This window comes from Prinia subflava, chromosome 19 (assembly GCF_021018805.1).
Source record: "Prinia subflava isolate CZ2003 ecotype Zambia chromosome 19, Cam_Psub_1.2, whole genome shotgun sequence".
Classification (NCBI taxonomy): Eukaryota; Metazoa; Chordata; class Aves; order Passeriformes; family Cisticolidae; genus Prinia; species Prinia subflava.
This window is the reverse complement of record NC_086265.1, coordinates 13,033,288-13,174,015: the sequence shown is the minus strand read 5'-3', so window position 1 is coordinate 13,174,015 and position 140,728 is coordinate 13,033,288. Positions and strand designations below refer to the sequence as shown.

General features: G+C 54.6%; 1 protein-coding gene across 1 annotated transcript; it reads left to right on the top strand.

Annotated features, from left to right (window-relative positions):
- The first annotated feature begins 48,182 nt into the window (after positions 1-48,182).
- On the top strand, positions 48,183-135,402 carry RTN4R (reticulon 4 receptor). The gene is made up of 2 exons (XM_063415775.1): positions 48,183-49,141; positions 133,355-135,402. Exons 1-2 carry the CDS (start codon positions 49,120-49,122, stop codon positions 134,773-134,775), a joined length of 1,443 nt encoding a protein of 480 aa, XP_063271845.1. The 5' UTR covers positions 48,183-49,119; the 3' UTR covers positions 134,776-135,402.
- The last annotated feature ends 5,326 nt before the right edge of the window (positions 135,403-140,728 follow it).

Genomic DNA, 140,728 nt, shown 5'->3' with positions numbered 1-140,728 from the left:
GTTCCATCACAAGTCTCCTTTAGACCCACAAGGCTTTGGTGTATCAGGATGGAGCTTTTCCCCAGATTTTGGATAGCAGTGCTAGATGCACTGAGCGGGTGCTCAGTGCTGTCAACCCAAGGGGTGTCCAACAAGGGGCTGCACTGAGGGGCTCCTCCACTCTGCCGGTGACAGTCACTTGAGCAGTTTGTTCCCATACATTTATGGGAAGCTGACTGCCACTGACTGGACATTGAACAAACTCATTCCTGGCCCTCTTTTGGTGTCCAGCTGTGCATGGCCCCTGGGTCCTGGGCCCACAGCAGCCCTGCAGCAGCACAGCTCCTTCCCTTCCCTTCCCTTCCCTTCCCTTCCCTTCCCTTCCCTTCCCTTCCCTTCCCTTCCCTTCCCTTCCCTTCCCTTCCCTTCCCTTCCCTTCCCTTCCCTTCCCTTCCCTTCCCTTCCCTTCCCTTCCCTTCCCTTCCCTTCCCTTCCCTTCCCTTCCCTTCCCTTCCCTTCCCTTCCCTTCCCTTCCCTTCCCTTCCCTTCCCTTCCCTTCCCTTCCCTTCCCTTCCCTTCCCTTCCCTTCCCTTCCCTTCCCTTCCCTTCCCTTCCCTTCCCTTCCCTTCCCTTCCCTTCCCTTCCCTTCCCTTCCCTTCCCTTCCCTTCCCTTCCCTTCCCTTCCCTTCCCTTCCCACCCATCCCCTCCCCTCCCCACCCCTCCCCTCTCCCTGGCCTTGCTCATGGCCATGCTCCCCTTGCTTCCCATGGAGTTTTCTATTTCCCAGCCCAAATCCTGAGCACACAGTGTTCACATTGCAGTTGTTACAGGAGAGGTGCTTGCAGAGCATTCAGTAGAATCACTGAGATTAGAAAACTCCTCCAAGGTCACTGAGTCCAACCTGTGACCCCTCCCCACCTTGTCACCAGCCCAGAGACCTGATTGCCACGTCCAGACCTTCCTTGAACACCTCCAGTGATGGGGACTCCAGACATCTCTGGGCAGCCCCTTCCAAGGCATGACCACCCTTTCCATGGAGAAATTCCTCCTAAAGTCCAACCTGACCCTCTCCTGGCACAGCTTGAGGCCCTTTCCTCTCATCCTGTGGATTTGCAGGGTTCCATTCCACTTGGCCTTCTCCTGGGATCAGCTGCTGCTTTCCTGATTCCCTGGAGCCCTCTGGACTTTCCCTGTAGAATGGATTTTGCCTGATGCCTTTTTCTCACTGTCTGAGCTGATAAAAGGCAGAACTCGATTCTTTTGTGTGCAGGGCTGAAATCTGATTGATCCTTCTGTGCCTGGCTCTCTGGGTGAGGTGTGTGATAGTCTGGCTTTTCATTCTGTTATCGCTCCAGATTTTATTCCCCATTCCAGCAAGAATCTTTAAATTGCACTCTTCGGACAATAATTGCCAGCAGAATCACGTCTTCTTTTCACTAATTTTAATGCTGCTCCTAAGCCTGGATGCAGCTCCTTTTGGACCCCTTTTTCAGGGGACTTTGGCCCTGTTGTTCTGAATTCCTTCTTTTCCCTGTGATTTTTGGGATGATCTCTCCAAATCAAACATGCAGCATTATTGCAAAAGCTTAAATCCTTGGCAGAGACATTTCCACCATTAGATTTGCTCTCATAACTCCACAGTTGTGGCCCCAATATTGGCCACACCTTTGCCATCCCCAGCTTTGAGGATCCACCAGGAAAATCCCCCCATGGAATTGCAGTCAGTACAGCACTCCTCAGGCAATGGGCTGGATGGGAAGTGAGGTTGGGATAGGGTTTTTCTCCTTTATTCAACCACAGTTCATAAATACAGGTGTGTGTGCAGGTGAGATCCCTTTGGAACCCGTCAGCACCAGTTCTGAGCTGCATCCTGAGGTTGGCAGCATTTTGCTCCAGGAGTTTTGCATTTTAAACACTCCCTGCATCCAGGCCTCTCTGGACAAATGCTTACTTTTGGCGTTTTTGTGGCTCCCACACAAGATCCAGCAAACCCAGGCCCTTCTCCAGTGCCAGCACCTCCCTGTGCTCCTACTTCAGTTCCCACTCTCTCCAAAACTGGGGCTGTGCAGGGATGCTCGAATCTCCTGGGTTTGCTCTCACAGCCCTGAGGGGCAGAGGATGGATCAGCTTGTGTTGTGTCCTTGGCATCCTTGCAAAGGAGTTGCTCAGCTGGCTATCCCAGGAATACAGACCTAGATAAGATCCCACTGGACACCTTTTGTCAAGGCTCCCAAAAGCAGGTTTTTTGCCCTCATTATTGCTCCAGAGCTTTAATCTGTGGCTGTTCCATGTGCCCTGATCCCACCCCAAATGCTGCCATGTCCAGGCAGTGCCACAGGGCACTTGGGCCCCATGGATGAAGCTCTCAAGTGGCCCCTGCTGAGCCTGGAGGGGTCCAAGCCTCTGGAAAGCTTTAGTAGGGATGTCCCCCAGCATCACAGGGCAATGCCAATACCTGCCACAACTCGTGTGTGAGGAGTAGAGAAGGAGCTGCCAGGCTGTGCCCTTCCTCAGGGAAAAGCTAAAATCCCACTGGGATGTGGCTGCAATCTCAGCTCAGCTCCTTCTCTTCCCCTCTGGAAGAAAACCTTTGATTTATGAGCTCCACGTGGGCTTTAATGCCAGGCTGTGGGCTGGGCCCTGGAGGTGCTGCCACCCTGCCCAGCAGAACTGCTCTGTCCCAGGGGAGCACAAGCCACGGAGCCCTTCACCTGCTCCCTCCATCCAGGCAGAGAATGACACAAAACATTCTGGTAGATTCTGGTCATTTGTGGAGAATTCTGATTTTTTTCAGCACAATTCCCACATCCCCTGCCCCAACACTCACATTTCCTGGGATGGACTGAGGCTCCATGGCCCCTTCTGGTTGTAAAACACATTACTCCCCAAGGATTTCCCTTGTTGGAAATAGTGTCCATGAGGAATTGTCCCCATTCTTCCCAGGGTGACAGTGATGAGGGGCTGGGCAAGAAAAGCATGGCTCAGCCAACCCCACACTGAGCAGCTGGGCTGGGGAAGGCTGGAGACAGACGCTCCAAACTTTGGCTACTCTTCTTGATTTTTTTGAGAGAGGAGATTCACAAGTTCCAGGGAAGTCCTAAAGCCATGAATGTCATTTTCTCTGGAAGTATTGCTAGCCCCTGTGCAGAAGGGAAGGGAAGTGTCGCACTGGCAGTGTCCAAGGCCAGCTTGGACGGGGCTTGGAGCACCCTGGGACAGTGGGAGGTGTCTCTGCCCATGGCAGGGGTGGGAAGGGATGAGCTTTAACATCCTTCCAACCCAAACCATTGTGTGGTTCTGTGATTCTGTGATTCTTTGATTCTGTGAGTCAGTGACTTTCCTGAACCCAGCATGGTTTAATCAAGCACTTGCAGAACTGGTGACCAGGTTTGCAGGTGCCCCAGGGCCATGAGCCACTCCTGCTGGACTGCCAGGGCAGCTCTGCTTTGTGCCACTCAGCCCCCAGCCCCACCATGGTGACAATCAGAGTCCCAGGCACAAGGCTCAGGTTCAGCTGCCACGATTCACTGGTGGTGTGCAGCAGTTCATTTCCTGCTCTGTGGATTTTACCAGAAATTACCTTTTTTATTGTCAAGTTTCTGTTTCAGATCAATACGAGATAACAAGCAGCACTGGGCTGGGAAAAGATCCCTGGGAGAAATTTCCCCTTGGAAAGAAGAGAACAAAATAAATATTATAAAGGTTAAATCCACAGAGTGGGTTTAATCCCTGAATTTAGCAGTGTGATGTTCCAAGCTTTCACGGAATAATTTGAGTTGGAAAGGATCTTTAAAAGCCATCTGGTCCAACCCCTGCAGTGAGCAGGGACATCTTCAGCTGGATCATGAACCAGATCTTCCAGACCTTTCCCAACATTCCCAACATCCCAGAGCAGGACCCAGGTGCTGCTGCAAGGCTGCATTTGCAGATGTTTTTCTGTGATTGCCCCACTCAGCATCCCCAGCCTGAGCTGCCAGCCTGGATCCTGTGACAGAGCGCAGGATCCTGTGGCCCTGTGGCTGTGACCACCTGAGGGCCAGCAGGAATAATGAAGGAGGAGAGGCTGCGCCAGGAGGATGTGGGGTGCAGGCTGCTCTTCCTAAAGGAAATGCAGAACTCCCGTGGGACATCAGGCACTCAGGGATGCTCCTTCTGGCCCAACACTTGTGAGGAAGAACAAAGCAGGAGGAAGCCCCCCGTGGGAAGAGCAAGAGAAATCCAGCTGAAAATTGATGCCCAAATGCAGGACAGACTTTGGCTGCACTTCTCATTTCCTGCTGCTGGAGGAGGGAGTTGTGTTCCCACCCTTGTGGGACAGACACGTCTTCCAACGTGCAGAAAACAAGGACAGAGGCTCTGGTGGAAATTCCACCTTAGGTCAGGGTTCAGCTTTGGAGCCAAGGGAACAGAACTCTGTGCCTGCCGTGGCAACCCTGCTGTGAAACTGAGCTTCAAGGTTTGGGAATGCAGCCCTGGGATGCACTCCTGGATTCCCCACCTCTGGAAATGGGTGAAGATGTTCCATTTTTAGCAAACCAGCACTTGGCACTCTGCGTGAGGCCAGCGCTCCTCCCAGGGCTGCAGCTCTTCATGAGCAGAGCAAAATCCCTGGCCCAGGTGCTTGAGGAGGCTCAGGTGCCTCTTTCTCTGTGTGAGGAGCCTTGAAGCCATTGGAGTGTTTGCTTCCATATTTCTCTGTGGATGTTCAGGCCTGAATTTGCATTTTCGAGTCCCACAGCTCTGCCTCTTCAGTGGGAAGTGTTCACCCGAGGAGGGGAGCATGCGGGATAACGAGTGCATGTGGATCATGCTGGGAGCAAAGCAGCTCGTTCATCACCTGAAGTGCTGCTCAGTGTTTGTGATGAGCTCTGCCAAGCCAAGAATCCAGGGAGGGGTGGATAAACCCCCATGGGCTGGGCATCATGTCTGGATCACAGCTCATGTTATGCAAGGAGCAAGTTAGGGGCAGGGCCTCTTGGTGTTCCCAGGTTTATTCCCACAAAATTACTTCTGTCCTTTCTTTGAGTGAGGAAGGACAGAAAAGCAAAGGAGAGTCCTGTCTCAGCTGTAATTTCTATCAGCAGCAGAGCCACCGGGGTGAATCTTGTTCTTCCCAAGTCACCCTCCTGATCCTGACCAGTGCATTTTCCATGCAGTGGTATGGCATTTTCCCATCTGGGATGAGCATTTGGGTGACGTGAGAGAAAGGGAAAAATGTGCCAGGGACAAGATGAGGATAAGAAAGAATCTGTTACAACTCAGAGAGCCACTGACTAAACCAAACCAGGGGTAAAGACTCAGCTGTGGGGACAGAAGGGGAAGGAAAAGAGTGGTTTACAAACTTTTTTATTTCTATTCCATCTGGCCTGGTCACTGAGTTCCTCCTTGTCCAGAAATGTGGTTATTCAAGTTTACATTCCAGTAAAGCTGGATTTCGAGTTTAAAAGCCCCTTTGGTCTTTGGAGAGTTCACACAAGGAAAGGTGTGGGCAGGCACTCTCTGCTCCCTGTTTTGGGAGCCCAGGACCCTGCAGGGCCCTGCCAGGGGCTGTGCCAGGTGGGGCTGGAGCAGAACCCAGGGGCAGGGTCCAGGGGCAGGGGCAGGGTCAGGGTCCAAGGGCAGGGTCAAGGGGCAGGAGGACCCAAGGCAGGGTCCAGGGCCAGGGTTCAGGAGGATTCGTGGCATGAACCAGGGAGGAGAGGGAGGCAAGGACACTGCCGGATGAGGGTTATGAGGGATCTGGGAGCCCGCTCTGGCTCAGATTAGCTCCTTGATTATTGCGTTGTGTTCTCATCAGAGGAGAAGAGGGTTTGATCAAAGGCAGATTACCTCAAACGGGAAGAGGAGGTTTCATCAGAGAGGCTCAGATGATGTGAAGTAACTGAACTAATCCTCTGAGCAGGGCAGCTTAACCCTTGGGGAAGGGCTGCTCTCCCAACCCCCTGTTCCAGCAGCAGCTCCCAGCACAGACAGACCCTGGAGGAGATCAGAGATGTTCCAGGACTGGCACTCGAGCCCAGATGTGTGTCCTCACCACAGATTCTGTCTCTTTTTGCCGCAATCAACCTGAGGAGGAAGGCTCTTCCAAACCCACCTCCAGTGGGAAAAGTAGAGCGGGAAACCTCCAGCAATCCTGTGCACAATCAGCCCAAAACCTGATGAAAGAGTGTTCAGCACCCAAAGCCTGATTTCAGAGTGTGTGTTCAGCTTTCTGCTGAGGCTGCTGCAGCTCTGCTGCTGCTGGAGAAGGACAAGTCTCCTCCTGCTCCATGTCCCTTGATGTGTAACCCTGCACAAGCTGTGTGCTTTGAAACCAGCATCTTCCAGGAGATCCAACAACTCCTTTTGCTCAGGTCTCCCCAGATTTGCCTCCAGAGCCTGGCATGTTTAATAGTGGAAACAATTGCTTGGGTTTTATCTGTCCAAACAGAGCTGTGTGTGAGTAGATGCAGCCCATCTTCTGCTCCCCAGAGCTCAATGTCTTGGCTGTCTTTGCAGCTGACAGAGAAAAATTGGCACTTCCAGGGCTTAGGGAAGCCTCTGCTATCAGAGATGTCTGAAGAGATGCAGCTGAGCTGCTCCCAGGAGCATCCCTGCTCCCCACTGACACTGGGAGAGGTTCAGAGAGGTTCAGAGAGGTTCGGAGAGGAGAGGTTCGGAGAGGTTCGGAGAGGAGAGGTTCGGAGAGGTTCGGAGAGGAGAGGTTCGGAGAGGAGAGGAGAGGTTCGGAGAGGAGAGGTTCGGAGAGGTTCGGAGAGGTTCGGAGAGGTTTGGAGAGGTTCGGAGAGGTTCGGAGAGGTTCGGAGAGGAGAGGAGAGGAGAGGAGAGGAGAGGAGAGGAGAGGAGAGGAGAGGAGAGGAGAGGAGAGGAGAGGAGAGGAGGGGCTGTGGTTTCTCTGGGCAGCAGGGCAGGTGTGGAAAAGCAGAATGTAGAATGGAGTTAGTGAACCACAGGAAAGTGTAAAACAATCCTGAGGCAAGGCTGACAGCAGAACTCCCTTTCCTGTGGGATTCCTCACCCAGGGATGGCTACCAGGGAGAGCTGGGTGGTCACTCCTCAGAGCTGGACTCCCAGAGCTCCCAGCCCTTCCCTCTCCCCCACTGCCTCCTCCTCCCTGTTTTCTTTTATTCATTGAAATGCAATTTGTGTTCAAGCTGTTGCAGACTCAGAAATGTGCCCAGAGCCTGTCCTGGGAGAGCCATCCCTGGGCATCCCTGGGCTCTCCCAGCCAACTTCCTACACTGCCAACAATACCAGTGTCCACTGGGTGCTGGTCCTGCCAAAACCAGGCTCTAATTAGGCTGTAGAGAGTGTTCTTCATGGAATGGTCAGTGCTGGGACACTCCTGGTAGGAGGAAGCTTTGTCCAGGCTGTGCATGAGCTGGACCTTACACCCTCTGCCTTGGAAGAAAGCTCCAAGTGCTCGTGCAAACAATTACAGGTGAGGGGAGGAATGGGCACAGGATATTTTAATCCTGATATTCCTTCATATCCAAGGGCTTTGCACTGCAGTGAATGTCACCCTCAGCCAGGCATCCAGTGTGGAGCATCCCTTGGCTCCAAGTTCAACTCTTCTCTGCGGGTTTACAGCAACCCCTCAGGGCAAGGCCAGGATTTTCCTGGGAAAGGGAGGCTGTGTGAAGACCTGAGCTGTCCAAAGTCTAGCAGAGCTCTCCTCCGAGTGCACAGAGAGCAAACCAAGAAAGCCAGACAGAAAAAAATTGGGCACTGGGCCTGGGCAGGGCTGAATTGCTGGAGAAAATCTGTTGGCTGATTTCAGGGTCCTTGGGTGGGACATCAGGGAAAGGTTCTTCCCCCAGAGGTGCTGGCACTGCCCAGGCTCCCCAGGGAATGGGCACGGCCACGAGGCTGCCAGAGCTCCAAGGGCCTTTGGACAGCGCTGCCAGGGATGCCCAGGGTGGGGTTGTTGAGGGCTCTGGGCAGGGCCAGGAGCTGGGCTGGATGATCCCTGTGGGTCCCCCCAGCTCAGGATATTTTGTTATTCTAAAAAGAGATGTAACAAAATGATCCCTCAAGACAATCATGGACTGTGAGACTTTATCTCTGCTCTTTGACCTTGCACTGCTGGCATGAGGAATCCACCCTTTCATCACTCAGATCCTGAGGAACCTTGGCAAAAGTGAGGAGTTCAGTGCTCACCCTGCAGAGCTGAACCAAGGCTTGAGGATGATGGAAACAGAGCCTTGTACAGCTCCTCTCGCTTCTTTGGCTTTTCTTTCCCTGCCTTGGCCCTTTCCCCTTTCCTTATTTCCCTCCTCGCATGGGATCCTGGCTTTGCTGGGTGTAACTGCATTAACTGCATGCTTTGGGTCATGGATGAGGCCCTGGAAGGGTTAAGCAGGTTCCTGGGAGATGTCCCTTTGCCAGGTCCCCAAGAACAGCTCACTGGATGTACTGAGGCTGTTCCTCCAACACTGACTTGCCATTTGATCTCTCACCAGAGACAGATTTTCTGCTTTGCTGCTCTTTTGGGCCATGTTAACGTGATTTGAGCCTTGTTTTGCCTCATAGAAAGCAGAATCAAATTCCAGCAGTGGCAGCACCTCAGTCTGGTATCATTGATTTATTCCTCCTGCCCCAAAAGCACAGTTATTGTTTTCTGTAATAACGTCACAGAGTCTTCAGACAAGGGGCACTGATCCATTAAGGGTTTCTGTAGCTAAAGAAAAGTGAGTAAGAGATGCTGTTACAAGGGAAGGCTTAATAGACTCCAAACTCCCTTCCCCCTCCCCAAATTCCTCATTAAAGCTGACACTGGCTCTTCCTGGTTCTCACTGCTGAGAGAACTCCACAAGTGCCACTCTGGGATGTGACAGTGACTTCTCTGTACCCAGTGATGCTCAGATCCCAGTTAATCCATCAGGAGAAGTGTGTGAGAAGCAAAGGTATGGAGAGGGCCTGAAGGATTTCAGCAGCCAAGCGAGTTGGGGAAGTGTGGCAGAGAGGGAAGACAGAGAAGAGGAGATGGGACAGAATGGGACAGGAAAGAGGAGGGAGACAGAACTGGAAAAAACAGAAGGCCTAGGAAATGCTGGGAGATGCACTGCCACCAGATCAAGTTATCTGGGACTGGGAACTCCTGGGAATTCCCACCTCTGAGCTCCCAGAGAGCTGCATTCCACAATCTTTGAACCAAGTCCTTCCACTTTCCCCCAGAGCAGCCCCAGACAGTCAAAAACCTCATGCCTGTGTCCCCCAAGTTCTTGTTCCTGCCATGTCTGCCCTGGGCTGGCAGCCAGGACAGGTGGCTGGTTCTCCCTGGAAATCAGGCTGTGTGAGCATCCCTGCCCGTGGTCCCTTGGAATGCCAGAGGCTGGGTTGGCATCTTTGGTGTGCAAATCTCCTTGGAGGATGGAAAACCAGAGGGGAAAGGAAAGCAGTGGATCTCCTGACCCAAGATTTGGGACCCCTGAGGCCAAGAGGCAGCCTGAGACCTCAACCCTACTCTAGGTAATGATTACAAAACATTTTTTCCTGTAGCCTCTCTAGTGCTTACTTACAGGGAGAAGTCCAAGGAGAAGGCACAGCCTTCAGGAAGAGACCTTGGATTGTCTCCCATCGATTCATAACTCCCATGTCAATGGTTCATGCCCTGACCTGGGACAAACATGGTGATCCCAGCCCCAGAAAAGCAGATTATCATTGCAATATACCCAAGCACCTGGAGGTCAAGTCCATCCCAGGCTCCACGGCATTGCTTTCCTTCCTGAAGAATGTGAAGAAAGAAAAACAATGAAGACAACCCCCTTGTAAGGACCAGGCCTTTGTCTCCTCTACGGACAACACACAGGTCCCTGCAGGTACAGAGGAGATCAGCAGTGCCTTTCTTCTCCAAGGATTTAGCAATTTTTTCCCAGAGACTGACCATGCTCATTGCCCTGGGAATAAATATGCCAAGACTTTTTGAGCTGGGAGCTCCACAGGTCCTGCTCTGGGATGTGACATGGTCTTCTTTGTACCCTCAGATCCCAGTTAATCCATCAGGAGAAGTCTGTGGGAAGCAGAAACCCTGGAGAGGGCATGGGAAGGATTAAAGCAGTCGTGAGCATTCTGATTTACCAAGCTGGAGTGCTGTCTGCTCTTCATAGAATCAGGGAATTATGGAATGGTTTGGGTGGAAAGGGAACTGAAAGCTCATCCAGCCCCACCCCTGCCATGGGTAGGGACACCTTCCACTATCCCAGGCTGCTCCAAGCCCCGTCCAGCCTGGTCCTGGACACTGCCAGTGATTTGGGGGCAGCCACAGCTTCCCTTGGAAACCTTTTCCAGTTCCTCTTGGAGGTCTCTGGATCTTCTCTCTCTACCAGCCGCTCTATTACTCCTTTCCTCATCAATGAAAACCCCAGCATTCCCCACACTGGGTGTCATTTCTCTCCTGGCCATCAGTGTCAGGAAAATACAGATCAGAGACTTGGAAAATCCAGGCAAAGCTCTGGGAGCAACCAGCCAGGTCCGGGATCCCATCTTGGCATGCCTGGCATATCAAAGGTGCACGAGACCCCTCTGAAGTCCCCGATGCCTGGGAAAGACATCTGCCTTGTCCCCTTCCTCCTCCTGTTGGGAATGGGCTGGGATTTCCTCCAGGCAGCTGCAGCAGAAGGAGCAGTTGCAGCCCCCACGTGAAGCACAGAGAGAGAAATCCCAGCCCTGCCGAGGCAGGAGTCAAACCTCGTTAGCGTTATTGCACATTAGAGATGGTCATTATCCAACAGCAAAGGTACTGCACCCAACATGGGGTAATTTATTTTGGACCTCGTTATGATGGATAAGGATTAATTAATCACTGTGCTGGAAGTTAGTGGTTGCCTAGGGAGCCATGATCATGACCTGATTATCTTTAATATAGGCAAAGAGAGAGCAGTCCCCACTAATTCACGTCTATAACACACTCACACCGTGCTTTAAACAGACTCATTTCCCAAAGCTGGGCAAAATTAGCACTGGAATTAATTTGGAGGGAAACTGGAATTAAAAAAAAAGTGAATGAAGACATGAAGTCCTTTCATGAGGGATGATTAGGTCAGAATTTCACCCAAAGAAAGATGATTTTGCCTGAAAGTCTGCGCTGGTTTAGTAGTAAAGGGAAGGAACTGTTAAAATAAAAATGTCACATGGACAGAATGGAGACAGGGAAAAATTCAGGGTTACTGGCATGACGTGCAGCAAGGAAATGTAGAAATTGATAAGGAAAACTGAAGATAATAATAACAATAAAATAATCCTTAGCTGGCAGGTTGGTGAGCAATGTGGGGTTTCTGAAGGGATGTGTTGGATTTGCATGGCCAGGCTTTGGGACCAGGGGTGTCACAGAGGTGGCTGCTGTGAGGAGCTGCCAGCAGCTTCCCCTGTGTCCTGCAGAGCCAGTCCCAGAGGCTCCAGGACAGAGCTCCCTGGCCAGCCCCAAGGCCCAGCCCAGCAGGGATGGTGCCACCTGCCTCGAGAGGCCTCCCCACCTGCGTGTTCCAGGCTGGTGGCACCCGTTCACTGGTGACACCAGGACTTGAGGCATGCTGGAACAACGAACTCAGACCAGTTTTACACCAGTTCAGTTCCCCAGCCCAGAAAACTTCTATTTATTCTTTCTCTCTTGACAAAGCTGCACAGGCAGAAGGCCACACTGGGCAATGGGATTCCCCTGTTGATGGTGCCTTGGAAAGCCAAGCCATGCTCCAGGATGGATGAGCTGCTGGCAGTCAAGCATTCAGGGCACCTGGGAAGGCTGTGGGGGTGATGTGCTGGTGATGAGCCAGAGGAGCCCACGTGCTCATGGCCAGGTGATGGAGGGTGTTCGGGACAGCAGGGATGAGGTTCCCTCTCAGTCTGTGCCACCGGGGACTGGCACTGACATGTCCCTCCTTTTGTGCCCTGCTCTGACACCCAGGTGCCCTTGGTGGGGAACAGGATGCACAAACCTGTCTGGAGCCCTCCAGGAGCTGGGGTTTCATGAACACTGCTCAGTCCTGCTCTCTGCATTTGGGTGGCTGGAGTGACAACTCCCAGCCTTCCCCTTCCCACGTGTGCCAAACCAGCAGCACCCTCTGCACTGGGGCAGGCTCCAGTCTTTTCAAACAGGGAGCCTCACCCAGCACTTTGCCAATTCCTTCTCCTGCCCATGGTCCTGTTCAACTAGCCAACACAGCACAAAGTCCCTCATCGGGATTATTAATAAATCCTCTGTGCTGAAGGGAAATTTTCCTGCTCCCATTCTGCCAGTCCCCGAGTTCCTGACTCAGGACCTGTGGGAGAACATGTGCTGTCCCATGTCCCCTCCTCAAATGGCTGAGCTCCCTCCCGCTGAGAATCCACCGTGAGCCACAGGACACGAGAGGATCCTCGCTCCTGCACTGTTGGTGTTGTTAAATAATCCCCAACCCTCAGGTCCTGGGGATTTCCACATGGATCATCATCCTCCTGCCTGGGACACGAGGAGCAGGTAATTCCTGATGGGTCCGAGCACTGCATTTCCCTTGGAGAGCTCATGGAATGGTGCCGGTGGATGTTGGAGCCAGGTCCGAGTCCTGGTGAGGAGAGAGCTGGATCCGGGCAGGTGGGTGCTGGCAGGACAAACAGACACGGCAGAATGCTGGAGGATGGTGAGACAAGGCCCAAATCTGCAGCAGGGGAGGGGTTCCAGTTACCTGGGGGGGTGTGATGCAAGCAGAGCTCTGAGCTGCCAAGATCTGGGGGCAGGGGGGAAGGTGTTTGGTGCCTGGGGAAGGGATGGACATGAAATAACAGCTCTAGAATGATGCCTTGTGCTCATGGGTTTGTCCTTGTGGATCTCTGTGGTGGGAGGAAGTGAAGGTCAGACCCCTAGCAGGGCTTAACTCCCTGGGCAAGGCTTTGCCAGGCTGTCCCACCAAACCCAGCCTGGCTCCAGGGCAGGAGAACAGTCTCTGGGGGGAATTTCCTGGGAGTTGCAGCAGACAGACTCCTCCTCTGCCAAAACCGGGGGTCTGGGTGATCGGGACATCTCCCACTAGAGCCCAAATCCTGGCCCCACTGCAGGGATGCTCTGCCTCCCTCCCCTCCCAGTGCTGAGCAGGAGAAGCTATGCTGGGAGCACTGGGAAGGGCAAGGAGGCTGAAAATATTGGCACGAACCAGTGGGAACAAGATGGGAAGCATGAGAAAATCTTCCCAGCCTGTTTTGTAGTTCACACACTGAACCACTGCCCTGTCCCTGTCTCAGTCACCCCAGCGGTGAGAATGCTTCCCAAAGGACCATGCTGGGAAGTGGAATGGGGCACAGTGATACTCCAAGAGGTGTTCTGATCCTGCCCAGGGTTTCGGTGGAGCTGGGGTTCCTGCTGGGAAATGTTTCCAAGCACTTTCAGCAGGAACCCCTGGGAGTTCCCAGAACCCCAGCCCTGAGCCTGCCCTGCACACACCGCCCTTTCCGGGCTCAACAATCAGCAGCCTCGGGATGTTTCAAGGAAAACAGAGCTTCATTCATGACCTTACAGTCCTGAGCCAGCAGCTTCCCTTCCCTTCCCTGCCAGCTGCAGCCCCGGCTCTGCTGCCAGCCCAGCCACGGGACACAGAGCACTCCCTCCGAGCCAATTTATGCCAGAAAGGGCAGGCAGGCACAGGCAGCAGCCGGGCTGGAGCACCGAGAGCTGCAGAAGGCTTGGGCTGAGGCTGTTCCCAGCCCCCACTGGGGTTCCAGTAGGGAAGGGGCAGGGGCTGTGCCCAGGGAGTTTTCCCAACTGGAAAACTGTGCTGAGCAGATCTGGTGGAAGCTGCTGCCAAGTCCAGGGAGAGATATGGGAGGTCCTGGGAGGGAGGGGAGTCCTGGGGCAGCCTGAGCCAACCAGCCACACTCCTGGTGGGTGATGCACCGCAGCACAGGTCTGGATGCTCTGGACTCATGGCAAAGGGCTTCCAGTCTCATCCAGAGCAGTTCACTTCCAGGTGTGGGAGTCTGAAATGACGCAGTGAAGTTAAATCCCAGCACTGGTTGAGACCAATCCCAAAGACTCTGAAACCACCGCGAGCTGCCAAGCTCTGGCAGCAGATGTGGATCAGAGCCACTGTCCCAGCAGAGCCTGCTCAGGCTGGGCTTGTTCTGGCAGCTCTGCCTCATCAACCACTGACAGGATGCTGGAATTGCCAATACAGCAGGAATGGGGATGGCAAACATCACAGGGATGGAGTGCTCCAAGGGGGAAGCTGGAGAGGCAGCACCCAGGACAGCTCGGGAGGTGGCAGGGCTGGGTCCTGGCAGGGGGAGAACAGACCCAAGGGAATAACCCCCCCATTTCCCAGGGCTCAGGGTATGCCTGCCTCCTCCAGGCTACTCTTGCCTAAAGTTCATCATGGGAGAAAGGAAAAACACCACATGAAGCAAAGTCCACTTAATATTTGGCAGTCTAAAGGTTGAGGTCACGTAAGTGATAGAGAACCCCCTATTAGGGGTGCAATCAAAACTGTCACACAAAAGCTTCCCATGTGTGTGCTCTCCTCTGGTGCTGTGCTCACCCCCACAATGTCCCTGTGGGGCTCTGGGGACCTCAGACCTGGCCTGGAGTGCCCAGGTCCCCCAGGCAGAGTCACAGAGGGGTGGGGGAGTCACAGAGAGAGAGGGGGGAGTCACAGAGAGAGAGGGGAGAGTCAGAGAAGAGGGGGAGTCACAGGGAGGTGAGGGAGTCAGAGGGTCACCAGCGTCCTCAGCCCCTTGCTGGGAGGAGTGTGATCGCCAGGGTGGGATTTCTTCTGTCTCCCTTTGGGACACCCCAGGGTTATTATTTTATGCTCCCTCTTCCTAAACTCCTGGATAAAGTTTGGAAACTTCACAGGAACTTCCCACAGCCCAAAGGGCTCTTTTCATCCTATACAGCAGCCTGGTTTAGCCACACCATCACCATCACAGCATTTGTCCCAACAGCAGCAGCTCCTTGTTTGCTCTGGGCTGGTGTGGGCACCTGCTGAAAGCAGCTCAGGCCAAGGCCAGCCCAGCCCCTACACTCCAGGTCAGTAAAGGCCTTTGACTTCCAGCTGGGAATGCCAGAGGTTGTGTTTGCTGGGCAGCACTGCCATGGCCCTCAGGGACACACACACAGCCCTTATCCCAGCCCGGCTGCCAGCCCGTGCCTCAGCTGATGCTCTCACTCAGGATTATGCACAGGGCCTGTTTCTCTGGCACTGCAGGTGCTGTGGGACCCTTGGATTTCCCTGCAGGCACAGGATGATCAGCACCAGAGAGGGACAGGGAGCTATCAGCCCATTTTCCTGAGCAGTGCAGCTGTGGCAGGCAGGGATCTGCCTTCTCTTGGCTGTACCAGAGCTGAGCTCACAGGGGCAGCTGTGAAGTGGGAACCTTCCCATCTTTCCCACACTTCTCATTCAGAAATTACCCATAAATCTTGGAATTATAGGATGGTTTGGGCTGGAAAGGCCCTTAAAGCCCATCTTGTTGCCCTCCCCTGCCCTGGGGCAAGGACAACTCCCACGAGACCAGGTTGCTCCAAGCCCCATCCAGCCTAAATCAATATTGGCTTGCTGCTCAAATTATGCTCACTTTAAAACCATGCTCCTCATCCTCCTGCTCATTTTCACCCCTCCCTGAAGACCTTTCCCCTCCCTCTGGCACATTTAAAAGCCTGCCTGATAAAAGCAAGTGCCTTGTGTCCCGAATAATCCCCTCCAACAAATCCCCACCTGTGAGCAACTCCTGCTGGAAAGAGCCCTCATCTTCCTCTTCAAACCAGGGCAGGAGCTTCACCCAGGACATGGAGGTACAGAATAAATTCATTTCCTGGCAGTGTGTGAATCCTTGAGCCTTCCCAGCCATTGGGATGTCCTCCCATGGGGACACTGGAGGTCCAGGGGTCTGAAGGGTGCTCTGGGTGCAGTGAGTGCAGGGAGGCTCCTGCTCTTCTCCTGCATTTCCAGAGGTGCAGTTTTGTCTGCACAGCTGCTCCTTGGGCTGCCTGGGGCCTTTTCCACAATGCTGGTGACAAACAGAGCTGGCAGCAGCCCCAGGAGGGACAGGAGGGGGATCCCACCTGTGTCCTTGTGTCCCGCCATGCTCTGCCCTGCCAAGTGAGGCTGCCCAGCTTTGCCAGCCCATCCTGACCCACGAGGTGCAGCCCGAGGGGCAGATGGGGCCCAGCATAGCCCAGCTAAGGGCCAACAATTCCATTTTCCCATTTTTCACTTCACCCAGGGCTGGGAACCCCTGGAGCTGTCGAGCTCTTGGCAAATGGGGGGACATCCCAGTGACTGGGGTGGCTCAGGGAATGCCATTCTGACCTGCAGTTAACTTTTCAGCTCGGGGATGCTGAGGTGAGGCTGTGGGTGTGCCGCACTTCTTGATCCACCTCCTTCTATCTCCCCTTCATGGGGACCAAGCCAGCCATCCCCTGAACAGGGAACATTCCCAGCTCCACTGCAGGAGCACCGTCAGGGAATGGAGACAGCACCGGTGGCTTCGAGAGGAGCCCGTGTGCCGCTCGTTCCCTGCTTGCAGTGAGGGCAGAACTTCCTCATCAACTCCAAACATTTGACTCAGGTCTCTGACAACATTATGCTGTCCAAAATTAATGAGATTTTAAAAATTAATAAACTCAGGTGCTGTTTATTTGCCTTCTATTTTTTGGGGGGGAGGGAGTGTCAGGAATTGTGTTTTCAGCTTTTCTCTGCAGTCACAAGCTTGGTGCTGATATGATTTTCATTCAGGACCGAGTCTCCCATGTAATCCCCTGACTCTTGCAGCTGGGGCTGTGAGAGAAAAGCTCTCTGAGGGCTGAATCATCAGAGCTGCCAGCCCTGGGCAGCCTTCTCCAGCTGGGAAGAGAGGGCTGGGGCTGGGGATGAGGATGAGGATAATCCTGAGAACACTGAGGACTTGTAAATTAATGAATCCCTTCACCTGGAAGTGCTTCACCTCTGGGTTTGGTGATCCTGCCTGTGGCACAGGAGGATTCTGCTCCTCAGCAAATCTCAGGACAGAACTCCCCACCATGGGATGGATCAGAGCATTCCTGCTGAGCAGGGTGAGCAGGGTTTGAGGCTCTCATGGGGAGGTCAGGAGGAGCTGCTTGGTCCCACCTGGCTGCTGCTGCCACAGGTGTCCTTGTAGAGAGGGAGGTGACTGCCTGTGATGGCAAAGCCAACATCTGCTGGGTTTGGCTGTGATGTAGGGCTGGTAATGCTCGGGAACACCCAAACAATCCCATACCAGGGAATGGTTTGGGTTGGAAGGAACCTTAAAGATCATCCAGTCCCACCCCTGCCATGGGCAGGGACACCTTCCACTATCCCAGGCTGCTCCATTCAGCCTGGCCTTGGGCACTTCCAGGGATGGGGCAATACCCAAAGCTTGATGAATTTCAGCAGATTCAAACATTTGCCCAGCAAATAACACCAAATTCCAGCTTGTCCTTTGCCCTTTTTCCACTGAGAGTTCACTGCCTCACCCTGCAGTACTTGCTGGGAACCCTCTATTTCCCCTTAGGAGCAGGGCAGGACTGGCTCCACAGCTGTCCTCCTCTTTGTCCTTATGTCACTGCTGTGTCCAGGCCTGATCTCTTTCCAAGTGCACCACCCCAAAGGATGGGAGTCAGTCCTGTGCTTCTCCTTCAGCTCCCGTCAGACAGATTTGCTAAGAAGCTTTGGAGGAGAAATGATTTTTTCTTTTTTCTGAAAGCTGAGGAAAATGAGATGAACAGGGTGCCCACAGCAGCTGTGGCTGCCCCTGGATCCCTGGCAGTGTCCAAGGCCAGTTTGGACATTAGGACTTGGAGCAGTCTGGGACAGTGGAAAGTGTCCCTGCCATGGCAGGGGGTGGCAATGGGTGGGCTTTAAGGTCCCTTTCCACCCAAATCATCCTGGGGTTCTCTGAATCCCAACATCCTTCAGCAATAAATGTGCTGACTCCTCCCAGTGTCCAGTTCTCTTTGTTTGTACCCCACAAACAAACTGGCCTGGGAGAGGAGAGAGGCAGTGCCTGTCCCTGGACATTCCTGCTTTCCCCAGGATTAGCGCGGTGTCCAGCCAGGTTTCAGGGCTGCTGTCCAGCCCAGGACTCTGCAGCCATGTGGGAGCATCTCTGACTCATCCCGGCCTGGATCAGCTCCAGGACCTCTCCGCAGTCCCCAGAGCAGAGACCTTAAAGAAAAGGATCTTTGGTAAATGTCAACATTTGTGCACATATTTGTTTCCTGTTTTGTATCCCTGACAAACTGCACAGCCAGGGTTTGATGGTGCTTTGATGGATTAAAGTCACTTTTAGTCCTGTTTTGCTTTGCCATGCTGTCAGAATGGATAATGCAGATTCCCACATGGCAGCAGGTCCCCCTGGGAGAAGAAAGACCTGACATCAGCCTGGCTGGATTCCAAGGCTCCTGCCAGCCCTCTGCCAGGCAGGCAGCTCTCCAGAGCCCAGCGCTTGGGCTTGGGACTCCTGGCTGGAAAAGCAGGAGTAATAAACTCCCTAAACCTTGCTCCTTTTGGTGAGTCCTGGGCAGCCCCTCCCCACGGACAGAACCCAGCAGGGTGACACCTAAACCAGGAGTGAGTGCAGGGTGAAGCCCTGGGGCCAGCAGGGCAGGGAGCAGGCAGAGTTCCTCACTGTGAGATGAAGGGACGGGTAAAGGTTTTTCACATTAATGCTGAGCATAAGAACTTGGCAATTTATAGCACAGCTCAGTTCACAGTCCAAGAGGCCCCAGGGGGACCTGTGTCTGTAATACAGAAATACATCCATTCACAACATAAATCTGATTATGTATGAACACAGAGTCATAGAATAATTAAGGCTGGAAAAGCCCTCTAAGGTCTTGAGCCCAACCGTTAACCCAGCACTGCCAGGTGCCAAACCCACCAAACCGCCAGTGCCACATCCACAATTCCAGGGATGGGAACTCCAGCCCTGCCCTGGACAGCTGTGCCAGGGCCTGAACACCCTTTCCAGAAAGAAATTTTCCATCATATCCAACCAGAGCCCCCCCAGGCCCAGCCTGAGGCCGTTCCCTCTCCTCCTGTCCCTGTTCCCTGGGAGCACAGCCCAACCCCCCTGGCTGTCCCCTCCTGTCAGGAGCTGTGCGGAGCCACAAGGTTCCCCCTGAGCCTCCTTTTCTCCAGGCTGACCCCCTTTTCCAGCTCCCTCAGCCTCTCCTCATCACCCTCCACCCTCATTTGTTATCCCAGCATTTATTATACAGAAAATAATTATCTTCAAGGAATAAATGAATCAATTTGAGGGAGAAAAACCTTTCTCTCCACATTCTGATTTCGCAGCTGATCAAGCAAACGAGGAGGGACCTTGTCCAGCACAGCCACTCTGATCCCTGGTGAGCCCAGTCCATGGGGCAAGAGCTGCCTGTCCCACACACAATTTGCTGGGTAGGTCACAGCTGGGATAAAAAATCAGGATTCAGTGCACCAGATTTTGACCTGATAGGGCTGATTTGCATCTCCATGCTGGCATTTTGCCCTGCACATCACAGAGCCGTGTGGCCCCTCCCTATTCCTGTTCATAAATTCAGAATTCCTTGCAATGCTGGCTGATCTTTAGGTGTGAAAACCGAGGGGACACCAGAGGGGTGCACTGGCACAGGGCAAGGGCAAACAATTTTATTATTTAGCTAGGGCTTATTATTTAGCTAGGGCATATTTTTGGGACTGTTTTGGTGCCAGCAGCTTTTTTAAAATTGTTGTTGGTTGCTGTTGTTATTGGTTATTGTTGTTGTTGTTCCTGTCTGCAAGTTTTTGGCCAGTCATTTTTCATCATCTTTTATTTAGTTAAGTGGGTTTTGGTGCTTCTCCCTCCTCTCCCATGCAGCCCATGCAGTCGTTCAATAGGAGATATATAGATTATAGATATAGATATATAGGATTAGATAGATATATAGAATATAGAATTATCTGTCTCCCCCTCCATCTACTACTCCTTTAATCTGTTTATCCATCTGCTGTCTCAGTTTTGTTTCTTTTATTAAATCTGATTTGTCACTTCTCTTTCTTCCTGGTACCACCAGAGGTTTCTCCAGCTCAGTGCCCCTGTTGGCTGTTCCCTCATTAGTGGGGGCTCTGTCATTAAAAAGGTTTGCACCAGCGGGCTGTGGCTGCCACAGCCCCTCCTGGGCTGGGGGTGTTGGTGGCTCCAGGGGGAGGCAAACGCCAGCTGAGAGCCTGGCTTGGCACAGGATGGAGCTGGGGGCACACAGGGGCACTTGCGGGAAGGAGGAACACAAGGGTGACACAGCCTTTGGGGAGAGTTAAAGAGAAAAAAGAGCCTCAGCCTGCAAGGAAAAGGAGGTGGGACAGCAGGAGAGGGGGCTAGAAGGACTTGTGGATGAAGATTGGCTGAGCCTGGACAACTGTGGCACCTGGTGGCTTCAGACAGCTGGGGAGAAATGGCCTTGCTCTGCTGGGCTGGGTTAGCAAAGTGCTGCAGAACCTCTGTGCCCAAAAAATGGGCCAGAGCCCGGGGTGGGGGCTGGGGGGGGAGGGGGGGGGGCGGGGAGGGATCAGCCAGCCTGAACAAACCTCTGTGCCCAAAACAGGACCAGAGCCCGTGAGGGGAGGTTTCAGCCAGCCCTGACCAAAGCCTGAGGAGCAGGAGGGGGCAGCTGGTGCTGCTCCGTTCAGGTTCTCTCCTGTGCAAGATGAACACAGCTCTGCTCCCCTGAGCGGTGGCACAGGAGGTCTGGAGCTTCCCAGGGATGTTGGATATCCTGGAGGTGTCCCTGAGGCAGTGACCACAGGACAGGGAAGGCCTGGGAAGCACCTCTCATTTTTGGGGGAAATGGTAGGTGGGAGCCCATGGGTGGGAGCTCTGAAGGGTGAAGGAACTCAGGAAACCTGGCAGGGGTTCCAGGAGAGCTGCCCCAGCAGAATGATCCTTTCCAGCTTTCAGGAAGGTCGGAAGCTCAGTTTGCTAAAGAGGGAGCTCCTGCCTGAGCTCCAGCACAGGAGGACACTCAGAGGAGGGGAAGGGCTGGGAAAGGTCACAGAAGCATTGTCCCAGGGTGCAGGTGAGGTGTGGGGAAAGCCAAAGCTCACCTTGAACTAAAGGCTCCAAGGGATGCCAGGGATGACCATGGAAAGAGCAGGGATAACCCCGGGGGCTGGGAATGGGATGGACCACGGAGTGAAAGGGAGGCAGAGGAGGCTCAGTCAATGCCTCCTTTCCATGTGTTCCCATTGACAAGGACTCCCAGGACTCTGGACTTGGAGAGGGGTTTCCAGGAGAACAGCTCTCAGTACCAGAGTGGGGATCAAGTCAGGAATCCCTCGAGGAATCCAAACCCACCTCAAGTGTGTGGGACAAAGCAGGACATATTTAGGGTGCTCAGCAGGCAGCTGCCAGCACTGTCAGACCACTCTGTCACTTCTCTGGAAGGTGAAGGAGCTCGGGGGAGACCCCAAGAGCTGCAGGGAGCTGGAGAGGGGCTGAGGGAAGAGTGGAAACCACAGCCTGCTCAGACTCCCTCTGGAGCAGGGCGGGAGGGGGCCTGGAGAGCTGCAGCAGCTGCTGCCAGCTCTGAACCCAGCTCACCTTGCAGAGCCCCTGGGGGCAGTGGGCAGGGCTTGGGGGAGATGCTGGGGGCAGCAGGAGGGGGCAAAGTCACTGCTTCAGCCTGGCACACGGACAGAACCAGAGCAAAGCCTGCAGTTTATGGCACATGTGAGACCTCTGGGTGATGGAAAAGAACCAGCTGGAATTTGTCAGAAACAAATCATTGCAAATCAGAGCCATTTTTTTGGACTGTAACTGGCCCAGTGGATAAGGAGAAGCAATAGATGTGAAAGCTCTTGCCTTTAAGGTTGTTAACAGAGCACAGGAAGATGTTCCCTGAGCAAAGCAGGGAAACAGATCCAGATTTCTTGAGAGGATGGGGATGCAAGCAAGTTCTCATGTTCCCAGAGAGCTCCTCCAAAAGTCTGTCCAAGCAGGAGGGCTGCTCAGACAGGGCTGGCCTGAGACTGATCCTGTTTTCAGTTTTAATTCCTGGTTTACAGGACGGAATTGGGAGGCTGAGCCCTGTGAAGAATGCCCAGCTGGAGTGAGGGGCAGGACTCAAACTGGAGTGGCTTGGATGAAATGAAAATGCTCTAAAAAGAGTCACCTAAAAGGGGCTGTGGAGAGGATGGAGCCAAACTCTTCTCAGGGCTGCATACTGAGGTTTAACAGAGAATGGGCATGAGCTGCAAGTCGGAAAATCTCCAGGGAAATATTCTTCACTTTCAGGACCAGAGAGGTGAGGAAAATCCCAATCCCTGGAAGGTTTCTAAACTAAAACTGAGAAGCCTGGTCCAGGTTTACAGTTAACCCTGCTCAGAGCAGAAGAGGGAAGGAGAGACTTCCAGAGGCCCCTGGCAACCAAAACCTTTTTATTATTCTGTTACAACAACTCAAGTGTTTGCCACCCTCAGCTGTTCTGGGCCAGGTTGGACAGGGCTTGGAGCAGCCTGGGACAGGGGGAGGGGAAGGGAAGGGAAGGGAAGGGAAGGGAAGGGAAGGGAAGGGAAGGGAAGGGAAGGGAAGGGAAGGGAAGGGAAGGGAAGGGAAGGGAAGGGAAGGGAAGGGAAGGGAAGGGAAGGGAAGGGAAGGGAAGGGAAGGGAAGGGAAGGGAAGGGAAGGGAAGGGAAGGGAAGGGAAGGGAAGGGAAGGGAAGGGAGAAAAGAGAGAGAAGAGAGGAGAAAAGAGAAGGTTCTCACTGAGCAGGACCAAAGCTGCAGCTGGGTTTTGGAAAGGCACCCTGGACCTCAGCAGGAGGGTCAGAGAAGCAGGGGCTCAGCCAGCTGCACTTAGCTTTGGGCTGGAGAGCAGGGAAGGAGCACTGGAGCCGGGATAAGGGGCTGAGAGGGAGTGGGGTGTGGTGGCTCAGTGCTGTGCTCAGGTGTGGCAGGTCTGGAGGAGCAGCCAGACCTCTACTCCCAGGGCTCCACCTCCCACCACCCTATTTCTGTTCATATTTGCCTGGAGCAGAGAGCAGATAAATTCCTGGTGAGCTCTTAAGGAAGTTATCCACGTTAGGACTCAGGGTCACCTGTGTTGACGGACATCCCATTTTTAGTGGCAAGGTTGGACATCAATGCCTGTGTCTGTGACAGCCCTGAGCTGCCAGGGATCTCACCGACCCCCATGTTGAGGGCTGAGACAAAATGCTCTGACTCATCTTCACAAGAGGCAAAGAGCCTGTCCCCTCCAGGAATCCGTCCCTGCCCCTTATCCTGCTCACACACCTCCAGGTTGGCTGTTGGAGAATCTCAGCCCCAATTAAGAAATCCCTGTCAAAGATCTTGACTCCTTTTCATCTTCTCATTTGGCTAAAAGGACAGTAGCAAACTCTCCAAGGTCTTGTGTAAAACCCTGGCTGATGATCTGCATTTCCTTGCTCCACTAAACAGTGGTGAGATAAATCCTGGATTTACACAGCCTCTCCCATATTCTCTGAATAATGGAGTGGGTTGGGTTAGAAGGGACTTTAAAGCCCACCCACTGCCATCCCTGCCAGGGACACCTCCCACTGTCCCAGGCTGCTCCAAGCCCTGTCAAGCCTGGCCTTGGGCACTGCCAGGGATCCAGGGACAGCCACAGCTGCTCTGGGCACCCTGTGCCAGGGCCTGCCCACCCTCCCAGGGAACAATTCCTTTCCCAGTATCCCATCCATCCCTGCCCTCTGGCAGTGGAAGCCATTCCCTGTGTCCTGTCCCTCCACTCCTTGTCCCCTGTCCCTCTCCAGCTCTCCTGGAGCCCCTCTAGGTGCTGGTGTTCTCCCGAAGGAGCAGAGTTGCAGCAAGGAGAGGAGTGTGCCATATCCCCTCCAGGGCTCCTAGGCGCTGCTCCGCTGACTGGGGCACAGCGAATTTTCTTCCCAGCTGAGGATTACAAAGGAGGTTTAGAAACATTTGGCTTTGGGAGTCTTTTTTAAAGCTTTTGTATTCTACTCTGATGGTGCTTCTCTCTGAGCAGAATGAGCTCCCTCCCACCCCCCCCAAAAAAAGGAAGAAAAGGTCAGGCCAAGCTTGTGCTTGGATGAAATCCCTGGAAGAGCTGGGCTCATTGTGCAGTTCAAATGCTGCATTTGCCTGACAAATACACAGCCTCTCCTGCTGGGCTTTTGCATGGATTCAGGAGCTTAAACTGGATTTCCACAGGTGTTCTGAGAGGGTCCCCCGTCCTGGAAGGGAGCATTTCACTGGGGCTGCAGACCAGGAGTCACCTCCTTTGCCTTAATTGCGTAATTCCTGCTCAGTGCAGGCAGCCAGCAGCAGGTGTGGGCTGGGAGCTGCTCCATTAACATTCCCTGGGCTTTCTGCAGTGGGCACAGAAAGAGCAGGGCAGCGATGGCGTAATTAAAGGGCCATTCATTCAAATGTTACATTTCCATCTCCTCGAGTGCTATCAGGAACTCTGGCCGGGCACAGGACGCCAGTGCTTGATTAAATGTTCAGCCGTGACTGTCTGGCAGCGCCGAGCCTGCGAATGATCCCGGCCCAGCAGCTGGGTCCCAGCGTGTCCCAGTCAGTGCTGGATGGGAACAGTGGGGGACCAACCACCTCAAACCAGGCACAGATGGGCAACTGGGGAGCTTGGAAAGGGAATGTGTGTCCAGAGGGGGAGGTCTGAGATGATTTTCACAGACTCACAGAATGTTCTGAGTTGGAAGGGGCCTAAAGCACCATCAAGTCTAACTGTGAATGGCCCGTATGGGGATGGAACCCACTGTGGGTTATCAGCACCATGCTCTGACCAGCTGAGCCAATCCCAGTTCATCCATGGACAAAAGCTGCAGCTGGGTTCCATCCCTGGTGGAATCAGTGCTGTGAGAGGATGGCAGGAGGCTCAGGATGGCAGCCTGAGCGGAGCTGGGACGGGCAGAGGGAGCTCCCCAGCTCTGCCCTGGCTCCCTGCCCATCCCAGGCCTTTGTGGGGATGGAGCCAGCACATTCCATGTGCACAGGGTGTCCCAGTAGGGCCTGAGCGGGCTGATGAGATCAGGTGGCAGAGCTATCAGCCCTCCACGGGGGCTCAGGGAGATCCCAAGCAGCTCTGTGGTGCTGCTGGTGTCCAATCCTGCCACTCCCCAGCGGGATGTCCTTCCATGTGGGGTGACCCTGAGACCTAACGGGGACAACTTCCCTAAGAGCTCACCAGGGTTTGTCTGCTCATGCCAGTCCTTGGCGCAGATGGAGACAGGGCATTCCACCTGCAGGGTGTCCCAGTGAGCCCCAGGGGCCTGAAAGGACCAAGGGGCATTGGGAACAGGGGTTTTTCTCCCTTGATGACTCGGAATTATCTGCACCCCAAAGCCCGGCATAGAGAGGGGGAACATACCCCAGGGTCCCCAGGGTACAGAGGGCTCTGGCCTCTGTCTTGGGTTATGTAACCAAAAAAAAAAAGTGTATTCTATTTCATCTGTAGAAAGCAGTTGGGAGATGGTTTCTCTTTTTCTTTATCTCTTGTAACTCCAGGGGAGGAGGGCAGATGCCTTCTGATAACAGCCCAGCTGTTAAACCAGGTGGGGCAGTGTTTGTGATCTCTGTCACCACTGTCCACCCTTGGGGATATCTTCTGTTAATGGGCCATTGAGGCTCACCAGTGACTGACACATTCCATCATCCATTGGGAGATGCTGCAGCCAGTGGGGAGGAGCCAACTATTCCCTACCCAGATAAAAACAGGGACACAGGGACCCCAGACATTCCTGTTTTCTACGGGATTCCCAGGGGAAGACCAGACTCATCTCACCACCATTGAACCTGTCTGCAGGATCATCTCTACTCCACAGAACCACATCTGTCACTCCAGAAGGATTTATTTGGGCTGCTCCCAACACCCTGAACAGGGTGTCAGGTCGTGTTCCTGACTCTGTCAGGGTTGTCTAGGACTGTTGTTTGTTTGCTTGCTTGTTTTTCTTGTATTACTGCATTTGTATTTTTAATATTCCTAGTAAAGAACTGTTGTTCCTATTCCCATATTTTTGCCTGAAAGCTCCTAATTACAATTGCAAAATTGTAATAATTTGGAGGGAGGGGTTTTTACATTCTCCATTCCAAGGGAAACTCTAGATACCTGTCTTTCTAAACCAAGACAGCCACCTTGACAGGTCCCTGCAGCCCCTCCAGGCCAGCTGCTGGCCCAGTTTCACCTCTTCCAGAAGTGCCTGCTGAAATAACCGTGGCCATTAGCGTCCTGGTGGCATCAGGCTCTGGGGGCTGAAAACCAGTCTGGATTCCTCTGGAGATGCTCAGGCCATGCTCATGCTGATGGTTGCCAGGTGATTTCTCAGCTGTGGTGGCTTCTGCTCAGGGTCACATTAGTGGGGACACAGGGGCCACTGACAGAGAATGTCCCCAGCTATGGAATCAGACAGAGGCCTCAAAGCAAGTGAGCACTGACAGTGTCAGGAGGCAGCAGAGCTGCAGTTGTTGGTGTTCTCTGCTGGAAAAAAGACACTGTGGGAGTTCTTCTGCCCACAGAACATTTTCCCACTTCCAGGCTCCATCCCAGGGATGCAGACAATGACACAGGGCTGCCTCGAGTCTCTGCCGCTTCAAAAGAAGGAACTGGATTAACAGGAAACACCCCCTTGGCTTCTCCCCTGCTGTCATCCCCAAGAGACGCAATTCCTCCTTGGAAGGGCAGGGGGGCAATGCTTGGCAGCTGCCTTTGCCTGGGGTGAATTAAGGAAAAAAGGTGTGACATTTAAACCTTCTCATGGTACTATCATGTTCTAGAGCTGCATTCTTTCAGCAAGTACTGATAAAAATAATGAGCAGGTGATTCTCCTTGCAACTTCTTGACATTTATTTTCAATGTCCTTAACTGCTTCATTCCCCAGAGTGCTGACAGCAGCACTCACCCACTCCAGGCAGGTGTATTTACAAAGATTTTCTTTCGAGGACAAGATATCCCATGGAAAACCCCCAGGAACTGATCTGAATGGGCCAAACATTCCTGGTTTGTGTCTCTGCAAACCTGCAGATCCACTGGGAGATAACTCATGTAGTGAAGCCAGAGCTCAGCTGAGGAACATTCAGCCCTCATTTTGGGTTGTGCCTGGATTTCCTAAAACTTCACATTACAAAATAGGGGCTAGAGCCCCAGGAGAGGCTGAGGGAGCTGGAAAGGGGCTCAGCCTGGAGAAAAGGAGGCTCAGGGGTGTTGGGGGTTAGATTTGGTTTTTTTTTCTTCTCACAGAATTTTTCCCATAAGTTTCCAAGAAGCCTTAATGACTACTTAGTCAGAACAAAAAGAGTGCTTGAGAGATATGGCAGCACGAAGCTACACCTATTGTTTTTGAGTCCCTGAGAGTGTCCTTCAGAGGGGAGAGATGATAAGCCTTGGGGAAGGCAAAAAAGACAGATCTGGGGGAGGGGGAGGCACTCTTGCTCTCAGCGCCGAGGAGGACGGTCAGGCTGCCCTCTGCCTCTGCCTCGTCCTGGGAAATCTATCGTTATCTGTTCGTGTACCCGGGACTCCTGAACTCGCTTTCTCCAGCCTCTCCCCCCACCGCCGCTGCTTCTTCGGACCTTTGAGACCCTCCTGCTACTCTGTAGCCCTGCACTGCCCAGCCCTGCCGGGACACCCCTGCTGTTCCAGCTGCCAGCGCAGAGCTCCTCATCTGATCCACCAGCCCGGGACTTTTCCTTCCTTCCAGTTCGGCCTCTCGGAGTCCTGCAGGGGCATCCAAATCAAACTGCTCTGGGCTTTTGTAAAAGAAAGCCCTCAAAGTTCTTGGTTCTGTTTATTATTGATGCTGTAGTTGTTGTTTGTTTGTCGTTTTGTCATATATATATATTAGTAAAGAACTGTTATTCCTACCCCCATAACTCTGCCTGAAAGCTCCTTTAATTTTCCTTTTAATTGGAATAATTTGGAGGGAGGGGATTTGAATTCTCCATCTCTAGGGAGGTCCTGCCCCTTCCTAGCAGATATCTGTCTTTAAACCAAGACAAGGGGGAACCTTGTGGCTCTGCACAGCTCCTGACAGGAGGGGACAGCCGGGGGGTCGGGCTGTGCTCCCAGGGAACAGGGACAGGAGGAGAGGAATGGCCTCAGGCTGGGCCAGGGGAGGCTCAGGGTGGACACCAGCAGGAATTTCCCCATGGAAAGGGTGCTCAGGCCTTGGCAGGGGCTGCCCAGGGAGGTTTGGGGTCCCCATCCCTGGAGGTGTCCAAGGAAGGCCTGGAGGTGGCACTCAGAGCTCTGGGCTGGGGACAAGGTGGGGATCAGGCACAGCTTGGACTCAATGGGCTGAGAGGGCTTTTCCAGCCTCAGGGATTCTGGGATTCTAGGAAAATGTCTGCCAGCACTCAACACACTAAGCCCATCCAGGAGGAAAAGGCCAGTGCCAGAGACATCTGAGGGATTTATTTGGAAAAAAAAATTCCTTGGCTTTAAAGCCTGGGTTTTCAGCAGCAATTCGATGTGGATTCATAGAATATCACCTTATAGGTGACCAAGCCAGAGAACCTCCAGCTCTATCCTTTTCTAGGTCCATGACCAACACCCAACTGATCCTGACAACTGCGTGGCCTCCAGACCCCATCTCTGCCCTTGTGCCATGGCAGTGTCTGACACGAGCCCTCAGCCACTGCCAGGGTCCCACAGTTCTGCCTCCGGTGTCCCTGGGACCTTCCTCTTGTCCTCAGAGGGATCAGGTATCACCCAGTTCATTGCACTGACCTCAGCCTGGGTCACCCTCTCCAGACACCCCACAGCCCTTCTCAGCAGGGTTCATTCCCCCGCCGCCCCTCAGCCTGGATTGCACATCAGGCCATGTCCCCGTATCCCTGACAGCTGTCCCCAGGCAGGGGCAGCTCCAATCTCTGCTCTGGGACAGGGACAGCACCCAGGGAAGGGCTGGAGCTGGGCCAGGGCAGGCTCAGGCTGCAGAGCAGGAAAGGTTCTTCCCCCAGAGGTGCTGGCACTGCCCAGGCTCCCCAGGGAATGGGCACGGCCCCGAGGCTGCCACAGCTCCAGGAGCCTTTGGACAGCACTGCCAGGTTTTTCTGTTTCTCCTGTGAAAGCCCAGGCAACCTGAGAGTTCAAAAATTATTTTTAAAAAAAGTCCTCATTTTTGATTAAAATTTTTGATTAAAAATAATCAGATTTTTTTCTGAGATTTTGCCAAATGTCCTTGAATTTTACAGTTTTTTTGGCTTCTGACCTCTTTCCTTCCTTCCTCCCCTGCTCCTGAGCCGTGCTAAAGATAAAGCCACTTCCCAGTAGCCACAAATTCCCACAAATTTAATTCCAAGCTGTTTGAACTATTTGTAGGACTCCTGTTGACTCTGCTGATGGCAGCAGCCAGGGGCCCTGAGCAGGAAATGAGCAGCCTGTGAGCACCACGCACCAGTTGGGGAGCAGCTTCTGTGGGAGCCTGGGGAGGTCCTGAGTCCATCTGGGATGCCAAGGCCAGACCATAAAAGCTTCCTGCTTGGAGCCCATCCTGGCTGCTGCTCAGCTCCCCCCTTGCCAGGGAACTCCTTGCTTCTTCTTGCATCCCAGCAGCCCCCCAGGGCCTGAGATGGGGACTGGGCCTGTGCTTGCAAATTTGGTTCAATTAACATTGGGTTAATTAGCTTGAAACACAAAAACTTGGGGTTTTTTTCTGGGATTTCGTGGATCTTTCAGTGAGTTCCCAGTGGCACAGTTTGCCCACAGCGCTTTGAACTCCTGGGAGGCACGTGGGGTGGTGCAATCAGTGCTCCCCTGGATTGCCCAGTGACCCCCCCAGGAGAGCCCCAGCTCAAACCAGTGCCAGGGAAACCCTCCCAGTGCTTGCAGCACCAGGGCTGGGGTCTGGGGTCCCCCAGAGGAGCAGCACAGCCCAGCAGAGGACACGCCCAACAGCTCCTCATGTCCACTCCAGACTGACCACTGCTCCCAGCCCTGCCAGGTGCTCCCCAGGCTGCCTAGGCCATCCTCTCCATGTCTGACAAACAACGCTGGTGGCCACTCCAGTGGCTCTGACTCTTCCTGCGGCTCCCTGCTGCTGCCCAAGGGGCCCAAAGCCAGGGCTCTGTGTCCCTTGTCCCCTGCCTTTAGGGGCCATCTGATGGTCAGGTCTCCGGGGTTTCAATCCTTGATCTTCACACCAACCGGCCCCAAAAGTTTTAGGTGAGCTGCAGGTGACATCCCTTGACCCCAGTGCCTGGAACTGCCCCAAACCCACCTCTGTTCCTGCTGTGTGCACTGGGTCACCTCCCATGGGCTCTTTATTCCCAGAGCCAGCTGATCCCTCCTCTCCTCCTGCTCAGGATGCCCCAGCTGCTCAGATTCAGGGTGCAGGATGGATTGGCAGGGCAGGGGGCAAAGAGACCCTCCCCTGCTGGGAGCTGTGGGAATGGGAATCCTCTGATGGGAGAAGGGTTATGAGGCCCTGGCACAGAGCAGCTGTGGCTGTCCCTGGATCCCTGGCAGTGCCCAAGGCCAGGCTGGACAGGGCTTGGAGCAGCCTGGGGTAGTGGAAGGTGTCCCTGCCCATGGCAGGTGGTGGCAGGGAATGAGCTTTAAGGTCCCTTCTCATCCAAACTTTTCTGTGATGCTGTAGAAACCCCACACATCTGGAGAGCCCAGAGCAGTTTCTCACCTCCTTGCACTCCACTGGAACAAGGGAACTGCTCTGCCATGGAAAGATCATCGGTTGTTGCAGATAAATTAAGTCCCGTAATCCCTTAAATGTCTCCAGGCTTTATCTCAAGATGGCATCTTGTAAATTTGTGCTGTTTGAATCCTCACTAAGCTGCTCTTGGGCAGTGCAAGGGGTGAGTGATGCTGCAGGTGAGAGGCAGATGCCCAGTGTGACAATGGCCAGTTCCTGTGACCCAGGAGGATGTGGCTGTGGCACTGAACAGCCCCCAAACCAGCCTGTGAACAGCACAGAGCCCTGGAACACAATTTGTTTGCCTGCTGTGATGTGTGACTGTGGGAAGTGCAGAGAGTCTGCAGCCCCAGATTAGATTAAGATTATTTGTAAAGGCTTTTTCTTTACATATGTTTGCCCTTGTGCTGCACAGCTGTGGGCAAAGCCTCTCTGAGCTGCTAATCCCCTGCACAGCTGTGCAGGCTGATGTGCTGCTCCTGCCAGGCTGGGCAGCCCTGGCGGTTCAGAGCATCCTGCTTCCTGCATTTAAACTCCAGCAGAGCCTTCTGCTGAGCCTCCAGCCTTTCCATTGGTCCCCTCCCATGGGCTCGGACTCCAGGTGTGCCCCAGGTGCCTTGGGGTTCTTCCCCCAGAGGCACTGCCCAGGCTCCCCAGGGAATGGGCACGGCCCCGAGGCTGCCACAGCTCCAGGAGCCTTTGGACAGCGCTGCCAGGGATGCCCAGGGTGGGGTTGGTGGGGAATCTGGACAGGGACAGGGGTTGGACTGGATGATCTCTGTGGGTCCTTCCAGGGAAGACATTCTGTGATTGTGTGATTCTGTAACCTGACTCCAAAAGGAATTCACAGAATCACAGAATATCCTGAGCTGGAGGGACCCAGCAGAATCAGCCCAGCCCCTGTCCCTGCCTAGACTCCCAAACAACCCCACTCTGGGTATCCCTGGCAGCGCTGTCCAAAGGCTCCTGGAGCTCTGGCAGCCTCGGGGCCATGCCCATTCCCTGGTCCCTGTGACAGGAGTTCTCCTGTGCTGGTTTGCAGATGCTCACATGGAGCTCTGTGACCTCCTGCCTCTGCCCTGGTCTCTGGCATCTCTTCCCCTGAGTTTGCCAGAATTCCTCAGCGATGCTTTATCAGTTCATCAATGGCTGCTTCAAAGGAAACATCTGCTGAGTCCTTGGGATTGGACTCAGCTTTGGGGTGGTGCTGAATTATGCTCTGGTTTAAACTTCAGGTGAAAGAAGAGTGAGTATGACACAGAAAACATCAGTGAGGCTCCTTCCCTACATCCATGGAATCATTAACTTGGAAAAGGCCTCCAAGATCAAGTTGAGCCATTCCCTTTGATCAAATGCCACCATGGTCACTAAACCATGTCCCCAGTTGCCACTTCTCATTCTCTCCCCATTTCCAGGGATGGGGACTCTACCACTGACCTGGATTTCCTTGGCCAAGTTCCTACACTCATTTCTCCCTGCAGACCTAGCTGAGAACTCTCCAGATGAATCACAAGCTCTTGTTAAAACACTTTGGCAATTGCTGGCCCAGCTGAGGTGCGCCCTGAGCGTGGAGTCCCTCCCAGGCAGCACAGCCTTGCAGGAAAGGTTTTTTACATTCCAAGGATTCTGAGAATGGTCTGTCTGTGGGGATTGGAAGAGCAGGACATGGGTGATGTGCCTTGCTGGGAATGGGGTGTCCTCTGGAGCCTTGGGGAGCCTCCAGCTCCCGTGTCCTGCCCAGGGCCACTTTGCCAGGTGGGATTTGGGCAGAACAGTGCAGGGATGAGACACGTGCAGTGGCAAATCTTCCCTGGCCCCCTCTGTCCCATCCTGCCTGCCCTCTGCACAGGAAAAGCACCTTTAAATAGCTGAGAAGCCCCCTTGACTCTGTGCCCAAAACCGCGGTGAAAGAGGCTCCATCTTTCCATCTCTGACAAATCAATACTGTCTGGGCACTGGAGATCCCAGCTAAATGAGGTGCTAATTACTAATTTAATAGGCAGAATAAAACTCTCTCAGGTTGTAAAGAGAAAGGCCACTCCCTCTAAAAGGTGAATACAGCAGTGAGCAAAAAAGTGGGCTAAAATACAATCCAAGAGTTAGAGCATCTTAGAGTCTTCTCAAAAGGCTGAAGGGACTCTCAGTCTTTTCTGTGCTTTGGTTCCTCTGTTTGTGATTTCTTAGATCCAGCAGCTTCCTGTCGAAGGCAAAATTTATTGCAAGGGGAACATTGATAACAAAAGTTCAAGTGCTGCAGTCAAAATCTGTCTCCTCTTCTTGGAAAGACCTTGCAAAAAATCCCACCAACGACAAAATGCTTAGAAATAAAGCAAAGAAATGCAGCATTTGGAGCCAGAAAACGAAAGCTAAAAGCTGTGGTTGCTCTGCATCTTAATCTGACTGCCCTGGCTAAGGTTTCCTTTTCCATTAGTGCATTATTTAACAGCTAAAATGTAAGAGAGGATGGGAGCTGACAGGGAGAGCCTGTTCTGGAGTGGTTATAGGGCTGTGCTTCCTCCTGCACCCGCAGAGCTCACTCCAGGTTTGATGGATCACCAGGAGTGAGGGATCACCTGGGGGTGGATGCAGCAGTTGAACATGGAATGGGGTGGGAAGGGACAGCCCGGACCCACGGGGGTGTTTGGGCTGTGGAAGGTTTTACCTGTGGGAAGTACAACCCCTCCAGGGGGGTCCCAGTGGGGCTTGTCTGTTCTTCCTGGGGTGGAACTCCTCCCGTAGAAGAATCACAGGATCACGGAATATCCTTAACTGGGGGCACCCACCGGGATCATTGATCCAGCTCCCGTCCCTGCACAGACCCCCCAACAACCCCACCCTGTTCATCCCTGGCAGCGCTGTCCAAAGGCTCCTGGAGCTGTGGCAGCCTCGGGGCCGTGCCCATTCCCTGGGGAGCCTGGGCAGTGCCAGCACCTCTGGGGGAAGAACCTTTCCTGCTCTGCAGCCTGAGCCTGCCCTGGCCCAGCTCCAGCCCTTTCCTGGGTGCTGTCCCTGCTCATCTCAGAGCAGAGCTCAGTGCCTGCCCTGCCTCTTCCCCAAGAAATTCCTCCTGTGGACACCTGAGCTCCTTCCTTCCGTGCTGTGCTGCCCCTGGGAGCTGAGCAGTTCTGGAGAACGATCCCAGGACAAGGTTCTTGTCAAACTGGAGGGCAGGGGATGCTGCTCTGACAGCCCCACAGCAGCCTCCAGCTCTCACCATGACCCTGCAGCCATGGCTGGGGAGGAGGACTGCAGCTCCTGCCCTTATGTTTTGGTGCCTGGCACATTCCCAGCCATTCCCAGAGCACTGGCATCCCTGCATTGGCTCGATGTGCTGGGAAATGGAGTCCCCAGCCAGCACAGGTCTGCACACCGGCTGGCTTCACTGGGCTCAGCAGTAGGGCAGGTGGCAGCTCCAGGAGCTCCTCCAGTCCCTGTTTCTGCCCTGAAAGCTGTTCTTCCCTGTTTCCTGGGCTGCCTGGGCTCTGCCAGCCCTGCCAGGCAGGAGGCACGGCCGTGGTGCAGTGGTGGCTATCGACATGTCCCGATATTCATGGCCCCATAAAGCTGTTTTATGGTGATATAATAACCCTAAATATGGTGCTATTGGCAATCGAGAGTTCGCAGTTCTGAGTGCTCCATCCTCGGTGAAATAAATGCCTCCCAGTCATCAATAGAGGAGCTGGATGGAGTCAAGTAAACAGCAGCTCTTCAATCCCTCTCCCCGCTGTAGCTCCACAAGGTATCAATATATCTATTGGAGTCCTTTGTGAGCAAGACATAAATCTGGGCGTTTGTTTGCCGGGAACAAATGTTTTATTATTAGCAAATTGTAAAGCAGGGGCGAAGCACTCTGCTAACAAGTGCCCGATCTGCAATGCTAATGGCAGCTGGCTGCAGCTCACACTCACGCCCCTCCTGTAAACACCTCCGTGGGAGTGAGCAGCATCTCCCGGTGACTGATAGCCCAGCCTGCCCCTCCCGCTCCTGCTGCCGCTTCAGCTGCCGAAAATAAGCGCTGCAATCGCTTCAGGCCTGGCAGACGGGCACGGGGAAGAGCTGGGCAACGCTCTCCACTGAGTGGCAGCGGAGCAGTTTGACATCTTGCCAGAATTCCTGAAAAAGGAAGGGGGAAAATCCATTTTCTTTCCATTTTTTTTTTTCAGGCTGTTGTTATCAGGAATGAGTGGGGAGCTGCGTTTGCCAGGAGCTGTGAGGCTGGCAGGCTGCTCATCACCCATGTGGGGCGGGGAACACGCTGGGAGATGTTCTGGACACGCTGCAGGGCTCTCCAAAATCCTGAGGGATCAGAGCCCGCTTCAGGACCTGCTGCAGTTGGGACAGCTGGACAGGACTGCCAGGGAAACCACAGGGGACACCATGAGCTCTCAGCAGTTTTGGGAACTTCCCCAATCCCACTCCTCCTTCAGAGGTGCTCAGCTCAGCCCTGGTTCAACAGGAAAACTCCCTCGGTCTTTCCCACCCCCCTAGGAAGGGGAACAGCCCCAGGGCACTGCCACAAGGTCCTGAAAGCAGAGGTTAAGTGAGGTTCCCTCCTGGTTTTCTATTTTCCAGTGCATCACCGTCCTGGTCTAGGGGCCAACCCAGCCATGAGCATCAGATATTCTAAGCAGTTTAGGGGGGAAAGAGTGCTTCCATCATCAGCTGAAGGGCTGGTGGGATGCTCAGCCTGGCTTAAAGACTTCCCTGTGCTCCTGGAGCCCACCTTCCCTTTCCAGCGACACACACACACTGCTGCCATCCAGGGACACTGCGCCAGTGTGGTTTGCAGAGCTCAGATATTCCCAGCAGCTCCTTGGCAGCACTGCAGAAGGCACCCACCACCCACTCCTGCCAGGGAACAGCAAACACAGCCAGATATTTGCAAGCTCCATTCGGAATGCTTTGAAACAGCTTCTCAAGTCAGTTTCGGTAAAGCTCTCCGTGATCTTCCTCACTCTGAGAATGTTTTATATATTTCAGAGCACTTTGTCACACACAGAGGAAGGTGCCCTTCAGAGGTGGCTTCTCTGTTGCTTAAGGGTGACATCGAGTTGTCCATGTGACTCACAGACCCTCTGCAGCTGCAGGAAGAGCAGCTCGAGACACCAGAAGTCCTTCCATGCTCAGGCAGTGGTGCAGGAGCTTCTCAGGCTGCAGTTTCCAGGGCACAGCCCCTCTCCACAGCAGAGGTTGGAGCAGAGCTGAGCATGGTCCCTGCAACAGCTCTGGGAGATGGAGGAGCTCCCAGGGGCCTCCTCCTGCTGCTCTGCTGGGAACTCAGGTCTCAGGTGGGCCAACCAGACACGCACACCTGGGCACCTGCTCAGTCCTATTTTCTGCCCTCTGCCTGTTCTGAGGTGAGTAATTGCACGTAAGGAGCTGAGGCTGGGTGGGATTGAGCCTCAGCCAGGCTTCTTCATGAGGCAGTGGTGCTCCTTGGCTCCCTGTCCTCACAACTGCAGCCCAGGGGAAAAGGGAAGTGGCAGGAAAGGAAGAGCAGGACTGTGAAACATGAGAAAGGCATGGAGGGGTGGCATTAGCCAAAGGGCCAGCTGGGCTCTGGGCTTGGAAAACCCTCAGGAGCAGGGATAAGGAATCCCTGCTGTCCTTGCCATGCCAGCATCTGTCTGCAGAGGCTGCCAGCCCTTGTCTCCTCCATACCTGCCCTGTTCCTGCACTGCTCCCTGAGCAGCACTCCTGATGCAGAGATGGAGCTGGGACATGGTCTCAGCACCACAGCTCCACTCCACAAGGAAAAGTCCCCTTTCAACCTGGTCCATCCTCCCTGGGATGCCCAGGGCAACAGCACATCTTCCACACTGCCTCTGCCTCCAGCCCACCTGCAAACCCCAAAGCTGCAGTGCTCAGCAAAAATGTCACACTGGCCATCAGGAAGAATTTCCTTATGGAAGGCGGGGGGGGGCGGGGGCGGTCAGGCCTTGGCAGGGGCTGCCAGGGAGGTTTGGAGTCCCCATCCCTGGAGGTGGCCAAGAAAGGCCTGGATGTGCCACTAAGGGCTCTGGGGTGGGGACAAGGTGGGGATTTGGAACAGGTTGGAATCAATGACCTTGGAGGGCTTTTCCAGCCTCAGTAATTCTGGGATTCTGTGAATAAAGCCAAGGTTCTCACTTCCAGCAGACTCTGGGCAAAGCCTCCAGCCCTGCAGGAAGCTCTCATGGAGAAAAGAAGCCAAAATTGCAGTTCCTGCAGCATGGAAATGCTCAGGGCTGTCTTGCCTGGCACCTGCAGCAGTCTCAGCCTTGTGCTGGCTTTTCCTGATGTTCCCAGAATCTCACGGACCAACACAGAGCCCATGGCAGCAGCCCTGTGCCAGACCCTGAGCCCTGGCAGTGCTGCCCTTGGAGGGGGCAGAGGTGACAGCGGAGCACAAAGTGATGCCCTCTCCTCAGCCTGTCATTCTCAAACTCACAGCGGGTCCAATGCAATTCCTGCCTCCCCTGATCCCGAATTCCTGGCGGTCCAGTGCAGTTCCTCCTCCAGACCCCTCATTCCCGAATTCCCAGGTCCAGTGCAGTTCCTGCCGTGGCCGCACAGATGGCGTCGGGCCCGGCCGTGCGAGCGCGGCTCTGCGGGGCCAGCTCGGTGCGCACGGACGGAGATGAACACCCCAAAACGCCGCCTTTGGACAGTGCTCAGCTCCAAACCGGAGTGATTTCTCTCCGTTTCATGCTCGGCGCTGTCACTCTTAAAATCCACTTCAGCGCTGCCACCCAGCATCATTCCCTGCTATAAAATCCCTGTTTCCCTTGAAATCCCCGTCAGGGGGTTGTGACTGCTGCCTCCTGGCCTGCCTGAGATGGGTGCAGCTCTGCTGGGTGCTGTCCCTGCCCCGCTGCCCTCCCATGTCCCCCGGGCAGCAGGGCCGGCCCCCAGCACCCTGCCAGGCTCCCCTGTCCCTGCCAGCCCCCCGAGAGCTGCCCCGCTGCTGCCTCGAAACTTGTCCTGTACTTTACTTTGAATGCAGCAGGGAGTCAGAATTCCGCCCACTGTTCCCTTCTATTCTTGGCCCTCCGCTTCCCTCACCTCCCAACCAAAATCTGTTCTCCTTCTGAAAATGGCTTTGATTTTCTGACGGCGAGAAAGCAGCTCTCCCACGGGGGTTGTGGGGCCGTGGGCTGGCACCCCCAGCTCCGAGCAGCCCGGGCCAGGGGCTGCCCGTGCCCTCCCCGACCCCTCCCTCCAGCCCCGCTCGGGTGCCCGGGGGCTGCTCTGCCTGGTGGCAGCAGTTCCGCAGCTCCTCCAGTCCCCGCGTGCTGCCTTTGCCGCCTGCCGTGTGCCAGCTCTGCTAAATTTACGGGGTTGTTGCTGGAATTAGCCGTGTGTCCATGTTTCCCTCCCCCCGTGCCTGCGATGGCGGGGCCGGGCGGAACGCACTGTTTGTGCCCGTTCCAAGTCTCTCTGTCGAATCAACAAGGACAGATTATTCATCTGCTGGGGGAGGCTAACTGCAAACAGCCGGGAGACGGGAGATTGTCTGGTTGTGAAGGGATGGGCAGTGCTGGCTCTGCACCCTTTGGCAGCATGGGTCGATTCCCAGCTCACACCTGGGTGCAGCCCTGTGCCAGCACCCTCTGATGGCTTTGGGGTCCCACTGGCAGGGACGCTGCTCAGCGAGGAGCAGCACAGCCCCGTCAGCCCCAGCAGCACCCGCAGTGCCAGAACCCCTCCAGCTCACAGCCAGGCACATCTGTAACACCTGCACCAGTGCCCTGAGCTCCTGAGCCTGCACTGGGGGGGATCCTCAGGTGCTCTTCAGGGCTTTGAGAACACAAAACCTCTCAAAGCAGCATCCTTATGCTGCCCATTTTACATCCTTAGCCAAGCGGTGGCACAAAGAGCAGCCCCAGGGCAAGCAGGAGCCCCATGGAGTTTCCTCCAGTCTGGGAATGTGGAAGGGTTTGCTGGAGATGTGGTTTGTGTGTCATTCTCATAGCATCCTCCAGCACTCCTGGTGGCACCTCAGCTCCACACCTTTGTGACATTCACTCTGCAGGAGCAGCATGGCCTGAGTGTCCTGAGTGCCATCCCCTCCTCAAGGACTGGCCAGCACAGCCTCGGGAGAGCTGGTCCTGCAGGACATGGGAACAAGGGCCTTGGACTCCCAGCTCTTGGTGCTGCTGCCAGGGCTCTGAACCAGCAGCTGCTCTGCAGAGAGTCAAGTTTTCAATGAGAGGAGCTGATTTCCCTGCAGCCTTCCCACAGAGCTGCATTCTGTTTCCCTGCAGCCTTCTGTCCTTTCCTGAAAACCACTTGCTTTGGAAAGCTACGTGGGCACTTCTCTTTTCCTGGGGACACTCTGCAGGAGCAGTTCTCAGCTGTCACTTCGGTGTCTGCCCTGCTCTGTGAAAGGGTGGACAGTGGAGGGGCCACCAGGAGGTGACCTAATCCCAGGACCTCTTCTAGGCTCACCCAAACCACATCTCCTTCTCACTGTACTCAGTGGTGGGTTTTTTGCCAAAATACTCAATTCCATGACTTTCATTTGGCACTTCCCCTGTGGAATTGGGTGCCCAAATGTTCCCCTGCCCTTTGCCTGCGGAGCAAAGCCATGGTCTTGACTGGGATGTTTCTAAAGCCTTCATTTAAGAGCAGGTTGAACAGAGCTGACAGCATTTTCTTGAGGTTATTTCTTAAAGCTGAAATAGTTCTTATAAAGCTTTGAAAGTTCCAGCACATCCCCTGGAAAACCTCTGTGGTCCAGAGCAGCAGTAATGCCCCAGTAATTCAGTGGCTGGTGAACAGGGTTAGCTGGGCTCTAACACCACCAGCTCCAGAAGGCCAAACCCTGGCATTTGCTGGGGTCATGGGAGTCTGGGACAATAATTGCCAAACTGGATCAAAGACAAATCCACCAGATTTCAGCTGTTTGAGTAGTCCTGCACTCCCCTGAACATAGAGCAAGTTTCAGGGCAGGAAAAAAGGTTTGAAAAAGTCCAGCTTGCCACAGGTTCTCTCCAGGTGATGTCTGGGGTCAGGTTTAGTCTAAAACCTCCTTGGAGTGTGAGCAATACTTTGGTTCTCCAATATTCTGCCCAGTTTGGCATGGTCAGTACTGGAGGATTCTATTGTGAACTTTGCCCTACTCTGCAGTCCCACACATCACCTTTTCAGGGAAACACACACTAAAATTGTATTTACTTGTTTAATGCTAACAATTAATTAATCTTTAATTCTAAAGAAGACAGTATTGCCTCACATGTCTCCGTGAAATGCCTCAATGTGCTCCAGTCCACTCTCCTGCTTTCCATGGTGAGATTGAAGACTTGAGACCGACTAAAAGGGCTAAAAACTAAAGAGCCACCTGGAGACCCGTGGGGCACAATGGCAAAGCTGCTTAAGCCTGGCCTGTTCCAGATGAAGATCCTGCCTAGGAGGACCCAGGAGCAGCTCAAGCCAATCTTTGCAGATAACTGAACAAGTAATCACTGCTCTACCCCAGCTTCCCATCTTGCACCTTCCTCCAGCTCCATATGTTTCTCTTTTCCATGTGTAGTATTTTGCTCTTTAGCCAGTTTCTCCAGCACCAAGCCATGCCAAGCACTCTGCCAGTCCCAGATTCATCAGAGAACTGTGCAGGGAGTGTGACACTGAGTCCCTCACATCCCTCAGGCACAGCATGCTCATAGCTCCCCTTGCCTGGGGCCAGGGGGTTCCTCCTGTTGTGCTCCCAGGGACCCTCAGGCTGTTCTTGAAGATCTCCTTCTTCCTCAGGGCAAATTTCTCCTCCTCAGGCTGTTTGGAAGGTTTCAAAGGGTGGCTGGGCACAGTTCCTGGTGCATCACACGGTGCCCAGCCCCTCCAGGGCCCTTACCCAGGACTGCCATGCCATGGTGGGCACATCTGTGTGTCCCACATGGCCTGGTCCTGGTTGAAGTTGTGGTTTTCCTCCATCCTGCTCTGCTCCCCTGTCCCTGTGTCCTCTCCTTCCCCCATTCCCCATCCCACCTCTGCTTTGCTTCCTGCTCCAGGGTGGCTGCTTTTCCTCTTTGTTGATGGCAGCAGCAAAAGGGGAAGAGTCCAATTTTTGGCCTGGAAAAGATTTACCTTCAGTGCCCTTGGGCAACCCACGGAGCTGGTCCATGTTTGGTGGCAAATCCCCGTCAGTGGGGGGAGAAGAGCTGGCCCGGTGTTGATAGGACACCCTGAGCTGTCTCACATCCCTGTGCCTGCCCCGACACAGCTCTGCTCAAGGCACAGGAGCATCCCCGGAAGTCTCTGCACGCCCTGGGGATTTTCAAGTTAAGACATGAGTTAGAGGAGTAATCCGAAATGAATAATTTATTTTGGTGAATTTTCCTTCCCTCTGTTTACAGATTGTCTCAGAGCAGATTGCAGCTTTCGCACCTCAATTCATTATTGGAAACTATTTGCAGATAGTTCCCAGTCTGCAACTCATTTGCTAACTCTGCTGGGAGCACTGCAGCTCTGAAATCAGAGCTGTTGTGACTGGTCAGGTGGTGCTGCCATGCTCTCATTCCTCTGTGAGATCTCGGTGACGCTCGGGATGGAGCTGCGGGCACGGCTGTTCCCGGGCACAAATTCCGTGTTCATTTTCTGCCAGTGCTCTCCAGCAGCCTTCCTGCAAGTCCCTGCAGCTGCCAGGACAGCCAGGGGCCTCGGGAGAGGAGGAGTCAGCCTTGAACATACACAAGAAAATGGAAAACAAACAAACAAAGTGAGGAGGAGAAGCCAGTCCCAGTAACTCAAGGCAGAGGAATTCTGGGCAGCAATGTCCGTCCCAGGGGAGACATTGGATGGGAGGAACACACAAAGCTGAGCCCCCGGCTAACACACGGCTAACACACAGATAACACATGGATAACACACGGATAACACATGGGTTACAGCCCACCCACCATGTGCTGCCCCCGGAGTGCAGAGCTCAGAGCAGTGACAGGGCCTGGAGGGTGACCCCAGCTGGATCCTGCTGGTGTGACTGTGCTGCCTGCAATCAGAAGAGGAAACTCTTGTAACAGTGCTAAAATAGTAAAATAAAAAGCACACCTTCATTTGGAAGCTTCCAGGTGTTCCAGTGGTCATGGGCACACCCATTATTGGATTTTTACAATTGTTATAGGTTTAACAAATTAGCATATCTAACAAATATTGTCCAATTAGAAGAGCAGTTGGTTAGGCAATTTTGCCCCCATGTACTGCCCCACTGGAGTTGGTCCGGGGTTTCTTTGCCCCACTTCTCGCTATGTCTTCTCAAATTCTGATTGAAAATGGAATGTTCCTCTTGTAGGTCCTCTACTTGAAAATAAGACTAAAGAGTATTTCAGGAACATGTTAGAAGGTTAGCTTCTTACTCTGAAATCTAAGAGAAAGGATAGGAAAAATAACAGGAGCTGTGTAACCACTTATTAACTGTCTACAAAGTCACAAATATAGGAAAAATACATAAAAAGCAAAAATCTTCAGGCATCAGCTGGGCTGGAGCAGCCGTTGTGCAGCTGCTGCTCCCAGGACTCTTCCCACTCCTTGGCTCTGTGTCCAACACACTGCTGGTGGTGCAGGAACACCCCAGACTGTGCAGGATGTGCCCACCCGCACTGAAGGGTGCCAGGAGGGCTTCCCACCCCAGGGACCTGCTCGGTCTGTGTCTGTGTGTGCTGCAGGCCTGGTGTTCGGGAGGGGCTGAGAGTGGCCGGTGCACAGATGGAGAGGCTGTGCTGGGTTCCCAGGTCCCTGGGATGGGCTGGGACACTCAGCATTCCCATGGAATGCACAGGGCTCCCCTGGCCCAGCTCTGTGGAGGAGCAGCTTTTTCTTCATTCAGATTTTGCTGCACTTCTCCCACTCCACTTGGCTCCCTCTGCCTGTGCAGAATCTCTGGAATGGGTTGGCCCCAGATGGATGCTGGGGGCCCACCAAAGCTGCTTTATCAGTGCCCTCTGCAACCGGAAAGGGGAGAGGAAAGAAAGGGAGAGGTAAACACTGGGAGAGACCCCTCCCTCGTCACCATCACAGGCACAACAGCCTCAGCCTGGGGATATTGACTGAATTTATTACCAAAAAATCAGAACAGGACAATGAGAATAAAATAAATCTTAAAAACAGCTTTCCCTCACCTCTCCCTCCTTCCTGTTCTCTCTGCTCTGGAGCCAGGCTGGCAGAGCTGGGGGTGTTCACCTGGAGAGGAGAAGGCTCCAGGGAGAGCTCAGAGCCCTTCCAGGGCCTAAAGGGACTCCAGGAGAGCTGGAGAGGGGGACAAGGGATGGAGAGACAGGACACAGGGAATGGCTTCCCACTGCCAGAGGGCAGGGATGGATGGGATATTGGGAAGGAATTGTTCCCTGGCAGGGTGGGCAGGCCCTGGCACAGGGTGCCCAGAGCAGCTGTGGCTGCCCCTGGATCCCTGGCAGTGTCCAAGGTCAGGCTGGACAGGGCTGGTGGAAGGTGTCCCCCAAACCCTCTGGGATTCTCTGCCTGTTCCCTGTTCCCAGATGCTTCACAGTCAGTGCAGGGTGAGCTCAGGGCAGCTCCAAGCCCAGGGGCAGCCCTCAGCCAGGTGAGTTCCCCCAAGGCTCTAAAGGGAGCAGCTTTCTGCAAGGGACACCTGAATACATCTGCAGTCCTTCCTGCACAGCCTTCTGAAGGATTCCTGGCACATCCCAATCTCAGCAGCACCATCAGGACCAGGTGGGAACCTTTAACAGAGGGGATTGATGTGTCAGGCTGGAGCAGTGCTGGGATGATTTACAGGAACAACTCGTCCACGCCGACCCCATTGCTCAGGCAGGAGAAGCCTGAAATGTGAGCAAAATCACGGAGCAGGAGCTGCGAGGGCCATAATTCACTCCTGGGAGAAGAAGCAGCCAGGGGGATCGCTGGTGGTGCAGGGGTGGATGCACTGACAGAGGGGGAGCTTTTCTCTCCCTGCCCTGTCCAGCCAGGCTCTGGTGCAGTTCTTCATGGCAGGAGGAGCAAAGCAACCTGTGGAACAACACAGATGCTCCGTGCCTCTCCCTGAGCTGATGAGGTCTGGTAATGAGCTGAGCAGCTGGCAGAGATGGATTGCCCTGCCTGCCCGGGCTGGGGCCAGGCTGAGCTCACACCAGGGCCCAGAGTCAGCCAGCAGCTCCCTGCCATGGCCTGTGTCCCTGCAAGGACCCAGGGGTGGCCAGCCATGCCTCTGTCCTCTGGTCCCTGGGCTGGCCCTGCCAGGTGCTGGCCCTGGGCAGCCTCTGAGTTGCTCTGGTACCCAGGGCACAGCCGACTGCAGGGGAGAAACCAGACCTGGCACCTGTGTGAGCTGGAGGGACCCACAGGGATCATCCAGCCCAGCTCCTGGCCCTGCCCAGACCCCCAACAACCCCACCCTGTTCATCCCTAGCAGCACTGTCCAAAGGCTCCTGGAGCTGTGGCAGCCTCGGGGCCGTGCCCATTCCCTGGGGAGCCTGGGCAGTGCCAGCATCTCTGGGGGAAGAACCTTTCCTGCTCTGCAGCCTGAGCCTGCCCTGGCCCAGCTCCAGCCCTTCCCTGGGTGCTGTCCCTGTTCACATAGAGCAGAGCTCAGTGCCTGTTCCTCCTCTTCCCCAGGAAATTCCTCCTGTGGACAGCTGGGCTTGTTCTTTCTGTGGTGCACTTCCTGTGGGAGCTGAGGTGTTCTGGAGAATAATCCCAGAACAAGGTCCCACCTGCAACAACTTCACATCAACTGCTAATATAGTTAGGTGTAAAATATTTGTTATATATTATAAATATTTGGTGTCAGGGTAGGATGATTCAGTCTTGGTACTCTGTTCTGCTGGAAGAGTCACTTTGCCAGCACAGAACTTCTCTGCCCACTGGAGTGCATCAGTTCAGGTCCTGAAAGTGGAGCAGGAGCTACCCTGGGTGCCTGGATAAATCCTGTCAGCACAGATCCTCCTCGTGTGCCCCCTGGCCGAGGAGCCCTGCTGATGTAGAGCCTCCCAGTGCCTCCCAGTCTGCAGGGCCTGTGTTGCAGCTGCTGGAAATGTCCAGGACTGAGCCATGGTCTCGGTGCCCTCCACAAAAGTCAACAGGTAGAAGGTGTTAAACATAAACTTTGTCAATAGTGCAGTGGTGGTGAGTCTGGGGAGCCCTTTTAGTTCTGTATTTGAGTCTCCCCCATGGCGTGCCCATGCCTGGCCACAGAGCAGGTGGAGGCTACTTTAAAAAGATCCTCTTGTGTCTCTGCAGGGCGACCCTTCCAGAGGCCCAGAGGGATGGCTCTCCACTGCAGCAGGTGCCATTCCCTCAGCTGCTGACTGCCCAGGCTGCACTGTGTGCCCACATCTCCTCCTGCCCCCTGCAAGCACAGGCAGTGCCAGAACTGCTGGCACAACACAGAGGCCCGGGGTGGTCTGGGTTGGAAGGAACCTTAAAAGGGCATCCTGTCCCCCTTCCACTAGAAAGAGCAAAAAAACCTGGTCTTTTGGTGCCCTTCTTCTGCCTCCTTGCTCCTCTCAGAGATGTTCTCAGGGGCTCCCAGCCACATCAGACACAGGACAGGTGTAGCCACAAGGCCGTTCTGGACCAGAACAAGGATACACTTTATTCAGTATTGGGATTCAGGAGTCACTTCCTTTAGGCTCTATTAAAAAAGGAAGAGGTGGGTGTGAGCACAGCAAAGGTCAGTGAATTCCCATTTCATGCACCCTCTCCATTTCCCCATATCCAGCTCTCTCTTCAGTGCCCACAGGCCCAGGAATGTGCCCTGAATCCTTTGGGATTACCGGGTTGAAGAGAGCGGGGAGGGATGGCACTTTGCAAACAAGACTCCCAATGCGAAGGAAGAGACTTGATCCCAGTGTGATTAAGCATTAGGTAGAGGGGAACATATAATTATCCAGTCAAAGCAAGGTGTCTTCATCTCCAGGAGTGTTGGCTCCTCTCCAGAGTTACTCCCACTGCAACTGCGAGCACCCCAGTTTCCCCAGGAGATCTCCTGCTGGAAGACCCCTCTTTCACCTAGTTCTTGCTGGAATGCCACATGGAGACATGGAAGCACGGATGTCCCACACGGGGCACAAGGCAGAGCCAGTCTCCTGTGCCTTGTCACACGGGCCTGGAAGCGGAGCCGGCCCGAGGACTCTGTGGAGCATCAATGCAGGCCAAGGTCACAGCCCCTGCTGCCCCACGGTGACCTCCGTGTAACAACTGCTGGGCCAAACAGCCCAAGGAGGTGCAGGAACTGCAGCAAGAGTCAACCCCAGCCCTGTACAGATGTGCTGTCTCCTTTTCCAGATTAACCTTTCAGAAATGTCAGCCAAACACACACTGCCTCCCTGATACAACCTGGAATTTTCGGGCCTGTGACTAGAGCTCCAATTAACTCCTTCAGTGCTCCTGCTCACCTTCCAGACCTCCCCCAGGAAATTCCAGCTCCAGGGTCCTTTCTTCTGCAGCTATTTTGATGCCCCACACGTCAGTGACCTCTCTCTCCTGCTGCACCATTTGGGATGGAGGAGTCAAAGGGCACCGCTGAAACAGGAGTGCTTGAAGGTGTGTTCAAAAAGGAAGGAGCAGCACATTCCTAACCTGTGCTAGCTGGGCTGCCACTGCAGGAATAGCAGGGCAGGATGGGATCATCCTCACTCCCAGAAGATGTCCATAAACCAACAACAGAGTGTGTTGCAGCAGATTGCACAGGAATGCCCCTTGTCTCTTCCCAGACCTCACCTATCCTGGCATTCCCAGAAAACCCTTCTGTTCCTTCAGAGCAGACCTGCTATGGACTGGCCCAAGCACCCAAGAGTGACCCAAGTGTCCCAGCTGTGTCTCAGCTGTGACCCTGTGGGCACGAGGCTCCTCTGGCAGCACGTTCATTAAGTGCTCTCCTGTTCATTAAGTGTGCAAAGGGCTCCTGGAAAATCCAGGATGGGCAAGATACAGCTGGGAGTCACCCAGAGTAAACAGAGGGAAGGGGGCAGGCAAGGCAGAACAGGTAGAGATGGTCAGGGGATGCCTGAGCTGGGCTGGAGGTGTGGGAAGGAAAAGGATTAGGAAATCCTCTCTGCACCTTTGCATTCTGGAGGAGCAGAAGTAGAATGGCCAGAGGGAGCCCCCTGCCCTCCCCAGGTGCCACCTGCCCTCTCCAGGGGGCTGGAGGAAGGGGCTGCCAGCCCTAGGCTGTACAGAACTTCACATCTGCACAGTTATAGGGTGTCTGGACAGTTCTCCTGGATCATTTTCAGATGGGGTTTCAAGGACCTAGTGAGGGTATCCCTGCCCACGGCAGTGGGATTGGAACCAGATGAGTTTAAGGTCCCTTCCAACCCGACCCATCCTGTGATTCTACAATTCTGAGCCCAGGACCTTGGACCAGATGAGGCTGTTGGCACAAATAAAGCCCACACTGAGTAAATCACCTCCATCTGCCCCAAGTATCCAGTTGGGTGCTGAGTTTCTTTTTTCCACAGGTGACTGTGGGTCTGTGTGAGGCACCCACAGCCTCTGGGTGTGGTGAGAGGATTATTGCACACAGGAGAAACTGAACCCTGGCTCACCTTGCAGTGATGCCTACATGGAAAAGTGGAAACTGGGCAGGCCTTGGAGGGATGTGGCTGTGACACCAACCCTGAGGACAATCTAGAAGAGATGGCCAATATTGGGGTGACAATCCATAAGTGAGGAATGAAGGCTCAGTAGCATTTCTATACCTGGTGTACGCAGGTAAAGATAAATACATACATTGTAGGGTGCCAGAATGGATTGGGCTGGAAGGGACCTCTAAGCTCACCCATTCCCACTCCTGCCATAGCAGGGACACCTCCCACTATCTCAGGCTGCTCTAAACCCCACTATCGAACCTGGCCTTGGACACTGCCAGGGATCCAGGGGCAGCCACAGCTGCTCTGGGCACCCTGTGCCAGGGCCTGCCCACCCTCCCAGGGAACAATTCCTGCCCAGTATCCCATCCATCCCTGCCCTCTGGCAGTGGGAAGCCATTCCCTGTGTCCTGGCACTCCAGTTCTTGATGAAAAGTCCCTCCCTGGCTTCCTTGTAGCCCCTTCAGACCCTGGAAGGTGCTGTGAGGTGTCCTCTCTTCTCCAGGCTGAACAATCCCAACTAGCAGCCTGTCTCCCTAGGGGAGGAGCTGCAGTTCCCTGAGCAACTTCACGGCCTCTTCCAGACCTGCTCCCGGAGTTCCCTATCCTGTATGTTGGGGGCACCAGGTCTGTATGCAGAGTTCCAGGTGGGGTTTCACATGGATACAGACATATCCATACATTGTCCATGGATCTGGTGGCAGCTGAACCTCTGACTAGCAGGGACAGAGCCACCACCTTCCTATATTGTGCACGTTCAGCTTTCCCTGGCACAATCCTTCCCTCCTCCTTTCCCCACTGAGCAAATGAGTTCACTTAATAAAAATCCGTTTTTCTGCTTCCCAGATGGGATGACTGCAGATGGGATCTGCCTGTGCAGGAGCCCTTGTCCCTCCAGGGCAGGGAAGGCTGCTGGAGGGCTCGGCAGGATGGGAATCCAGCTTCGCCCTGCATCAACTACAGTGTAACCCTCGTGCCCTTTGGGTAAACTGAGGCAAGCTACTGTCCTTCCTGCCCGCGGGAGAATGATCCCAAGGAGCAGGGATGGCGAGAGGCTCAGCCACAGGGAAGAGTTCTCCTTCAGGCTGTACCCAAAGGGCTCTCTGACATCCTTCCCTCGGGAAAGTAGCAGCTCCGCACCCGCAGCAGCCGAATCTGGTGAGGAAGAGGAGGCACCGCGGGTTCGGATGTCTCTCGCCGCCTCCCCGGTGCGCAGATCCAGAGCAGGGGAAAACGCCCGCCGAGGTCTCCGGTGCCTCCCGAGGGGCTCCGAGCCGTGGCCCCCGGGGCTGTGCGGGCGCGGCTGCGGCGGGAGGTGGGGAGGAGGGAGCGGGCCCGGTGCCCGCCGCCGCCCGGGCGTCCCTCTCCGCCGCTTCCTTTAGGTGGCACCTCTCCTCCAGGAATGAGGCTCCCGGCCCCGCGCAGCCCTGCCCGGGCCGCGGCCGCGCACCGCGGGGGCTCCGCCGCGGAGCCGCCGCCGTCGGAGCGGCCCCTCCTCCCCCCCGCCAGCCCGTGCCCGGCTCCCCCGTCCTCCCGCTCGCTCCTGCAGCCAGTAAATCCGATCTAGGCTGATTCCTCTCACGTCAAACCACATGATCCCATAAAACATTCATCGCCTCTCCATCCCCGCTCGCTCGCCGCTCGCTCCCGGGATACAGTGCAGCCGGCTCCGCTCCCCGCCGCGGGATCCGCCGCAGCCCCGGCCCCGTGCGTGCGGCGGGCGGGCGGAGGGAGGAGGAGGCAGGCGAGGCGAGGCGAGGAGAGGCGAGGAGAGGCGAGGCGAGGCGAGGCGAGGCAGGGAGGGGGAGCCTCGCCTGGATGCTGACTCCAGCTCGGGGGCTGTTCATTCCCCCGATGAACGAGGGCGCCGGCACCGGGAGCGCCCCCCCCTCCCCGTGCGCCACCGCTCCCCGCTCGGGCTGAAGTTTGGCACCGGGATCTGCCCCGCTTTCCCAAGGATTGTACCGCTGCCGCTCCACTTTGCGCCTCCAGACGTGCCTTCCCCGACCCCTAAGATGAAGAGGGCGATAGCTGAAGGTAGGTGCGCCCCGGTCCCTCTCCGCCGCCGCGGCTCCCCCGGGCAGGGCACGGCTGCCGTGGCCCCAACTTCGCCCCGCGCTGGGAACTTCCCTCGCTGCAACTTTTTTTTTTTTTTCCCGTGGCGTCTTCGGAAGCGGCCAAGGTGCCACGAGGGGAAGAGGGGCCGGGGGCCGGATCGGGAGCGGGGCTGGGGCCGGGAGAGGCGGCGGGGAGGGCGCGGGGGGAGCGGGAGCGCCGCGGCTGCGGGAGCGGAGCGGAGGCGAGGCCGGAGGGGGAGCGAGCACCGGGCACGGCTCGGCTCCAGCCGCGGAGCACGGCAGCGGGGTGGATGGAGGACGGCGGAGTGGAAAGGGAGCAGCGGGGTGGAAAGGGAGCAGCAGGATAGAAGGAGGACAGAGGGGTGGAAGGGGAGCAGCGGGATGGAGGGGGAGCAGCGGGCTGAGCCCTCTCCAGCCGCCGCCCAGCCTCGGCTTGGCTCGGCTCGGCCTTGGGGTGACCGGGCGAAGTTGGTGTTTCCGGGGGAAGCGCGTCCCCAGCCCGCATCCCGCGGCGGAGGGGCCGGGACGGGCGGGAGAGGGGCTGGGGTAGCCCGGCTTCCCCGCTCGCAGCCCGGCCGCCGGAGGAGCTCCGGCCCCGCTCCCCGAGCCCGTCCCGCTGCGGTGCCTCCGGACGGGGAAGTTCGCGGAGGGTCCGAGCGAGCCGCAGGGACAGCGGGTCCCGGGGTGCGCTGGGGGCTCCCCGCAGAGCCCTCCCTTGGGGTCCCCCCGCTTTGTGCCCGGCAGCCAGAGGCTGGGAAGGGATCGGGGTGCAAGGGCTGGATCCCCTTTCCACTCGCTCGCTGAGCCGGGGGAGCGGCACGGAGCTTGCATCGTGGCACAGCCGGAGCTCTGCCCAAACCAGCCCCTTTCCATGGACTAGGGCCATAATCTTTGCTTCCCGGCCCCCGTGTGCGGGCTGGGGCTGGGGCAGGGCTGGCACAGGGGCTAGGGGCTGCGGCGGCTCTCGGAGCCCCAGGTCCCGCCTGCCTTGGCCGCTTGCGGAGGCTCCGGGGGGACCGGGATGCGGCCCCAGCTCGGGAGGGACACTGCTGCCAGGCTGTGGGCTCAGCCCACTCGGGAAGCGTGTGCCACACAGGTGTGTTTGCTGGGAACCCAGCCCACGGATTGCAGGTTGTAACTGGAGGGATCAGCCCATCGTGGGAGCTCCAGGGCTGGCCAGGTGCTGGGCAGGGGAGATTTGGGCATGCGGAGCCTCTGGCTGCTCGGACTCTGCTCCCCGCTGTGCTGTCTCCAGTTCGTTTCTCTTTCCCGTCAGCGACACAGATACAATTCTCTTTTCCTTTCTGTTACGGAGGGCACCCTGATTTATTTGTGACGATCAAAGGACACATCCAAGCTGTGAGCCACACCGCACACCGCCTCCTCGAGGGGCTTTGTGTCGATCTGAAACGTGAAATGGCCAATTTATTCCTTTTCGAGGAACACCTTGGGAGCAGGCTCCGGTGTCAGCTTCTCCCCGGGCCCTGAGGGGATGCTGATATCCGAGCCTCCATTTGCCGGGGCCGTACCCGGGGCAGGGGTTACCATCGGGCTGAGCCCGGCAGCTCCGTGCCCGTGCTCAGCCCGCCGGTGCCAGGCTCTGCCGGGGGCTCTTTGTCACCCGCCGTGCTGGCAGAGCAGCGCCCAGGTGCTGGGTGTGGTGCGGGCACCCCGAGCCCCTCCGCTCCCATCCCCGCCGCTGCTGCAGCGCTGCTCGCCCCACGCACTGACATTCCCGGCTGCCGCCAGCATCGTGTGGAACAACACAGGGGATAATGAAATATAAAAACTGTGTTACAACGGCTTTATTTATAGAACAAGGCTTGGAGGAGTTTGGGGTTGAATTATTTGCTTTTTTTGCTGCAGTTTATGAATTGCTCCTGTGAGAGGCTGGGGAGCTGGGCTTGCTGGCAGGTTTGGCTGGAAAGTCCTTATGAACCTGGGGGATTCTGTTTAGCTGAGTGTCCATCCTGCTGGATCTGGACTACATTTCCCGCTGTGGGCTGCCAGGATGCTTCAAGTGCCTTGTAAGCCAGAAATAGCCACCAGGGGCAGTTGGACAGGCAGAGCTTTCCCTGTTCTCAGCACTTGCTGCCTTATTAACACAATTCATTTTTACTGAAAAAGGGCTTTCTATGCTTCCTTCTTTTTTTTTTTTTTTTAACCCCGAATATAAACCCCTTTAATATGAGAACCTACATCAACATCACCCATGTGAGAGCAGCTCTTTTTTTCCTCTTGAGAGAAGACAGCATTCATTGCATTATTCTGTGTTTCCTGTCTTTATAATGTAAATTTTTTATCAAGGGGCTACTGCATTTTCTGGGCTTTGTCCCCCCTTTCGCAGCAGGCGGCACAGACCTCAGACCTATATTCCACAGGCCGATCAAAGGCTGTGTTTAGAGAGGTTTTCCAAAGAGGAATGTGCTTAGAGAGGAATTTTAGGGCAAAAAGGTGGAGGTGCTGTTGCACCACTCGGTGCCTGGGCATTGAACTGGTGCAGACGTCGTTGTTCCCTGCTGGATCTGGGATGTTTTCCCAGACAAAGCTGGGCCAGAGGAGGAGTCAATGAGAGGCAGTGAGGAAGTGCGGAGGGCTGGGCACGTGCTGAACCAGCCGGGCCCCTCATTAATTCCCTCCATCCCAGGAGCTCCGGGCTTGGCTTGGGAAATCCTCCCGGGAGCCTGTTGTGTCCATAAAGGAGTGGGGACGAGAGGGAGTCACCGGTGGGAAGGAGCGTGGGGACATTTGTTACACAGCATCCCTCTCCGCTCTGCCCTGCTCCCTGCCCTGCTCCAGGGGCCCGGAATGAGAGGGCAGCAGGGTGGTTGTTGCTCCATCTGCTCATCCTGTGGGGCTGGAAGCTGGCAAGGGCCGCGGGGATGCACAGCTGAGATCTCACATTCCCTGGGCCGGTCTGTGTCTGCTGACACAGGCCCTGTGCTGGGTAATCTTCTCCTGACCCCAACAACGACTTTGGCCATTGAGCCTTCCAAGGGAATAACCCAAATCCACAAAATCCAGCAGCACAGATGTGAATTTTCCACATTTTTCCCCTCGGAAGCAGCGATGAGCCTGTGAGCTGGGGGCGGGGAAGGGAAGGATGCCCCGAGGCTGCTGCACCCCTGCACGCACCGTGCTGCTGGCTGAGGCACTGCGGCCTGCCCCGGGCGGGCTGGGCCTCCTGCCTGCCCTGCCCTGCCCTTCCCATCCTCCCAGGGCCTGCGCAAGGAGAGGGGAAATCGCCCGAGGCAGGGCCTCCGCACAGAGCAGGACAAGGCAGGCTGCACAGAGCCGGGCTTTGATCCCTGCCCGAGCCGTGCTGGGAGCCCATCCCGGAGCCGCTGGAGCTGCAGCCCGGGATTCGCCCGCAGGGACAGGAGGGAGCTGCTCCGACCAGCTGGGCGGCCTCTTCCCCTCGCATTTGCAGTGCTCTCTGCCGCTGTCACCTTCATTAAGAGGATCTCCGAGCGCCGGGCGCCTCTTTTGATGTTCCTGAGGAGGTTTTGCCGTCGTGCAGGAGGCCCAGCCCCAGTAGAACAGGAGCATCCTGCGGCACTGCCCAGAGGGGCTGCGAGAGGCAGCGTCCTCAGCCTGGGGCCTGCCGGGGCTGGCAGCTGCTGGAGGGCCTGGCGCTCCTGGCCGTGCGGAAAGCTCTGTGCTGTGTCCCGGAGCCAGCCGGATCCCCTGGGCTTTGTGAGTAGCAGGGTGTCGGGGCTTCTCCAGCACAGGCACACGGCCGTGTGGGAGGGAGGAGTGAGGCTGGTGAGACACAAAGCCCAGCTTCTCCTCCCCTTCCCTGCTGTGGCTGCAACTCCTGGAGGTTTCCAGAGGCTGAGGGAAAATGGGACAATTGTACTGAAAAGTCTTAATCAGCTAAAAGAGGCTGAGGGTGGCTCCTGCCGTGCTTGCGCAGAGACGCCGAAGGAATTCGTGCAGAGTTTGCTCAAATATGCAAACTCACCTCAGCCTGAGCTGTGTCTGACAGACTGCTGGGACCCAGGGGCTGGAGCCTGGAGTGGCTGGTTTCCCTCTGTGCGGTGCTCAGGGGGGCTGTGTGGGCTCGGGGCAGTGGCACCAGGTGCCACGGATGTTGTTTCCCTCGGGCTGTGTGCAGCTCACGGCCAGGCCCTGCCGGTGTGGCAGAGCACATCTTGTGGTGTGGCACAGGCTCTGACCATGCTTGCTTTGCTTTTGGAGCACTCCTAGAAGGCCTCTGGAGTCTTGGCCCTGCTTCTGCCTTCTTTGTATCCTTGGCCAGGTCAATGAGCCCTTCTGTGATGTAGTCTCAGCTTTTCCAGCACTGTCCCTCGGAGAGTGATGCTGAGTTATGTCCCAAGGGACCCAGGATATTCCTAAATTCAGCCCAGAGCTGAAATGTGGAGGTCTGAGCAGTCACTGATCACCTCCTCAGCAGTGCCACAGTGTCAGGTGACAAGACTGATGACCTCCTGAGGGCTGTTGCTGCATCCACAGCAGGTTTGCATCTCTGGGCTGGCCCACCTTCCTCCCAACCTTCACACTGCAGCTGATCAACAGCACCAGCAGATTTTACAGCATTTATTGTCCCTCTCCTGGAACCAGGGGATTAGAAAAGCACTTGAGTTTTATTTGGAATCCTCCCTGGTTGTCAAGGAAAGCAGAAACACTCCACAAGCACATACAAAGCATCAAGGATACTGGAAACAAGAAAACACAAACACTCTGGTGATGGGATTTTTTTAGTTCAGTTTCTGGAAGGCCCAGCATTTTGAGGCATCACCCTGATGACTCTCAAGTAGCAGTGTTGGGTCCTGTCTGCATGGGTCAGGCAAGGCCAGGCTCAGAATATTTGCTTTCATGAAATCATGGAATATTTTGGAGGAATTACCTGGATACACCTGGAGTACCTCTGGAGGTATCTGAAGAACCTCTTGCTCAAAGCACAGCTGATTTCAAAGCCAGGTCTGGTTGCTCAGGGGCGTGTCCTGTCCAGCATGGATGTCTTCCCAAGGATGGATGTCTTTCCCAGGATGGAGATACCCTGTCCTCCTCCACAGCTCCGTGGCCTGTCGGGGTGTGGCAGCCCAAGCCCTTTGTCACCTGGCCTGGAGCAGCACCATGGGTGGCCCCCATGTCCCTCTGGTGAGGTGGGAGTGCCTGGGTCTGTCCCTGGGCGTGGCAGGGCTGCGGCAGGAGCGATGGTGAACATCGTGCTGGCTCCCTGTGAGGTCAGAGCAGGGGCTGGGGAGGGATCAAAGAGGGGGTAAAAGCAGGGGTCACAGCCAGGGGCCATGGCAGGGACACTGAGGATGGCAGCAGGACACTGAGGATGGCAGCAGGGACACTCAGGATAGCAGCAGGGACACTCAGGATGGCACCAGGGTCACTCAGGATGGCAGCAAGGACACTCAGGATGGTACCAGGGACACTCAGGATAGCAGCAGGACACTCAGGATGGCAGCAGGACACTTGGGATAGCAGCAGGGACATTTAGGATGGCACCAGGGACACTCAGAATGGCAGTGGGACACTCAGGATGGCAGCAGACCCTTGCAGATGCTCTCCTGTCCCTGTATTTGCTGTGCTGGCTGCTGCTGGGGACAAAGCCCCTGGCCAGTTTTATGTGGACTGGTTCCAGCCACCCCAGCCTGGTGTCCCACATCGATGGTAATTAAATGGAGCTCCCCTGGAGCTCTCTAGTCCTCAGATGCACCCTGTGCTGGAAGCCTTTCCTGACCCCCTGCAGGGGCAGGGACCTCTCTGAGGACACACAAACCTGGCCAAATCCCAGAATCCTGGAGGTGCTGGTGGGAGAATCCAGAACAGGAGTATTGCACCTCAGGTCTGCTGTGGATTTCTCTATCCAAGCTTTGGAAACCTCCAATGATGGAGCCTTGCAGGCCTTTCCCAGTACTGGAACTGATTGAAAAGCTTTTCCTGATGTCTGAACTGAACCTCCCAAGCTGTAGTTCTTGGCTGTGGCTCTTTGCTGTGTCAACTGGCCATACACAGGTGTGTTTGGCTCTGCCATCCTTTCAAGTTCCTTGAAGGAGCTGGAGGCTGGAATTAAATCTCCCTTCATGTTCTCTTTGTCAGGCCCAACCATCATAATTCCCTCTGCCTAACCTTGTAGCACATACTAGGACATATATTAGGAAGTGTTATAAACGCCAGGACAAATTTATTGCCAAATTCAATAGTTTGGTTTATTAACATCTAAATCACAAAATTTAGAATCAAATTATAACAATTTCAAACAATAAAAACAAAACAATACGAACTCCACGAACAGCAAACTTACTTGACCGAAGTTCTCCCGGGAAAAGTAGAGCCAAGGGTGACCTCAGAGACACAGGACCTGGCAGCCTTGTCTCTAGCTGGGTTCACAAACTTGCCTACCTAAAGACCCAACTTAAATACACTTAGTTTCCTCCTCGGCAACTTTCCTCCCATTGTTTCTCTAATCATCGACCATTAACTTTATTTACATTAATTCCCGAAAGGGTCCCCGGGCACATTCAAATGCTAATGTCCAGAGTTAGTCCTTGCTTTGAGTAACTGTCGTAGAGGTGTGTGATGACCGGTGTAAGTCCTCGCTGGCACGTCTTTGCTGGCACGTAGCGTTTGACCTGTTGCGAGTCTCAATGAGTTGAGCTGCACGTAGGCAGGGGCAAGTCGTTCTCACCTTCCATTTTTGGAACCCGGAAGATCAGGGAGGTGCTTTACAGAAATTCATACAATATATATCACAGTTCCCAATCTATAATTATTTATAAAACATGAATTAAATAACCATATTTCCCACAACTCCCCCATTTCTTTTCTTTTGTCAATAATTTTAATTCATGTTTTGTATTTAACTTAATTGTTTTCTTCTCTCGAGTTTCCCGTTCCTTGGAGAAACACCTGACCAGCGATTCTTGAACCATGTTTGCCTTTTCTGCTTTTCTTCTATCTTTCCAATTCCCATGTCCCTGACTGCCTTTGAGTGCTAGCTAGTTACTTGTGTCTTAACAGGGGTAACTTTTTGGAGGAGCCTTATGTCACACTCCCTAGAGTGATCCGCAGAGGCTTCCCTCTGTCTGGCCCAGCGTCTGTCGGGTTGCAACCGAACAACGGGGAAGTTTCTTCGCGACAGCAGGGGCTCTCTGCTCGGACCCTCGGGGTGGTTCGGACGGCACACCTCCTTTTTTAAAAATTCTCTACCGAGATTACTTTACTTGCTCTGCCACCCACGGCACTACATTAGTTCGACGGCACTCCGTGGCTAACACTTGGGCCTTTAGATCTAATTTTCCCTTTAACCCCTTTTCGTATATTGAATACCACCCGGGATACTTTGGTTCTATCAATCCCAAACGTGTGGCACAGTTTAAGAATCGCATAGTCAGAGTCTGTTTTTCTTCAGAACACCTGGGGCATAACCTTAGCGGCCCCCCCACCCCCACTTGCAGTGCACTACCCAAATTTCAAGACAATAATTGTATTTGAAATGGATATATGGATTGCAGGGGGGCATCCAGGTTCAGAGTAGCGCATGGATATTTCTTCTGCCATTTGTTTCTGATATCCTGGGGTTGGAGTTCTTTCTCTTTAAATTTCTGGAGCTCCGGATTCACCCTTCTTGATGTTCTAACACTTTCCTTCTGGTTACCCTTCCCTCTCTCAGTCTTCTTTGTCGGGTGGTTATTAAGTTTCCTTTGAGGCTCCTCTAGGCTGCAGCTTAATGTTTCCAGGGTGTTGGCATCCTCGGTGCAGCCGGACCTTCAGATCTCCGGGGGAAGAGATGACCTTCCATTCGGGGTTTTCCCTCGGGGCTGTTAGTTTCTTAACCCTGGAGGCGTGTGTCCAGCCTCTTTCAGCTGTTCGGATGGTTGTATCTGTAGTTAAAAGGACAAGAAAGGGTCTCTCCTAATGAGGGGTTAATGACACCGCTTTCTAAGCTCTGATTAGTACTTTACCTCTTGGTTGTATCTCATGAATATACATCGAAATCTTGCAACTTCCTCAGATTGAATTTACCTAATACAAAATTCTAAACCAGCTCAATACTACAAGAATATTGTATAAAGAGAATCCCTGTCATGTCTACCATTCAGAAAATCTGAATATTAGAACAAGTTATTTAATAGTACATTCACACCTTTACCATAAAAACAATTTTGTCCCTGGATCACTATGATTCTCACCTCACTATCCACCCAATGTACCATACCATCTAGAATTTTTCCCCTTTTTTGTACTGTTACAGGAAAAATCAGAAAGAAAATTTTACTTCTTATTAAACATACAAACAATTCTTTTTACATCCTACCAATACTTCTGACAGTGTCCACTGGATATATAGCGAGCAAACAATAAACACTAAGACTACTCTAAATCCCATAGTATTAACACAGGTTTTAGCTTTTTAAAGAAAAATTCAGTTTAAAAAATCATAGATGAGCACAAACAATTTGGGCTTATTTCAAGAATCAAACTCAGCACATTCAGAGTGATTTGGCATACAAACAAACATTCATAAAACCCAGTATCCTACAATGTTCGGTGACAACAGCAGTTTCTAGGACAATCAGCTGTTAAGGTTACACACATCCTCACTCAGTTTCTACAGCCTCAGTGTAATGAGTCTGCACTGCTGCTAATTAACTGAACTACAAATTTATATTCCAGACCCTTACTCAGCACATTCTCAGATACACACAGCCAAAAGAAGGACGCAACTTGAGTGAGACAATGAGACCACTTTGTCCCTATTTTCGATGTGCACCCTGCCATGGCCATTCTCACTCAGCCTCTAAGAAGCATCTGCCTTCACAACTGCTTCTCACCCTTGCTTCAGCCACTCCTAATGATCAGCAAAATTAACACAATTCCAGAAGCACTATCGGACCTTTCAGCTCTGCTGTTAGCTTGATGGCGACACTTCTTATTTTGGTTTGTAATTCCACTGCCTCGTAGCAATTGTGACTACACTCCTCAGATCCTCCCCAGGACCGAAACTGGGCGGGGTTTCAAGCAGCAGCAGTACGGAGTTCTAACTCCGGGGAATTTACCAGAATTGTCTCATATTTCAATAGCCGGGATTCAGTAAGCCATTTAAAACATACCCCACCGGTTTCTTGGCTCCCGCCCACTCCTGTGTAAGAACTCCATACGCCGTGTGATTGCTAACATCCACGAAAAGCTGGAACTCCCGGTTAATATACCGGGGCAGTTCCCATCAACTACTCGTGCAGATCCGTCTACAAACCATTTCTCACAGACAGGATCAGCTGCAGACCCCTATTTCAGCGTGGCAAGATACAATCCTGCAGCAGTAGCTGAAGTGACTTCTTCCCTTCATCAGAGAGCCAATTCAAACAGTCAGTGAGTAGTACAACTTAATAAAGGATAACTTTAAGCAAAATTTGTACAAATTAAGAGAAAAACTTAAGACCTCACCCATAATCCTGGGGGAGTATTTTAACAAGACAGAAAAAAACAAAGCACACTAAATAGAAGAAACTATTACAAAGAGCAGAACTTACTCTGTAATAAACCATACATTACTTAAATTCGGAACTTAAAACCCAGAAGTTTTCTAAAGCCAGGAGTCACTGTAAACATCAGGCCCCGGTAATCAGACAGCTTTATCTAGTACAATTATCAGAACATTAACACTACTGCTTTTTACTTCAGTCCAAAAAAACTTCACAAACTTAGCCTTTCTTAACAAACAAACTCGAGATAACTTGTGCCTAATTCCCAAAGTAAAGCTCTTGTATTTGCTATACATTCTTGCGTATTATTAAACTTAAATACACAAGCAAACACCGACCAAACTTAACACCGGTGACAAAATGCTGCCTCTCATACATCACTTACTCTCTACCAGAAAAACACAGGCACTAGGGCAACTTCAAGGTTCACATCTTCCAAATTGAGGAGCAAGTAAGAAGACATAATATCAAAGGGACAACACAAACCATCTAAAATTAAGAATCTCGGTTCTCAACTAGATAAAATACATACAGAATAGGAACTGCAAAGAATAAAGAAAAATCCTGTAACTACTAACACAGAGAATTATACCACTTTCTCAACTTAATACTAGAATCCTGACTCCAATTACCATTCCAACACTATCTCGACAGAAAGATTTAGTTTCCTGCCTCTCAACAGCCGCTTTAATTTGGACTTCACCGGCCACATGCTTCAACCTTTTGAAAGAAAAACTGAAACACACAAAACCCTTGCAGTACACTGTCTGCCAACACAAATGCCATATTCCTGCTCAAGCTGACAATCCGAATTCAAAATGTAGCAATTGTTTCAAACATAGACGAGCTACATCTACCATACTATCAACCTTTTGATTTGCACAAAATCTTCACATACAGTAGACAGACAACTAAAAGGAAGATATATTTTCAGCTTTTCAAGAACAAACACCTAGGTATTTCCTACGCATAAGTATAGCTCCCATTCTTGGTCTCTTCTTTCAATACTTTTATCTATTTTTGCTTCTTATTTCGCCTTACAGGGCGGTTTTCTGCCCCGGGCAGCCTTGTCTAATCACTTTAAAACTGCTGCTTTCTTTCGTCTCCCGGCAACCATGGACTGACTCGCCCTGCCGCTTGCGGGAAGGGGCGGGTTTCGTTCCATTCCCACGTTAGTGAAAAGAAAAAGAAAAAAAACAACTCCGCCGATCTCGTCCAGGAGAAAAAAAACTCTTAAAGCAAAATACACAACTCTAGGGAGTCTCCAAAATGTATTCAGCCTGAAGTAAAAGATCTACCACCACTAAGGAAAAGAGTAGGCAAGATTCCTTTTAATCCCTTTTCTATCTTTTTCTCTTTTTGCAGACTCACGTGAATTTTCGCATTTCTAATTTGCACGCTTCTCAACACCACTAGTTATTCTCTAATGCATTCCAATTCACCTTTGGTAATTTCTGTTTTGCTCTACTGTCAAATTTCTTACGGGAATGCTTCTTTTCCCCCATTTTTCCTCCCGGGCCATTCTTGCTCTCACACCAACTGTCCCACCCCGAATCCCTCCCGGGCTCTTCAAGATTTCCTTCGGGGGTCCTGGTTTTAGCCAGGGCTCTAACTGGTATATACCTGTCTGGTTTATTCTTCCACCCTTCGTTTTCCTTACCCTTCTTCTCTTTTTCTCCATATTTTAGCGTCGGTGGCCGAGGTGCGGGGTCAGGACCAGAAACGGGGGCAGGATTCCCTCTCGGGAATCTCCTTGAACGGGAGGGAGGTTTTTGGAGTGGCCGCTGAGCTCGGGGCTCCGCATGGGTCTCGGATGGCAGTGTTAACTCTGCCCCTGAGAAGGCCGGGGAGGAGGAAGTGGTAGGGGTAGGGGCTGGCAGGACGGGGGCCACCGAGCCGTGAGAGAAGTTTATCCCGTAGTCCAGTTCATTCCGTGTTTTCCTTTCCTCAGAACACAGCTTTACTCGTACCTCATACCATAACAGAACATATGCCAATTCCTCAAATTCTCTCCTTTTCTTCTTCGCTACATGTTCTCACAGAGCTTCCCACGCCCATTCGTCAAAAGTACCAAACACAGGCCATATAATATTAGGTCCTATCTCCTTTCCTCCCCAAACATTCATACACAAATAAATCATCCGATCTTTAGATGCTCCTCTCCTAATTGGGCATTCTTGCCAACCTTGCAACAACTTTCCTAATGGACTTTTCTGAGGAATTTCAAGATCAGCCCTCGCTGAGGTTTCCCTTAAAGAATCCTCCCGATCTCTGCTGAGATCTGATCCCATACTCCCCGTGGCACAGAAGTTATGGGATACCAAAAATTAAATCTCGAGTTTCCGAACTCGATGCCGTTAACTTAATGATCCAGCGGATGACCGTTCCGTGGATGTTCGGTTAACGGCGGGGCTCTGTAACCGCCACCGAAAAAATTAAGCGACCCCCCTGGTCGCGGTCAAGAAGGCTTACTCGTCCCCGAACTCAAAAAGGGACGTCCTCTTTCCTTCAGGACCCCTGGTGACCTCCCCCACCCCGTCGGGTAGCACTCACACACGAAGCGAAATATCACACGTTCCAATCGCTTCCCCGTCGGTCGGCCGTGTCCCTCGCGGGAGCAGCGGAAACGCGACCTTAAGGTCCGCTCTCGCTTCGTGATAAATCACGTCTCATTCACACACACACTCACACACACATACACGTTCTCAAGCACTTGGTCACCCCCACTCAACCACGCTATACTTACGGTCCTTTTCCTGCGTGGATTCTTCGTGCACTTAGATTTTTACGAGTGAAACAATACCGCGGTTCCAGGGGAAAACCCCTGCTGAGTTCCCGAGCCCCCCCAAGCTAGCTTGTCCTAATGCCTAATCCCTTTGCTGTTGTGGGTTCTGGGTTCGTAAAGCCAGTTCGTTCTTCCGGACTTACCCGCTCTGCCAGGCCGCTTTTTACGGCGGGGCGCCCCCCGGTCAGAAGCAGGGATCCGTAGAATATTCAAAACTGGCCCCACGTTGGGCGCCAAAATTGTTATAAACGCCAGGACAAATTTATTGCCAAATTCAATAGTTTGGTTTATTAACATCCAAATCACAAAATTTAGAATCAAATTATAACAATTTCAAACAATAAAAACAAAACAATACGAACCCCACGAACAGCAAACTTACTTGACCGAAGTTCTCCCGGGAAAAGTAGAGCCAAGGGTGACCCCAGAGACACAGGACCTGGCAGCCTTGTCTCTAGCTGGGTTCACAAACTTGCCCACCTAAAGACCCAACTTAAATACACTTAGTTTCCCCCTCGGCAACTTTCCTCCCATTGTTTCTCTAATCATCGACCATTAACTTTATTTACATTAATTCCCGAAAGGGTCCCCGGGCACATTCAAATGCTAATGTCCAGAGTTAGTCCTTGCTTTGAGTAACTGTCGTAGAGGTGTGTGATGACCGGTGTAAGTCCTCGCTGGCACGTCTTTGCTGGCACGTAGCGTTTGACCTGTTGCGAGTCCCAATGAGTTGAGCTGCACGTAGGCAGGGGCAAGTCGTTCTCACCTTCCATTTTTGGAACCCGGAAGATCAGGGAGGTGCTTTACAGAAATTCATACAATATATATCACAGTTCCCAATCTATAATTATTTATAAAACATGAATTAAATAACCATATTTCCCACAGGAAGGAATTGTTCCCTGGGAGGGTGGGGAGGTCCTGGTGTGCCTGGGTGCCCAGAGAAGCTGTGGCTGCCCCTGGATCCCTGGAAGTGTCCAAGGTTGGACAGGGCTTGGAGCAGCCTGGGATAATGGAACGTGTCCCTGCCCATGGCAGGGGTGGACTGGGACAAGCTTTAAGGTCCCTTCCCACCCAAACCGTTCTGGGACTCTGTGGCTCTCTGGTTCTGTGACATCCTATAGGCTTCTGGTCATCTCTGGTCCTCCTGGGCTATGTCAGCCCTGGGGTGGCAGCAGGAGCAGGGCAGTGCCTGTCCCCTGTGCTGGCACTGCTGGGGCACCTCCAGGGCTGGGGCAGCTCTGGGACCCTCCTGGCAAGAGAGACCTGCAGGGGCTGGAGCGTGTCCAGAGCAGGGAGCAGAGCTGGGAAGGGGCTGGAGCCCCAGGGGCCGAACTTCCTGCACTTCCTGTCCCATTCTTGACAATATTACTTCTTAATCCTGTCCTCTGTCACTCACTCAAAAAGCTCTGACATTTGGGTACCCAGCACATGATTTATCTCTTTATGGTGCTGAGGAGTTGTTTAGCAGTGAGTCAGAAACATGTGAAGGAGTCCAGGGTTCCCACCCTGCAGATCCCCAGATCACCTGTGGAATGGGATTTGTTTCCTGTGCTGCTGCCCCAGTTCAGCCCAGACATGAGCTCCTTCTTCCTTCCAGGATCTGCATCCTGAGGGGATCCAAACCCTTTTGCCCCATGGTGCTTTTTTTGCTGGGGTTGACTCACAGAAACTTCCTTGTCCAGCATTTCTGCCCTTGATCCATGGAGGTCTGGAGAGTCTTTATTGTCAGCTGTGCTCTGATCCCCATCCCCAGCTGCAATTCCACGGAGGTGGGAACAGTCCAGAGAAAGCAAATGGATTCAGCAGTAGAGGGAGGTTCACTGCCTGGATGGGAGTTTCCAGCCCATCCCAGCTTTTTTCCATCCCATGGGAGCTGGACACATTCCTTCCACTGGCTCTGGGAATCCTGGTGCCTTTCCAGCATTTTGTGCTTTGTTTTCTCTCTCCGTGCTGCACCTTCGCCTGGAAACAAAGGGATGTTTGCATTCCAGTGTGATGCTTCCCTTTCTTCCCTGAGTGCACGGGATAATTACAGTGCCTTGCACTAATTGATGTGTTATTAGTGATAATTCTGATTTACATGGTGCTTTAGGAAGGGGCATTTCAGTGGCATAAGTGATGCTCTAATGTCACACTTGGCAGTGGCTTGTGATGTGTCACCTCATCTCCCGTGAGCTGCTCATGGGGGAAACGGGTTCACTTTTATTTTTTTGTTAAAAACCAATCTTTTGCAAGAACCATCTGGCTGCTAAATTCTCCTCGCGGAGCTGTGTGGTTTGCTGGGAGTTCATTTGCGTCTTTAGCTACTAAAGAGGAAGTAAAAGTGACTGATTAGTCTGAGACTGGGACCATTCACATCAAAGTGACAGATTTTGTGAGCTGGATTTGGGGAAGTGTTTAAAACTAGTGTGTTTTCATTAAATTTTGAAGACTGTGGGCAGAACTGCGCTCTCGGCGGTGCAGCTCAGCGCTCATCCCTGCACCCTGGGTTGTTATGTCACAGTGAATTGTGGGGCTGTTCAAATTTGCCTCTGCTTGTTTGATGACTTTAAATATTGATTTTAATTTTGCATCTTCCTTAAGGCTGTGAGTGATGGTGGGAGCCACGGACAATAATCCCTGTGCACAACACAGCCACGTGCCCCGGGAGGTGGGAACTCAGCCTGGCTCCTCAGCAGAGGGGAGGGAGAGGAAAGGAAAATATCTTTGGAGCCCCCAAATTCAGCTTTTCCTGCGCCCATGGGGGCTTTGGCAGGGATGTGCCATGAGCTGCTGGGCTCTCAGAAGCCCTTTGGGGGTGCTGGGGTAAGGCTGGGAGGGCTCCACACTCTTCCCTGTCCAGAGGGGTCCTTGGAAAGCCTAAGAGCAAATCCAGAGTTTGGGAATGTGGGATTTGTCTCTGCAGAGAGAAATGGTCACCTGGAAGCCACCATGACCTGTAGAACTTGCACAAGGATCTGGAGGGACAGGGAATGGCTTCAAACTGACTGAGAGTGGGTTTACACTGGATATCAGGAAAGATCCTTCCCCGGGAGGGTGGGCAGGCCCTGGCACAGGGTGCCCAGAGCAGCTGTGGCTGTCCCTGGATCCCTGGCAGTGCCAAGGCCAGGCTGGACAGAGCTTGGAGCAGCCTGGGACAGTGGAAGATGTCCCTGCCCAGGGCAGGGGTGGCACAGGATGGACTTTAAGGTCCCTCCAGAGCCAAACCAGTCTGGGATTCTGGGACTGCACATCCCTATGGCACTGGCATGTTTTCAGGAGCAGTGGGAGCCATGGTCGGAGCAAATCCCTCTCCCTGTGCCCAGGATCCTTCCTAAGCACACATCCTCATGGATCTGGCCCTGATCAGTGCTCTCTATGGCCATGCAAACACGGTTAGCATTGGCTTTACACTAGAGGGCTGTCTGTCCCTTTCCCTTCAGAGAGCAGCCCGTGTGCCGGGAAAGTTCCTATGGCAGGATCCCACAATTTGGCAGCATCCCGTCCTGCCGGGTGGGGAGTGTGCTGCAGGCTGGTTTGATGCTCATCTCTGCTCTCTGTGCTGTTCAGAACATCCCTGCCCTGGGCTGGAGGCACTTTGGAGCTGTTTCTGAGCGAAGTGAAGCTCTCTGGCTCTGTCCCCCTGTCCAGCTCAGCAGGAAGCATCAGTTTCCAAACAGGTTTCCCTCCCCTCCTGTTTTTCCAGGCCCCTTTTGCTGACAGGAGGAGAGCACTCTGTGGCAGCACAGGGGTGCTCTGGGTTTCCAGGAGTGTGGCATTTCCTGTTCCTGCCCTGCACTGGTGAGGATCTGCAGCCCTGAGCATCTGCACATCCAGGTGTGGGGTGACTCGAACAGGAATTGCTTTGGAAATGGCTCCTGGGGGCTGGAGGAGCCTTCAGTGTCCCAGGGCTGAAAGAGATTTGGCAGCTTCTGCCTGAAAGTTCAGCTAGGACAGCTCTTCTGGATCTCCTGTCACCTGCAAGGCTGGGACCTCTGCGGGGACATTGCCACCATGAAGCCTGGCTGCTTTGGTCCACTGCTGCCATGTGTTTCATGGAATCACAGAATGTCCTGAGCTGGAGGGACCCACAGGGATCATGGATCCAGCTCCCGTCCCTGCCCAAACCCCCCATCACTCCCACCCTGGGCATCCCTGGCAGCGCTGTCCAAAGGCTCCTGGAGCTCTGGCAGCCTTGGGGCCGTGCCCATTCCCTGGGGAGCCTGGGCAGTGCCAGCACCTCTGGGGGAAGAACCTTTCCTGATGGGAAGAACCTGTGCCTAAGCCTGCCCTGGCACAACTTCCTGCTGATTGAATTTAATTGATTTATTTAATTCTGTCCCCACTCACCTTTAACTCAGGCAAAGACAGAACCAGCTGAGGCTTGCCTTTGCCTGACAGACATAGTTTGAATTCAGGCCATCCTGATAATTCCAGCCCCAAACACAATCCCTCAGTGCATCCCACATGCCTCGTGCCAGCTGCATTTGTGGCACTGCTTTTTCTTGTTCCTGGATGCCTGAGCAGTCAAGGTTTGGCTCAGTTTGAGCAAAAGTGGAGATAATTGAGAGCAGTTCCAGTCCAAGTCCCTGAACCCTGCCCAAGGGTCTGCCCAGTGAGCAGGGCTGGGGGGAGTGGGGAATGAGCTGGGATGGCCAGGAGCAAGTGGAGAGGGGCACTGGTGGGTACTGCGAGCACTCTGGGGCTGTGTCCAGCACACACTGAAGTGCAGAGGTTGGTTCTTTTGGCACAAGTTGATTTATGAACTCTTCTCTCCCTCCCTCAGTTTGTTCCTAACGTGTCCTGAGGCAGGAGGGGTTAATGATGGTGATGCCAGAGCTCTGAGTGGTGGCATTGACCCCAGTGATGGTGGTGGGACACTGCCAGGCCATGGGGACAGGGAGGTGGAGGTGTAGACCTGCTCTGCATCCACCCCAGCACGGCTGGGACAAGAGCAGGAGCAGCAGTGGGAGCAGCTGGGGCTCAGGACAGTGATGTCTCCAGGCCAGGCTCCCAGATGAGTCCCTTTGCTGCTCAGGTCACTGCTGCAGGTAGCATCGCCTGGCTGTCCCTGTCCCATCACCCCAGGCACAGCTGGCAGCTGTGGGCAGGCAGGGGGGAGAACCTGAACCCTGCTGGCACAGAGCTGCTGTGCCCTGCCCGTGTGCCAGCCAGGCAGGGCAGTCCAGGAATCACAGAAACATGGAATGGGTAGGGTTGGTTTGGGAGGGAATCACAGAAACATGGAATGGGTAGGGTTGGTTTGAGAGGGACCATGAGGCTCATCCAGTGCCATCCGTGCCATGGAAGGGACACCCTCCACTGTGCCAAGGTGCTCCAAGCCCTGTCCAGCCTGGCCTTGGACACTGCCAGGGCTGGGTTCATGGGCTGCATCACTCACCTCACCCTGCTCCCCCACATTTCCACAGCTCTCTTCAGAGCTGCTGAATCCCCCACATGGCTGGGTCCATTTCAGGCCACAGAATGGATTTTAGCCCTTCATGGTGGGAAGCAAAGGGATCCTGCTCCCCCAACCTTCCTGGGCATGGCAGGGGCAGGAGGCTCAGCCCCTGGATGTTTCAGGTTTGAACCTCGATTTCTGACATCAGGGAGTGAAGTGAGAGGAGACTTTAGCTGGGCTTGAAGGCAGAGCCTGGCTGAGGGGCTGCAGCTTCATCTGCAGGTGACTCCAAGGTGACACCCTTAGGTTTGACGTCACCCACAAGCCCAAGGAGCCATCTCTCCCGAGTTTTCACCAAGGCCCAGTTTCTACTGTGACACAAATATTGATGCTGAGGCACTGGGGGCAATGTGGGGTCTGGAAATCAGACAATGGTTGTTTAAATATCATTCTCACTACTCCAGCAATATTCCTGTTTTCCTGAGGCTTCATCCTCTGCTGGGTGCAGAGTGTGGTCCCAAAGCCCTGGGAAGGGGCTCTGTGAGGGCTGGGGTACTGCTGGCCCGGGATCGTGTCCAGTCCCTGTTCCCTTCTCTCCCAGGCTGGAAGGGAGCTCCAGGGGAGCAGCACAGACAAAGAGAGACATTTGTAGCAGTGGCACAGTAAATGATCCTGAGCTGCCTCCAGGGAGCCAGCCTGGGAGAGCCTTTCCTTGGCCATGGCTTTTCAGTGGGAAATGTTTTGCTTTTGCTGTGTTTATTTTTGGCTTTCCTTGAGTTTCTAAAGGCTTACAGTTAATCCTGAGCTTTGGGGTGGCCAGCTGGGCTGCAGGTACAAACTCTGCCTCAGAACACTGAGTTTCGTCATTTTCTGGGGACCTTGAATTTACTGGGAGCTTGGAAAATCTTAACTGGGGACACCTGGGGCATGTGCAGAGACATCTGGGAGGGACAGGGGAAGGTGTCTCTGGCAGGAGGGTTGGAATGGGCTGGCCTTTGTGTACCTTCCAACATAAACCATTCTGTGATTCCCTGATTCTGTGATTCTGTAGCTCTGTGATTCCATGAGAAGAGGTCCCTGTGGCTGCAGCCTGCACAGGGGAGCAACCCTTGGCTCTCCCTCATCAGCTGGACGGGGAATGTGCTCTCCCCTGGAAGATGCCCGTGGGGAAGGGAGCCAAACATGTGGCACTGGGTGCAGGGGCCGGTGGCACCTTGGCAGGGGCTGTGCCTGTGTCAGAGCCAGGTCTGCCCCTCACCAGGACAACCCAAACGAGTGGAGAGTGGCAGGACAAGGGGAATAGTTTTAAACTTAGAGAGAGGTTTAGATTAGATGGTACAAAGTTCTTTGTGCAGAGGGAGGTGACGCCCTGGCACAGGGTGCCCACAGAAGCTGTGGCTGCTCCAAGGCCAGGCTGAACGGGGCCTGGAGCACCTTGGGACAGTGGAAGCTGTCCCTGATCATGGCAGGGGAGGGCACTGGATGAACCTTAAAGTTCCTCCCAATCCAAACCATTCCAGGATTCTGTGATCCTGTTTTTATAGCCATGAGAAGCCCCCCCCAGCTCAGCCTGTGCCTGCTCCAGCCCTGCCCCCTCCCAGCTTTAGGTGCCACCCAAGGCAGCTCCTGGGTGCTGTGCACTCCCCTCCCTCCTCTCACTGCAGCTGGGATGGACCCTCTGGAATTGTTGGGGCTCTGTTGCTTCCGTCTGGGTTTCTGAGTGTTTCTAACTTGCTCCTCTCCTCCTAAAATTAGTCCCTCACCGTGGCCCATGTGAGCACGACTCCCCTGCCATGACATTTGTGCCCTGAGTCCTCCTGATGCCACTGCTAAGGCCCAGTGTGGGAGCTGTGATGTGAGAGCCCCTGGAAGCCGTGTGGGATGTCTGGGTGTGTGTCCCTGTGTGTCCCTGTGTGTGTGTCCCTGTGTGTCCCTGTGTGTCCCTGGGTGTGTGTCTGGATGTGTGTCCCTGGATGTGTCCCTGTGTGTCCCTGTGTGTCCCTGTGTGTCCGGGTGTGTGTCCCTGTGTGTCCCTGTGTGTCCCTGGGTGTGTCCCTGGATGTGTGTCTGGCTGTGTGTCCCTGGGTGTGTGTCCAGGTGTGTGTCCCTGGGTGTGTCCAGGTGTGTGTCCCTGGCTGTGTGTCCCTGGCTGTGTGTCTGGCTGTGTGTTCCTGGGTGTGTGTCCCTGTGTGTCCCTGGGTGTGTGTCCCTGTGTGTCCCTGTGTCTGTCCCTGTGTGTGTCCCTGTGTGTCCCTGTGTGTCCGGGGGTGTGTCCCTGCGCTGGGGGATGTGTGCAGGGGGCTGTGCTGGCCCTGGGGCCCGGGACGGGCGGGGCCAGCCCTGCTGTGCAGACAGTGATTCAGGGACACAGAGGGGCCAGCGGCCCCCCCGCCACCTCCCTGCGTGTGACAGAGCACGAGGCGCTCCTGATGAATCCCTAGCAGCTTATCCCAGCCTGTCTGCCCGCAGGGGAGGTGACATCCCAGCGTCGGAGTGCTCTGCCTGTCCCCACGCCCCGTGCTCGGGCTGAATGTCCCCAGGGGAGGAGCTGGGGTGACCTGGCACCCTGTGGCACTGCAGGGACCCAGCCACTGCTCTAAACCAGGAGCTGCAGCTGAAAAAGCCCTGGGAGCCGTCCCTGCCCACAGGGCTGCTGTTCGCTGTGCTCTGATCCACAGAGATCCCGCGGATTAAAGGAAGGAGCCCAGCACTTGGCATGGGGAGAGCTGGGAAGTGATGGTGGAGACGGGGCTTTAATGGCACAGGGGTCTGTCACCATGATGGGAGCCAGAACCTCACTGGGTGTGTCAGAGAGGAAAAGGAGAGAGCAGGGTTTGCAAGGGCACCCCTACAGCTCCGGGGAAAGAGGCCCGAGCTGGCTCTGGGGCCACCCTGCCAGAGCAGCTGCCCCTCCTGTGTCCCCAAAGCCATGCCCGGGGAGGAGGAGGGGATGGGGACAACCCCTGCCCAGCCAAGCACAGCCTGGAGGGGACCCAGGATGGGTCCTGGTGCTGTGCCTGCCTGTGAGGCCCAAATCACAGGACGGGGACGGGGCTGCGTGTGACACTGTGCAGGACACTGTGTGACACTGTGTGCGCCATGGGGCTGGTGTGTGACACTGTGTGCACCCATGGGGCTGGTGTGTGACACTGTGCAGGACACTGTGTGACACTGTGTGCACCATGGGGCTGGTGTGTGACACTGTGCAGGACACTGTGTGACACTGTGCACCATGGGGCTGGTGTGTGACACTGTGACACTGCACACCCATGGGGCTGGTGTGTGATACTGTGCATACCGGTGGGACTGGGTGTGACACTGTGTGACAGCGTGTGACACTGTGCACCCATGGGGCTGCGTGTGACACTGTGTGACACTATGCACACCTGTGGGGCTAGATGTGACACTGTGCACACCCATGGGGAGCAGGCAGGGCATGGGGACAGCTGCACTGGGGGCTGTCCTTGATCTGTCATGGGACAGGGGTGAAAATCAGCGTGGCATGGGCACACAGCTCATGAAGGGGAATAGGCCACAGCTTGTTTGTCACCCAGGAGGGACACAAAAATCAGGGACATGGACCAAAAGAAATGAAACAAAATGGTTGAACACAGGGTAAGGACAGGCTCTGCCAGACACCTGGGCTGTGGTCAGCACTGCATGGGCAGTGTGTGAGCCCATGGGTTTGCATCTGGTGGAAACCTCCTTCTCCTTCTCCTTCTCCTTCTCCTTCTCCTTCTCCTTCTCCTTCTCCTTCTCCTTCTCCTTCTCCTTCTCCTTCTCCTTCTCCTTCTCCTTCTCCTTCTCCTTCTCCTTCTCCTTCTCCTTCTCCTTCTCCTTCTCCTTCTCCTTCTCCTTCTCCTTCTCCTTCTCCTTCTCCTTCTCCTTCTCCTTCTCCTTCTCCTTCTCCTTCTCCTTCTCCTTCTCCTTCTCCTTCTCCTTCTCCTTCTCCTTCTCCTTCTCCTTCTCCTTCTCCTTCTCCTTCTCCTTCTCCTTCTCCTTCTCCTTCTCCTTCTCCTCCTCCTTCTCCTTCTCCTTCTCCTCTCCCACATTTCTGGGAGGATGTGGGAAGGGGGATAAAACCTGGGTGAGGAGGAAATGGAAGGTGTAGGTGTAAATTGATGCCTCCTCCCTTGGGGAATCCCTTATCCTCTTCTCTCCTAAAAGACCCAAAATGCTGAGGACACACCGAGAGTTTGGCATGGACATGGCTCAAGGGGCTGCAGCTGCAAAGGGGGATGGAACAGGGGGACAGTTTGACACCACCAGGGTGGTGACAAATGGCACAGAGAGTGTTCTCTGGGCAGGAGAGGCCTCCTGTCTCCAAGTCCATGGCAGGTGCAAGGGCCACATGTTTGTATTTTCAGGAGACCATTCAGCATCCAACCTGCAGGAGAACCGAGGCTTGGGGAGAGCCCTGCTCCCTGTGGGAATGCAAGGAGGGGTCATTACTGGTGCCCACCAGAGCAGCTCCTCCTGCAAAACCAGCAACAAGTGCCCTCTGCCCCTCTGGGGACCCTGTGCTCTCCCCAGGTGACAGTTCTGGGCTCAGGGGCATCCCCAAACTCTGCTCCCTCTCAAGCATTGCCACCTCAGTTTGTGTTCCAGAGGAGCTTCCAAGGAGGTGAGACCAGGAATGGGGATCCCTCAGAGCACCACACGAACACCTGGAGGGGCAGCCAAGGCTTGGAAAGCAGGAGGTGATTGGAAATGATGACTCTGGAATGCTCTTTCAACAGTTTAGTGGTGCCAAAGGATTGAAGGATGGGCTTCATGAACCTGGAGGTCTTTTCTAACCTCAGTGACCCTGGGGTTCCATGACTGGAGCTGGGGGATCCTGAGTCCACCCTTGAGGGGACCCTCTGCACCTCCCCCACGTGAGCTGCCCCAGGGGTTCTCCCTGTGCTTTGGGAGCTTTGGGCTGAGCCTGAGGGCTGTCCCAGAGAGCCCTACTTGCTTAGCCAGAGCCAGCTCTCCCCACCCTTCCCTGCTGGGTCATTCACCCCGGACCATTCACTTGGATGTGTAACCACCCCAGGAGGTGTCAGGAGCACTGTGCTCAGTCTGGGGCCTTTGCAGCTCTGCTGGGCAGGTTTCTGTGGCCTCCCTGGACACCCTAGCGTGCGGCAGTCCCAGGGACACTGTTGGAAGCAGATGTTGTGTTAGGAAATGTAGAGGTGGCTCCATGGCCCTTCCTGGGGTGCATCCACGCTGTCCCTCACAGGGGACAAGGAGGTGATGGTGGTTTCCTCCTCCCTGCCCTGGGCTGTGCTGCAGAGGCAGGGCCCCAGCCGTGTCCCCTCCACTGCCTGTGGTCCTTTGCTTTGCTCCCTCCGAGAACCACATGCTACTGTGGAGAGTCACAGAATCATGGAATCATTAGGGCTGGAAAAAATCTCCAAGATCATCAAATCCAACCTCTGACCAACACCTCCATGGCCACCAAACCACACTGTGAAGTGCCATGTCTGCTCATTTTTTGATGGTGATGGGATGGTGACTCCAGCCTGTACCAGGGCCTGACCACTCTTTTAGTGAAGAAATTTTCCCTAATTTCCAGCCTGAACCTCCCTTGGTGTGTGTTACAGAGACAGACATCACAGCTCAAGTCCTCTTGATCATAAGTCAAGCAGCCTGTTTTATTGTTCAGAACCTTTCATGTAGTGGGTTCAAACTCCGGGGTCCAGAGTTGGTCTGGGTTTTAACATCACCCAGCTCCTTGTCCAGTGATGTGTCTGCTCTCTGGATTGAACATGATTGGCTGAGGTCCCTGATGGCTTGGCCTGAATCCAGCCTATCCCTGTCCCATCTGAGGACTTGTTTTACTTCTAGGTTGGTTGAGTTTGGGGCTCTGATATGTCCGTATTTATCTGGTAGCTGCACACCAGCTACAGCCATGACAGCTGTGCAGCTTGAGGCCATTTCCCCTTCCCCACTTGCCCAGGAAGGTGCCTGGTGCCACCTGAACGGGTCCCTGAGCGCTACTGGCACGGGCTGTTGGTGCTGCTGTGCCCCAGGCTGGCAGCAGTTCCTCCTGGATGTCTGCCTGGCTCTCTGGAGCAGCACAGGGAATATGCAAATTTAACCTTTGCATTTACTGTGCTGTTCTTTTCCCGGGAAATGTCACCGGGGGCACCAAGCTGGGATCTCCTGCTCCTGGGACTGGGGAAATGAGCATCAGTGGTGTGTGCCTGGTTCTTGGGGATGATCCAGCATGGAGCTGGCTCCTCCAGGGTGCCTTCAGGTCCCTGGGAGCCCCAGGAGCTGCCCTGTCCTGCTGTCTGCAGGGATGGATGGGATGGGATGGGATGGGATGGGATGGATGGAACATTCTGGTGACTGGAGCCAGCTGCTGAGTGATAGGGAGGGTTGTGTCCCTTGTGTACCCATGGCTGGGGCAGCTGTCAGCAGTGACACATCTCCTGCTGCTGGGAGAGGCTTGAGAGCCAGTGCCACGCTCCAGGGATGGATCCAGAGGGTGCTGCTGCAGCAGGAGGGAGCTCCCTGTTTGCTTGGAGAGAGGAAGCGAATCCCAGCTGGCAGAGCTGGCAGTGGCTGAGGGGACTGTCCCAGCTCAGCCCAGACTGAGGTGAAGGGTTGAGTTTCCTGGGAGGCACCTGTGGGACAAACAAAAAGGGGGTTGCAGTGGGGGCAGGACTGACTGTGGGAGGGAGAGGAATTTCAGCACTGGAATAACCAAAACCTTTGTTAACACCCCTGAAGGTGCTGCCACACCAGCTTCGTGACTTTTGGCAGCTCCTGCCAGGATGGATGTGCTGATCTCTGCAGCACTTTCACGATTCTCATGCAATAATTCCATGATTCCACTGAGGAACAGCCGAGGGAGCTGGGAAAGGGGCTCAGCATGGAGAAAAGGAGGCTCAGGGGGAACCTTGTGGCTCTGCACAGCTCCTGACAGGAGGGGACAGCCGGGGCGGTCGGGCTGTGCTCCCAGGGAACAGGGACAGGAGGAGAGGGAACGGCCTCAGGCTGGGCCAGGGGAGGGTCTGTGTGGATATTGGGAACATTTCCTTCAGGAAAGGGTGGTCAGGCCCTGGCACAGCTGCCCTGGATTCCCATCCCTGGGAAAGCTCAGAAAGATGTGGATGTGGGACATGGGTTAGTGGTGAACATGGTGCTGCTGGGTTAGGGGTTGGACTCAACAATCTCAGAGGTTTTCCAGCCCAGATGATTCTGTGATTCCCCGTGGGCTGTGCCAGCTCCAGCTGTGGGTTCTGTGATACCCCATGGGCTGTGCCAGCTCCAGCTGTGGGTTCTGTGATACCCCATGGGCTGTGCCAGCTCCAGCTGTGGGTTCTGTGATTCCCGGTGGGCTGTGCCAGCTCCAGCTGTGGGTTCTGTGATTCCCGGTGGGCTGTGCCAGCTCCAGCTGTGGGTTCTGTGATTCCCGGTGGGCTGTGCCAGCTCCAGCTGTGGGTTCTGTGATTCCCCGTGGGCTGTGCCAGCTCCAGCTGTGGGTTCTGTGATTCCCGGTGGGCTGTGCCAGCTCCAGCTGTGGCTTTGGGCAGGCAGAGCACACCTGGAGAGTTCCGTGAGCAGCTCGGGGTGGGGGCCCTGGTGCAGAGTGACTTCAGCTGCCACTTCAGGTCCATCTGTGTGGGACAAATGCTTGGGGTCAGCAGGGCAGGAGCTCTCCAAGGACAGGCCAAGGCTCTCCTCCAGCAACAGCACGGGCAGCTCTGGGCCAACAGGATCCTGGAAAACCTGAGCAGGTGCCTTCACAAGCAACCGAAAATGAGCATGTCCACGTGGTGGGTTTCAACAGAACAGATTCATCTCCCAGTTCCCAGAGGGGTTTTGGGAAGCAGTAGAGAGTTAAAAAGGTTTGGAAGCAATGACAAGTGCCTTGGAGGTGCCCTTCCGAGCAGCCTGAGCTGTTTGGGATTGTACTCACACCTCCAGAGGCTCTGGGAGGAGTAGGGATCCTTGTGGATCCCCGGATCTGCTGTTCTCCTGGTTTTTGGCTGCTAATTAGGAGCAGGTCGGAGCTGTGCTGTGTGTGCTGCACTTCTGTACAGTCAGATTAGAGCAATTACAAATCCATCATGAGGTGTATCCAAATCTCCCTAATTAATAACCAATAAACTCAACAGTCCCTGGCAGAAGGGCTGGGAGTGCTGGAGAGGGATGCAGGACAGGGATGGGGATGGAGTCATGGAGCAGTGAGAGGTGCTGGTCCTCACCCGCAGGAGCAGCAAAACAAAGGGAGCAGGGCGGGGTCCACATGGGAAAGCTGCTGCTCTCACAGTTCATGGCACTCAGGGGACACTGGGTCGGGCTCCAGGGGACAAGGGGCCCTGGCCCAGAGCAGGGACAGCCCGGTCCAGGGCCAGGCAGGCTCTGCAAGGTGTTGGAATATTTACACCAAGGGGAATGGCCCAAAATGCAGGTGGGGATTGGAGGATTTCCAGCTCCCAGCAGTGGCTGGTGTGGAACATTCCTGCCCAGCACTCACTGGAGCAAGGCCTGTGATACCCATAGGATTTTCCTGGGTCTATCGATAGGAAACAGGGAGAACCAGGCACACTTTTTAATGACTGAAAGAACCTCATCCCAAAGATGAGAGCAAAATTTATCCCTCTCTTCATGTAAACCATTTTAAGGAGCATCTTTAAGCTGTGTTGATGGGTGGCAATGGCCAAGGCTTGATTTATCCTTTACTCAGAGGGTGGGGAGGCCCTGGCACAGGGGCCCAGAGCAGCTCTAGCTGCCCCTGGATCCCTGGACAGGGCTGGGAGCAGCCTCGGACAGTGGGAGGTGTCCCTGCTCATGGCAGGGGTGTCAGGTCCCTTCCCACCCAAAACATTCCATGTTTTACTGGCTAACTGGGGTCTGAACTGACCCAAGGGCTGGATCAGGGCCTTGATCCCTGGACCAGCTTTGGACCTGGTGCGGGCCTTGACCAGAAGAGCGTCTCAGGTGTGGGACACCCCTTCCTGGTCAAGTGTTCCTGAAACCAGCACTAATATAAAGTTATATCCACATCTCCTGATCAAACCTCACCTCTGTGGACTCCTCACTCCCTGAAAAGAGAGGGTTAGGGGTCAGACGCAACAGTCAGGGGGTGTGAGCTGCAGGCGTGGTCAATCCATGGGTGCCAGAAGGAGGTGGGTGCCTGGGTGGGACCCTCTGGTCCCCAGTGATGATGGGATTATGTCCCTGGAACGCTGTGCCAAAGGACTACTCTGATTTTACTCAAGCTCTCCCAGTTCCTGTGTTGGCACTGGAGCTCCTTCTGGAGCAAGCAGGGAGTTGTTCCCCTTGCCTGGTGGGCTCAGAGGGCTGGCTGTCCCTTTTCACCCTGATAAGGGCATTTTGGAGCTCGTTGTGCAGCGTTCCTGTCCAGCCTCCCTGTGTGCCCCCACTGTGTGTTCCTGCTGTGTGCCAAGGGTCCAGTGCTGAGCTCAGGAGACCTTGCCAGGCACAAAGATAAAATCTGAACAATCCTCAGGTAACATATGAGAGCCCTGATGGCTCCAGAGAGGCGCTTTCTAGAACAGACTCTCTCCACCTGCCCTGGGGGAGGAAACTGCTCTGTCCTCTGCTGGCTGTGCCCCTCAGGAACCCCCGCGCCCATCAATGCCCATCCTGTCCTTGCAGCCTCAGCCTGTCCTGGGGGAGCTCGTGGTGCTGCCTTGCAAGGAGGCTCAGTGGCTGTGAGTTTGTTCCTTAAGGACAGAGGTTAGACCTTGGAGCGTGGCCTGGAAATAGCAAAATGCCCAAATTGCTGTGCTTTTGTAAGAGGCTTCTCTGGTCTGAGGCTTTGCAGTCTCTGTGGGTGCCTGCACGTCTGAGGAAGGAGGGGCTGCGTGCCTGAGGTGCTCACAGGCTCCTCTCCTGCTGTGCTGCCCTGGCTGTCCCAAACAGCTGTGGGACACACCAAGTGCCACGTCCCTTATGCCAGCAAGGGGATTCCAGGGGATCCCCTCTGTGGGCACCTGTGCTGAAGGAGCCACCACTGTCACAGATCCAGGGAATGCCTTGGGTGGGAAGAGATCTTTCATCTAGAGAACAACTTCCACCATCCCAGGTTGCTCCAAACCCCATCCAGCCTGGCCTTGGACACTGCCAGGGATCCAGGGACAGCCACAGCTGCCCTGGGCAGCCTGAGATTCCATGATGGATGGACCAATTCTTCTGGCATTCAGCTGAGGAAGGACAAATGATGGGAGAGCCAACTGCTGTGTTGTGCATGCAGAGGCACCTCCACAGGGACCAGATCTCCCTGTGCAGCATCCTGTGGTGTGGGAATGGGAATGTTTGTGCCTTCCCAGCCTCAGCCACGTGTGCATGGAGGATGGGGGGGTTCCCATAGCTGATCATACCTTGTTGTATCCTCTGGCAGACATTGGAGAGGGACCATTTACAAGGGAATGTACAGACAGGAAAAGGGGGAATGGGTTTGAACAGCCAGAGGGCAGGGCTGGATGGGATATTGGGCAGGAATTGTTCCCTGGGAGGGTGGGCAGGCCTTGGCACAGGATGCCCAGAGCAGCTGTGGCTGCCCCTGGATCCCTGGCAGTGTCCAAGGCCAGGCTGGACAGGGCTTGGAGCAGCCTGGGACAGTGGGAGGTGTCCCTGCCATGGCAGGGGTGGGACAGGATGGGTTTTTTACTGGCTCCCAGCCCAAGCCGGTCTGAGATTCTGCGATTCTGAGCTCTAGGGCAGAGCTGTTGCTTCCCAAATTCCTTCAGGAGCAAACAGGAGCTGCTGGTGCACATGTGGAGCTGCAGCTGGACAGGGGAGCAGCAGAGGTTTCAGATGGCACTGCCTCTTTTCCCATTCCAGGGAGAAGTGTATCCTGTTGTAATTGCCTGGCTTATTTGGAAAAAAACCCCACTGTAGATCCTAGAAATTCAATATCGAAAGAACTGGCTATGACCCTCTGTGGATTAATTTTGAGGGGAGAAGAAGAATGAGGAATTTAATGCTCACTCTAATGAATGTCAGTCTTCTCTCTTAATGAATAGGAATCACAGTTTGCTGCACATTGTTGGGAAATGAAAAGCATCCTAAGTTCCATTCACTTGCCTTTTTTTTTCCTTCCCCTTTCTTTCTTTTCTCCCCTCTTTGAGCAAGATAATGCTGTGCACAGCAGATGTGAACATTCATTTGTGAGCACGGTGGATTTTTATCTCTCCTTGTACAAGGCAAGGCGCTCCTTCAGCTGAGCTTTGTAAAATTTCCTGTACGATCCAAACATGGCTATGGAGCTGGATCCTCCACAGCCAGGTGGGGTGGGGTTTTTCCCTCCCTCCTGGAGGAAACCATCCTGAGAATCCAAAGCAGAGCTGCCCCAGCGGGTGCTCAATGTGTTTGTTGCTCTCAGAGTGGCTTTGCTCCTTTGAATGGCAGAGGCGAGGCTCTGGTGCCACTGTCCCCCTTGAAGGGACACAAAAGCCCCATCCCATCCCTTCCCCAGCCCTCCCCTTGCCAGAGGGATCCCCCAGGGTTGATCCCAAGGGGGAGTTTCCAGCAGGAGCTCTGGTTATGGAAAGGCTGGTGTGCTTAGCACGGGGCAGCCTCATCCAGGCTGAGGAGCTGGGCAGGGATTTGGGGATTCCAGCAAAGAGAGGGGAACTCCCCAGCACTGCCCAGCTCCGTGGGCCTCAGGACCTGGGTGTGGGACAGGATGGATGATCCAGGGCCTCTGGAGGAGCAGAGCAGCTTGATTTCAGCAGGGGGAGGATTCTGTGGAGCAGCAGAGCCTCCGGGTGCCAGGAACCCTCCTAGTTCTTGTCCCGCTCCATGGCAGCTCCATTCCTGTGGGAGAACCACAGGTCAAGGGATCTCCTGGGAATTACTGAGCTCCTGGCTGAGGCTCAGCTCAGTCAGGCTGGACATTTGCTCTTCTCCATGGCTCACTTTGGATCTTAGGGACATCTCAGCCCTTGGGGACAGTCTGAGCACAGCCCATCACAGGCCCTGGCATGAGGCAGCAGCGGCTGCTGGGGCTGCCAGGAGAAGGCTCCGTGGCTCTGCTTTGTGGGGCTCTAGGGGGGCTTTGGGGTGTGTGTGGAGGTTTGGGTATACATGGAGACTTTGGGGTCTGTGTGGGGGCTTTGAGGTGTGAGTGGATGTTTGGGGTGGATGTGGAGGTTTTGAGGTGGATATGGGGGCTTGAGGTGTCCATGGAAGCTTTGGTGTGTGTATGGAGGCTTTGGGGGTTCTGTGAGGTGTGGGATCACCTGGCCCCTCCTGCCATTCTCAGCACCCAGGGCTCAGACATGAAAGGGATGAGTGGGTGTAGCAGAGGGAAGGGGAATTTTGAGGCGCAGTGGGGGACAGAGCTGAGGGCTTGGCCCCGTCATCCAGGGATCCCCTGGGAAGTGCCAGCAGGGCCTGGTGGCAGTCTGGCATCGGGATGCAGAGCTGCAGCAGGGCTGCAGGAGCCAGGGGGCCCTGTGGCCGTTCTTTGGGATGTGCAGAGGGAAGGCAGCCCCGGGCAGGGGTGCTGTGCTGCAGGCCCCGAGCATCCGGAATGGGTTTTCCGTCTGTTTTCCCTCATGAGCAAATGCCCTCCCCGGCTGAGCGGATGCTGGCTCGGGGCCAGAGGAGTTTAGAGTTCCACTGTTTTAAAATATTTATTAATGTGAAGATGTCGTTAGCACTTAAGCCGAGGCAATACAGTAGAAGTCTTTTTGCTGGAGTAGAAGTTAGTGATGCTGAAAAGCCATTAAGCTGTAAATATAAACTATATTAAGTGCTCAGGAGCAACCTTAAATATCCCTCAGCTGGTTTCTCTGCCTCTGCAAGGCTGTGTCTGAGAGCAGATTATTCACAGAGATCTCTCTGCACAGGGCCTCCCTCTGCCCTGTGGCTCCAGGAGGGCCTGAGTGGATTTGCAGGTGAGATTTCCAGCTCAGGGATTGCTGCTCAGTGCCTGATACCCCCAGAACCACAGGATGCCAAGGGCAGGGACAAGAAGGGACAGGGTTCAATCCTACCCAGCCTGGGCTTGGGCACTGCCAGGGATACAGGGGCAGCCACAGCTGCTCTGGGCACCCTGTGCCAGGGCCTGCCCACCCTCCCAAGGAACAATTCCTGCCCAGTCTCCCATCCATCCCTGCCCTCTGGCAGTGGGAAGCCATTCCCTGTGTCCTGTCCCTCCGTCCCTTGCCCAGGTCCAGGCAGGGATGAGCCCTGGAGAAGGGAGGCTGTGGGTGAGGGATGGTTGCTGTCCATGGACATGGCTTGTGGCCCGATGCATTCAGCCTCTGTTGAGAGGCTCCTGCCCATCCACAGGGGCTCCCTGCCCAGCCCAGGGTCAGCCCTGATCCTCCATCCTGGCAGGTCAGGCACAGGAGCTGGGATTGCCCAGAAGGGACTGCCAGAGCTCGGAGCGAGTGTCAGGAATTCCTGCTGCAGTGGCTCTGAGCCCTCTCTCCATCCCTCTGCTCACAGGGACAGAGTTGAAGGGGGGTGGGTGGTGCTGTCCCTGCCCTGGAGTCTGTGGGGTCTGGCTCGGCCTCTCAGTGTCTGCTCAGCATCCCCCAAAGCTGGGCAGCAGCAGCCCCTGAACTGTCCTGTGTGCGGGGTACTGCTGCAGTGCCAGCCCCGCTCTGCTGCCCAGGCTGTGCCAAACCCTCTCATTTGGGGTTCAGGGTAGGCCTTGGGATGCTCCCAGGGCTGGAGCCAGGCTGGGAGAGCTGGAGGTGCTCACCTGGAGAACAGAAGGCTCCAGGGAGAGCTCAGAGCCCTTCCAGGGCCTAAAGGGGCTCCAGGAGAGCTGGAGAGGGACTGGGGACAAGGGATGGAGGGACAGGACACAGGGAATGGCTTCCACTGCCAGAGGGCAGGGATGGATGGGAGATTGGGAAAGAATTGTTTCCTGGGAGAGTGGGCAGGCCCTGGCACAGGGTGCCCAGAGCAGCTGTGGCTGCCCCTGGATCCCTGGCAGTGTCCAAGGCCAGGCTGGACAGGGCTGGGAGCAGCCTGGGACAGTGGAAGGTGTCCCTGCCATGGCAGGGGTGGCACTGGATTAGCTCCAAACCTCTTCCAACCCAAACCAGTCTGGGATTCTGTGATTCCATGGATTTTGTTAACCCCAAGGGCTGATGGGCAGCCTGGCCTGCCTCCCTCTGCTTCTGGACACGTCCTTTTGTGCTCCAGCCTAAGACTGCCACTTGATTTAGTAAACTCCCTGCACCCAGGAGAGCTCACATTTCAATCTTTAAAACCAACCTGAATAAAGATTGCAGAAATAAGGAGCCCCCGCTCTGGCTGCTGAGAGCAAGGAGTGATATGGATTTCTTAGGCAATTAAATTGCACATAATAGAGTAACTGGATTGTACAAATTTAAAGAGCACCTGGAATATGCAGGCATATTCTGAAATTTCTAATCTCATATTTCAGCTCTAGCCCATTAATCTGTCATATTTAAGGCTTTTATTTCTTTTCTATTCACACTGCTCCAGAGTTGGGATATTGCTGGGAAATGCAGCTCTTCCATGTCTGCCTGGATCTCCTGTTCTGCTCCCTGGGCCATGGCATCTTTCCCTCCTCACATTCTGTGCTCAGCATCCTGGTTTTCTGAGGAGAACGGAGCAGGGCTGGGACAGCTGCTTGGGAATGGGAGCACCATCAGCAGGGCCTGCAGCCTCCTGTCACTGTCCCCATTCCCAACCAGACCAACCCTGGCCTTTCCCTTCTTTATCCCCAGGCAGCTCCTCCGTGCCAGCCCCAAGCGCTCCCAGACAGGCTGGAGTGTGCAATCCCCTCTCCTTTGGGCAGGTAATTCGGGAGCAGGGCCCTGCCCTGGCCCTTAGCTCCCTGCTGACCCCTGAGCTGCCTCCCCAGCCAGGTGGGCAGCAGAGGAGTCCCTCTGGAGAGGGAGGATGCTCAGTGCCTGTGCTGGCATCCAGGAGCTTCAGCAACCAGAACTGCTGCGTACTCCGGATTATTTGGGTCCTGAGATGCAGCCAGTGGGATCTGGGCCCTGAGTTTGGGGAAGATTTGGGGGAACACCTAAAGAAGAGGAAATCAAGCCCTGCACATCTGCCCATGGCAGGGGTGGAGTCCCCATCCCTGTCGATGTGACACTTGGGGACATGGTGGAGTGATGGCCTGGGCAGTGCTGGGGGAGCAGCTGGACTTGGGGATCTCAGAGGGCTTTTCCAGCCTTCCTGATTCCATGATTGTTGTTTTGTGCCTCCTCCTCCCCTGGTGTGGCCATGGTGTCTGTGCCTGTCTCACCTCCACGGGGGCAGGTTTTGGTTACACAGTTATCTGGGGGAGTTTTTCCCTTTACTAATGCCAAGACCCCCCGCAGCTGTGCCCACATTCCTGTGGGTGCAGGTGCTGAGGCAGTCCCTGCTGCAGTCCTGGGCACACCTGCAGCCAGGCCTGGGCTCTCTGCTCAGCTGGAGCCTTTGTGCAGCAGAGTGGAGGGCTCAGGTCAGTCTGTGTCGCTGGAGGCTGTTCAGTGGTAAAACAGACAGGAATTCCAGCTCCTGTTCATTCCCAAGCCACAGCCCTTGTCTGGGGCAGCCTCAGCCCGTTGTCCCTGCCCTGCAGGTGTGGCTGTGGCAGCCCTGGCAGCCGTGGGACCCCTCCACTCCCCATACCCTGCACCAGTCCAGCTCTTTTCCATAAGGATTGTGTCTGTAGGAGCACTGGGCAGGGATTCCTTCTGCTTGTAAAATCATAAAATCCCAGGCTGGTTTGGATCAGGATGGACCTTAAATCCCATCCATTCCCACCCCTGCCATGGCAGGGACACCTTCCACTGTCCCAGGTTGCTCCAAGCCCTGTCCAGCCAGGCCTTGGGCACTGCCAGGGATCCAGGGGCAGCCACAGCTGCTCTGGGCACCCTGTGCCAGGGCCTGCCCACCCTGCCAGGGAACAATTCCTTCCCAATATCCCATTGTTAGGAAAGTTAATCCACAATGCCAGCGGTTTGTGTCCAAAAAGGAGACAGAGGAGCCCTGTAACTTTATCTGAATCAAGGGAGAAGCCATGGGGCATTTCCCCTGGGGTCTTTGACACTGCTAGAGGATACAGCCTCCTTTTTATCCCAATTTCCTGGCCACATGTCCCTCTCTCCTTCCCCATTGGCTGAGGTACCTGCAAGGTACAGACTTCCCAAATACAGTAAGTTTGGGGAGACCTAATATAGACCCCCTTCAAATGTGCATCCTCTTCCTTCTTTTTCTTTTCTGTCTGTGTCTCTGTTATTTTTCTCTAAGTCCAGGGATTTAGCACAGCCTTGGGTAACCAACAGTCTGCCAATTAGTGGAATTCCTATGGAATTTATGGTTCTCTCCATTGCTTCTTTCCCCTCTCAGTATCTGGCTTTATCCACCAGCAGGCCCACAGTTTGTTTTAAAGACACCTCGTTCCTTTCACCAACTCTCCCTGCCCTCTGGCAGTGGAAGCCATTCCCTGTGTCCTGTCCCTCCATCCCTTGTCCCCAGTCCCTCTCCAGCTCTCCTGGAGCCCCTTTAGGCCCTGGAAGGGCTCTGAGCTCTCCCTGGAGCCTTCTCTTCTCCAGGTGAGCACCCCCAGCTCTCCCAGCCTGGCTCCAGAGCAGAGGGGCCCCAGCCCTTGGAGCAGCTCTGTGGCCTCCTCTGGACTCTCTCCAGCAGCTCCAGGTCCCTCCTGTGCTGGGCCCAGGGCTGGGGCAGCTCTGCAGGTGAGGGTATCACCTGAGGGGGGCAGAATCCCCCCCTGCCCCCAGGCACTGCTGGGGTTAAACAAGGAGCCCCTGACAGTGACTGAGGGAGTTAAACCGAGCTCAGCTGCATCCCACACAGGTCCCAGACTGCACTGATAATTCCATGGCCCTGCCAGGTACTCCTGGGAAATCCCTTTTGGGGTATCCCTGAATTAAGACATCCTCAAAACGCTCTCTCTCGTTTTTGCCTCTGCTGGGGCAGGAGGAAGGGGGAACTTGGAGGTTGGGCTGCGCCCCTGGGGGGGCTCTGGAAGCTCTGGGAACCCAGAACGCGGCGGGCAGTGGGTTCAGGAGGCTGTGCCACACATCCCACCCTCCCTGGGGCATCCACAGAGGCCGCTGGGGCTCCGAGTCTTTCCAGCCCTCTCTGGTGCAGCATCTCGCAGCCTCAGCTGGAGCAGCATCAGCCTCTGGGAGCTCCTCTGAAACCCAGCCGGAGGGAAAAGAGACAAAACCTGACCTTTTTTTTTTTTTGTTTGTTTGCTGTGCACAAAAAGCCCAGGCTGCTTTAAACTCCTGGCCTCGATTAGTAAAAGCTAAATTGTTTTGCTGTGGAATTGTTTGAGAGTAAAGAGAGGTCTGGGGTGTTAATTTGCTCTTTGTTTTTGCTAAAGGAACCACGGGGGGTTGGAGCCTGGCTGCTCGGTGAGCAAGGCAGGCAGGTTTGTGTTGGTTTGTTTGCAAAACAAAGTTTCAGGGATCGACTTTGCAGAGCAGAACAAGCCAGGGTGGAAGAAAAGATGTGAGTCCTCTCTCAGGAGAGCTTTAAAAGTCTGCACACCTCGTAGACGCTTTAGAAATTCAGAGCTGACCCTGCTTGCTTTGTTTAAACAAAATGAAAATATAAATAAAATTCTTCTGCACACCCCACCCCCCGCCTCGTGGCTTTCTTTGTGAGGAACTTCTGACAGACTCGGAAATGCTCTGGCTGCTGAATAAATTATAAACCCCATCCTCGGGCAGAGGCTGCGCAGCCAAAAGCAAATTAAATCCTCTTCAGTGCAATACGGAATGAAGACGTTTGCTTCAGTTTGAGGACTGTGTATTCAGAGTATTTACCTTTTTCTCAGGCTGGGCAGGAGGGGGAATCTCGGCCTGGGAGCCTGGCTGGGGGGTGGGTGGGACAGGGTGTGACGCTCCCCAGAGGGAGGGCCCAGGAGCCCTTTCGGAGCCAGGGCTGGGCTGCGGCAGAGCTGCCCTGGCATCCCTTGGCTCTGGGTCCCCTCGGAGCAGGGACTGGCTGTGGAGAGCCAGAGCTGTCACACAAACCCTCGGTGGCTGCAGTGCTTCGGGAGCAGCCATAAACGGCTCAAGCAAAGGTTTGGGAAGGTCTGGCCACAGTGGTCCCCAGGGAGCCTCAGCGGGAGACATTTTGGAGCCAGCCCTATCTCAGTGACAGGGAGTCCCTGGGATGCCACGCTGGAGGGGGGTGCTGCTGTCCCTGCCTCTTAGCCTGCTCTGCATCCCGGACACCCCAAATCCACGTGGGAGGTGATGCTCCAGGGATGTTGAGCACAGAGCAGCTGCAGCAGCAGCACCTCTGAGCTGGGTGTGAGCTCCTTCTGAGCACCCAAAGTGTGGAAATCGAGGGGAAAAGTGAGTCCAGAGCTGCTCCAACTGTTCTTATTCCCCACAAGGGACAGGAGAGGCACTATCCAAAGGTTTATACATTAAATTATGCAAGGATTTAACAGCACTTTACGCTGCAGAGCAATCCCAACTCCATCCCCTTCCTGCCTGCTCCCTGCACCTGGGATGCGCCACTTCTAGCTTGGTCTGGCCCCAGCAAAGGCTTTGAGTTCATAGGAAACATAAAGCAGAACAGAATCCCCCTCTGCATCTTCTCCACGAGCAGAGTCCTGTCAGAAATATTACAGATTGATCTGTATTTTATCTGGGAGGGAGGATGGCTCCTTAACATCATTAAGTGGTGACCTTTAAAACTCATCTTCTGCTGCCAGCCTGGTCAGGCAGTGGATGGAGCGCAGACGGATGGCGGCGGTGGGGAATCAAATAAATTGTTTGCAGAGATCAGTGCGGGTGTGTTTGCAGTGGTGTGGAGGTCCCTGGGCCACTGTTCACTGCCTCTTTCTTTTTTACAGCAGAATAAATCCAGTTTGGTGCCCAAGATGAATGTTCAGGGCCATATGTCATGTTTTACAAGGGGCTGACAGCTCAGATTGGGGCAGAATGATGGTGCCCAGCCCGAAGTCACCTGCATGACTTCATCAGATCTGTCATCCCAGAGCAGATGAGCAGGCTGGGTTTGGGGGGTGCTCTCTGCTGGGAAGCTGATCCCATTTAGTCCCAGATTTGAATGTTGGTGTGTGGGAAATGCAGCCAGGCTGGGTGCCAGCTCCAGGGCCAGGCTGGGATGTGCAGGGGTTCACACTGGGGTGCTCCAGGTCTGGGCCCGTCACCTGCACCCCTCCTGCCCCTTCCTCACAGCCTGGGAATGTGAAGGGGTCGATCCCACAGGATCTGGGCAGGACTGTCTTGGACCCTGTGAGCTTCTGGCAGCCCGTGGTGATGGGGATCTTCTCCCCCATGCCTTGGCTGTGCTCTCCTGGGTTTGGAGCACGATTTTCCCTGGGATGAAAGCTGGATCATGGCTGGCAAGTGCTGCCCCATGGCAATGTCCTGTGGTCCTGGCTGTCACCTCCCAGCTCCTGCAGCCTGGGATAGGGGAAGGTGTCCCTGACCCTGGCAGGGAACGGGGAGGTGGAACCTTTAAGGTGCCTTCCAACCCAAAAGCCATGATTCTAGGACTAATTGCTTGGGCAGGAGAAATTCCCAAGGAGAAGCAAGAGAAGAGTGGGAAGGAATGAGGTGGAAGTTGAAAGGCTGTAACTCCATGAGAGGTTTCAGCTGCCCAGAGCGGTGGAGGATCCTGTTCCCCTGGGGCTGTGTCCAGGGTTGTTATCCCTGCCATCAGCCTGGAGCTGGAGCCAGGAGTGTAAATCCCAGTTTGGGTCTGTTTCCATTTGTGTTCCTCTCATTCCTGGGGCTTCCAGCACAGCCTGGGATGGTGTTTGGGGTGTGGGGTGGAGGGGAGGATGGGACAGGGTGGAGGGAGCCCAGGCAGCCTTGGGGCAGTGAGGGTCAGCCTGGGGCTGGATCCTGAGCTTGGACATGGCACAAGGCCACAGTGACCACTCAACACTGGGGGAGGAGGAGGAGGGGGAGGAGGAGGATGAGGAGGAGGAGAGGGTCTGTGCTGGCCCAGCACTGCCTTTGCTCCTGCCAGGACACACAGCAGTGTCACTGTAGGGTGACGTCCTTCCAGAGAGGAGCAGGGAGGTGCTGCATCCTTTTCATGGCCCTTTGCTTGACCTCAGAGAGGTCAGCGAGGACTCAGAGCCCCTTCTGTGCACTCAGTGAGACCAAACCGGGGACACGAGGACAGAGGAGCTGCATCCTGAGGGATGACAGGCCCCGGGGACACCAGGAGTAGCTCAGACACAGAAATTGGGGGTTTCCCCAGACCCTGAGCTGTTGGCACAGCTCCTCTGCCCCCTGCGCTGGGATGTGTTCATCCCTTGTCCCAGGGCTGTGCCCCCAAGGGAACTGAGGAGAGTCCCCGTATCTCCAGCGAGGATGTGCCTGACTTTGGAATGTCTTTGCAGACTCAGACAGCTCTTAAAGCAGAAGGTTATCCTAATTTATGGGCCCTGGATTTATGGGAGGTATATATCAAGTGTAATAGCTTTCCTGTGGCCCGTCTCCTGAGGGGACATCCTGGAGTTTCTGGGAGCAGGGACAGCTGTGGGAACACTCACCAGTGGCACTGCTTTAACTCCTTCCCCTCAGCAGCAGGGAAGGGACAATCCTTCACTACCCCACACTGCCCAAAAGGCCAAACCCATGCTGGGAGGGAGCTGGGAGTGGGATCCAAAGCCCTTTGGCTTTTGGCAGTGAATGGGAAACTTAAGAAGGGAAATTTCCCAAAGCTCAACCCACCCAACTCCGTGCCCTTCCTGCAGGACCTTCCTGCAGTGCCCTGTCCGTGCCCAGCCCCTGCCTGTGCTCCTGCTCCCAGCAGGGGCAGTTTGTCCTTGCTGTCCCTCCCTGCTCATACCCAGAGCTGGTGGTGCAGCTCCTGGGCTCTCTCTGCCTCGTGGCACCTGCCCCAAGGTGACCCTTCAGTGTCACTCCTGGTGCTCCTGCCTGCGGAAATGCCCTCAGTGTCCCTTGGCTGGTGGGACAGGCAGAAAGCTGAAGGGGCAGATTGGCTCCTCTTTCACTTCCCATTCCCAAAGCTCCCTGAGCAGCCCAGAGCCCTTGGGGGGGCGGGGATGGAGCTGTGGGGGTGATCTCTGTCCTCTCCCTGCCCCATTGTCCCTCACAGAGGGGTGGCCCAGGGGCTGCCCTGGCTGGGGAGGTGCCCAGGCAGGAGAGCTGAGCTGGGAGTGGCTGGAACCATCTGTAGAACAGGCTACTGGGGGCATCCAGCAGCCTGCACGTAGGGACACCTGGAATTCCTCTGGGAGCTGGGGATCCCAGCAGCTGCTGAGTGCAGCACCTCACCCAAGCAGCTGCTGGATACCTCAGCAGAATCCCAGTGGGAGCTGCTGGGCTGGAATGGGGATCCCAGCAGCTGCTGGATACCTCAGCAGAATCCCAGTGGGAGCTGCTGGGTAAGCCTGGAGCAGCCCAGGGCTGGCAAAGGCTCTGCTGGTTTGGTTCAGCTGGGGCTGGAGAGCTGTGGGGACTGAGCTGGGCTGGAGCAGGCTGCATTCCCTGCAGGATAAATCCCTTTCTGAGTCATTCCCGATGCTGCAGGCAGGGCCTGGAGCAGCTGATGGAGCGGAGTCACTGGAAGGAGTGGGGAGAGGGAAAGGTGAGAGCATGGGCGGGTGTGGGCAGGGTCCCAGACCTGGGTGTGCACCCACTGGCCCCACACAGGGCAGAGCACAAACCTTCCTCCTGTCCTAGAAAGCAGAAATGGCTGGAGCATCTCCCCTCCCTGAGCTGTCGCTCTCACCGCAATCCTGAAAAGCCTGAAATCAGCAGGAATTCCTTGGATTTCTTCACAGACCCACCCGGGCAGTCTGAGCCCTTTCCCATCCAGCCACCCCCTCCAGCTGGAGAGGCATTTTCAGAGCTGCTTTGCTGTGGCTGTAGGAGGAGGAGGAGGGTTGGAAATCTGCTATTCCTGGGGCCCAGGCTCTCCTTTCCCTCCTCCTCCTTCTCTGCAGTGCCTGTGTGGAAATGGCTGTGCCCACCAGAGAAGTTGGCTCTGCTGCTTGAAGATGTTCTGCTTCTTTAACGGAGCCTCAGCAGTTACAAAAACTTGTCTTTAAAAATTCATGCTGTTCTGTATCATGTTAAATATTTATTCTAAAGGAACAATGCGTCCCCCCTCCCCCCTCCTGCTATGATACCTATTTTGCATATGAGCTGATTAATTATTAAGCATCTACATTTTATTTTGACAAACAGAAGATGTGCTCCAGTCAGTTGGATGCTGTTGTGTTCTGCTGAGCTGTGAATTCACCTTCCCTCTCCAGGCACAGAGATCCCCTCTGGCTGTGTCCTGGAGCTCCCCCACATCGGGAATCCAAGCTGGCCAGTCCTGGACATTCATGTCCTTAATCCTGCAGAGCCCAGGCCATGGAGAAAACTGCAGGATCCCCTTTCCCTGCTCACCCCGCAGGGAGCCGGGGTGGTTCCTTAGCCCCAGGTGTGTTTTCACCTGCCCTGTCACTGTGCTCAGGTGAAGGGGATGAACTTTTCCTGATGGGGACATCCCCCTCGGCGGGGGCAGGAAAAGGTGGGGCTGGTCTGGCCGGGCGCCCAGGGTGGCCCAGGGCAGCAGTGAGAGCCTGGTGCCAGCTCCCAGCCCTGGGGGCCCAGGGAACAGGGGAGAACTGGGATGTGCTGGGCCCAAGGCTGTGTCCCAGCTGGCTCCGAGCACAGAGCTGCTCCGTGACAAACGTGGACGGTGGCACGAGGTCCAGGGGACATTTCCTGCAGTGGAGCTTTGAGCTCCTCTGGGGCAGCCACTGCTGCAGCCAAGACCCAAATTCCCTTAGTGATTCCTGGGGGTGGAAGGGCAGAGCTGTGTCCCTGAAACAGGGAGCTGCTGGGGATACAAACAGGGCTGGCATTCCCTGAGCCGGCAGGGCACTGCTCCTTTGGTCCAGCTCTGGAACTGGAGGATCCTCCCAGGAATTCTGTGGGAGAAGGGAGCACAGAGTCTGCAGCTCAGTGGCACTGGAGCCCAGTTGTGTGCTCCTCCCAGAAGGAACGGGCCCTCCCTGTCAGCAGCTCCAGCAGATGTGGGATCAGTGGAGAAGAAGACCCGTGCTGCAGCAGCCCATGGCACTGCTTCTCTGACTCTGTCAAACTCATGGGCTGAACTAAGAGCTGAGCCCAGGGCAAACTCGACTCCAGGATTATCAGGAATTAATCCTGCTAAGAAAATGGGATTGGTGTTCAGGAGAGATGCTGAAAAACCAGCATTTGTATTCTTTGGGAGACTCCAGTGTTAGCCCCTCATCTCCCCGCCCCAGATTTCCCAAGGAAGAACAAAAATAACTCCGAAGTTTTCCCATGGAAATGTGATCTCAGCTGCTTTGCAAACGTGGGAGCATCTCTCTCTCTCTCTCTCTGCGCTTCCCAAGCAGGCTTTGCAGCAGTAAAAACACAGCCATGGGATCCATTTTGGAATTGATGTTCAGGAAACCAGGAAAATGAAGCAAGTTGTGTTGAGGTGTTTGTTTGGGGAGCTCTGCCAAAAGAGATGTGATCCCTCCGTGTGTCCCCTCCTAAAGGCCCTGCCAAAAGCCCCTCCTCTGGCTCCACCCTTGGGACTGGAACCGCACAATGAAGAGACTGGGTGAGGTGGAGACTTCTGAAACATTTCGAGTGGATTCTCAGGGAATCTTTGTCTCGGGATGAGGTTGGAATCTCTGTCAGGAGGAGCAGAAGCTGCCTGGGGGGCAGTGGGCAGGGGGATGCGCTCAGCAGGGCGTGCTCTCATTAACAGCTTCATTAACGAGTGGCGGTGGCAGCGCAGGTGGCACGGAGCTGAGAGGTGGCATGGGGCTGAGAGGTGGCACAGAGCTGGAAGGTGTCACCAGCTCTGCAGGTGATGGAGCCCCAGGACAGGCTGCCAAACCCAGCACAATAGGATCATGCTTGCCTTGGCAGCAGACGGCCCGGGGCACAGCTGGCCATGAGCTTGGTGCTCTGTGTGCTTGGGAGGGTGGTGAAATAAATGGGCAGGGAGCCCTGCTCCTTTTTATTGCCTTTATTAAGAATTCAGCTCTGGGTGGGGCCCACAGGGTCATGCACACCGCTGCTGCTCCCTCCAGCAACGTGCAGGAGGAGGTGGCAGCTTTGATACCCAGCAGAGCTGGGGCTGCCGTCCTCACAGGCATGCCTGGGGAAACAACTTGACCTCATTGTTTTATGGGCGTCCTGCAGATGAAGAACTGTTGAGGTCACGGCGACATGGCAGAGTTGCTTTGGTTGGTGGTCCCATCTTCTCTCCTGCTATGCCAGTCTGGGGGTGCTATTTCTAATCTTGAATTTTACACTGGCTCGTTGTCTCAAGGGGTTTTTGTTCTAAGTAGTACCCAGTGTCTCTAATGTCCCTTTATTTGCATATTGTTCACCATTTTGGGGAGCAGAGGCTATGCCTGACAGAAAAAGGGTACAGGTAAGGGACAGTTGGTTAGGGTAATTAACAGTATGGGTCATTAACAGTCTGTGCATTCGTCTTGGGGATCAACATATGACATGGTAACATTTAACAATTAACAGAACACGGTAACAATCGATTAACTTATAAACTTGTTCATAACAGGTGGTGCAGGGCTCCTCTGATCCACAAGCTGCACACTCCTGGGTCACTCCCCCATTGCTGCACTGCAATTCCAGCAAAACCCTGGAAACCTGGGAGGGTTAAAGGCACCCAGCCTGAGCGGGGCCCTTGTCCTGTCACTCCAGGAGCTGTGAGCAGTGCTGGGTTTTGCTGCCTGCCCCACCACTGCTTTTAGGAATGAGAGGGGTCAGGAATGTTGGGAGTCCCACCTGGAAAGGGGCAGTTTTGGGGTGTCAGGCACTGGCTGGAATAGAAACAGGGCTGTGACTTCCCCTCAAGGACACAGAGCAGGGACCTCTGATGAGGGAGCTGCAGGTGCTGGGTCCAGCCTGGCCTGGCTGCTGCAGCCTCTCATCGCTCCTGAGGGGCTCTGCTGGCAGAGGGATGGGCAGGGGGCCAGCAGTGGAGCAACAGGACAAGAGGCAATGGATTTGAACTGTCAGAGGGCAGGGATGGATGGGATATTGGGAAGGAATTGTTCCCTGGCAGGGTGGGCAGGCCCTGGCACAGGGTGCCCAGAGCAGCTGTTGCTGCCCCTGGATCCCTGGCAGTGCCCAAGGCCAGGCTGGACAGGGCTTGGAGCAGCCTGGGACAGTGGAAGGTGTTCCTGCCCATGGCAGGGGTGGCACTGGATGGGCTTTAAGGCCCCTCTAGCCCAAACCATTCTGTGATTCTGTGCCATGGGAGAATGGGAAAACTCTTACAAAGACAGGCCCAGAGCCTTCCCTGCCTCTGTGCCAGGGCTGTGCATCAGCAAACTCTGTCTGGGAGGGCAGGGCTGCCTGGTTCCCATTGATAAGGCTCAGGAGCAGGGCCAGGAGTGGGGCTCAGCAGGCACAGCTGCAGGGACTGGGTGCAGGAATGCAGGCTGGATTTTGGACTATGGCTTGGAAGGCACCGGCTGATGCAGCAGCTGCTGCTCCCCCTCAGCCTTTGTGGCCATGGTTGATTACTGTGACTTTCCTTGAACTGAATTCCCTGGCTGGAACCTGGGTCTTGCTTTTCCATCTTCTGCTGGATTAAGGAGCCTTTGAGTGTCCACTGGTTTCCTCCCCTGGAATTGCTCAAGGGCTGTTATCAAGTCATCTTTTAGCTTTTCTTCAGGGGACAGTCAGGTCAGGTGTCTATTTCACACCATTTGTCCTGGCTCCTGACATCATTTTAGTCTCTTCTTCACAACTAGTCTCAGTCTTGTGGCTTTCTCTGAACTCCCCTGGGACAGATTTCCACAGGAACAATATTTTAATCCTGCCTTCCTTTTGGTCCAGTGTGGGCCAGTTCCCTTCTGGACTTGCAGGAGGCCACCCAGGTGGGATTAACCTTGGAGTTCAGTCCCAGCACTGTGGCTTGAGCTGACACTGGCTGGAAGCTGCACTTCCTATCAGCAGTTGCTGGGTTTGGGTAGACCATGCCAGACTCATGGATGCGTGGAGCAGGAAGAGCTGGATCTGCTGTGTTTGGACATGGAAAATAAAGTTTTATTTTACTTCATTCGTCTCTCTGTGAAGCTGAATCTTGGCTCAAGGCTCATCCAGGAATATCCAACGCAGGGTGGCAGAGGCAGGGCTGAGCTCCATCCCCACCCCTGCACCCAGGAGTGAGTGCCAGTCTCACTGAGACCCAAAGCCTGGGCTGGATCCTGCCCTGTTTGTGGCAGCTGGAGGGAGCTACACCCAGAGGCTTCCCGGGTGAAGGGAGGGAAATGTCATTCCCCTGGAGAAGCCAGAAATGCTGGCTCAGCTGGACAGAGAAGACATTCCAGAGCCTTTGCCCACCCCAGAGAGCTGGGGACCATGGCCAAAGCAGGGAACTGCTCATGCAGCCCAGGCTGGTGGGATGGTGATCCCTTGGGAATAGGAGCCAGCCCCTCTTCTTTGGCCCAGGACACTTTCCTGAGGCTGCCAGCACTGCCTGGGGCAGACTTTAGACATTGGGTGACTTTCCGTGGGGCTTCCAGGACAGGCAGCACAACCCTGAACCCCAGAATCGCTGAGCTGTTCCCCTGCTGCCCCTGTCCCCAGCAGCTGGGCTGGCCTGGGCTGTGGGTCCCCATCTGCAGGGAGGGTGCAGAGCTGGTGGCTTCGTGTCTGGAAGGACACAAAGCTCTGGCAGCTGTGCAGGACAGTCTGATTCTACTCAGAATGGTCTCAAATCCTACAAAACCTCCATCCCAGGAGGGACAGCACCCACTGACCTGTGGCCCGCCCAAGGGTGCCTGGTCCTATGTCCTGCTGTGCTGAGCTGTTTGGTGTCTGTGTCCTTGGTGACTCCGAGCTTCACTTTCCCTGTTCCCTGTTTCTTTCCATGGGTGATCTGTCCCCACCAGCAAGGAGAGCTCCCTCAGCCGCAGGGAGCCCCACATCTCCTGGTGATGGAGATGGTCACATCACAGCTCCCTCAGCCAGGGGCTCATCCTGCTCCAGGGGACACGGACAGGCCGTGACGCTCAGGTCTGCACAAACCTCCCAGCAGGCACCACTCGCTTCCCTCCTTTCCCACGCTTGGCCACGTTTCCCACAGGAATCCCCTCCCCCGTGGGTTCTGCAGCATCCATTTCAGGTGTTTCCATGGGTTTGGGGCCAGGAAAGTTCTCCTTGACAAAGTGGGGGTAGGGTAAAGACTCCATCCTCTGCAACTGTGTGCCCCAGGCCCTCTCCCAGGAAAGCCCCCTCTGTAAATAGCAGGCTGAGTGTTTCAGAGTGCTGCAGCAAAGAACCACATCCAGGGCTCTTAGTGCTTGACCTTTCCCATATCCCTGCAGCTCCTGAGTGTGAGGCTCAGGCTGGGAAGTGCCTGGGAACACTTCTGACCCCGGGCAGCCTGTGCTTGGCAGGGAGCAGAGCTGGGCCCCGAGGGACTGCCCTGGCACCCCCAGCTGCTGCTCCTGGGGCTCTGGGGACACCTGGGCCACCCTCTGCAGGGCTGCTGCTGCTGACGGGTCCTGGCAGACCCGCACACATGGCTCTGCCACGGGCACTGCTCTGGGAAGAGACAGACTGCCGGGTTGTACTGGGCTGTACTGGGTCATACGGGGTTCTGCTGAGTCATGCTGGGTTGTACTGGGTTTTGCTGGATCATGTTGGGCCATGCTGGGTCCTAGGGGATTGTACTGGGTTATGCGGGATTGTGCAGGGTTCTGCTGGGTCATACTGGGTCGTACTGGGTTGTGCTGGGTTGTGCTGGGTCATACTGGGTTGTACTGGGTTGTGCTGGGTCATGCTGGGTCATACTGGGTTTCACTGGGTCATACTGGTTTGTGCTGCTGGTTTGGGTCTCTAAGCTTCCCTGGATGAAGTCAGTGGAGCCCAGTGATCCCAGGAATGTGGCACTGGGAGTTGGAGGAGGTCCCTGGGGTCCCTGCTGGGAGCTCCACAGCTCCTGACAGGAGGGGACAGCCGGGGGGGTCGGGCTGTGCTCCCAGGGAACAGGAACAGGAGGAGAGGGAACAGCCTCAGGCTGGGCCAGGGGAGGCTCAGGGTGGACGTGAGGAGGAGTTTCCCCATGGAAGGGCATTGGCAGGGGCTGCTCAGGGGGGTTTGGGGTCCCCATCCCTGGAGGTGACCTGGATGTGGCACTCTGTGCTCTGGGCTGGGGACGAGGTGGGATCAGCCCCAGATTGGACTCGGTGACCCTGGAGCTCTTTTCCAGCCTGAATGGTTCCACGGTTCTGTGACTGTGGTTCCTGCTGCAGGAGCAGCTCAGTGCAGAGGCAGGGGCGGTGTGGGGCAGGATCTCCCCTGCCCAGAGCTGTGGGTCCCATCCCACCGTGGCCACAGCAGCCCCAGCCCAGATTCCACCTCGGAGCTGCAGGGCTTTGGAGTGGCTCAAGCACTGAGACAGGGGAGCAGAGAGCTCCTTTGGTCAGGCAGGGGTTGGTGTCAGCAGCTGGAGCTAAAATCCGTGTTTGAGGAGCAGGAGGTGGCTGCTGGGACAAGGTGGGGGCGGGTCTAGGGCAGAGGACAGAGCTGGCATTTCCGTCCTGACCAGCTGTGGAAGAGAATTAAGTCCAGGGAGTTTTGTTGTGTGTGCTTTTGAGGAGGCCAGAGAAGCAGTTCTCTGCCAGGGCTGTGCAGTGGTTGCAGGCAGGGATGTTGCTGTGGGGACAGGCTGGTGTCACCTGCCTGCTCAGGCACAGGAGCTTCAGGATGGAGCCCAGGCCGTGGCTCCATCCCGGGAAGGATTGGAGCTGGTGGCCTTAGAGGGCTTTTCCAAGCAGATTCCATGAGTGTGGGCCCAGAGGAGGAACATCCTCCCTGGAGGCACGCACCTTGCCCTGGCCACTGCTGGCCCTGCTGGGGGATCCGGTGATTCAAGTGAGCTGCAAAATCCAGCTCTGCACAGAATTCCCTGGGTGTGAGGTGGCAGTGGCTGAGCTGTGGCCCAGGGCTGTTGTGCGCAGAGAAACCAGGGTAAGCACAAAGCAACTGGGGAAAAAAAATTAAAAATAAATAAATACTTTAAAAAATTTAAATTAGTTTCATTTCTTTTCATGTTGCAAGGCTGCATTTTCTTTCCCTCATATTCTGCTCCTCTTAGAGGCTGGTACTGCTGAAGTGCTTGTTTTGTGCTTGTTCCTTTAATTAGTTTCTTAGCAGCTTCCCAGCTTTCCTATGGAGACTTGTTCTTCTTCTGAAGTTGATTTCTTAAGGTTAGGCTTAAAAAAGCTCATCCATACGGAAAGACATGAAGTGAAAGGGAAAGCCTGGCTGTAGGAATGGTGCAGACACATTTGCTGGGCCTCAGTGCCCAGTTCTGATGCACTGGGAGAGATCCAGGGGCTGTGATTTGACATCACAGGTCACAACTATTGATCATAATCAATCATCGATCATCACAGAGATGATCAGAGGGCTGAAGCACTTCTGTTAGGAAAGGCTGAGAAACTGGGATTACTCAGATAGGATAAGAGAAATCTCTGGAGAGAGCTCAGAGCCCCTTCCAGGGCCTAAAGGGGCTCCAGGAGAGCTGGAGAGGGACTGGGGACAAGGGATGGAGAGACAGGACACAGGGAATGGCTTCCACTGCCAGAGGGCAGGGATGGATGGGATATTGGGCAGGAATTGTTCCCTGGGAGGGTGGGCAGGCCCTGGCACAGGGTGCCCAGAGCAGCTGTGGCTGCCCCTGGATCCCTGGCAGTGCCCAAGGCCAGGCTGGACAGGGCTTGGAGCAGCCTGGGACAGTGGGAGGTGTCCCTGCCCATGGCTTTTAGGTCCCTTCCCACCCAAATCATTCCATGATTTTATATCCAATTAGAATTTCCCATGGACCTGGGCTCCTCAAGCATTGAAATTCTTGATCAAACCCTTCCCTGTTCCCTTTGGCTGGAGTACGAGGCTGATTTTATCCTGCTCCCTTTGGAAATGTCAGCCCGTGTGCACAGGAATTTTACAGCCGCTTTGTGCCTTGCAAGCTGAGATCACTTTTTAATGCTAACAAGGAATCAATTTGTTTTGAATGTGCAAAGATTTTACGCCACTAAGAGAGAAGGGTTTTTAATATGGATATAATAAGCCTTATGCTATGTCCGGGGTTTGAATAATCCATGGCTTTCTCATTGTCCTGCCTTGGAAAAGATGCTGGAGTAAAGGAAAAGCTGCCAAGAAGGGCAGCCAGGGTGATTAGAGGGCTGGGGTGGGGCAGGACCCACAGAGAGGTTTCACACTTTTGGAGACCTCTTTGCCAGAGGTGTCCAGGACAGGGAGCGCTGAGGAATTGGTCACGTTTCTAACCCTGGTGGCACTCAGGGAACAGGGGAGGCTGGAACCTCACCACACATCCATCACTTGTGGAGGGCTCTGCCCCAGGATGCTGTGGGAGCCAAAGGACAGAGTGAGATTGAAGAGAGGAAAAGCAATGTGGCTTTCTAGGATCCATTGTGGCCGTGGAGTGGGTGGTGCATGTGAATAATCCCAAATCTGGAGCTCTCCAAAACCCTGCCTGTTCGCTGTGCCTGTGCCAGGGCAGGGCTGTCACGCTCTGCCCTGCCTCACCTGCTCAGACCCACGTGGAGCCTCTGCTGTGCCAGAGCAGGATGAAAGCCTCATGATCTTTGTAGTGCTTCGATATTCCAGTGCTTGTACAAAAAAGAATTTTAAAAGGGTTCACAGGAGCAGCCAAGACCCAGATTCTGAGCTGCTTGGGTGCTGCAGAAACAGGGATTTAACTTTTAAGCTGCAGATTTTGTCCTGCCTCTCGTCTTTTTTTTTTTTTTTTTTTTTTTTTTTTTTTTTTTTTTTTTTTTTTTTTTTTTTTATGGTTTTCTAAAATTACCAAAAAGCACCCACAGATGGTGGATTTCTGATTGGTTTATTGTGCGTGAGTGTGAAAATCCACAGCACGTTGGTGCTCCCTGCTTGGTCTCCACAGACACACAGACCCTGCAGCTGATTGGTGAAATGAATATCACAGAATTTCAGGATGGTTTGGGTGGGAAGGGACCTTAAAGCTCTTCCAGTTCCACCCCTGCCATGGGCAGGGACACCTCCCAATATTGCTGGTGTCTCCAAGCCCCGTCCAACCTGGCCTTGGACATTTCGAGGGGTCCAGGGGCAGCCACAGCTTCTCTGTGCCAGCCATGTGGCTCACATGGCCAACAAAATATCCTAAATCATTGCAGGTGTTCTGAAACAGTGGGAATTCTTTTAAAATGGATGCTCCCATGATTGACTTTGCCAGTGCTCTGTGCTCTGCTCTCTTGGCTGGAAGTTTTGCTGGGAGTGGGATGAGAACAAGAACTTTCCCTTTCCCCAAGCCTGCTCTGAGCCAGGGCCTGGCTGTCACCTCCCAAGGACATTTCTGTGCTCAGGACACCTGATGTCACCAGTCCACAAATGCAGGGTGGTGACAAATCTGTCCCAGCTTTTCGTCCCCTCTCTGTGTGTGCTGGGGTCAGAATGCCTCTGGCTGGACCACATGGCACCTTCAGTGGTGCTGTCACCACTGTCCTGTCACCACTGTCCTGCTTTGGTCTGGGACAGGATCCCTTCTTTCCTGGAGCTCGTGCAGGGCAGTGTTTGGGATTTGGTGTGAAGACAACGTTGAGCACACACTGAGGTTGTGGGTGGGTTGTGTGCTCACTCTGAATCCAGGAGTTCTCAGGCTCCCAGGCTCTGGCAGTGAGCTGGGGTGGGATGTGGCCAGGAGAGCTGGGATGTTCCACACCACAGAAGGTCCTGCTTGGGCTGTGAACCAGCTGAGGGGTGCAGATGTGGTGATGGAGGGACAGCATTCAGTGGTGCCCTGGGCAGTGTCTGTTTAGTGAGGTCAGTGCTTGGGCTCCATGGCCTTGGAGTTCTTTTACAGCCTTAACTTCAGTACCTAAAGGGGCTCCAGGAGAGCTGGAGAGGGACTGGGGACAAGGGATGGAGGGACAGGACACGGGGAATGGCTTCCACAGCCAGAGGGCAGGGATGGATGGGATACTGGGCAGGAATTGTTCCCTGGCAGGGTGGGCAGGCCCTGGCACAGGGTGCCCAGAGCAGCTGTGGCTGCCCCTGGATCCCTGGCAGTGTCCAAGGCCAGGCTGGACAGGGCTTGGAGCAGCCTGGGACAGTGGGAGGTGTCCCTGCCATGGCAGGGGTGGGGCTGGATGATCTGTAGGGTCCCTTCCCACCCAAACCATTCCATCATTCCACAGTTCTGTGACTTCTGGTGTGTGCCCTTGGCAGGGAGAACCACAGAGCTCATGTGTAGGATCTGGAGATGTGCTGGGGCCTCTGGAATCGCATCCACGCCCATCCCAGGCACCATCTCAAGGAGCTTTTTATTCTACTGCTGTTGGAGCTTCCTTATATTGGCATCCTGCTGCTGCCCCTCGAGCATCTGAGGGCCTGCCGAGGAAATGCTCTTCAGTGGATTTCAGAGGGAATCTCATGGATAAGAAAATGAGACCTTCAAGTGCTGATTTTCTGCCCGTTTGCCTCTTCTTGCAAGAGGCAGTTGAACTGCAGTGGGAAGAAGGTTTTGCAGCACTTGCAGCTCACCCACTACACCAGGCCCTTGGTGTCCCCACTCATCTGAGCTCATTTTTCTCCTCCTTCCCTTTCCACAGGAACCTTTTCACTCCTTCACAAAGAACTTGCAATAAGAGCATTTCCAAAATAATTGTTTATTCAATATTTATGACAACCTTGGGATGCAAATTAAATTGTAACAAATGAGCGCACAGGTGGGTACTTTGCTCCTACACAATTCCTGAATTACCTTCCTGGAGCCCTGATTTTCCATGGTTTCCTTGCAATGAATGCTCTGATGGTGCCTGGGAGCTCTGTGCTTCACCACTCTCTGTGAATTTCCTTCCATCCCTGTTCTTAAGTCCTCCAGCAGGAGTGGGAGGTGGCCCCTGACCTGGAGTTTGAGCAGGAAGACGATGGAATCACGGAATGGTTTGGGTGGGAAGGGACCTAAAGCCCTTCCAGTCCCACCCCTGCCATGGGCAGGGACACCTCCCACTGTCCCAGGCTGCTCCAAGCCCTGTCCAGCCTGGCCTTGGGCACTGCCAGGGATCCAGGGGCAGCCACAGCTGCTCTGGGCACCCTGTGCCAGGGCCTGCCCACCCTCCCAGGGAACAATTCCTGCCCAATCTCCCATCCAGCCCTGCCCTCTGGCAGTGGAAGCCATTCCCTGTGTCCTGTCCCTCCATCCCTTGTCCCCAGTCCCTCTCCAGCTCTCCTGGAGCCCCTTTAGGCCCTGGCAGGGGCTCTGAGCTCTCCCTGGAGCCTTCTGTTCTCCAGGTGAGCACCCCCAGCTCTGCCAGACTGGCTCCAGAGCAGAGGGGCTCCAGCCCTGGGAGCATCGGGATGTCCTGCTGGTCTCCCCCAGGTTTCTGACTTGACATCTCCAGCAGCCTGGAGTGCCCAGGATGAGGTCACAGCTCACCACAGCCAGGGAGATCTATTACTTGCATCCAAAGGCTCAGGATATCTGTGTAAGCTGTCTCAGTGAGTTCTTGGTCTGGACATCCCCTCCTGAAGCCCAGGCCCAGAAAAGCCAGGTGTGAGTGCTCTGCCTTCCCTTCACCTCCCTGGTGTCCTGTGAGCTCCTCTTATGAGCCCAGCTGGCTTCTCTTCCTCTTCTCGTTATGCACACACACAAACACTGCCTTTGGGGATTCCCAGGGGATCCCTTCCCCATGGACACAGCACTCCCTGGAGCCACTGTCTGTGTCCTCCAGCCCAGCTCTGCCACCGTGGTGCCCGTGGTTCACTCTGGGTCCCCACGTGTGTTAGGAGATGCTCCTCCTGCAGAGGCCCAGCCTGGCATTCTCCAAAGCAAAGACTCAAACTGCAGCACCAAAATCAAGCAAGGAAAACCTGTGTTTGGAGCACCAAAACTTTGCTGCCTTCTGGGGTTCCCTCCTCTGGCAGCTGCAGCAGGAACGAGATCATCAAGATTTAATTCAGCCTGTGGCTTGAGCATGATCTCTGTACTTGTCCTGCAGCCCCTTCCCTTCTCCATCTGCCTCCCTGCCTGCACCTCAGCATGGATCAGATCCCAGTCAGCTGGATGGAATGGAGCTGTTGTCCAGCCAGGAGCCACATCGTGCTCTCTTTTGTTGCTTGAACTGCTTTTTGTTGCTCAGGGGTTGTGGAGGAGGAGCAGCTGTGATGTCCCCTGTCCCCAGCCCCACTCTGTGCCCTGCCATCCCTGGGGTCCCCGGCTCTTCCCTGGATGTTGGGTTTGCAGCGTGGGATGAGGTGTCAGGAACAAGAGCTCTGAGCACTTTCCTGTGCCCTCGCTCCAGCTGGGATCATATTTTGTCCCTCCCCCATGCTCACACTGACCCCACAGGTGTCCCTGACACCTGAGAGGAGCTGTGGCACTCCCAGCACTTCCTGCACTCCGGAGCACTCCTGGATGAGCCGGGGATGGGGCTGGGGCTGCCACCCCATGCTGCTGTCAGGAACAAAACTCTGTGGGTAGAGATTATCCCTTCCCCTTGCTCCTGAACAAAATCCTTCTGGCCTGCCTGAAGGCTCCCCTGCCAAGTAAATCATATAGACATGGAATCTCTGAGCGGGAAGGGCCCCCCAGGATCATCCAGTCCAGCACAGACACCCCAACAACCCCACCCTGCACTTCACATCCCCCCTGGGAGTGCCTCCCTGGCAGTGTTTGCACTGGGTGTGCAGGGATGTGCCTCTCCAGTGCCTGCAGGAGACCACAAGGAGGATGGACGGAGACAATGTAAAGGACCTGGAGTGCCAGGACAAGCGGGAAGGAATTCACACAAATAAAAAGTAGGGATGGATGGGGTATTGTGAAGGAATTGTTCCCTGAGAGGGTGATCAGGCCCTGGCACAGGGTGCCCAGAGCAGCTGTGGCTGCCCCTGGATCCCTGGCAGTGCCCAAGGCCAGGCTGGACAGGGCTTGGAGCAGCCTGGCACAGTGGGAGGTGTCCCTGCCATGGCAGGGGTGGCACTGGATGGGCTTTAAGGTCCCTTCCCACCCAAACCATTCCAAGGATCTGTGGTGATTCCATGACCTGACCCTGTGGGTGGTGGGGCAGCCCTGGCAGCAGGGACAGAGCTCCCTGGAGCACTGCAGAAGCTGGGGGATACAATCCCTCCGTGCTGGTGGATCCCAGTTGGAGAAGGCACTGTCCTGGTGTGCAGGCAGCTGATCCCACCCTTCTGGCCCTGTCCCACGTCCTTGGATGTGCCAGGCCCTGAGCAGGGCACGGCATCGCGTGGCTCCCGGGAGAGCAACATCAATTCCAGGCGAATATTAATCCTAACAGGAGGAGGCAGAGCCATTGTTTACTCTGCTTTTGTTAATCAGTTTGTTTCCCTTCGTGATCCCAAAATGAAATTAAAAGGCTCTGTTTACATTGCTGAATTATCATCTGCTCCAGCAGGTAAAGCACTTTGGTGGAGAATTAATGGTGCTGCGGACAGATTTGTGTCAAAAATATGTGCATATTTTCCCAGCGAAGGATTTGTTTAACTGAGCTGGAATCTCATGGCTTTGTGTTTAAATAAAACATCAGCCACCAGCCACCCACAAAAGCTGCTGGAGGCTGTGGCCCTGGAACGAGTTCACCTTTAAAACAGCTGAGCTGGAGATTTTTCTCCTGCTGCATTTCGAGGTGATGCTCCAGGAGCAAAGGCACTCTTGGAGTGCAGCTGAAAGATTTGTAATCTTCTTGAAGGAAAGATCCAACCCTGATACCAAGGAAACTCGAGGGAGTGTGCACAGGGCTTGTCCTGAAGCTCCTGTGCTGAATTGTGCTGGGGGCAAGGTGGGTATTTCTGTCAAATTCTCTCCTCTCATCCCACAGCGCAGCCCAGCACAGGACTGGGGCCATTGCACCTGCCTCAGAAGGCTGAAAAATATCCAGTTCTGCTAATTTTTGCTCCAGCAGCACTAAATTTATAAGCCAGCACAAGGAAGACAAGATCTAAAAACCAATTTAGCAAAAAATAGCCTTTGCAACTAAAAACTAATGCTTGGAAAGTCCTAAATGAAGCTTGAAAATAGCTTTTTTTCCCCCCTCTGCAGTTGATGATTCACGTGCCTATTTGCAAACAATTCAAATGCAGTAAATTGAGAGGAAATATAAATCAGGCTCCTAAGTGAAGCTGGCTAAATCCAATCCAATAAATGATTGATGAGAGGATCCTGTTTTAAGGCACTGCTGTCTGTCTCCAGTGCTGAGGCAGAAAATCTCGGGGCCTTCTCCTCTCTGGCTGTGGCCAATGGCCCAGGGTGCACCGAGCTCTGATGGCCCTCGAGGGCAGCTGCAGCCCCTGTGCACCCTCCAGGCTGCCCAGAACTGCAGCAGGAGGCTGTGCTCACCCCAGCGCCTGGCACAGCTCCCTGAGGACTCTCCCCAGGGAGGAAGAGCAGGGAGCGGGCAGAGGAGCCAGAGCTGCCAGGGCGGCCCTGCAAAGGCTTCAGTGTCCCCAAGAAATGTGGCCACTGACTTCTGACAGTGCGGAGTGAAATGACAGGGGGGAATGGCTGTAACTGGGATGGAGTAGATTTAGATGGGATATTGGGAAGGAATTGTTCCCTGGCAGGGTGGGCAGGCCCTGGCACAGGGTGCCCAGAGCAGCTGTGGCTGCCCCTGGATCCCTGGCAGTGCCCAAGGCCAGGCTGGACAGGGCTTGGAGCAGCCTGGGATAGTGGAAGGTGTCCCTGCCATTGCAGGGGTGGGGCTGGATGAGCTTTAAGGTCCCTTCCCACCCAACCCATTCCATGGATCTGTGTTTCCGTGGAGCTGATGCAATGGGTCAGGAGCCTCTCTGGTTCCAGGGAAAGGAGCAGCCCTGTTCTGCAGAGGACCTGCTGGCTCTGCAGTAGGACCATGCTGGGTCACTCCACTCTGGTGGCAGGTGTGGGGCTGGACAGGCCCTGGGGAGAAGCTCTGGTCCCTCTGTGCTCTCGGGGACACTGGGCTGTGTGTCTTGCTGGCACAGGGGTGCTCCCAGCTCCCTGCCCAAAGCCAGCAGGAAGGGTGGCTGGAGCTGATGCATTCCCAGAGCTGCTAGCTGTGGCAGATGAATGGCAATGCAGAGACCTGAAGACACTCCCAAAAATTCATCCAGGAATTGCTCCAATCCAGTCGAGGCTCCTGCAGTCTGTCCTGGGGCTGGTGGCATGGTGTGGTACCCAAACTTTGCCTGGAGGTCAGGGGATAACCAACGTCCAGCTCTCGTGGTACATCTGGAGGTGCAGGGAATGATCAGGGCACGGCAGCTGGTCACCAGGGAGGGGCTGTCCCCACATCACCTTTCCCACATGAAGTCTTGGTGATGGAATCCCAGGATCGCCGAGGCTGGGAAAGCCCTCCCAGCCCATTGAGTCCAACTTGTCCCTGACCCACACCTTGTCCCCAGCCCAGAGCTCTGAGTGCCACCTCCAGGCCTTCCTTGGACACCTCCAGGGATGGGGACCCCAAACTTCCTTGGGCAGCCCCTGCCAGGGCCTGACCACCCTTTCCATGGGGAAATTCCTGCTGGTGTCCAGCCTGGCCCTGTCCCTCCCCTGGCCCAGCCTGAGGCCGTTCCCTCTCCTCCTGTCCCTGTTCCCTGGGAGCACAGCCCAACCCCCCCGGCTGTCCCCTCCTGTCAGGAGTTGTGCAGAGCCACAAGGTTCCCCCTGAGCCTCCTTTTCTCCAGGCTGAGCCCCTTTCCCAGCTCCCTCAGCCTCTTTTGGGGCTCCAGCCCCTTCCCAGCTCCCTTCCCTGGACACGCTCCAGCCCCCCAAGCTCCTTTTGAGCTGAGGGTCCCAGAACTGTCCCCAGCCCTCGGGGTCTCAGCAGTGCCCCAGGACCTTCATTCCCTGCTCTCCATGTGGCAGTGCCTGCAGTGTTTGGATGTTTGTGCTCCCAGTCGGCTCTGTCCCCTCAGGACAGAGTGTCTAAGGAGCAGATTCCAGCTGCCAGCACTCTGCCCCAGCGTGGAGGTGATCCCTGAGCATCCCCGGTGCCCTGCAGTGCCCGTCGTGCCCATCCTGCTGGGATTGGGCACTTCCAGAGGCACTGGCAGGGTGGGATGTGTCCCACGCTGCTGCTGCAGCCCCGGGGGCACGTCAGGAGCAGCTTTTTCCATCCCCACAGAGCATCGGGAACGGGACCCAGCTCAGAGGAGGCGCTCTGCAGCCCTGTGCAGCATGATTATTTTGGGGTGCCACCTTTTCCATGTCTCCTCAAGCCCTCCGAGGGACAGTGGGGACCATGAGGGGCAGGGCTGTGCCCCACCAGTGCACAGCAGGTCACCCTGAACAGGCCTCTCATCTCATTGCCCTCACCCTGCCCCACAGGCAGCATCCCAAAAATGAGAGGGAAGCAGAGACGTCAGTGCAGCCAGCAGTGCAATGCCAAGGAGCTGGGAAGAACCTGAACAAAATCCAGAGCCTTGGCACTGGGAGGTTCCGCCACTTTTTCAGCATGTGACAGGCCAAGGCAGCTGCCACCAGCTCCTGCTCCCAGCCTGGCATAAATCAGAGCAGAGGAACAAGGTGACTTGTCTCCACTCCAGGTTGTCCCTCTTTGGAGCTGGCACTGACACAGTTTTCATGAAAATTTTATTTTGCAAGAAAATGGATTTTCAATCAAAACAGGCGTTTCTGCATGAAATATTGTTTGCATTGACATTTCCCTATTTTTTTCAATGATACACTTCTCTTCCTTCCTTCTCCCACTTTCTTCCAAAGAGATAAGCCCAAAAATAATTCAGAGGCAGTGTTAATTTTTCAGTGAAAGTGTCTGGCTTTGGGTAACAGGACTGCATATTTTGAGAGAAAATCAAATATTTTCCCTCCAAACTGACGAAAAGTCAGTTTTCAGAAATGAAACCGCCAGCTGGTAATGGACTGGAGGTATCAGAACGATCTGGGGAAGGGTTTGCAGAGTGGAATGGGGGACGCTGTGCCCCACAGCCCTGAGTACGGGGAGGGGACAGCAGTGTCCCTCCCCTCGGGTGCATCCTCCTCCTCATCACCCAGAGCCCTCTCTGTGCCAGGATTCCCGGTGCCCATCTCCTGCTCTCTGCCCAGTCCTCGTTTGATCCTAACGAGGCTGGATGAGGCATCCAATCACGGGTCCTAATTAATCCACTCTGGTGGCAGAGGTGTTGGGCACAGGAGGGAGGAGGCATCTCTGGGTCCCTGGGGGCCCTGGCTCCGGGATGAGCAGGTTCCCACAGGTCCCACGTGGGCTGGCTGCTGCTGGGGCCACGCCAGCCCCTGCTGCCCTGGATTCAGCTTCCCCTGCCCTGCTCCTGCCTGGCACATCGAGGTGCCAAGGCAGGCTCAGCTTTCCAAAAGTATTCCACAGGCAAAAGCTTTGCCTCTCTGAGCCATAGTGGATCATCCCTGGATGTGCCTGGTAGCATCACCTGTGGGTTCTCCATCCTTTGGGTGCTGGGCTCCACTGGTGTGGGGCTCCAGGGGCACTGGGAATGTTCAGCTGGAGCAGAGGAGGCTGAGCTCAGACCCCACCAGGGGCTGCAGCTCCTCCCCAGGGCAGCTCCAATCTCTGCTCTGGGACAGGGACAGCACCCAGGGCACAGCTGGAGCTGTGCCAGGGCAAGCTCAGGCTGCAGAGCAGGAAAGGTTCTTCCCCCAGAGGTGCTGGCACTGCCCAGGCTCGCCAGGGAATGGGCACAGCCCCGAGGCTGCCACAGCTCCAGGAGCCTTTGGACAGCGCTGCCAGGGATGCCCAGGTGGGGTTGTTGGGGGGTCTGGGCAGGAACAGGAGCTGGGCTGGATGGTCCTGGTGGGTCCCTCCAGTTCAGGATATTCCATCATTCTGTGACCCCATATATGACCCTGTAAGCTGTGTTCCCACAGCAGCCCCGAGCTGGCTGCTCATCCCCTCTCCCTGAGCCGGTGGAGAACAAGAGTGCTGGAGCCAGAGAGGGTCTGAGGCTGTGGCTGTGCAGAGCAGCTGGAGCTGCCAAGGGACTGCCCCCTGTTCCTCCTGGCTGCCCTTCCAAGGAGCAGAGCCAGCTCCAGAGGGGCCTGGGGGAGGCTCCCCCTGCCAGCTGTGGCTGGCAGCTGGCTGGGCACAAGGCCTTGGGAAATTCTTGCTGTTTCCTAGCTCTTGCTCTTTTGCAGGGCTAGCAGAATTTCTCAGTGTTGAGACATTTGTCAATTTGCATAATTAAAGCACTGCAAACTCATCCAGATTCACAGATCCCTGCGCTGGCCTCCCTGGAGACTCCCCACTTCTCTCCCATGAATTATTTATCGGCAGTGCTGGTTCTAACAGGGCCCTTTGTCTGCGCCTTTGCTCCACATTTCAGCGCTCCCAGGGGGAGACGAGGCAGCTCCCCCGAGGCAGAGCTGGGGACAGGAGCAGCTCCATGTCCCACAGCCCTGCCCCTCCGCTCTGCCGGGTGGGAACAGCAAAGGGAATTCCTGGAAGCTGTGGGGCTGCCGGTGGAGAGGGAGCTGAAGGTGTTTGGTCCAAGCTGAACTCAGTGATCCTGGAGCTCTTTTCCAGCAGTAGTGATCCTGTGGGTGCGGTTCCTGTGGAGATGGAGGTGTCTGCAGCACTGCTACAGGCTCAGGTGCATTGGCAGCTCAGGGTGTGGCACCTCTGTCCCCGTGTCCCAGCTGAGGGCTTGGAATGTCCCTCCACATCCCCTGTGCTGCCACTGCTGGGGCACCTCCAGGGCTGGGGCAGCTCTGGGACCCTCCTGGCAAGAGACACCTGCAGGGGCTGGAGCGTGTCCAGGGCAGGGCAGGGAGCTGGGAAGGGGCTGGAGCCCCAGGAGAGGCTGAGGGAGCTGGGAAAGGGGTTCAGCCTGGAGAAAAGGAGGCTCAGGGGGAACCTTGTGGCTCTGCACAGCTCCTGACAGGAGGGGACAGCAGGGGGGGGTCGGGCTGTGCTCCCAGGGAACAGGGACAGGAGGAGAGGGAACGGCCTCAGGCTGGGCCAGGGGAGGGCCAGGTTGGATATTGGGAACATTTCTCCATGGAAAGAGCTGTCCAGCCCTGGCACAGCTGCCCAGGGCAGTGCTGGAGTCCCCATCCCTGGAGGGATTTAACAGCTGTGTGGACGTAGCACTTGGGGACATGGGACAGTGGTGGCCTTGGCAGTGCTGAGCAGTGGCAGTGGTCTTAGAGGGCTTTTCCAGCCTTTATGACCCTGGGATTCCCTGATTCCGGGAAGGACAGGGACAGTCTGAGTGGTCACTCAGACACCCCTGTGTACTCCCAATCTCAGGGGCTGCTTTGCCTCTGGTGAGAGCACCCAGTGATGACTTTCTCTTTCCTGAAACCACAGTTGCCTGGGTCAGGCACAGGAAAAAATGGAGATAACATGAGGGAGAAGCTAGAGGGAGGGAGAAAGGCAGGAGCAAGTGGTGAGTACACAAAAATCTCGCCTGTGTTTGCTGGCTCTCCCTGCTGGAGTCGAGTGTGGGCTTGTAAATCCCACAGCAGAAGAATACAAATATTTGTGCTGTGGAAACACTTCCCATGAACTCCTGGAACTCCCCTGCTCAATTCCTTCTAGACTTTCACAGGCCTGTTGTACTTCCGGGGCTGTGGGACATGGATCTGCGTTTGCAAGGACAGGAAAGGGGGGAAATGGTTTTGAATTTAAATAGGAGAGATTTAGATCAGATGTTAAGAAGGAATTGTTGCCTGGGAGGGTGGGCAGGCCCTGGCACAGGGTGCCCAGAGCAGCTGTGGCTGCCCCTGGATCCCTGGCAGTGCTCAAGGCCAGGCTGGACAGGGCTGGGAGCAGCCTGGGACAGTGGGAGGTGTCCCTGCCATGGCAGAAGGTAGAACAGGATGAGCTTTAAGGTCCCTTCCCACCCAAACCAGTCTGTGATTCCATCGTCTGAACTGGGAGCACTGGAAGTTGACACTGGCTGGGAAATTCATGGTGGTGTTTTTGTCATGAGCCCCTGTGGCCATGGCAGGGGGTTGAGAGTTCTCCAGGGAATGCTGGTGGAGGTTTCCCTGGATGCAGAGCTGCAGGCTGGGCTCTGGGAGGCTGGAATGTTTATTTTGGCCAGCCCAGCGCCGCTGTGCTCATCACAAGGTGTGATCACGCCTGCAGAGAGAGGCCCCCAAGAATAATTTTCAGCTCCCATCCCCTTGGTTCCAGCAGACAAGGCGAGAAATGGTACAATGCAGTTGGGGGCTATTGTGAAAAGCCTCTGCAAAGGATTTCTCACGGAGTGATGGAAGCTGGAACACTCATCTGGGCTCCTTTGGTTATTTTTTATTTATTTATTTGTTCATTTATTTATTTATTTATTTGGTTTTCCCAGAGCCTGCTGTTGCTGATGTATTATTTATACAGCAGGAAATTAGACTCTGAGGACTCAAGTATTCTTCAAATAAGCTTCCTAATTCTGTCAATTAAGAATGCACAGGCTGCTGGGGCTCTGGCAGGGGATGAGCGTGCAGGAGTGAAAGCTGCCCCTGGTCATTGCTCTGATGTGCTGCTGCAGAGATTTTCAGCTGGAGGAAAAATCTCTTGGTCCCAAAATCAAAGGTGTGAGATGCTGGGAGCGTTATGTGGAGCGGCGCTGGCTGATCCCAGGGGGACAGACAAGTTCCCTGTGCTCTGGCAGGGGAATGCTGAAGTGCTGAGTGTGTGGTCGCTTGTTCTGCTCTGCAGTGAAATCTGGGGCTTTTCCTTGCTGGTACAAATGGCTGCCAGGGCTGGGAGCCTGTCAGGGATGAGTTCGGGGTCATTTACTCCCTAATTAATGCAGTAATTCTTCATGTGCTCGTGGTGTAGCTCTAGAGCAAATTAGTTAATGTGTAATTAATACATAAAAGAGCATCTTCCCTCCTTCACTGCCTTTCTTTAACCAACCATTTAGAAATGAGTTTGGAATTCTCCTTCTGCACCAGAGCTGGGGGTCTGTTCCCAGCCCTGGAGCAGGACTGGGCACAGGGCTGCAGGATGGGCTCTTCCCACCTCCCACGGGAGGGGAATTCATGGGGCAGAGGGAGCAGGAAGAGCCTGTGTCCAACATCCAGCTGGGATAAGGAGTGTTCCCTCCACCTGCTCAGCCCCAGCTGTGCCTGACAATTCCAGAGCCAGGGAAAAGCCCCGGGGTAGCTGGGGTAGAGGGAATTCTTGCCAGCACATTCCCAGTGTTCTGGTGCATTCCTGCACAGGAATCTAGCAGGGGAAGAACAGGATGCTTGTCCTGCCCTTGGGTAAGCTGTGAGAAAGGTGAGGCCTCTCCGAGGTCACCTCCTGGCCTGGACAGTGTCAGGCAGGCACTCCAGGGCTCTGCCTGAGAGAAGGAGCTTTATGGCTGCAGCACAGTTTTTCTTTTTTATCTTGCCATGGATTTAATGTCCACTGCAAATGCAGATCTCTGCATCTGGAGGAGGGATGGAGGCTGCTCTGCCTGCTCTGCTCAGGAGCCCCTCAGGGGACCTGGACACAGCCCGGGGGACAGGACAGGACTGTCACAGCTACCCCAGGGCAGGGCTGGCTGGGTGATCCCGCTGCTCCTGGGGGCTGCCAAGGGCCAGTCCAGGAGAGGATGGATTCCCATGTGCCCCTGGGAATGTGGAACCAGCCCCCGTGCAGGCAGAGGTGTCGCCACCACTCTCCAGCCCTTCCCAGACCCCAAAGCCTGGCAGGGGACACCGCAGGGCCTGCCTGGCACAGCCTGTGCCAAGTGAGCTGGGGATGCCCAGCCGCAGGGGAGAGAGAAATCATTCCCATAAGGGGTTCTGTAACCCTTTGTGGCCTTGGGTCCCTCTCCTCTCTCAGATGAACAAATGTCTCCTCACAGCCCTCTGCAGCCTCATCCTTGTGGAAAACTGGGCCTGCTTTGATTCTGGAAGCAGTTTGTGATCCTGATGGTAGTGCAGAGAGATGAGACAGCCCAGCCCTTGGGACTCCCACACAGAAGCACAGCTCATCAGCCCCACAGCTCTGAGAGCCGCAGGAGATGCCATGAGCTGGGTGGTGCTGGGGAGGTGGATGGGGAAGGTCCTCTCCCGTTTTCCATGCAGCCAGAGCCAAACCCACGGGTGTGCCCTGTGCAGGCAGCTTGGCACAAGCAGCAGAGGTGCTGGAGGGTGGCAGTGGCCCTGCAGGGCTGGGGGGAGCACAGTGTGGCCCCTGTGCTGCTGTCCCAGCTGCTGTGGCAGGGGGAACACCCTGGGTGCAGCCTCAGGGTCCCTGGGAGAGGAGTGGGCCACTCCTGTTATGGCTCTGTTTGTCCCACCCCCTGATCCAGGGGCTCTCACCTTTTGTGGCCCTGGCACTGCCTAACCCGTCCCTGGGGGTTTTCCAGCCTTCATCCCAGGTGCCTGTGAGTCTCACCCGGGCCTTGCTTCCCCTGCCTCCCACAGGACTCGCTCCTCTGGCTGTCTCCATCTGCCCTCAGTGCTCCCACAGCTCCAGGAGGTGCCGGTGCCCTCCCTGCCCTGGCCCTGGGTTTCCCTGTGGGCCTGGTGGGGCAGGAGCAGCCCACGCTGCCCTGGGCACAGCCCCGCGTCCTTCGGGAGAACAACAAACCCGTACATTTGGGGTTTTATTGGGGGATTTCGAGGGATTTAAACCTCAGCTTGGAACCACAAAGGCTCCAACCCCTGGACAGAGCTGGAGAGGAAAGCTGCCTGCAGGCCCGGGCTCACGGGCCCTTCCTGCTGTGGGGAAGCTGACGGAATCTGAACCGCGCATGGCACGGGAGTCCTGCGTGCCCTTCATGCCTGAGGGGGAATAAAGGCTTTTCTTCTCACTCTGCTCAGCCTCCCCCTCCGCCAGGGTTTGCCATGGAAACCAGGCCCTGCTCTGACAGCTCCAGCCCTCAGCCAGCCTGGAACCAGACACAAGGCTCCAGGGTGGGCAACCACGGGCAGGAGAGAGGAGCTGTGCTGCACTCGCCGGGGCAGCTGCTCGGCCTCCTGGCCTTGCTCCCAGGTTGGGAAGGCAGGAGCAGAGAAGGGGACTTGGCACAGGGAGGGCAGGACAGCAGAAATCTGCTCATTTCTAAATGGATCCTTTTCTCCTCATTATTTTTCTTCTCAGTGTTTTCCAGCCCCTCCAGACAGGGATGCACAGAAATATCAGGCAGTGCTTCAAAGAGGTGGCACACTTACAAACTAGGAGATCTGTCATTAAAAGTTTGGGTTATTCCAGCTTTTCTGCTTTTGCCAGGAGCATGGCAGGGACCTGCCAGGCAGCTCCTGGCAGAGGCTGTGGCTAAGAAGGAAGAGCTGGACAGGCCTGGGGATCCTTTTCCTGTCATTCTCAGACACTTCTGTCCTGGCAGGAATGTCCTGCAGTGCTCAGGAATGGGGGAACCCATCGCAGCTGTGCCTGCCCACATTCCCAGCCTCTGCTGCCAGGCCTGTCCCAGCTCCCAGCAGAGCCAGAGGAGGATTTGTAAAACACGGGGCAAACCCTTCTCCCCTCAGGGGGAGGCTCTTGCAGGGGTGTCACTGCAAAAGAAAACCAAAAAAAGGAGGGATCAGCCGCATGGGGATGTGTACATCCAGTCTCCTTGTCCAGTGATGATTATTTGATCATCTGGAAGTCCCTGCAGGTCACCTTTGCACTCAGAGGAGTCCAGGGCGTGGTGTTTCCTCCCGAACAACAGTTTCCAAGAGTCTGGAGCCCACTGATGCCCTCCCCCAAATCCGAGTGGTGAAATGCAGCTGCAAACACCACCCGGCCTCTGGCATCTGTGGGGCACAGCAAACCCGTGCTTGAACCCGAGCCGGCCCTTGAAAAGGGGAAGGGAGTTTATCCTTCCTGAGTCTGCTCCAGGACCCTTTCTGGGGAGCCCCTGGATCCCTCGTTCTCCAGCCAGTCCCACATTTCAGGCAGGAACGCCCGAGCTGCCTCTGCGGCTACACCAGCTCTGTAAATCACCTCCCCCCACCTGCCTGCCTCCCCAGGAGTGCTTAAATCAACCCTAAATGAGCTCTTTTAAGGAAATGCGGGCAATCAGCGCTGAGTTATTGCGAGGCACAAGGGCTTTCTTAAAAGCGACGAGCACTTATTGGTCATCTGCACTCCAGAAGGCTCAGCCCTGTAAATCAGAGCCAGCGGGCGAGCCTTGAGCTCAGCCTGTGCTGGGGGATTGTCAGCATTGTCCTTCCTCCCTGCTGGCTTTTCGAACCATCCTCTGTCCTTTCACACTCTGCCGTGTCCTTTCAAACCATTCCTTATCCTTTCTCACTATCCCCCGCCCTTCCACACCATCCCCTGTCATCCCACACCATCCCCTGCCCTTCCAAACCATCCCCTGTCCTTCCACACCATCCTCTGCCATTCCCACCACCCCCTGTCCTTCCACACCATCCTCTTCAATGCTCAGGCTCTGGTTTTGAGACCTTCTCCTGGTCTTTCCACACTGCCCTGCTTGGAGCCTGTCCGAAATCAGAAAGAGATGGAAAATGGTGCCCTGTTCCTGAGGAAGGGGTGTTGCTCTCTCCAGGGGTGATGTGATTTGGGAGCCTGTCCCTGAGCCTTTCCTCATCTACCCGGTTTGCAAACAGCTGCAAAGCTCAGGAATAGGGAGGGAGATTCCCAGAGAACACAGTTTGAGACATTTCATACCCCTCCTTTTCTCTGAAGTTCAGGTACAGTTCATGCTTTCATCTCCTTTTTCAGAAAAACAAAATAGCATTATAAAGAAAGTTGTGAGGACCCCCTGAATCCAGAAGCTGGCACCTCAAAAAAATTGCTCAGTACCCTGAGATCAGTGGCAAACCCTGAAATGTGGCGTGGGGGTGCCTCACTCCCCCTGCCTTTGGGCTGAGCTCAGGGGGGCTCCTGCCCCTCCCTTCCTCTCCTGTGCCTGAGGAGTGCCAGGGATGGAGCAGCCTGTGTTTAACAGGAACACGGACACTCCCCAGCAGCCCGATCCCATTATTTCCTTCTCGGCGCTGGCAGTGAGTGACAGCTCTGTAATCTGCCTGGGGAAAGTCATCCCCTGGGTCGGCTTCTCTCAGGGAAACCACAGGTGATGTTTGGAGTTCCTTCTCTGAATTCTCCTGTGTTTAAAGCATTTCAGAGTTCCCTCTTGTCTGTAATGCCAAGAGAGTGGTGATAAATGTTATCCCTCCCCCAGGATATCATACTTGCAGCCAGGTGTGGGTTTCTGACAGGCTGGGGCATTTTTGGGGTGCAGAAAGGGGAGCAGGAGCTGGAGTTCAGCACAGGGAGAGGCTGCAGGAGCAGTGGGAGAGCAGAGTGAGTGGCAGCTGTCAGGAAAACAAATGTCTTAGGATGGCAAACCCTCGGTGACCTTGCTGTCACCAGGGCCTGACACTTTTTACTCAAGTATTTATTCTTTTTCCACACCCAGTGTGCCTAATTAGGTGCCCTAACCTGGTCATGGTCACCCAATCAACCCCAACTCATCCTGCAAGGGGCTCTGAGCTCTCCCTGGAGCCTTCTGTTCTCCAAGTGAGCACCCCCAGCTCTCCCAGCCTGGCTCCAGAGCAGAGGGGCTCCAGCCCTCAGAACAGCTCCCTGGCCTCCTCTGGACTCTCTCCAGCAGCTCCAGGTCCCTCCTGTGCTGGCCCCAGGGCTGGGGCAGCTCTGCAGGTGGGGTCACTCTTACCTGCGCAGGGCAGAGGGGCAGAATCCTCCCTCTCCCCTGTCCCAAGCTCAGGTGTCCCCTGGTCAGATCCCAGCTGCCATCCCTGATCACTGATCCTGGGAGCATCCCTGGACTCGCTCCAGCAGCTCTGAATCCTCCTGCTGTTGGACCCAGGGCTGGATGCAGTGCTCCAGGGGGACCAGGGGCCAGCAAAGAATGAACTCCAAGGTATTTGTGACAGCTTGATGGTGACACCTCGCTGTGCTCTGCCATCAGGCTCAGAGGTGGGGGAGCCAAGGCAGAGGCTGGAGATCTGTGCTCCAGGCTGCAGTCAGCAGCCACCCCAAGTGATGGACAGCTGGGAAGGGAGAGGGGAGGGTGCTCTGCAGTTATTCCTTCCCATCCCAGATGCATCCAGCAGTGCAGGGATCCCGAGGGAGCAAGCAGAGGACAGCAGGAGCATGCAGGGGTGGAGGAACCCTTTTCCCCACCCTTCTCAGAGGAGCATTTCTGGTTTTTAATTCCCAGCTGTGTCATGTCAGATACAGAAACAGTCCTCAGAGAAGGGCCTGAAATAAACCTTCTCCTTCTGCTCTCTGTCCTGCTCTCGGGTTCATCTCCTGCCTCTTTTTGCGCAAGCTCTGGTTGTGTTTGTCATGGCAGAGCTGTTTCAATTTCCAGTCCTTCTTGACAAAGTTCCTGACCCAGCACATGTGCTCCTCTCAAACCCACTTGGATGTGGCTGGGAGGTGGAGAGTTCCACACCTGAGTGCCCCCCCTTTCTCTGGAGCCTCCCACCAAGCACTGAGATGCTCAGGGATGCACAGGCACAGCCTGAAGCTTGGGAATTTGACTGGGAAGTGCAGGTAGGTAAAGAGTTTCATAGGACACCAGGGCTGTGGAGGAGCCTCTCCTTGTGCTGTAATGCTCCTGCATCAACATTATCACTGTGGATCAGTGCAGGGGCTCTCTTTTGCAAGAAACTGGTGATTTTTAACCTGCACCTGGGATCTGACAGCTCTGCTCCCAGGATTTACGTGCCTTGGAGAGCACCTGAGGGATGGCTCTTCTCGCCCAGCAGTTGTGAGAGTGTGTGAGAGTGTGTGTGCAGAGCTTCATCCTGTGGTGCGGGGACAGAGCTGCAGCTGATTGTCCAAGAGGGGCTTGGTTGTTAAAAGATCATGATTTACACCCAGGGGCTTGGCTTTCCACCCTTTTACTTCACCTTCCCGTTTTCCTAGGATCTGGCCCGTGCTGTGCTGCTGTTAATAGGGTCTGAAATGCTTAGATCTCTTCCTAAGCAAGAATTTCTCAACTCCTGTCTTCATTTTTGCTTAGGGACAGAGCCCATCAGCATCTGGGTTTGTTAATGCTGTGCTTGGCCACCATCCCCAGCTGGCACCAGTGCTGGGTGTTTCTGCAGCTGATGTAAACTTTCCTTGCAGTCTGAAGTTGTTTTCTCCCGCTGTAATGTCAGAGCCGCCGCCGAGGCCGTGCTCTGAAATGTCACATTGTTTGTGCCTCCTCCGGGGGATACCGGGGCAGGGATTGCAGCTGAAGGTCAGCCACGACCATTCCTCTTAAAGGTTGGGCCTTCATGCAAATGTTGGTGGTGATCTCGGCAGAGCTGTGGCCCTTTTCCTCCCCTGCTGCCATTTCAGACAGTCCCAGGGATAGGGTGAGGGGTGGAACATTTATCCTGGGCTCCAGCTGCACACCTCAGGTGGGCAGGAAAATGCAGACAAGGCAGAGGTGGGGATGTGCCTTTTCAGCTGATATCCCACTCTCTGGAAAGCTGGGTGGGAGCCTCTGCTCCATCAGAGCCCATTCAAACCTCTTTAAAGTGCCACACATTCTCAGAATCTCCAGAATCACAGTTACAGGATCCCAGAGCGAGTCAGCCTGCAGGGGGCACAGCAGGGTGTGCACACAGCTCTGCCACAGCCCCACGGAGGAGACCCCACAGCCTCTCTGGGCTCTGCTCAGGGCTGGCACTGCCCAGGGCACAAGTTCTGCCTCCTGTGCAGGGCAATTCCTGGGCTCAGCCCCTGCCCGTGGCTCTGGGGCCACTGCTGGGCCTGGAGCAGAGCCTGGGGCTGCTCTGCCCTCCCTGCACACAGGGACAGATGCAGGGACAGACACAGGGACAGACACAGAGACAGACACAGGGACAGACAGGGACAGACACAGGGACAGACAGGGACAGACAGGGACAGACACAGGGACAGACACAGGGACAGACAGGGACAGACACAGAGACAGTCAGAGAGACAGGGACAGACACAGGGACAGACACAGGGACAGACACAGGGACAGACACAGAGACAGACACAGGGACAGACAGGGACAGACACAGGGACAGACAGGGACAGACAGGGACAGACACAGGGACAGACACAGGGACAGACAGGGACAGACACAGAGACAGTCAGAGAGACAGGGACAGACACAGGGACAGACACAGGGACAGACACAGGGACAGACACAGAGACAGACACAGAGACAGTCAGAGAGACAGGGACAGACACAGGGACAGACATAGGGACAGACACAGGGACAGACACAGAGACAGACACAGGGACAGACAGGGACAGACACAGAGACAGTCAGAGAGACAGGGACAGACAGGGACAGACATAGGGACAGACACAGGGACAGACACAGAGACAGACACAGGGACAGACAGGGACAGACACAGGGACAGACAGGGACAGACACAGGGACAGACAGGGACAGACAGGGACAGACACAGGGACAGACACAGGGACAGACAGGGACAGACACAGAGACAGTCAGAGAGACAGGGACAGACACAGGGACAGACATAGGGACAGACACAGGGACAGACACAGAGACAGACACAGGGACAGACAGGGACAGACACAGGGACAGACAGGGACAGACACAGAGACAGTCAGAGAGACAGGGACAGACACAGGGACAGACACAGAGACAGTCAGAGAGACAGGGACAGACACAGGGACAGACAGGGACAGACAGGGACAGACACAGGGACAGACACAGGGACAGACACAGGGACAGACAGGGACAGACACAGAGACAGTCAGAGAGACAGGGACAGACAGGGACAGACATAGGGACAGACACAGGGACAGACACAGAGACAGACACAGGGACAGACAGGGACAGACACAGGGACAGACAGAGACAGACATAGGGACAGACAGAGACAGACAGGGATACCCAGGGACAGACACAGGGACAGACAGGGACAGACACAGGGACACCCAGGCACACCCAGGGCTGAGGCCCCTCTCACTGGGGCTCCTCTCCAGGCTGAGCAGCCCCAGCTCCCTCAGCCTTTCCTGGGCACGGAGATGCTCCAGGCCCTTCCTCAGCTCCAGGTGCTCCAGGCCAGCCAGAGCTCAGCTGAAGCCCTTTGGTCTGTCCCTCTCACCCTGGTGGGTTTCTCCCCTCAGTTAGGAAGTTTATAGAAAGCTTCTAAGTCAGAAATGCTGATTTCATGCCCTTTGTCTTTAATTTCACTCTGGTGCTGAGTTGCTCGTGCTGGGTGAGATCTGATCAGTGGTGACACAACGTGGATTCAAATGAGTGCCTGGGTGCTGACAATCTCTTCTTTATATATGGGTTTATTTTCTTAATCAGAGCCCTACACCACTGATTTATTAATTTCTGCACGTCTCAGATGCACCAAGGCTTACAAGCATCTCAACAGAAACCTTTTGTGTCTCTGCTTGCCAGGGCTTTTCAATTCTTTCTTTCTCATTTAGATTTTCTTCTCAGTCTCCTGTAAATGCCACTCAGCCATGGGCTTTGCTCCTATTGTGATTGTCGGGAATGGCTGAATTCCCACCCCCCAGGCAGGAGGGATCCGTTCCTTCTCCAATTGTGGGGCTGCTCCTCCCAGCATCCAGGGATTATTTTGACAGCTTAGAGAAATTGCTTTGATTTTGTGTATTAATGCTGCTCTCGAGCCTTAACACCTTTTTTTTTTCAAAGCTTGCTTTGTTGCCTCTCTCTGCTCTTCAGGAGCTGTTTTAAGTAGTCAGACTTCCACATCTGCCTTGACTATCTTCTCCCCCTTGTTTGAAGTCCCTGCCTTTAGAAAAGGGTTTAAGTCATTTTGTCTTTCACTGCTGTGGTTTCAGAGAGCACTTGGACTGCAGCTGGTTTAAGCTGGAGGATTCCAGGGAAGTTCTGACTCCGGGAGTGCGGAACTTGGGACAGACACACATTTCTGCCTTGGAAAAGTGACATTTTGTTGCCCCCTTTTCTCCAAGTATTTTCTCCTGAAATACTTCTTTTTGTGGTGCACTAAATCTTTTCCTTCCTTCCCTTGGATAGGAATGAAAAAAAAGGAGGCCAAGTAATGCTGACCTGTGGTGCTGTGCTGGTGTGAGGGATGATCTTACAGCCAAAGCACAGAATCCCAGAATGGTCTGGGTGGAAGGGACCTTAAAGATCATGGAATTCCACCCCCTGCCACGGGCAGGGACACCTCCCACTGTCCCAGGTGGGAGCCCTGTCCTACCTGTCCTTGGACACTGCCAGTTGCTGCATCCCAGTGTGACACTGACTACAAGCTGGGACTATTTTGCCCGTAATTTCCTGGGTTTTTTTGTTTTCCCAGCTCTTTGAAAGCTGCCAGGGGTTGTCCTGGTGTGCCTTTGCTGTGTCCTTGTGGCACCATCCCACACGGGGTTCCCTGTCATGGCACAGCTCAGTTAGGAGGTAAATTTGAACTGGAGAGGTCACACAACCTTTTTCTCTGCTCTCTTTGGATATCTCCTTGGTGATGAGCCCTGGAAGCCCTGGAGCTCTTCCTCCCCCAGCTTAGTTAATTCACTGTCCCACACTGCTTCCTCCTGTATTTCCAGGATCCTCCAGCTCTTTGGACACACAATTAAGACATTTCCACCTGTGCTGCTCCAAGTTCATCTGTGGATAAAGCTCTTTCTCTCCCCCTTTCTTGGTGTTTTGGTTGAGGTGGAACATCAGCCCCTAAGAGCTGTGGGAACAGGGATCAATAACAATTGGATTCTTTCTTATCGGCTCCAGGAGCCCCAGGCAAGGAGCAACGTTTGGCGGTACAAGCTCAGAGCAAAAATTCCCTCCCAAGTCCCCCACCCTCCCTCTCTCATTATCAGGCATCACCTCTCAGCTCCTGGCAGCTCCTCTTTTATCTCCAGCCTTTCCCCTTCCTGATGAGGTGGAAGGAGGCTCATTTTCCCCACAAGGAGCAGTTTTCCAGCCTAGAACAATCTGCCAGCTCTTGCCAGAGCCCTCCCTGTCATTTATCCATCCCCACTAAAGCTGAAACCTTCCCCAGCTCAGGAGGGGCAGATTTAATTAACCTGCTGTTTTCTGCCCTTCTCATTAGATCATTAATAAGAGTTCTAATGAGTCTGGGTGTGATGGTGGTCCCAGTGGCCTGTCACAGCACGTGTCCTCTCCATATATCAGCCACTGAACACTGAGTTGGGATCTTCCAGGCAGGAGCAGGGATTCCTCCATGGAATGATGTGAAGAAGTCATTCCTCAGTCCAGCAGGAGCTGTCAGGAATGAGCTGCTCGACGCTGCAGCGTGCTGTGGTCCTGCCTGTGGGTGAGGGTGAAGGGCTCTCCCTCAAGCCAGGCTTTGGAAGGATAAAACAAACAGATCTCCCTCCATGTGCTCCTGAGTGCCTTAGGAATGCTTAAGGAATGGCAACACACCCCTGGACACCTCTGGAAGCCTCCCTTGCCCAGCTGGTCAAGCAAACCCTGCACGCTTCTATGGCACCTGGGGATGGAAGTGTGCACCCTCACACTGCTCGGCGGCAGCTGAATCCATGTACCAGAAAAGTGCCTGAAATTCCATCTAAATTTCACACCTAAACATCCCAGTTTGCTGGGATGAGTTTGAGAAGTGCAGTGGCAGCTGCAGTTCGGGTGCTGGCAGCTCCTGAGGACATTTGCCCCTGCAAGAGACCCCCTTGTCCCAAGGTCACTGCAGCTGCTTCACTCACGGGACCACAGAACAGCCTGGGTTGGAAGGGACCTTTGAAATGTCATCCAGTGCCACTCCCTGCCCTGGGCAGGGACACCTCCCACTGTCCCAGGCTGCTCCAAGCCCTGTCCAGCCTGGCCTTGGGCACTGCCAGGGATCCAGGGACAGCCACAGCTGCTCTGGGCACCCTGTGCCAGGGCCTGCCCACCCTCCCAGGGAACAATTCCTTCCCAATCTCCCATCCAGCCCTGCCCTCTGGCAGTGGAAGCCATTCCCTGTGTCCTGTCCCTCCATCCCTTGTCCCCAGTCCCTCTCCAGCTCTCCTGGAGCCCCTTTAGGCCCTGGCAGGGGCTCTGAGCTCTCCCTGGAGCCTTCTGTTCTCCAGGTGAGCACCACCAGCTCTCCCAGCCTGGCTCCAGAGCAGAGGGGCTCCAGCCCTGGGAGCATCTCTGTGGCCTCCTCTGGACTCTCTCCAGCAGCTCCAGGTCCCTCCTGCTGGGCTCCAGGTCTGGGGCAGCTCTGCAGGTGGGGCCTCACCTGAGCAGGGCAGAGCGGCAGAATCCCCTCCCTTGGTCCCCCACTCTGTGGGATCAGCCCAGGACCTGCACAAAACAGAGCAGAATTTGGCCCTGGTTTCTTTGTCACCCTGATTTGCTGTCACCTTCCTCCAGAGCTGGTGCTGCCCCGTATGGGTCTGACCAGGCTGTGCACAAGGGAAGAGGGTTTGGACTGTTATCCCAGAAAAAAGGGCTGTGTGAGGGGGTGTCACTGCAAATAACAGCTGAGGAAAGTAGGAAGGGAGAGGCCACGGGTGGTGAAGCAGAACCAGCAGCATCACATCCCGGGAGGAAACACTTCCACGAGCAGTGGTGTAGGATTTGGACTCTGGAACTGAGGGGAGATTGGCTGAGTTTGCTCTGAAAAAGTCCTCAAGGAAGAGAAGGCAGAGACAGAGGCACCAGAAGTAAGGACAGTTTGGAATTGCTGGCTTTACTCTTAATCATTCCTGGTTTTCCTGTGAGAGGTCCTGGCCTGATGCCCCACATGAGGCTGGGAGGGGATTTGCTGGGCAGTTTTGTGGAGTTTTGGGGTTGGAAGGTGGGAATCCTCAGCAGGTTTGGGAACCAAGGCTGGCACCAAGAACATTTTGGGAAGTGATGTCTGGAGAGTTCCCACTGTCCTTGCTCCTGTCAGAAGCTGCACAAATAATTTCCCCAGGGATAGGAGTGTTGGCTTTCACCTTGCCAGGAAAAAAAGAGCAGGAGAACATGAGCAGGTGGTTTTTTTCTGTCTTCAAATCCACAAGATTTACTCTTCTTTTTCCTTGACTTGCATTATATGAGAAATCCCCCCCAAAAACCCTGTGAATATGCTGGGATGAGGCTTTTCCAGGCTGGAAGAGATGGGATATTCTGCTTGGAAATTAATATATTAGCCATGAGGTGCCATTTGTGTGCCTGATGTTATTGCTCCTGCAGGTTTGAGTTTTCAGTGGTATTTCTGTGATTCTGCTGAATTTCTATTCATAACTTGACCAATTTCTTCCTTTTTTTCACTTGAGTTCATTCCTTTCATGAGATGATTCATATTTCCCCCACATCAGCAGTTGGTCCTTGGTTTCCCTTCTGTGCTGAAGGAGGTGAATTAAACAAAGATGGCAAATGAAATGGAAAGAAATTCACTTAGTCCCATGAAATATTAAGAGGCACTTATGGGAAGTGAGCCCTGCTGCTCTGGAAGGGCTCTGCTGGAGGGAGGGACCTGCAGGGTGGGAGTTCTCTGTCCCCCTGGACATTTGCAGGGCCTGGCTATGGGATGGTGATTGTCTTCAATCAAATTCGTGGTTTGGTTCTTGCAATTAAGAAATGAGTGCCGGGGCTGAACTCAGGTGCCTCCTGACCCTGTGTGCTTGGTGAGGAAGAGGAAGGACAGGTGGCCCTGCCACCACGGTGTGGTGGGGTGACAGGAATGCCCAGTCCTGGGGACAAACAGCTCCCATGGAAAGGAGAAAGCACTGTTCTTACTTAAGGAAATCTTTTCTTTCCTCTGCAATGATCCTGAATGCTTAAACAACTTGTCTGTGGAGAGGGATGCCCAGCTGGGATGAGAGCCCATCCTCCAGGATGGTTTATGGACAATAACCCCACATGGAGGGATGCTCCAGCCCCTTTCTAAGGAGTGTGTGTGGGAGCATGGCCACAAGTTGCTGACAAGATCCTGCTTCTAATTCCCTCTAAACCTGGAAACCAGAGGATTCCCAGAGGCAGGGAAGACCAGGGAAGGTTGCAAGCAGCAAGTGTGAAAGCCCTGGAGGTGAGGAGAGGATGCTCAGCTCGGGATCTGTGCTGTCGAGAGAGTTGTTAACAGAGCTGAGGATCAAAGGCACAGAAATCCAGAGAAAAATACCTGGAAAAGCACTGGAACAGGCTGTCCAGAGTCACCACCCCTGGGAGTGCTCCAGAAATGTGTGCCCCTGGCACTTGGGGACGTGGTTCAATGGCATGGGGTTGACACTTGGACTTGGAAATCTTAGAGGGCTTTTCCAACCTTATTGATTCTACAATTCCAAGAAATACCAATCATTTCCACTGCTATATTTCCCAGATTTTTTTTCTAAACCCAGTTGTCTTCTTTTTTGTTCTGATATTGTTTTCAAAGGTATTGCTGTCACAATTATTTACTGATGGCATCACCTCAATGCCAGCAAACCCCGGGCTCAGACCGATGTCCTGGTGGATGAGATGTGCACAAATTCCCACAGCCTCTGCTCGTGGATCTGGATTATCATAATAAATTCAGATTTATGTCAGGCACTTGATTTCCATGGTGGAGAATATCCTGTCTATGGAATCAATAGACAGTTATTAAATGGATTAAGAAACAGGCAGCTTAAAGCCCTCAAAATGCGATTGTTGGTGGAGGATCAGTGCAGAACAAGCTGCTTGCACAGAAGCTTTGCAGGATTCAGCTTCCACCCTGCTGTATTTCCCTATTTTCATGAATGATCCAGAAAACATCTATAAATTACTGCCCATGAAGGTGGCAGCTGACTGGGGTTTGCCCTGATAAATAAAGCTGAAGGCAGGGCTCTGATGCAGAGCAACTGCAGCTGCCCGGGAGGCTGGCAGCAGGAAAACAAGGAACGTGAATCCAGCCAGGTGCTCCGCCATCCACCTGGGAGCAGGGAATGGGGGCCTGTCCAGCAGCCCGGGGGCTGCAGGGTCTAACACTGATTGAAGGCTACATTGGAGAACGGATGGTTATGGACATTTAATGCCCTGCAGTGGGGAAGTGGATGGACACAGGGTGGAGGGGAGGCTGCAGGCGGAACAGGAGCTTTTATCCACCCGGAATGAAAAGCAGGAGGGGGCTCTCATTTCTCTGCCTGCAATGAGACCTTGAGCTGAGGACCTTGGGCATGGAAACCTGGTGTGAATTCCTGGTTGGATTCAGTGGGATTGTGGGGTGGGTGTGAGGTGAGGGCAGCTCAGCCCAGCACCGGGGGCTCAAACCCTGCTGGGCTGCAGGATCCTTTCTCCATTGCCTTCCCCATCACTTCCCGATTTCCAGGAAAACAGGAAGCTGTATAATTAGCAGCCAGTTGTGTCCTTCCTCAGCTTCACGGAGCTGCACATTCCAAAGGAATATGTTTATTTATAGAGCTGTGGGTGTGGTGCTCCTCACCTGGGGAGCGTGGCTGAGTGAGCTGCACTCACCTGAGACACACATTCCAAAAAACAGTCCCAGCGTTGTCTGGCAATGAAAGGACCAGCCAGGGATGTGTGCCAGGAGCTGGAAAAGATGCTGAGGGAAAAGGGGAAAGGAGGGAGAGGGGGAGCATGGCCAGGCTGGAGGGGCCGGTAGAGACCTCACAGATCAGGCAGAGCTCAGCTCCTCCACTGCTCCTCCCCTGCTCCAGGTGACAAACCTTGGGATATCTGGAGAGCTCTGGTCCTCCAGGCTCAGCAAGGGGAGCAACAAGTTGTGAGCAGGGCAGAGAAATCTGATCTCCCTGTGTCTGCTCTCTCCTGTGGTCATTTCCAGCTGTTCTCTGGGAATGTGGCTGTGTCTGAGGCTGGGGCTGGAATGTTCTCCCTTTCTCCCTCTCCCTGTCCTGCCTGAGCTGCCTGGGGCTGTTTGCTCACTCTGCATCCACACACACGACCAAACTGAGACCATGGGGGATGTCTGGAACAACTTTCCCTTCCAGGCTCCTTCCTGAATTTCATCCCTGCACTCCACACAATGCAGATGCTGGGGCTGCAAGCAAAAACTGAGATAATGTTGTTTTAGAGGAAGACCAAGGAAAGTGCTGCCATGGGCAAGGGGGCTCTTCCAGAAGCTGTGGGGGTGGATTTGCAGCTGGCAGGGGGTGCAGTCCCAGATGGCTGGGGGGAGCAGGTGTAAATTCCATCTGGAGCTTCACCTCTCCTCTCCCTGAGTCACTCACACAGCAGCCACCAACGCCAGGTTTGGAGCTGCAGGAAACTCTCCTTCCTGAGAAGGTTTTGAAGAATTCCTGAGGTACTCTGTGCCCCACGAGAGACCTAAAGCATCTCAGGAACCTGAGTTTCCTTCCTTTGGACACCTGTTTGTCCCTGATTTTCTGCAGATATGGCACAGATAATCCTGACTTCTGGAGGAGCTGCTTGTGATTCACAGTGAATATTTTGTCACTTCATTCTTCCCAGTGTGAAGATGGAATGATGGCAGGATCACACATGATCCTGCTCGTGCAGTGTGCTGGATGCATCCCATCTGGATAGGATGGGAATGAGGATTGGGACCTCTTAGGATGCCCTCAGCAGTGCTGGAACCAGGAACAGCTTTTCTGGTCTCGTTCTTAGGGATCTGCTGGGTTTGGCTTTACAGGACCAGGTATGGGTTCTGGCCATGGGACTCTTGGCAAAAGGCAGCGTGACAGGGACAGATCTGGGGGGAAAATCCTTCCCTATGAGGGTGAGGAGGCCACCAGAGAAGCTGTGGCTGCCCCTGGATCCCTGGCAGTGTCCAAAGCCAGGTTGGATGGGGCTTGGAGCAGCCTGGGACAGTGGAAAGTGTCCCTGTCCATGGCAGGAGGTGGAATGAGATGGGATTTAAGATCCTCCCCACCCCAACCATCCCATAATCCTGTGACAGCTGTGACAATGCCATGGCCATTGGTGGCTGTCACTTGGAGAAAGTGCATAACCCTGGAATGGTGTCTGTGGGAAGTCACCTTATAGATGAATTCATTCCAACTCATCTGGTTCTCCCAGGCTGAGGAAGGAGCCCTCCCTCCTCTTCCTCCTCCTCCTCGGCTCCCTGTGCTTGGTGTGGCTGGGCCCGGCCTGGCAGGTGCCCAGTGCAGCCCTGGGAAGTGGATCAGGATCACAGCAGCTACTCAGAGGTGAATTCAGTGGGGTTTGGAGAGCTCAGCAAGTGCCTGCAGGCTTTCAGGGATCTCCTCCTGTCCTACAGCCTTCCTGCCACTCGCTTCCCCTTTTTGTGCCCATTTTTCCCAGGAGTGCCTCAAATTCTCCAAATGCACATTCCAGGCTGTGTGCTTTCACCTTCCCTTTGGGCACTGGGCTTTTTCTGCCTCTCACCCAACTCCTCCAGCCTTGGGCCCCTGCCCTTGGCACAGCCGGCCCCTGCTCTGTGCATCTCCAGGAGATTGTGCCCTCTCCTCCCGCTGTCACTGTGGGATTTGGTACCTGGCAAAAGATCAAGTCAAACTCCCTGCTCTGAGCCAAATTCCCACAAATCCCCTGTGCTCCACGGAGCCCAGGGGCTCTGTGGTGTCACATTGGTGGAGGGGACACCAGGACAAGGCTTTGCACTGTGTGTTCAGGAGAGCTAGACATACCCATGGTGATTCCAGCTCCAGAATGATCTCATCCTGAAAGGAGCCACACTCCTGCATGCAGTGGGGAAACCAGTTCTGAGGGAAGAAAAGGGAATACTGAGAGTTTGGATGGACCAGCAGCACCTGAGACCTGCACTGTCAGCACAGAAAGGACCAGGGTTGAACTGTGTCAAGCTCAGGTGGGTGAATAAACCCACCCACGAGGCCTTTTCCACAGGAATTCTCCATGTTTTACTTCAAGCTCATCATCTTCTCCCTTTAAAAGGTCAGGAGCTTTCCCCTTCCAGATGTGCCACAAATGGAAAGAGGACAGGTGGCAACCATGTAGATTTATTCTGTATTACATGAGAACAGCTGAAAATTCTGCTCGTGCTGTTTGACCTGGCAGAGAGAGCCCCACCAGGTGAGGGGCAGAGCACAGCACTGGCAGGAGCACTCACTGCAAGATGGGCTGGTGTATCCACAGGGTTTTCCAGTGCCTCTCCATGGGAAACTGGGATAACTAGGTCAGGTTTTCAGTGCTTAAGAACCTCAAAGATTATTCCTGATTTCATGAAAATAATTTTAAATAGCACCTTTAACCTGTGTGGGGTTGGCAAAGTCCTTTGTTACTGTTCCCTGTGAGGGAGGGGAGGTACTAAAATGGAATTTCCAGAGAAGCTGTGGAACTTCTGTAAAAGTCCATCTGAACCCCTGCATCAGTTTGTTTAAACCTCTGCAGCTGTCCATCTAAATCTGTGCAAAATTCCATATGAATGTCTGCAATTGTCCATCCAAACCTCTGCAAAGCCCATCTAAACTGCTGCAGATGTCCATCTGAACCTCTGCAAAATTCCATCCGAACCTTTGCAAAATTCCATCTGAACCTCTGCAATTGTCCGCCTGAAGCTCTGCAATTTTCCATCTGAACACCCAGAAAATTCCACCTAAACCTCTGCCCAATCCCACCCACACCTCTGGCATGGTCCAAGCTGCCCCTGCATCCCAAGTGTTGCACTCCCGCCCCTGCAGCGAAGAGGAAAAGCTGTGGAGCACAGCAAGAACGTCTGGAGCAGCATTCCTACAGGGACCTAGGGCTTGGAAGAATCCTGAAAAGGAGAAAGAAGTTTTATGTCTGTAGGGAGCCAGGGAAGCTCTGCCTCAGGCCACTGTTTGCCCAGGGTTTGGAGAAGGTGCCAGGGAAACGCTCCCACTAGTTAGAGCTGCATTCCCACCCCTGTCTGCTCCTGGACCCCACCTCAGCCCAGCCCAGATGTCCCTGGCCTGGCTCCCTGCAGCTCTTCCCACCTTCTTTTATTGGAACCAGGACTTTTCCCATTCCCTGGCCTCCCAGGGCACTCCTGGTCTGTAATAATTGATAATTGTTATTGTTAACCAGGGACCTGATGACTCCCTTGACATTTCCCCTCAGAAGGGTTCTGATGACCTTTCCTCTGAGCAGCTCTCACACCTCCATGCCTTGCAGCAAGCATTGGGAATTCAGCAGCATGAAAACCCTCTGGCTACAGAAGAAACTTTAGTTTTTCTGCTCCTCATCGAGTTCTCATTCAAATGGGCTGAAATACAAACTGTTCACTCTCCCAGTCTCCTCCTCTCCCTGCTGCTGCCGAGGGAAATGCTGGCAAAGCACCAAAAGCATAACCCTGACCAAATGTTCTTAGGCTAAATCCAGGCTGCTGCCAAAATTTTGGGTATGAGGGAGAACCACTGGCAGGGCTGGGGAGCCCCACAAGTGGGAGCTGCTTTGGCACATCCGAGGAAGGGATGGAGCTGTCCCAGGGAAGGTTTGTGCTGCCCTGAGCTCCTGGAAGGAGCTGTGGCACTCAGCCCTGATTGATGCTGAAGAATCAGCGTTCAAACCCCCTGGAGGTTTGGGAGGATGGGGTAGAAGAATTGCACAAGATATAACTCGTTTTTACCTTCTTCCCTTCAAAATATCCCTGTGATATTAAGTCCAAAAATGGCATTAAGGGAGTGTGATTTAAGAGGGAAAGATGAACACCCGAAGTGAGTAGATGGCATATCCACTGCCTGCCTCCCCACCGGGATGCATTACGGAAATGATCTCTCAGCCCTGACCGCAGCTGGGATTTTTCCTGCTCAGGGCACAGCCTGGATCTTCCAGAGGAGCTGTGCTGCCAAAGGCAAGGAAGAGCACCTCAATCCCAAAGGTTAATGGGTCTGGATGCAGTCCCAGAGGATGTGGGATCAGGGACAAGTCAGGGGTGGGGCTCAGGTGCCTAAATTGCTGCTCGTACTGCTGCTCACATTCCAGCAGGGCTGGCACAGGTCTCACACAGAGCTGTGCCAAACCTCACACCATTCCTGCTCCTCAGGCCCCCAAGGGTATCCAAAAGGGAATTAGCTCCCTGATTTTGGGCCACTGGGATTCATCACCAGTGTTTTGGTGTGAGCTGGGGCTCGAGCTCCAGCCCCTGGACATGGAACATCCCCAGCAGAGTCTGGGGAGTGATTCAGAACCCCAGAGCTCACTCACCCCAGTGACCTCTCTGACTGTCCCACCTAAGAGGGGTGTCTGACACCCCAAAACCCCCACGGAGGTGCAGAGGTGCCCCAGGACCTGCTTCAGCCCCAGAATGTTGTGCTGCTGGCAGGGACCTGCTGTGCCCCACAGCTGTGACTGGTGCCTGTCCCATCTGTCTCATGGTGGCAAAGCTTCGCCCCCCTCCTCTGCTCCCAGCTCCACCACGCTCCGTCCTTCCTCTCCACAGCAGAAGGAAGGGGAACTCCAGGCTGCTCCGAGCCGATTGTCCTTCCTCACTGACCTCTCCATCCACCTCCACTTGAAATGCGTCAAAGCGCTGCCCCCTTCCCACAGGCACAGCCCCACCTTTGGCCACAGGACAACGCGGGAGTCACCAGCAGCAGTCAAGTGCGGAATTCCAAACTATGCCCTCAGAATTCCAAACTATGCCCTCTACGAGCGTGGAATTCGGCAGCTCCGGCGTGTCCCTACTATAAACAAAAGGCAAAACGATGTATGCAACAGCAAAGGGCTTTGCATTGTGAAGTGCTCCCTTTATATCCGAGCAGGAGAGGCTTCAGATGGTTATTGATGGTTATTGACCCTCCACTGCAGGAAAGCCACATTAGAATATCTCCAAATCAATGGAGCCAGAGCAGAGCAGCCGGGAGAGGCCGTGGCTCTGCAAACGGCACCACATTGCAGCTGGCTTTGGCCTCCTGAAAAAAAAGTTTGCAAAGCATCTGTTGGAGGCCCCCGGAGCCTTTTCTTTCTAATTGCCACGTTTGACAAGGCGATGGCCCTGGGGAGCTGCGGAGAGGCAGATAATGGACCCACTTTAATTGCTTCTAGTTCCATGAGTCACAACACTCGGGGATGGCAAAGGGGAAGCGCTGCAGCTTCACTGAAGGAGCTTTCTGGCTTTTAAGAAAGCTCTGGAGGAACAAACGCTAAACTCAAAGCCAAAGTCTTGGAGGGACTGAAGGTTCCAGGTTCTGGAATTTCTTTCATGTTTTGCTTTTGACAGGAACTCTGGAGTTAAGTTTTAATCATGCCCTGAAAGAGGAAGGAATGGTTTCTCAGCTAAGAGAGGAGGGACGGGTGTCATTCCAAGAGCCTTTTCCTCGGGGCTGGGCACTCAGATGGGTCCTGAGGTGGAAGAGTCCAGCTGGAGGTGGAGGATGCAGCGTCCAGTGGTGGTGGGAGCTCACTGCAGATACAGAAGTAGGGATGGATTTATCTGGATGGTGAAGGGAGGATGGATGCTGTTCCCCACTGGGAGCTGAGCATGGCATGTTCTGGAAATGGGCAGACAGGGAACTTTCTGACCTCCCTCCTCCCTGACAGCCGTGAATCACAGAATCCTGAAGTGCTTTGGTTTGGGAAGGACTTTTAAGCTCATCTTGTTCCACCCCCTGACACCTTCCACTACCCCAGGTTGCCCCAAGCCCCATCCAACCTGGCCTTGAATGTCTTTTGTCCTGGCCTTTTTCTGTGCTCCAGGAAAACAAATGAAGATATGCCGGTGCAAGGTCTGGGTGGCTCATGGTACTTGGTGGCCACTGGGGTCTGGGACATGCTGACACCAGGCATTGCTGGTTGCACATCCGTCACTGGAGGATTTTGGAAGAGCAGGGAAAGCCATGCAGGGTCCCTGGGGTCTCTGTCACGGCACACCCAGCCTGGCTGGGGATGAAAGGGTCACCTTGGCTTCCCATGGCTTCATCCAGTCCTGCCCTTCCCCCTGGCCCTGCCCTGGCTGGGGCTGGGCTGTGCCATGGATCAGGCAGGACACGGCTGAGCTGCACTGCTGGAAAGCCACTGGAAAAAGGCTTTGGGGGATGATTGACACGAACTGTCTCGGTGGAAGGAGCTAATCCGAGCAGCTCATGAGCACCAGGTCCCTAATTAAAGCACACAGCCTGGCCCTGCTGTAATTAATTTCCCGGTGCTGCTGGCTGGCAGCGCTCTCAGTGCCACTGACTCACCGCTGCTGGCAGCCCCCGGGGCATGGGAGTGGGACAGGCAGAGCCGAGCCCGGAGCAGGATGTGCCCCTTTTCTCCTGGAGCTCCTGCTGTGCTCCAGCCCTGGGCACAGCAGCTGGGACAGGACCCTGCTGCCTGGGCCGGGAGCTTCCCATGGGAAGAGAGGTCCTGTGGATCACCTGTGCCCGCTCAGTTGCCGGGATGGGTGGCACAGGGCAGGTGATGCTCATGGCTCATCCTCTGCCAACCTGCTTGCTGTCCTCTCCTCTCTCCCCGTGTGTACATGGATTTGCATGGATTTATCATGCCCTTGGCTGGAGCTGGGACAGGGATGGTGTCACTGCGACTCCTCTCACTTGGGAATGGGTTTTTGCACTCCCTCTGCTGTTTCCCATTTATTTCTGAGGCCTGTGGGATGCACCCAGGCCGTGGCTGGATCTTCCCCAGGCCGTGGCAGGGAGGGGCTGCCCAGGGACAGCTGGATCCTGCCCCAGTATCCCAGTCCGAGCTGTTTTCCTGGAGTGGGAGGTGACTCCCACTGCTCCGGTGTCACTTCCGGACCCATCACCCGAATCACGGAGCTGACCAGAGAGGCTGCAGAAAGTCCCACTGCTCTGCCCACGGGGTTTCATTATCAGCTGCAGAGGGATGGCCAGAGAGTCACCAGCATGGTTTTAATTTCCCAGGAGGCTGCTCTTGGTGTGCCATGGCTGCAGCGGGGAGTTTCAGTTGCCTTGTTTTACTGTGCTTCATGCAATGGGACGTGACATGTCAAAACATGACAAGGCAGCCAAAATGTGTCACAACACTGCACTCAAACTCTGCCTTGCAGGGTTGCTCAGCAGCTGATAACATCAGGCTCCAATTATCTGTGCATGCTGAGCTGGGTTTTTTTTCCCTGGTGGAATATGATATATGGGTGTCTCCTGCCTGCACTGGACTACTGGATCACATCAGATTTATTAACCACACACAGTGAATCGTTCTGACCAGACTGACATCCAAACCTGGGATCCCAGCCTGTCCTTGCAGGAAAGAGACTTTCCCACCTCAGCTTTTCCAATTGCTATTCCTTCAGTAAAGATTTGGTGAGGTTTCTGTGTGATTTAATCTGTTATTGATGGTGTTTGATGTGCTTTTGCTGGCCACGTGAGCACGTACCAGGCTCTAAGGGAGGTGCAGCCACTGCCTTCAGATTCCCCCTCGGGAATTTGCAAGGCTGGGTGTGGCTCCAGTCTCCCCAGTTCATCCCATTCTGTGCTGCTGGGCTTTCCTGGCTGGCTTTTTGAACTCTGCTTTTCCACCTTACTTTGTAATGAGCACCAACATTCCAGAACGATGTTTTGAGTGTTTCAAAGGAAAATCCTTCCCACAACAGTGGCAAAACCCTCCCCCAAGAGAGGCAAAGCCACTCTTGTCCCTGGGCTGGAGATTCCCAGCGATGGGGGGGACGTGTCCTTTGGCCAGAGGTGCTGTGAGAGCTGGGAAGGAGTCACAGTGTCCCTGCTTACATGTGGCATTCCCAAATAGAGCTTCCTGCTGCTCCGGCTGCTCTCCATTCATTTTATTTCCCCTTTGGAGGTATCAGACTAATTACTGGCTGCTAATTGCTGGGAAAGCACTGCTGGCACTGCCTCCCTTCCCACCGGGAGCAGGGAACAGCCTGGCTCTCCTCAGGTCTCTCAGAGGGACCTTCAGGGACCCTCGAGGTCCCTTTGGTGCTGCTCTGTCCATCCCTTCCCTCCAGGCTCATTCCCAGCTCCCCAGCTGGGGAATTTGGTGAACCAAAATGCTTCCTTGGGATTCCAGTGCAGCTCCTGGGGAAGTGGGTGGGCATCACCAGGAAAAAAGTTTCTCTCTGGGGTTTTCCAGCCCTATGGGGCTGCCAGCATGCCTGGGATACAAGGAATCTGTTCCTGCCCTGCACACTTGGTGGGATCCCTGAATGAAGGACGTGACTTTCTCCTACAACAGCATGATGGAAAATCCTGCTGTTTCCTTCTCTTCCTCAGTGGCTACACATGTTCAAAGAGAAAAAATAGGAGGAGAGAGAAAGCAGGAATATGTGGCTTAAAGTTTTGAGCAGGAGAAGGACAGGATCCTCTTGGCCCTGAGACTTCTCCAGGCAGGTCTGACCTGAAAGTTATTCTGGGAATGTCTCACAGTTATTTCTCCCAGGAGATCAAATCAAGTCCAAGATTATTTGTGGAAAGTCACAGTTATGTTTTGGGAGCAGTGTGGGGACATCTGCTTGTTTGGAAGAGTTGTTCCGTGACCCTGCAAACCCACAAGTTGGTGGCACTGCTGGGATGGGATTTGGGGCTTCCTGGTACATCCCAGGCGCTTTTCCAGGGGCTGAGCTGTGCCAGGCATGCCCATGGCAGAGGGAAATGCCCCAGAATTCAGTCCCTTTGCTCACAGGTAAGATTTTGGGAACAGGGCTGGTGTTGGATGTGCAAATCCAAAGTGGTGATCCCTCTCTTTCACCTCCTGAGGGTGCAGGGCAGAGGAGATGCTGGGACTCCATCTCTACAAGTGTACATTGATTTGAGCTCTTGTGTTGAGGGGCAGAATCCCATTTTTAATCCTACATTTTATCACTGGCTACCCTGGCATCTGTTTGTGGTTGGTGGTGCCACACTCGGAGGGGGAATTTCAGGCTTCTCTGCAAAGAGAAGCCCTCTCCATGACCCTGCCTAATTCCCACCCTATTTCTGTCATTCTTCAGGAAGCAAACTGCTGATTTTGGTGCTTTGCTTGAACATCCCGTCAGAAGCGGAGTCCTGCCCCGGGGCGTGTGTATGCTACAGTGAACCCAAGATCACCATCAGCTGCCAGCAGCAGGGGCTGACAGCCATCCCCACAGAGATCCCCATCCAGAGCCAGCGCATCTTCCTGCACAACAACCGGATCACCCTGGTGAGGGCCACCAGCTTCACCTCCTGCCGCAACATGACCATCCTGTGGATCCACTCCAACAACATCAGCCTCATCGAGCCCGGGGCCTTCTACGGGCTCACCAAACTGGAGGAGCTGGACCTCAGCGACAACACAAACCTGAAATCCATCAACCCCGTCACCTTCCGGGGGCTTGTGCACCTCCACACCCTGCACCTGGATCGCTGCGGGCTCCTGGAGCTCTCCACGGGGCTTTTCCGAGGGTTGTTCTCCTTGCAGTACCTCTACCTTCAGGATAATAACCTCCAGATCCTGCTGGACGACACCTTCATCGACCTGGCAAACCTCACGTACCTGTTTTTGCACGGGAACAAGATCAAGAGCTTGTCGGAGAACGTCTTCCGCGGGCTGATCAACCTGGACCGGCTGCTGCTGCACCAGAACAGGGTGAGCCTGGTGCACCGGCGCGCCTTCCACGACCTGGGCAAGGTGATGACCTTGTACCTGTTCAACAACAACCTGACCGTGCTCACGGGGGACACCATGGCCCCCCTGGCCTCCCTGCAGTACCTGCGCCTCAACGGCAACCAGTGGATCTGCGACTGCCAGGCGCGCTCGCTCTGGAACTGGTTCAAGCAGTTCAAGGGCTCCTCCTCGGAGCTGGAGTGCCACCTGCCCCCTCGCCTGGCAGGGCGGGACCTGAAGCGGCTGCAGAGCTCCGACCTGGACAGCTGCGTGGACTCCTTCAACCAGATCCGCACCAGCGTCTTCAGCACCAAGACCAGGTCGGGGAAGTTCCCGACAGGGCTGCCCCCTCTGGGCTCCCACGACGGCTCCTCCAAGTGCTGCCAGCCAGAGATGGACAAGTCTTTTATCTACGAGGCTAAGGGCAAGACTGGGCCCTCCTCCAGCCGCTCATCCAACAACCACCTCAAGGAGAAGGAGAACATGTCCAGGCCCAAGTACATGGAGACGGACCCTTCCAAAAATGGCAGCAACAAGCAGATAAATGATTCCCCCTTTGGGACCTTCCCCAGCATTGTAGACCCTCCTTTGACCAAGTTGAGACCCGAATTTCTAGAGCCCATTGAACCTTCCACAGTCCCAACCAAAAAGAGGCAGGGCTGCTCTAAAAAGAACAGATCAAAGGCCCAGTGCCGCCTCACCCAGCAGGGGAACAGCTCCACGTTACAGCTCAGCCTAAGCCTTTTGATCCCCCCCTTGGTGTGGAGCTTACTGTTATTCTGCTAAAATTAACTCTTTTCCTGGGTTGATGACACTTTAATACTCGACTTTTGCTGACCTCCATAAATGTTGCAAACAAAAGCAGGACTCCCATCCACCCTGAGAAAGCTTTGTTACACAAAACTTAACTGGATGCCTTTATTAAAACAAACAAACAAACAAAAACAAAACAAAAGACAAATACTGAGATGTACATAATTTATTTGTCCTGAAACCTGTGAATTATACCTTTGGTCTTCGGAACTGCACTTGCCCACAAAGCAGCTTTTGCTACAGCAGATGGTAAAGAAATATGGTTTATTTACAGGAAAAAAAAAAAAAAAAAAAGAAAGAAGTGTAAGAAATGCTCTGAAAAGAATGTCTAAAATCTGTTTGTAAGTCGCCATCACACTGAACAATGTTGCAGGTTTCCATTTGCAGAGGTAATGGATTTGATGCTGTTTTAATCCTATGTTGATGACTCTTGCAGTTTTTCCGTCTCCATTCCATCCTTCACACCACGTTTACGGGCAGCATTTGTTAAAGAATGCTGCCTTCCTCTTCACAAGATTGCAGTATATATAGATATGCATTTTATTTTACTTGTGTACAAGTATACAAAAAACCTATAAAATAAAGATTTCTTTTTCCTAAGTGGTTGTCATCTGCGAGGGCTGAAGAGCGTCTAAACAGCTGAAGATTTAGAAGGATGTGGAGTGTGATCTGAGCACCTAACACCACAGTGATAAATAAGGCATTTTTGGATGGTTATGCAACCTTAACTGGTGCCAGCAAAGGGTTTGGTTGTGTGAGACATGCTCTGCACATGCTCCTGTTTCCCTTCAGTGTTCCACCTTCTCCCGGCATCATTTGGATTCCGGGATGATCAGAGGAGCAGGAAATGCTGGCCCAGCCCCTCGGAGCTGGGGTAGAGGAATGTCAGAAACAATCCCAAGATTTGGGCAGGGCCGTTTTTCTCCTGCTCTGCACAGACGGGCTCAGCTCTGTGGTAGGTCCTGAGTGGAGCAGCACTGGGATTTAGGAAATAGGGGGGATCTCCCGAGAAACACAGGGGCTGGCAGCTCAGGTGCCCATCCCTGGAGTCACCGTGCCAGTGGCTTCATCTCCAGGGTGACCTTGGGATGCTGAGAAAATAAACCATTGCTGTCCACATGTGGTGGATGCCACCCCATGGGACCCATAAAGTGGAGCTGGCTGTGTCCTCCTGGCACTGCAGCCACCCCCTGGGCCAGGCTAGCAGGGATTGGGCACAGAGCTTATCAGGAGGCTGCTTTTCCTTATCAAACCACAGAGATTCTCCTGTGCCACTCTCTCCTGCTGGAGTTTAGAGGTCTCTGAAGGCAGGAGCAGCCAGTCACAGACAGCTGGCAGGGGATGGGGGCCAGAGACGGGCACTGGCACAGTCCCACACGAATGTGCACTCCAGGATAATGTGTGAAAGTCAGACTGGGGGGCTCAGGGTTGCACCATCCCTTAGGGTTCCCAGCACTGGGACTGGTGCAGAGCTTCCCAGAAGGAGGGAGACACTGCCAGCCAGTGAAGGGCATCAGCAGGGCCATGGCTTCCTTCCAGCCTTGTGCTAGGCCTGCTGGCTCATGAGGAAGGAGCAGAGACCACGAGGAGGAGCAGGAGGATGCTTGGATGGCTGATGGAGGATGTTGTGGGGCAGGGTCTGTGTCCCACTCTGGGGTGCTGCTGGCTCTTCTCACCTCTGCTGCAGCCAGCTCCCTCCTGGGTGAGTGACAGGGAGTGCCCAAAGTGCTGCGCTTCTGATCTGTCTCCAAACCCACCCCTGGGGCTGCCAGAAAGGTGTGGCACAGACCTCAGGGAGTGAACATCTCCCTCGTGTCACCGAGATGGGGACAGGCCTGTCTCTCCCAGCTGGGCAGGAGCTGCTGTGCAGAACAGCCCTGGGATCCCAGCAGATCCCACTCCTGCCAGCCCAGCTCCATGATCCAGCCTCTGCAGAGGCTCCAGACTCCATTTGGGTGCAAATTCATTGTCCTGCCAGAAGGATGGAGAGGAAATGAGTGCCTGTGCTGAGACAGTGCCAGAGTGAGCTGGCCAGCCCTGCCAGCCCTGCTGTGTGTGCCCACTTTGGTGTGCATTTGTCCACACTCACAGGCCACTGCCGGGGACATCACCAGCCTCTTCCTGCCATTCCTGCTCAGATTTGTCCCCTCATGGAGGACTTCCCAATGTCCTGCATTTTCTGTCTCATCCTAAAAAGAGACTCTTGAAGGATTCAAGCCTGCAATCAGATCAGAAGCTCAGGAGCAGAGAGCGGCTTGGGCACAGGGTCAGCACCACCCCAAAGCCCACAGAAAAGCCAGAGGATTTGCTGGATGCTGTGACAGACTCACATGGAACCTCCTGTTTGGGTCATAGGCCCAGTGTGACTCCCTTGTACAGCAATTAGTGAGCCTTGTGGTCCAAATTCCTGCTCCATGGGCATGAGGAAGCCATACCGGGTGGCAAAAATGCAGGATGAACCTGAAAGGAAAATGACAAAGACCAGACCATTCTGGCATTTCCCCCAGCAGGTGAAGGGCAGAGCTGGGACCTGGGCCTGCCCTGCCCAAAACAGGATCTCAGGGAGTTTGGGTCCCTGTGGACAATGCAAAACAGAAAAGGAATTCTTGTCACTTATCCTGAATGGAGCAGGAGCTGCGCTCTGCCAACCCAGTGACACCATTCCTGCTTTCTAGAGCTCGGCTCTGCTGTGCTTTCAGTGGCTCCTAGGACTATACATTGGCCACAAGCCCAGAAGAGTCCCTCGTGCTAATTTCCTAGATTTCCTGCTGTCCAGATGCCAATTCCTGTGTTTACAGCCATTAGAAAGCCATTGGAATGACAAATATTGAACAAGGGGATGCAGTGGGCAGTAGGAATTCCCATAGAAGCTTGGTCTTCTAAAGGCTGAGCTCTGGTATTGGTGAGGTAGGAAAGGAGTTCAAATGAAGGGAGTTTCACTCCTGCTTTGTGCTTTGCTGGGGTTGGCACAACTCTTCCGGATATTCCCAGACTTATTTTACACTCGGATGTCACTGAGCTGGGTGGGATTCACCCAGCAGGGCTCAGGACTTTATGGGCTGTTCCCCATCTCAGGATCCTTCCTCTCCCTTCCTTTCTCACCATGCAAGTCACACTCAGCTTTCTGCTCCTGTCACCGAATGCAAGCAATGAAAAAGAGACAAAGTCAGCAGCAAGGAGCCAGGAGGGATGAGGGACGGCATCCCTGGGAAGAATGGGCTCCCCATCATCAGCAGAGAGCTGCAGTGCCCACTGTCCCCTGGCACTGTCCCCACACAGACCCTTGGCAGCGGTGAAGAGGCAGCAACACCACAGGCCCTCCAGCAGTGGTGGGAACACACCATGTTCATCCTTAATTCTCCAGCATTTGTCTCCATAGATTGCTGCCTGCTCATTCCAAGCAGGAACAGAACCAAAAGAGAAATCCTTCTTCCAGGTTTTCAGGTCCATCTGGAAGGACAACCCCAGCTGGCAGTGAGAGGATTGTGCCCCTCCTTGTTGTGGTCACATGCAAGGGCGTTTATCCTGTGCTGTTCTCCCCTTCCCATCCTCCTGCACAGGGGATGGGGCTGTTCCTCTGCCTCTGGATGGGGAAGTGCATTCCAAAGGCCTGTGCAGGTGGGGATTTGTCCCATCCTGAATGGGGTCCCTGACACACAGGTGTGGTGACCCCCACTCCAGGGGACTCCATCTCTGCTGCCAAGCTACAACACCTGATGTGGACAGATTTTATGGACGAGAAATTTCATCCAACTTTTGAAAGGTTTTGAAAGGTTGTTTTGTTTTGTTTTTTTCCTTTGCTAATGGATAACTGTGATTCACTGGGATGAAAACTTCATGGAGGGATGCTGTGGCTCTGATGTAATTTCCATCAGCAAGACCTTTCCCATCAAAGCTGGAGGCAAGAGAGGGGTAATGCAATGTGGAAGAAGCCCTCCTGATGGCCCAGTTCAGCAGATGTCCTGGCCATGGTTTAGGAAAATATCCTGGCAATGGATCAGGAAGGACTGAGCTGCTCTGACACGTGTGGCTCAGGCAGTTTAAGTACAACTGTGTTCTCCTGAGGATTCCTCCCTGTTCCTGTCCATAGCCCCTCCAAGCCTTTGGAATATGAACAGTCTGAGTCTGGGCAGTGACAGTGCCCCATGGGGCTCCTGGCTGCAGCTGCTGAATCAGCCCTGCTGGGAACAGCCCAGGAGGTGACTGGGAGAGAGCGGGAGCAGGACAGGGGCAGCCAGAGGGACCAGGGCAGGCAGCGGGGCACATCCTCTGTCCACTGCCCACAGCAGGCTACGTCCCCAGGAGTGCTCCAGGCATTTTGCTCCATGCAGAATGGCAGAATCACAGAATATGCTGAGCTGGACAGGACAAGGATCATGAAGTGCTCCTCAGCCCTGCACAGTCACCCCAACAACCCCATCCTGGACATCCCTGGCAGTGCTGTCCAAAGGCTCCTGGAGCTCTGGCAGCCTTGGGGCCGTGCCCATTCCCTGGGGAGCCTGGGCAGTGCCAGCACCCTCTGGGGGAAGAACCTTTCCTGCTCTGCAGCCTGAGCCTGCCCTGGCCCAGCTCCAGCCCATCCCTGGCTCCTGTCCTGCTCCCCTTGGTGCCTGCTCTGGTGGTGTCTTGGCTTCAGATTTGAGGAATGCCTCAAATGGTTTGTTTCCCCACCTCCCTCTCTTTCACTGGATGTGGGAGGAGCTGCCTTTGCCTCTCCTGCCCTTCCCCTGGGATGGGGAGCTCCCATTTCTGAGCTGTTGCCCTCAACAGCAGCACTGGGGCCCTCCCCCTGCCCCACTTGCTGAGCTGGAATCAGCGCCTTAGGGAAGCTCACCTGAGTCTTGCTTAGCTGCATTCTGGCTCTGGAGACACTTTTCCCAGGCTTTTCTCATCTGAGGGTGGAGTGTCCCCACTCCTCCTTGGAGCTGGGGAACCAAAGGAGAAACCCCAAATCCCACAAGAATGAGGAGAGCACTGGAGCTGTGTCAGGGAACTCCTGTCCTCACCGGTCCATGGGGACTCCTGGGCTGCAGACAGGTGGCATCTCTGCTCCATCATTCCCCAAAAGAAGATTCTGGGGCAAATTCCCAGCTGGCTGTGACTCCACAGGGATGAGATCTCTGCTCCTGAAGAGATTCCACCTAACCCTGTGAGCAAGCTGTGTTTCCATATCTCTGCTCTGACACGGAGCAGATTATCTGAGCTGCTGAGTTTTGCTCCAAACAAACATGATGCATAGAAATAATAAAGGCTGGAAGGGTTTTTAATTCCAAGCTGTGTTTCTGGATTAGTTCCCCATCATTAGGCAGTCAGGGAGTAGGGTTATTGCTGTTCTGCCTCCTTCTCAAAATCAGGAAAGGAGAAAAAACCCAGAGTCATTGAGAGCTGGGGATGGCCAGGAGAGCAGAGAACAGGCAGGAGAGACAGGAGTTTTTTAGGGATGATATTGGACCATGGTGCATGATTGCTGGTGGGAAGCTCTGGAGACAGCAGGAACTCTGCCTACAACCATGCCGAGGGCAAGGAATCTGTGAAAACCTTTCTTATAAATCCAAAGTCAAAACATTTGAGTCTGGCTTGGGCCAGAAACTCTAATTAGAGCCCCCTTGATTTGTGCCATAAGTAGGACACCGCAGGGGGAACCGCTGAGGCAGGTGAGACTTACTGGAATTGCATCCCAGGGTATCTATAAATAGGGATAACAGAGGCTTGGCAAAAAGAGGCACAATGAAAATAACGGTGCACCCTGCCCACTCACTGAAAGATGAGGCACTTCAAATCTCAGAGTGACCCACCTTCCGTGCCGGTGGAGAGACTTGTTCTAGGTCAGCAGGTACCAAAAAGGCCCAGCTGTCATCAAGCACAAAAACAGGCCCGTTTTTTGGGATGAAATCATCGCTTTTGATAGCCTGCTGCACTCCACATG

Excerpts from the sequence above, each read along its gene's own strand:
- RTN4R (XM_063415775.1), top strand. The coding sequence starts at position 49,120 with ATGAAGAGGGCGATAGCTGAAG. Across the intron at positions 49,142-133,354 it reads GAAGAGGGCGATAGCTGAAG|GAAGCAAACTGCTGATTTTG; the intron begins GTAGGTGCGCCC and ends GTCATTCTTCAG.